The following is a 144,179-nucleotide window of genomic DNA, read 5'->3' as shown; positions in this document are numbered from 1 at the left end:
CATTTGCCAAACACAGTTGTCAGACTGACTACGGTAAAGGTAAGACACTAGCGCTTAACGTTCCCATTACTTATTTCACACGCCAAAAACGGTGATGCGGACTGTACTGACGTTCATATGAGTGTGGTATTATTGAAATACGCACATCACAGCTAAAAACATCTGCCTTATTCTCTCATGGAAGTTTGCCAATTTCAATCAGTTTGTTGGAGTTTTTGAAATGAATTTTGGAAATTTTCAGTGTTGTCAAGTTAGTTTTGTACAATAGTGCAGTTAGTTTTTAAAGGTATTAAAATTAGAGTTTCTAACTATAAATAGAATTTGACAAATGCTTTCGCAAAGGCTAGTCGAAGTATTACTCCCTCAATTACCCCTGTAGGAAATTAGTGATACAGTATTGCGATACAGATAAAATGAAATTAAAGTAATGCAATCTTTAAACAACGAAATGTCTATTGCTGACAATGTTTATTTGTCCGCAATGATGAATAGAAAACAACTGTTGTCTTTATAATAGATTTTATTGGTCCCCATGCTGCAATATAAATTAATACTCCTGAGCGTAATCTTTGAAGTCTAATAGTAGTTAAAAAATTATATCCTGTACTAACAGTAATATATAACGTTGTTATATTTATTAATAAATATATAATGGCAAGCTTTACGCAAATCACATCAGGCAAGTGACAAGGATGCGGACTTTATGGTATACATACTGAATACTGAACTGGGTTCTATGTGTAATGGACGAAATATAAACCTACTATATTTCACACCATTTACGTCACAGTGCAACTGAGGACAATAGGTACAAGACCTATTTACAGTGGATGAAATGCATTTCCATTTAGTACTAGAGTCATAACTTCTGATTCTGATTCTTTTTCCACTTTTCTTGCACAAATATATGAAATTCAATTAAGAAATTTTTACTACTGGTATAATTTAGTTTTTGAAACGACAAGATTTCAGATGAGTTAATTACACAATAATGTACAAATGTTTAGAGTGATCGTCTACATAAAGCAGTACCTAGCTACACTCTTTCATAGCATTCATAAGAACAGAGTCATGGTTTAAAATCTGTTATGGCAGCGCTCTACATTTAGAAAATTCTGCACGCTAAATCAGTCATTCTAAATAAACACATTTATATCAATTCCTGTAATTAACATACTGAAGTTTCGTATCGTTAACACACACGCACACGCACTCGTATAGTAATAATTTATAATACAATGTCTTTATAATAAATAAATTGCATCTAAATTTGTCAATGACAAAGCACTTCAACAAAATAGTGATTCGTGATTCTTTTAATATAACTAAGGAGAAAATATTTTTATTCAAAGCCGAGTATAACAACATGAAAATGTGCAACTGACTGGTATTGGGAAGTTCCAAAGTGTCCTTATCTCTAACATATACATCACATCTTCACTTAGGACCAAGTTAAATTGTCATCATAATAATAAATATCTTGGCATCTTGGTCGACAGTAGCACTGTTACGAGCTTGGCAGTTTGGCCTTCAAATTCATCCATTAATAATAATAGACCTTAATTATGGTGTAATTATTGAACATAATATAGGCCGGACTATAGTATCAAAACTGATCGAAGATTTCAAAGTTTTCACATGTGGGGCAAGTGATTGCAAGAGCAAAATGAAAAACCATGAAAAGCGGTGGGTAGGGTGAAACGAGGAACAGTAAACAGAACATTTGTTTGCTAATGTGTACATTGCTAGCACATTTCACATACGGTCTAACGGCTACTGGAATGTATTTCAATGTTTCACAACAACAGTAATTAACATATTCAACCGAGAGTAAAAGGGAAAACAAACCTGCATCAAATAATATTGTTACACTATAATACATATATTTACAAAAGCTTCAGTTTGATCACTGTTCTAATTCTTGTTATATGCACATTCAAACTGTATATAAAAGTGTCTGGAACCAATCTTACAAAACAAATGACATGTGACACAAGTTCACACGAAGCAGAAAGCAGTAACGCTGAAACTATATGTATATTAGCAGTTTTATACATAACCAACATTTGTAATTTAAGGGGAAGGTAGGCAAATATAAATAGTTACATGCAGAGGAACTGATCATTTTCACACACAATAAACAACAAATCTTAAGATTATCAGAGTCAATCTGGTACTACGGAGAAATTCTTATAACAGGCAATGCCATTAAAGGAACAAAATTAGATCACAATCTTATGTACAAATAGCATTTCTTGCATCATCGTATGCAGTACCGGTACTTCGTTTTGACTCTGGTATTCTAAGACAATGGTTCCCAACCTCGGAGTTTTTATTAATATAATATATGTTACCTCTGTTCATATTTTCTTTTAACAATAAGTGCAATGCTACTTGGCAAGAATTATTAATTTGAGTTTCTAAATTATGTTAGAAAATTATAATGTTTGATATACTTTTCTTTTCAAACCCGACACAAAGAAACTGGTCTTGCACCCAAAATCATATACTGCACAACCAATAACAAATCTTGTCTTCTTGTTTAATGATATCGTAGATATAACTTTTAGTCATTTGTTTCACAACTGGAAGATGTATTACATTGACTGATATATAACAATAATAATGAATATTTCAGTCCAGCGAAGAGTGGCCTCTAATGGAGTGTAGGAAAAGAAGAAGAAAATGCTCTTACTTGTACCAGTATATAAAATAAATAGCCTGCATAATAGTGGCATGTAATATGCACTTGTTTAGAATTTCTGCAGTTTATGCTCACAATATAGGTATATTTAAAGTCATTATTAATTACTCGTATATTGTTTACAAAAATTCTATTTCTACCAAGTTCAATCTAGTGTAATAATAATCTGTGGCGCTACAGCCTGTGAAGGGCCTAGACCGACCAGCCGGCTGCTGGCCTCACGCCCACATGTCGAAGCAGAGGTGGACGATCATCCAACCAGAATGGAGGTATCGTGTGGTTAGCACGATGATCCTCCCAGTCGTTATAGCTGGCATTCGCAACCGGATTTTGCTACCTATCGTAGCTCCCCAAGTGCATCACGATGCTGGGTGGGCACTGGTCCCATACACTGGCAGAAATTTCATGAGAAAATTTCTTCCCTCATGAGGACTCGAACCAGCTCACATTCCGTAATGCAAGTCCTAGGCAGGATGCCTTAGACCGCGACGCCACAGCGCAGGACTCATTCTGTGTACTCATGATAAAATTAGCTAAAATCTCATAGCATCAACTTCATGAATTGCAGAAAGAAAACTGTAAATACTATAAAATATTCCTCACTTTATGTTTCACGTTGAAAGACTTTTAAGGAAATTATATTCTAACAGTTTTCAAAACTACGGATTCTGTATGTAAAAATAATGCAAGAAGTAAAAAAATACCAGGACTTTACAGCACTGAAATCAATTGAAATTAGCAAGTCTTATGTTAGCCTTCATATTTCACCAATTAAATTTGTCCATTTTGTTAATAACATATCATACCACAGTAATATGTAACGTACAAAAAAAAAGTTAAAAATACTGTTCAGTTTTAATGATTTAGAGAGCCACCAATAAAAAAAGTTGATCCCTACCAATTGTGCTGCATACCACATAGAAAGATAAAATTTTCACAAAATTAACTCCATAAATTTAAGAACCATATATTAAAATAATAATAATAATAATAATAATAATAATAATAATAATAATAATAATAATAATAAAAATAAAAATTATAAGACACGCAGAGAACACTTTTTAAAGAAATCAGTCATAATACCTACACCAAAGAGACTCAATTAAATGACAATATAACACTGCAATTCAATGCACCACTTTTCATAACATAATATGTTTTCAATATTGTCACTGTCCATATCATATTTAGTTTCAAACTCAGTGGCTGGGAACCAGATTAACATAAAACAACTGACTTACCAACAGTCTTAATAGTCGGCATTCTAGGATTTCATTCAATGGGACACATACTACTAGGTTAGGTGAATTAATAACACTGTCTCACTAACATGTTTTGCGAGAAGGAAATGACTATCTTGTAACATTTATTTCACAGGTACATAAAAGCACTCATATCCCAACTTCAGTATAACTGTGAATTTCGGAAATGTAATTTAATATTAGGAATGGGAATTAGACAAAGGTGATAATTATATCATTTCTTCAAACAGTACTTCTTTCACATTCAACACATTCAAGTTGTGCGCTCATACTTTGTTGTGGTTTTGTGCTTTACAAATTATGTATTTAAGTTGTGAAGTACCTAATATGTAAGGTAGTAAGGGTGTAGAATAATTGCCTATACTGATCTTTAAGTGCCTCCCACCCCTCTAACCCCAGCCTGTAAGAAACGGTGTTCGAGAAGAAAAGACTAAGAAAGGACTGCAAAGACTGCATTCGAAATCACATCCTTGACATGTAATGTCACAAATAAATGATGAAATGTTTGCGAGTTTAATCTGATGTCAAACCACAAAATACTAATATAAATTCACAAAATTAAGCATTTTCTTAAAAAATTTGCAAATTAATTTAAAGATAATATGAATATAAAATTACAGAAATGACATATTTTAACACTTATAAAAAAAATTGTAAGCATCTTGCATATATTTTTGCAGGAGCACATGACTGAAGAGAAAGAGCTCTCTGTTACATTAATTCTAACTGGAATCTAATGATGATCATTATGAACTACAAGGAAGCAAATAAGGCAAATATAATTGTCTGAAAGCATTATTTGACTGAAGTGTTTATATATATATATACAGAAAAACAATAAAACTGTTATGCAGCTATAATATAGCTTTTACACTGAAATAAAAATGAAAAGTACAAAAGTAAAGCTCCAAAAAAAAAAAAAATTCCATTATTAATTCAGTGTATTCAAAATAAATGTAATTCTGGCTACTACAGGAAGTTCTACTATCGAGAAATCATAGCATTTAATAACTTCATTTAGGTGCACAATTAGCCGATGCCAGCTTTCCACGCTGGAACCCAGGTTCGAATTCTGGTGGGTCAATGTAAAATTTGTGGTGGACAAAGAAGATGTTAGGTAGTAGGTTTTCGTTGGGTACTCCTATTCCCATCCTGACATTCCATCATTTTTTAATCCATAGTTTTCTTGGAGAGTGGGAGAGAAAGTAATTTAAATAATTATATTTAAATTTTTTTTTTTTTTACTTGTTTTATTTAACGACACTAGCAACTGCCAAGGTTATATCAGTGTCACTGGTGTGCCGGAATTTTGTCCCACAGGAGTTCTTTTACATGCAAATAAATCTACTAACATGAGCCTGTCGCATTCAAGCACACTTAAATGCCATCGACCTGGGCCAGGATCAAACCTGCAACCTCAAGCACAGGTCAGCACTGTACCGACTGCGTCACCCAGGCTGACTGTAATTTAAATATAAATGTCAAGCTTTTGTTGATTTTAGAATTTTGTCCTAATATGTGTGAGACATAAAGAAATGTGAAAAATTCAATACACAACTTTCTTCAGATAACAAATAATTATAATTATTGACTACTTCAGATAATACAGTGAGCAGATATTAGATTTTTAACAAGAGAAACGTTAATAAAACCTATAAATTCCAATCGATTGTGCTATTATTTTTCAGAAAGTGTCAAATTCATGTGTCTACACAGTGTTCTATCAAAAGTTCAGGGTCCGATGAAGAGGAACAAAAATATTAACTCTTTCGAGGCTTTTTCCCCAACTGTAAGGTAAATGTCAGGTAATTCCTTGGTGAAACCTTGGACTCATCTCGCCAGATATCATCCAGATATCGCCAGTTATACCAACGCTAGTTTCGATCTCACTACCACGAAGTAAAGAACTGAAAAGGTAAGAAAGGGTTTTAAATAGTTTGCTCAGAAGCATAACAGAAAAAAATTCTGTAACGCCTTTAATTTTTTTTTTCCCCCTGAGAGAAACTGTAATTATTACAGGCAGATGTGTGAAGTGACGTTAAAATTAGCCATTATGACTTCATCAGACCATTTAGTTTACTTTATTTTTTAAACTAGGTTATTTAACGACACTCTATCAACTACTAAGTTATTGTGTCAATGAGATTGGTGATAATGACATGGTATTTGGCAAGATGAGGCCGAGGATTCGTCATAGATTACCTGATATTCACCTTACGATTGAGGAAAACCTCGGAAAAAACCCAATTAGATAATCAGTCCTAGTGGGAATCTAATCGACGCCCAAATACAACTCCAGTTTGGCAGGCTAGTACCTCAGACCATTTAGTTTAATTAAATCCTGATGAACATTATATGAGTTATAATTTTTGTAAGAATCATTTGGGTATGAAGGATACGAAGACGACATTTGCAAGTCAAGAATCAAGACACACACGCACGCACACACAAACACACGTGCAAGTGAGCATCTCACAGGAAGAAATTTCCTTTTTTTATTGTGGAACTGTTATAGAATTACAGTTGCAACACAAGCACTTTAAAGCTTTGTGTCCTAACAACGAAGTTAATTAGGGATAAGCTAATATCAGTTTAGGAATTGAAAGAAATGTCTATGTTCTTTTGTGCGAGATCGTGCGTATTTGCTTGGTTTCCGCACAAAACCAATCCGCGGAAAGTCTAAAATTCCACATTCAGTATTCCCAACCTAACACACCAACCCTCTTCTTACCGCTTAAGTGACATATTGATTGTACTGCTTTAGGCTTTTAACATATTATTTTTAGAGACGTTCAATATAGTAATAATTATAAATTGGAAACTTACCACTACAATTTCACCTAAATTGCACTGTTAATTATTGTTTTTAAATATTTGCAAAAATTAAGTAAACTCTACAACTCCACTAAAGTTACTGCATTCGTGATGCAAGTAACATTAAGGAAGCCGTGAAAAAATCAACAAGATTCCAGACTTATCATAGAATGGGGGAAAAAAAGACAGACGTATATCACGGCCTACTGGAGTATAGTAAACACAGAAAACATTTTAAAGCAACAATGTTGAAGATAGATATTTCATTGCAACTAATTAGAAATTCCTCTTTCAGGTATATAATAAACGAACTTCGCACAAAATAATGTACGATACACGAGCGGTATGTTTTCTTTCAATTCTCGGAAATTAAAAAAGCTCAACTATATTTCGCTTTTTCAAACTTTTCCTCGAACATGAAAACTTCAACATACCGCTCTTGTAACGCATATTACTATTTTCTAACACTACCAGGGGAAAAAAAAAAAAAACTGTGCTCTAGTTTGTGATTTTTCTCCTGAGTAAACAACAATAAGTATTTTTCTTACTATTGAATCAGGTGACATTCGTAGGAGGTTACAGTTATATGTAATAATGCATGTGGTGGCTTATACAGGTGAGTTTATATTAAGAAACGTTTTTATGTAATCAGATATCAGAAAACAAGGTTTTACAATTTAATATCTTGAAATATTTGCATCAATGTTAAAAAATAAATAGTAAAGACAATTGAGCTGGAATACAAATTCGAGATTTCGTAAGATTGCAATACCAAAAGTTATGAATTTAAAATGTTACAATGAAGTTGGGATTTGTATAAATTCTAAACTAATTTTGATGCCAAACGTGCAATGTTGTATAAATAGTGGAGTATGGCACCTCCCTCCCCATTAACCCACACCCTCTTAAGCATATGCAAAAGACCTTGCACATGCAGAAAAATTTCGCTCAAAATGGTACTTTACGATCATGAAATATGGTAAAAATTTATATTATTAACAAAGCTATAAACTTTTGATTTTGTTTGTAAACACAAGCTACTTTACATTATGTCACATACAAACTCTCCCTAAAAATATGGGTTACACGTTTATCTTGATGCAACAACAAAGCAATGTTGTTGCATATATAATTACATATCATATTTCAAGAATAATGAAAATTACGTTAAGTCTGACATGTTCAATTTTGAAATTCATTTACCCCATTACACTTTCCACACATTGTGAACGTTAACATATCCTTTAAAAAAAGAATGGCTCGTATTAGGAGGGTTGTACACCACAAAAAATCATTTTTTCATGCTACGCATTCATTACAATCTATAATTTTGGTCAGATAAAAAAGAAAACAATGTGTGAGACAGTCCAAAAGTCCCCAGCCTGGACAACCAAATTTACATATATCATTTTCCCAGTATGTTACGTTGTTGAGTTACGTTGTTGAACTTCCTCGAAACAAAATTGTATGGGATACAGAGCAATCTGAACATTAAAAGGTTCATTCAGCTTCCTTGTTAACATCAATATTAGTGAATCGAAATAATCTAGTCTTAATTAAAAGATAGCAAAGAAAGAGAGAACAAACGATAACAATGCAGTTATTCGATGTACTTAATGGCTTTTAAGGAACCCGGAGGTTCATTGCCACTCTCACATAAGCCTGCAATCAGTCCCTATCCTGAGCAAGATTAATCCACCTCCAAATCAATTTTCATATATCTCTCATCTACATCTCAGCCTCCCAAAGGTCTTTTTCCCCTCCGGCCTCCCAATTAACACTCTATATGCATTTCTGGATTCACTCATACATGCTACATGCCCTGCTCATCTAAAAATCTGGATTTAATGTTCCTAATTATGCCAGGTGAAGAATACAATGTGTGCAGTTCTGCATTGTGTAACTTTCTCCATTCTCCTCTAACTTCATCCCACTTAGTCTCAAATATTTTCCTAAGCACCTTATTCTCAAACACCCTTAACCTCTGTTCCTCTCGCAAAGTGAGAGTCCAAGTTTCACAAGCATACAGAACAACTGTAATATAACTGTTTTATAAATTCTAACTTTCAACTTTTTTGAGAGCAAACTGGATGACAAAAGCTTCTCAACTGAATAATAACACGCATTTCCCATATTTATTCTGTGTTTAATTTCCTTCTGAGTGTCGCTTACATTTGTTACTGTTGCTCCAAGATATTTGAATTTTTCCACCTCTTCAAAGAATAAATTACCAATTTTTATATTTCCATTTCGTACTATGTTCTGGTCGCGAGACATAATCATACACTTTGTTTTTTTCGAGGATTATTTCCAAACCTATCTCCTTACTTGCTTCAAGTAAAATTTCCTTGCTTTCCCTAATAATTTGTGGATTTTCTCCAAATATATTTATGTCATCCTCATAAACAAGCAGCTGAAGTAACCTGTTCAATTCCAAACTCTCTCTGTTTTCTTGCAATTTCCTAATGGCATATTCTAGAACGAAGTTAAAAAGTAAAGATGATAGTGCATCTCCTTGCTTTAGCCCGCTTTATTCGATGTATAGAAATAAATTAAATTTTCCTCTCAAAAATGTCACCATCTAAAAGAATTCTCAAGAAAGGACATTCATAAGGAAAAACTACGACCATTAAACTTCATAACAAAAATCTAAATTGAATCGATTTAAATACCAGCATCGTCATTTTATACGAAATTATAAAGCTGAAAATAATGACAGAATCACATAATAAAATATCATCCTCACCACTCACAATGAGTTCTTTTCTTAACAAAACGCAGAAATTATATATGATAACTGTATCCCAATAAGTCTGACAAATAGTGTCAACCAAATGTACAATAAAAATTCATCATTCAAGATAGCAGTTTATTTGAACAATCTCTAAGCATATCTCATGTCATATAAAGATGACTTAAACCTGGAGAGACTGCAGCATATATACAACATTTCTTAGTGCATACACATGCCACAAACTGAGTTAGAAATTTCGAATCTATGAAAATATTAAATTTATTAAAGATTAAAGAATCAATTCAGAAAGCGAATGTCTGCATGAAAATGATTATGAAAAAACTTTCAATATTTCCTAATTTGTCCATCTGGGCACTTCAGGATTACACTAAAAAAACTTTTAAACATAAATGTAATTATTCTTTTTTGCCATTTCTCGTGAATTTGAGCCATTTACTTTAGCCAGATGTTGCTATTTTAAATGCAATTTTAAACATAATGCTACTAAAACAGAAGTACAAGATCAATATTATTCTATTTTTAAAACATTTAAACTGTTTGCTTTATTTAATATAAATATTTTTAATCGTATTTCACCTTGATTATTTCAATATGCAAACAGAAAGTGCAGTGTTTTAAAATGCCTCCTTAGTTCACAGATGTGTACAGACAAATATTTTAAAATGAATGATGTAAAGATGTAATGTAATCAAACGTTTAACTTAAAAAAATTTTTAAGCATGTATAACACACTTACTCAGTTAACTGTCAAACAAAAAGATCCTAAGATCTTTTACCCGTAGTAATGATACAGAATACAAATTTTAGTACTGAATGCTGTTGCTACTGCACATGTTTACTTCTAGCCCATCCATAATGCCAGCTGGTTACAGGCTGAGTATTACATTACATGGAGTACCTTGAGTATTGTCAGCAGTATTAAGCGTATGTATTGGGTGCACTGTTAGCAATAGCTCCGGTAAATCTCTTTCAGCTCGTTAGATGTAAACATGTCTATTCAACTCAATAATGATGGACTCAATGCTCGTGAGTCTCTTTCATATTACAATTTATATGTTGTGTATATTACTTTATTACCTACTGGTCATTAACTTACATTTTTTATATTCGTATAGCAAATAAAGAGACTAAGACGTTATTTAACATTTCTATATATAAAAGATGTCTACTATATAATATTAAAAAAATACAACATTCATATTCAAAATGACTAACATACTTGGCAATAATTAAGTGGCTTACAACAAGTAGAAAGAAATATATTAAGACCATTCCAGACTTTACAATATTATTTAGAATAACTGGATCACTTTCTGAAAAGGTAAAATAGTCACAGACTCTAAATTTTACAGCAAATATGAAAAATAACCTTCTTTTTTTTTTTTTTAGGAAAGAACTGCAAAATGAACTTCACATATGCATATATGTGATAAAAAATATACATAATCCAACAGCTCTTTTCGAAATATTTTTCGTATCTTCTACAAAACCTAGATTTTATGACTAATGTTCCTTAAGAAAAAAGTGATTCAAATATAGTGTACCTATTACAGATAACTGTAGACAAAACCCAAAAACTGTTTTCTTTTTCATACACTAATGTCCATGAAACATAGCATGTTAACAAATGCATCGTGATTTTTAATTATAAAGAAAACAGCACATGTTAATTAGGGATGGGTTGAAAATATAATTCTCAATTAATTTCTGTTCAAAAGCTAATATTAAATAAGACTGTTCTAAACACAATTATAACAAGAGTCTACCTACGCCATTCATTTTATTTAGCTGGAATAAAAATTTCTCGGTCAATTGAAATTTAAGTATGACATTTATATTGATACACACAATTTTTCAGTATACTTTATGCTATCTCAATGTGCATGGCGATGAACAGCACTGGAAGGGAAGAGAAGGTAACTGCTAAATTTGTACATATTCCCTTGTAAACCAAGAGTAAACCATGAGAAATGGCTCAGTAGTAAACACCAAGACTCGCAATCGAGAGGTCTTGGGTTTATATCCTGGGGTCGGCTAATCTGATCATGGTTTCCAGTAGTTTCCTCGATCTAGTTATTTAAAAAAGCAAATGCCGGATTGCTTCCCACTTCTACTACCAAGTTACAGATACTGTTTCGCAAGAGATGAATCAATAGTTCTGTACAATTGTCATGTCTGCGAACTATTCAGATATGGTTATTAGATGACAATACAGGGTGGAAGTGAAATAATCCTGCAGATTGAAAGGGACGATACGATACACTTAAATGAATAGAAAACCTATATCATGTTTTGTGATTAAATGCACGGTTAATAAGAAAATTTAGTTGGAAGTTCCAGCAATCTGGCAACATTGCTGTTAACACACTGCCCTGCTCTTTCTCCTCGTAATACAGATGTAAAAGGTCAACGAACTCAGGTCTGTCTTCCTAGGTGAACTACTTCCCACCTCCCTCTCTGACTATAACATTGTAATCTCTTCTCATCATGCAGTCGCTTGAAATTAATGGTTTTTAAATTCAATTTACACGAAAATCTAACACGCTATTAAAATATGCCAGAAGAATAAAAGATTTCGGAATATGTATGATAAGAACTTTCTTGTGTTAAATTTTAACGTACCTTGTTAACATGTTTCGACCTATTTTGGGTCATCTTCAGAATTGGTCGTTGTTGGTCTTGGCGCCTCTTGTTTCCTGTGAGGGTGCGTTCGTAGTGTACAGTCAAAGAGTACGAACGCACCCTCACAGCAAACAAAAGGCGCCAAGACCAACAACGACCAATTCTGAAGATGACCCAAAATAGGTCGAAACATGTTAACAAGGTACGTTAAAATTTAACACAAGAAAGTTCTTATCATAGATATTCCGAAGTGATACAGTGTTAAAAGTTGTGTAATCAAGATGTATAATAAATGATTCTTTATTATATTTTCTATCGACATGGACAAAAATCACGATCCTACTCGTAATAGTTACCGAATAGGAGGGTGTTATACATCTGGGAAAAATATTTTTTTTTCTGAGAAAACTATGAACTTTCCAACAATATGCCATATTTTTTTGTTACATACAACATGAGCTATTCATTCTGAAAATCTGTAATTATAAACTTCCACCCTGTATATGAAAAGGAGTATAAGCTGTAAAGCCGAGTACATGCTGATAGATCACATGTCGGAAGTACACATATGTGTGAACTGGCTAGTAGGTGGCAATAAAATGAAAACCAAATATACCGTTCCCAAAAGACAGTCGCGATATGATCTTGCAGTTAAAGCATCTATAAATAAATCTCTCCCTTCCTAAAAAAATTGGGTAAACTGAACCAATTCGTAACTGCAAGATTTTTGTACACAATTTTCCAATAATGTTAAAATTAGAAAGATCAATTAGTGAAAAGATACTAAAATTATTAATTGGGAAATAGGAAGTCGTTTGAAAAAAAATAAAATGCAGCTTTATTCAAGGAACGACATTCACATACTTTTCCTGAGGAGAGGAGGGGAAACAATTTCAGTCGAGACAGTCGATCTTGGAAACTTGAGTTCTTGATCTATTGTTTACAGAACCAGTAATGACTCCAAGACTGATAAGCTCCACGTAGCAAAAGCATAATTGTCACAAGCAGACACGTGCAAATTTTTAAGGTGGTCAGTTCATAAATCAAGTCGAAAGTGTTCAAAGTTTAGTACATTACTTTTAGCACCTGTTACTTCATTTAAAATGTTAGCAAGTGTAAATTTAATTTGGCACACTTCAACAGAGAGTAGTTGAAACTTTAAAATGTTTTACAATACGCAAAAATTGATTGAAATAATAAATACACTACCAACAGTCTTCTGAAATCTAAAATTTCCATCTGATTTACAGCATTCGAGATACATTTTAAAGTCATATGAAATTAAAATAAGAATGCGATTTCCGCACGTGATAATGCTTGAAACATGACTTCTGATCTCCACCAAACTTGTGTCTAATAATGCTGTTACAGCTCTGGAAATGGTGAAACATTTCGTAACACACCATGATGTAATTGAACAAATTATGGAACAATTATTTCAATTCGAGGACATTCTTTATTCCTTAGGAGCAAGCATTCCAAAATAACGAACTTTTTTTTTTCTGTAAAATAATCACATGCTATTAAATGAAGATATCACTGAAAGAGCAAGGTAGATCAAGTTGTAAAATTTTCTGGATTGGAGTTTGAATTATATCAGCCAGATTTGGCTCTACACAGCTAAGATTTTCTACAAATAATCTTACATTTTTCAAGAATATGTGTTATAAATTTTAGTACAATATTATAAACTCAAAGATGACTTAACTGTGAAGTTAAAATTTATCTTGTGAATATATTACTAAACTGATTTAACATATTCTCCTTATATAGTTTTCAAATACTATTTCAGATGTTAGTAAATGTCATTTCAATTATATGTTTTTCTCACAATTTTTTTTCTTCAAACCCCCATAAAAACATATACCAGTAAATGAAGTTTTACTGTATTTCTTTCTAAATTAATCTGAAGTTGTTCTATATTTAAAATATCTTTAATTTTTTAATTCCGGTCAATGTTACTTATGTCCCGCCCACTATAGAGACATAGGCCAATTTTACACAATTTGACAGGTTAGGTTTGGTTAGTTTAGGTTTTTGTTACAGCCTACCTTGCATATACGATTATAGCGCAACATTGGCAGTGATAAAAGTGAAATGTTCGTTCAGTGGGCGTTGGATACTCTACATTCACCCTAATTCCTGTCCATTTTGATCTTCCCTAAAATTCCACGCAAAAATTTCATTTCTGCAGATTGAATTCTATTAATTTTCTTTTGTTTATATGTCCAAGTTTCAGATATAAGTATATTTAATGTAAAATATAATACAGTCTTAAAATGAATTATCATTTACGTATTAGAATAAAATTATTCTATAGAATTAACAGTCAGTTATTCTTGGTTAAGAAGAAAATTAATGTTCAGCTTTGAAATTCTCGGAATAAACCAGAAAACACTGATGTGAGCTATGCAGAAATGTTAATATGAGCAAAAAAGCTGCATTTTATAAGATTTTATTGTTTTACTTGCAATTCTTTCAACTAAAAAAATTACTCTGCTTTAGTTTATCAGCTGACAGAGATATGATCCAATATTTATGTATAATTCCAGAATCTTTCTTTAGAATCAAAGTAAAATACATATCAGTCTGCATATAATACTTTGTTAATAAAACAAACAAGTCACACCCCACCTCTAGCGAGTTACTAACCATGAGGTATTGCACGAAATGAAAATGAAGTTATTTTCATAATCAAAAGACATAAACTTCAATATATGGGTCATGTTATGCATAACAGCATAACAGCTGCAATTAATTCTATAAGGCAAGATTCTGGGCAAATGCAGCATTGGTAGATGCACCACATTATGTGTAATTTACGTGAATGATTTGGCAAGTCATCAGGCCTTACTTAAAATATTATTACAGCCAACAAAATCACCAACAACTGGAAAGAGATAGCATTATAAGAAAGAGAATATTTAATTAGCAAAGATATCATTAATATTTTATGAAAACTACTACATAAACTTTGTTTTTTTTTTTTTTTAGTGTATATGAAAATAAGGCGTAAGAATTATCTTAATGACAACTAATCAACCAAGTTTAAGAAAGCTATAAATATTCATTTTCTTTTAATTTAATTAAAATTGTGTAGAACAGAAATACCATTTTAAATATTTTTGTGGAACGAATAAAAATATGAACATCACAGTTTCTTTAAAATTAAGGTATTTTTACTAGTGCCAAAAATATTCAGTGCACTGAAGGTCAATTTTATCTTACACGTCATACACTCCATAACATGTTTCCTTTCTTTCGAACAGAATACTGAGACACAGAATTTGCTTTAATAAAAAGGAGAAACTAAGTATTGTTTAGGTCTGTAATTCCATTTCTGTCACTCCATCCCTAATAACAATTAAACTGATATAAACTAAATATTTATATAAATATACATATAAAGAAATCCATTTTTGTTTGCACACTGTCCCAGTCTAAAACGACATTCATCATGTGTCAAAAGAAAACACAATATACCGTATACACGCAAATATTCCATGGCCCAGTTTATTCAACCTTTGTTAAATTGCACCTAACATAGCGTTAATTAACTGTAAGTTAAAAGTATCAATTGCTGTTAAAAATATTGTGTTTCTTCAACTTTACATTTCACATTTTGACATTCTGTTTGTTAACTCTCTGTTAGGACCTGAGATTCTAGAGTTTAACCATAACCTATAACCAAGTATAGACTCACTTCTACTCTGACAATTGCGATTCTCGTTTGTTTCCGTTGTTCGATTCAGAGAGGACAGAAGTCTTTCTATTCTCTCAGGTTTGATTTCTGCTTCTTTCCTCGTCTGTATCACAATAGCGTGGAGCGGTGTATTGGTATTGCTGTTATGAAATGGAAAACACTGGAACAAAAACAAATCGTAGGACTAATTTCTATTCGTTCGAAAGAAACCTTCTGCTGGAAATTATTTCGCAATATAAACCAATTAATGAGAATAAACAAACAAACGGATCTAAGTTGAAAGCGAAAAGTGAGGATTGGCAGAAAATAGCCTATACCTTTGTATGAACATCTGGTCTGTCAAATCACAGAAATCAACCTCTCTGTTTATGTATTCATGGATGAAAATGATCCAGATATATAAGTTCAGCATCTAACGCACCAGCTATATTGGATACTTCTATGCTAACAGAGAGTTAAACGATTTAACTGCATGAAATTAGGCAGTTAAATTAACATAGGTTTTAACAGCCTGTTAGTACTAACAGTAGTTGAAGAAATGCTTCAGCTGTTAAGTTTACAGTTAAAATGGAATAACACACTGTTATAATTTAACAAAGGTTGAAGAAACTGGGCCCATGTATATTTTTTTGCGGAATTTAGTAAAGGAAAACTGGGGTGAGTGCATTATTTGAAATAAGGTTGGTACCACTTCGCCTGGAACACTTTTTAAATTTTCTCTCCTAAAATTTAAGTCCACGGATTATTCAATAACATGGAGTATTCGAGTATATACGGTATTAAGATATGAGAAGAAGAGTTGGTTACTGTAGCTGTAAATGAATGAAATTGATTGGCAAGGTTAATGTGAAGTGGAACTTCAAAGAACATAAAAAACTGTATATTAGGAAACATACTAAAAAATAAAAACAGAACCGTACAACTTAAAACTGCCTGCAGTGTACAAAGTTTTACGGCATTGAGCAATGAAATGTTTTTGTACTGACAGTTAAGTTTGCAAAACCTAGAGCATCATTTCGAACATAATTTTAACACTTCCTCTAAAAGATGTTGCACATTTTATCACTACTCACACTTTTTGCAATTCACGTCAAGGAACAAAGCTTGCACTAACACATATAATTATAATGAAGTAGATCACTTTTTAAGAACTAACCTGACTGCAACATAATACCTTAAGTCACACAGTAGAACAGCTGGTATGTAACAGAACAAAATTTTTATCCGATACATAATTTAAATCTGATTTGTTGTGCAATTCTGCCTAATATTGTAATTTTCATTGTAGCCTACTTTTTTAAGAAATAGATACATTACACGTGTCAGCAGGGAACAGCTGCTATAACCATATGCAAACAATGTGAATAATTATTAATGGTGTTGTTTTCCCCTCACTCAGTTTCCCATTTGTTGGTGACTTTTAATATTTAAATACAGGTACTAAAATCCAATTGTAATAAAATCTATAATTAACCCTTCCCATATCATGTACAACACATCTCGCACTTAGAAATTATCCCACATCTACAATACGTTCTGCAATAATATTTGCTTAAAATATTGCATGCCATATATGATAAATACCATTCTGTTAATTCATATAAATTTTGAATACAAAACAATAATCAATAATAAATACATTTCTTCTCCATTAAACGTCTATTATATTGATTTTCAATGACAAAAAATAAAAATACTTTATACATACAAAAAACAATACTTACAAGGGAACTGTCAATAAGTTCCTGTCGAAACCTCTCCTCAAATTGTGTACACAGATATCCACAGCAAACAGATAAATAAAAAATTGCTGCCTATACTGACTGCAAGGGTGTGAAAACTTACTTGGAATGATGCATTAAGAAAGAATAGCAAATGCCTGGGGAGAGAAGTTGAACTACTATCCTTTGTGAATGCCTATGCTGTCATGTGGCATGTGAAATAATCTTGCGCACTCAAAATATTTTGCCAGCTGAGTGAGCATTATTTACTCATGGCCAGGGGCTACTCAATTTTTTGATAATATTTTACTGAAGCTTTAATCTTACATTCTTACAGTTAGAATAGACAGCAAATTTTTAAATAATTGATTAAATGGCGATCTTACTCGTGTTAATTATGTAAGCATGTTCGGCTTACATCTGTTTCGGTGCTATTCGACACCATCCTCAGAGCCTACTACATCTCGGCGCTATCTCAACTTCGCTGCTTGTTGTGTGGGTGCGTTCGTGTGATGAAGAGTTGTGTCAAATAGTGTGTGTGTTCTGAATTTGATCTGTGTGTTGAGAATTTGATTGGGGTGTGTTTTAGTGTATCTGTATATTTCATATTGTTCTAGTGTGTTGAGTTTTTGGTTTTTGGGTTGTATGTGTAGGATTTCCATGTCTGTATTTATGTTACTGTATGTGTGGTTAGCATTAGTTATGTGTTCGCCATATGTAGATGTATTATGTCCTGTGTCAAAAACTCAACACACTAGAACAATATGAAATATACAGACACACTAAAACACACCCCAATCAAATTCTCAACACACAGATCAATTTCAGAACACACACACTATTTGACACAACTCTTCATCACACGAACGCACCCACACAACAGGCAGCGGAGTTGAGATTACGCCGAAATCTAGTAGGCTCTGAGGATGGTGTCGAATAGCACTGAAACAGCTGTAAGCCGCACATGCTTACATAATTAACACAAGTAAGATCGCCATTTAATCAATTATTTATATTCAAGTATTAAAAGTAGTGTACGAAAGATTCAACATGGAGCAAATTTTTTGTATTTGTTTATTTGCTCTGGTTATCTACCAATGTGCACAATTTGAGGCCAGATTTCGATACGAGCTCATTAATAGCTCCCTCGCTAGAAAATTTTAAGAGAAGAGATTATAGAACACCACCAGGACTAGCTAATTCTGCACCTCGTGTTACAGTAATCAGATTGCACCTGTTACACAAAATTATACATTTATACAATTCATATACAGCAAATATACTAAATAACCAAGTCCAAACTGTACTGTTAAATTAAATTAATCGTTAAAAAATTTTGTGCCATCTCAGTGTCTACCCTTGTACCAGCTGTTTAAAGATCCATCCTTATTTTTTCTACACAAATTACAAAAATCGAAAGAAAATTTGGTATAGATGTGTGCTATTGTATGGGTGGGAGGTAAAATTGATAAACCTACCAAAATATAAATAAGTCACAAATACATGAAGAATATTTACATGACAAAGAACTAGTGGTGGGCACTTCTGTATGGTAATATTTTTAATTGGATATTATTTTGTGCTGCAAGATATATCTTCTAGTATCAATCTGAAAGCAACAAAACTGAGTGAACCAACAACTAACATTAGTGTGACAAATATATGAAAGAGGTCAATACGAAAAATGTATTTTTTTTAACTTAAAATTAATTTCAAATGAAAACGGACAAAATGGGATTTTAGTAAAATTGACAGGGACAGTTGGAACAACTACATGAGTCAATATATGCTCACCATAAAAATTACAGATACTTCATCACGTGAATCATTTTGGGGTATCAACTGCAAATTAAAGTCATTCCAGTACTGCCACAGTGGCTCAATGCCAGTGCATTGGGCTTATTAGTCAGAGTTCAAATCCTGGTTGACCCACTCTGATTTTATAACTTGTGTTGGGCAAGCCCATAGTCTAGGCAACACAGGAGTTTTCTCTGAGTACTCTGGTTCCACTGTGATATCCCAACAATTCTCCATTATCACCCATTCAATGTGGATCCACAGCCTCTGGTGCACTCTGGATAGTCTCTGACGAACTAAGTGGCCTACACTTCTCAGCACTAGCAACATCTATGATCCATGCTCAGGACTAGAAAAGTATAATGGCACCAAGTTAAGCTAAGGGTCTTGTCATTAGACTCCCCCTCCCCTCCCAAAAAAAGAAAGTAAAATCTATAAGCAAACAGTCATTGTGTAAGCTAAAAATCACTTTTTTGGGTGTCAGGCATGATAAAATATGTATTTCCACCAATATATCCATTTTCTTTTGTAATAATACCCATATATTCCTCCCCACTTCTAGTATATACTGTGAAAGTATCCAATACATCAGGGTCCTTCCATACAAAACTTTAAGAATATGCCAACGATGTCACGAATTTTTTTGGGCTTTTAATATAACAATGTTATTATGAAAATAAATTAAAGTGCCAACTATGACCGCCATATCATTAATATTTTAGTCATACAGATGACTGAAAAATGGGTGGCAGTTACATGTTATCCATCATTTAAAATATTCTAGACACCCTATATGAAGTGTCATCGAAACTAAAGACGCCAATGTAAGCCTGAATAACCATATTTTAATACCTTAAAGACTAATCCGAATAATATTAAGGCATGCTCATAAAAACACCTCATTGAAAAAAAGAAATAGTTTTATATTCGAATGCAACAAATTAAATTCATGTGAATTTCATTTGTATTGAAGAAAATCTTATTCCTAATCCATCTCCCAAGTTTTATGACTTTATCTAAAAACACCTGTGAATAATTAAATTAATAAAATTATTAATTTTTGTTCCGACGGTTGAAAATCGCTTGCTGTATGTGGCGGACGTTTTCGAGACTTCATAACGATGGGTAATCTCAAAGTCCGTCTCCCTGACCTTGATCGCGGAACATTCTGTACGATGGGAGAGCCTACCTGCTGAGCTCCTGTGTTCCAGTGAGTTATTTTTTATTAAAAACTGACATGATATTTAAGTCAGCATTCTGAAATTTTCACAGTGGAATCAATATACCCTAAAGAATTAAACACATGTTTTTTCGTCTGTAAAAATGAATTGCATTTTGTGTTCTATATTTTTTTAAATTATTTTACGATGGGTAACTATTTAAAAAATGATATATTTTTTTCATGTTACGGGCATTTATAAACAATGCTCTCCTTTTTCGAATTGCGTTGAAATCACTTCTCCATCTTCCTTTACATAGTAAGAAAACTTCAATAAACGAAACAGTGTTCTTTGTTAAAGCAATATTTTAAATTTTGATTTCTGCCAAAGTATGAAAGATATAAATATAGTATCACTTGAAATTCATATTTAGAACATACAAAATGACCTACTACAATATTTTTAACTTTTGAGACATCATGGTTCAAAAACATAGTTTTTTTGCATGGAATGACCCATCAGAATTTACATTGTGTTGGAATTGTCCATATCAAAGGACAAATGCAATTTAAAATCAACATTAATGCTTAATTAATTTTAAATCATACACTTGAATGTGATTATCTTCAGTAAGTTTGGACGGTAAATAAAGAAAGTGGTTATTTTTCAAGCAATTCAATGGATTAGTATACTACTGTACGAAATTTTTATGCAATAGCTCAACACAAAAAGAAATATGGAAGTGATCATTGCATAAGGTTTTCTTTTTTAAAAACCAAAGAAAAACAGTAATTTTGTAGAGAAGAGCACAAAATTTGGAAATGTGCTGCTTGCTACCAGTCCATAAAAGATCACTCTTTTGGTTGCTTGCAGTTTTAATACCAAAGAAAAGCAAAATAAGTCAAATTCAACACTATTTTGGATTTGCATTACCAACATTATTAAAAATGTGTCATTACGTAATTCTCATATTACACACACATAAATATTTGTACCGGAATAGTTTCATAGTACCCATTATTTAATATGCCAAATGGTGCCCACCAGTAGCATTATGAGAACCATGAAAGAATAACAATGTTATTCATTACTATCTGCCAAACTGTATATCTGACATCGCCCAGATTTGTAATCTATTATTCAATGTCAGAAGGCCACATTTAGACACAACAACCAACTCAGCTAAGGTCTCAGTAATGTTATGCTGCTAGTGATTCCTAATACATTGACATTTGATTGTTAAAGACTATTAACAATGTATCACAGTTTCATAAAACTTTATGCGAAAATTATTTTGATTTGGCACACGAATATGGTCATGCTAAGTTTAAAGTATTCCAATAGAATATGAGAAGAAATATTAATTCCCATTTTCTTATTGATTTATTTTTAGCGATACCTGAGTCAAAATTTACTGTAAATATTATCAGAATTCCCTCTATCCTCCCCAAAAACTTTATCTCACAACGTACTCTTGGTTTAGTCTGTACCTCAAGCATGGAGATATAGTCAAATTATTATTCTTGAAAAGTCTATAGCTACAAAAATGACTAAAACTTTTAGTTGAACTATTTTTGCATTTGAACAAATATTCAACAAATTAATATTTGACTACAGAGAACTTTCTCGTTTTCTCAGAAACCACTGAAGTTTTCATATTTAAAAAAGAAACGTGTCACACAAATTGTAAAATGGAGGGATGCCAAGCAAATTATTGTCAATATAAAGCACCTTTGAAAACAGAGAACAAAGGCAACCAAGAAAGAATGGCAACTCTTGTACCACTTCTATTAATTTTATTATGTAATTTGTCATATTCCTTTAAGCCCTAAAACGTTTCTGAGAAAGTTGCTCATTTGAGATGTAGTTTAGTGCACAGTAACCATTACTTTCAGCAACAAGCAAACAAAATTGTGGTCACATTATCATAATTTCTTATGTGAGTTATTTGACGACACTTTATCAACTGCTCTGGTTATCTAGTGTCTGAGTGAAATGAAGATGATAATACTAGCAAGATGAGTTCAGGGTCGATCGCCAAAAGTAACCCAGCATTTGGGTTGAGGAAAAACCCCGGAAATAACCTCAACCAGGTAACTTGTTCCAACCAGGATTTGAACCCGAGCCCAGTAGTTTCACAGTCAGATGTGCTAACCATTACTCCACTGCAGTGGACTCATAATTTCTTTCATAGTAAAAATCAGAAAGAAAATCACTGAAGGAGATTTCAATGAATTGCTATTTTGTGCTATAGCCAAGTCCTTCAAGTAAAATATTATTATCCACGTAAAAATTCTAATACATTGTGCGCATTTTTTAAGGATGATTTCAAAGTACTCCATACGCAAAAAAAAAAAAAAAAAAAAAAAAATCAATGTTTGTCGAAAAAGGTTGCATACAGTTAGTATAAAAATCTTTCGGCTTTACAAATGCTAAGGCAGGTATTTTCGTCAAGATATGGAAATAATAGCTTTAATAAGAGCACAATGTCATAAGCATATTTTAAAATGAAATTATATCCCTTCACATGCACAATGGTGTTAAGCTTGTTAGGGTAACATAAAGAAACAGACATTGCAACATAAATGCTTAATTTCAGTTTGCACAGTGTATTCAATTTATAAAGATTATAAAAAACAAGACTAAAAGATTTAAGAAACTGACGTAATAAATGTATAATAATTTTATACAAATTAAGTTGTATTACTTCAAAAATAAGTATGAAACAGTATTATTAAAAATATAAGCTTCAAATTGCAATATGTAAGCAGCACTGTTAGCCAAACGGATAGTACTTCAGCTTTCCATGCTGGTAACCCAAGTTCGAATTCCGGTAGGTTCAAGGGTAATTTGTGGTGGACTAAGATGGTGCTTGGTGGAAGATTTTCGTAGGATATTTACATTTCCCTTACTGGCATTCCATAATGCACCGTTAATCATCATCATGCAGTACTATGTACTTCACCTCCCATGGTGCACTGACGACAATGCCTACAATGGCAAAAAAAGAACTACAGCTTTGGCATGGTGCTCGTAGATAGGGAATGACGTAAAGTCAAGTACTTGCCATTGAATAAAAATATTGCAATACATTTTCAAATAGTTTCCTTTTTGAATTGAGAAGAAAACTTTAATTTTCTTTATTTACCTGTATATGTATGAACCATTATGATCAGCCATGGCATAATAAGATGGACAGAAATTTTATGTAGATGAAAAGCATCTTCAGGACAACAAACAAAGTGGAATGTTACGTTTTGTGACGCAAATACAGTAGATTACATTTTTTATTACAACTCAACATTATCAGTTAATGAACTACATATCACAGCATAATTCAATAGTAAAAGCATTTCAGCAAAGTTAGCTAATTTTGTATTTTACTTTCTTGGATTTAGTCTCGAACTGTTTAGTTAGAGCAGAATGTGTATGAACAGTATGTAAATTTTAAAAGTAATTATCTCGATGACAAACACGTCTGAATTTTCCTGGACATTATATACAGTATTTCCAGCTATTTTTATATAATTTCTTAATCAAATGCACAACTGTTCTTTTCTAGAAGCAGCACACTGTTCAAGTCATAAAAGTGAAATAAAACGTGTGCTTCAAGCAAACATAATGAAGAAATTTCCCTGAATTTGTATTTAATAGTAAATAATAATTATATTTCCAAATTAAACACGTGTGCAAAACATATTCGATAAATATTTCTATTGTATAAGATAAATTATTTTCTCTTTACATGAAAGTATAAAAGTAACATAACTGTACTGTCGCAATTACAAGACAAAAATCTTGTGCAGTGTTCTCTCTATACTACAAATCATACAACAAATACAATTTAAGATATTTCATGGAATGAAATTTACACAGATTAATCCCAGCAAGTTAGTGTAATATGTAGCTAATCGGTGATGCATGCAATGGAGGGGGAAAGGAACTGGTCATCCTACCTCATTATCTCCTAGCCTAGTTGCCTCATAAGTGGTGCTTTGTTGGTATCACTTGTGAGGTTCAGACTCGGTGACAGTTGACTAAATCACAACAATCCAACAAGAAGTACTTCGACTTTTGTCGTCATATATACAGAAAAAAAGACAGGTTTTCCTACAATTTCATTATTTCAGGAATCACTTGAGCAAAGTCACAGAGACACTTGGCTGAATTGGTAGTGTTCTGACCACATCGGCAAACTCAGCCCATAAAATTCTGGCAATATTGCATTTGCTACAATGTCATGAACTCTTCTTACAACTATTTTGGCACATCTATAAGTCTGGTTTCATTCTGAAATATCTATACATTTGTAGGCTCAATGCAGATAGGAAATGTATGCTAAATGTTCTTAGCACCCAACTATTGTCCTATCATAATTATGCTCTTTCTAATTGACTTCATACAACTTAAATGCATATCGAAATTTTGGCTCTTACCTTTTTTTTTTTTTTTTGTTAATGTTTACAGCAACCTAGTCAGTTCATTTTTTATTTAATTAAACAAACAGGACAATTCACGAAGTTCACACCAGTATGTAGGCACTTCCACAATCATTTTAAGTAATGAAGTTCATCTGAACATGAGTCCAATTTTCCAAATATATTTCCGATCTTCGAAAATACATTTACATGTACAAGGTTCATAATGGGTTTTTTCAGAAAGTCAGTTCCGATTATAAGTTATATGCAAAATATTACTGAATAGTGGCTTTGATTTTCATGTTATCCTCTGAGATTACTGGGAAGCCATGCTGCGTGGAGTATTGGCAGTTGAAATGGATGTGAATTTGTGAAGTTGATCCAACAGGGAAGTGCTTGTAGTTATTCGATTTCTGTAGACTAAAGGTCAAACAGTGGCACAAATTCACACACAACTGCTGGAGATTCACAACTCAGATGTTACAGATGTTTGTGGCATGTCAAAATGGTGTTCCTTATTTGGTACAGGACAAACCACTATCAAACAGTGCACCCAGTGGCAGGCAGGTTGTAAACAACCACAACAGATATTCATGACATCTCCCAATACCACAAGACTGCTTGTTGGTGAGTGCCACAAAAACATTGGTGCAACAATATGAGCAGAACATTTCTTCAGCACTCTCTGCTAAAGCCCATCTTTTTTAGGCCTCCAAAGAAAATGGAGGGAAAAGATCTTGACTGCAAAGAAATGAACTGAAAACATCTGTGCATACATGGTCATGGTAAGATGGGACAAATAACTCAACAGAAAAGGAAACTACACAGAAAAATGTAGTTTGCAACATAATCAGTTTAAATCATAAAATTTAATTGTTGACTTAATAACAATAACTGGAATTTATTTTCTAAACATTCCATGTAATTCGTCTGAATTTACACAGTTTTATCAAATACAATTGATTTATTTTTGGCGTGAAAAACCTATTTTCGACCTACAAGAGAAACAGATTGTAAAGTTTTGACATGAAAAGTTTACTCTGTCATCACTCATGGTACCATGGAAACAGAAGTGTAAGATGAACTTCATTCCTCATGGTTTACCACGGTTTATCTCACTCCATTCTCTTAATAATGTGTCCCGAGATTTTCTACAAGGTCCTCGCCCCCACATGGTATCTATTAGATTATATTCATTTCAATGGAATGCTGAAAAACAAAGTGAGACAAGTGGACAATAGGCTTGGAGCTCACACAGATTCTCCCTCACAGCCCAAAATTCCCTTGCAAGAACATGTGATTGGGTACCTTTTAATTATTTCTTCTCTCAATCCCCTTCTTTCATTGTGTCATTGAGTTACTCCACAAAATCCGTCTCACTCCATTATCTAATTTATTATTGGATAGGGTATACTCATCCTGTCTGTAGTTGTATTTATTTCATCCTTAAATCCATCCTTGCCTAATCTAACATTTACATATAAAGAATAAAAATACTTCGTGCAAACCAAGGGACTTAAAAAAAAATTCCATCAGTTTTTTCTTTCTTTTTTTTTTTTTGTAGACATTTCCACTCTCCAGCAGTTGTCTCTAATGCTTTTTTCTCTTAGTAGAGGGAAGCACACTCAGCCAATTGCGATACTCTTCAGACATGGCCAGCCTTTAGCAGAAAGTGAGAAGATGACACAAAATAATTTTTTGTACACGTCCTTATATGTCTGAAAACAATCCAGAAGCACGATTTATTCACATATTGCTATGTTTATGGAAGCAAAGAGTGAACATTTTTAAAGACTCATAAAAATGTTTAGCATAAAAAGAATGAACTCTACCAGATAGAAAAATATAATTCACAAGGGAATTATTATTGATTTATGTTCTGTGACATAAAACTACAAAAATTCTCTCTTTTCTGATCAAACTACGGACAAATGTTTTGTAACTAAATAATCTTCATTTTGAGTACATATTCGTAATTTAATGAAGTAGTATTTTTGCATATATTTCTTACGTATTTTGCATATTTTATTTCACAGTTAATGTAATTATTACTAATATATTTAGCATAGAAATAGTAATTATACCGAAGTTATTTGGAACCTGAGCCATGTTCAAAAACCATTACTCAAAATAAATGCAAGAAAAAGTTCCATTAAGTGCATATATACAGCTTCGTGAATCACCATACATATTGGCTTTCGCGAGGTGTTCTAACAGTTCACCTTTCAGCACCTGCATTTGCTTGTCTTGGTATATGCTGGCTGGTTACTGACTGGGCAATGAATCATAGCTACCTTCTCAATTTAGCTACTCTTTCACAACTTGGCTACTTCAGACCATAAACAAAATCTGGCTAAAAGGTACACATGGCTGGCTATGAATCTTGCAGCCACTTAGAACCTAATTTCAAAACACCACGAACTTTATCTCTAATTATGTCAAATTGCAGCTCATTTACACCCATATTATCAGTCAAATCTTGACTAACCTGACAACAATAATTTTAAACTGGTAGAAACACATCACTTTAGGATGCAACTTTGTGCTACATTATTAATACATTTAGACAACTTAAACCTGCCATTATATGAATAAGCATTTTTAAGTTGCCTTCCGCTAGGATACACAAACGCTGAAAGTAGGAATTTCCACATTAGATGTTGTAGATCCCTTATCCTCTCCAGATGTGCTCATGTTAGGCTTTCCTGTGCTTGACGGCAATGTCTTGGATGCACTATTAGGACTCACTGTTTCAGAGTCTGTTGTTAATTCTTCATTACGGTTTCTCACTGAAGATCCATGCTGAACTTTACTATCGTCAGACTGGTGAAAGTCAACTTCTGTACATGTAACAACTTTAGATGGCATTTCCTTACTGGCAGATGACACTTTCCCAACTGCAGCATGAGACTCTGATTTATCTGCACGAATATCGGCATCCTTACTGCTTGTAGAAGACTCTATTTCAGCATAACTGTTAGTCTTATGTTCAGCAAGAGAAGACTTGAGATCCACATCAGTACAGGTGGTTACTGGCATAACATTGTTTGGCGAAGCACTAGGGGCAAGACGTGTTACTGTGTCTATTTTACCAGTATTGGCACTTGTAGCCTTGTTCATATTAACTGAAACAGGAATACTACAGCCTGTATTATCTGTGTGACAGGTGACAGTTTCACAAATTATGTCTGACTGCTCATTCGCGTTCTTGGTTGGTGATTCTATGGTGCTTTTACACTGATCCCTCCCACTGCAGTCAGACAAAGTCGTCCTCTTTTTATCCCCATGAGGTGTACCTGCAGAAGATTCCATCTTACCCGTGGCAGGGCCTGAATGCTCAGCCCCACTGCCAGATAGGAGCTCCTGACTGCTGCCACTGCTCACGGTGTTTGCTGGCTGTCACCACGTCTGCGCCTCCTCACGATACGTCGAACCTTGCTGCAAGTACTGCTCAGAAATTGGGACTGGACGCATGCGTGCACTCTGTTTCTTCTAGCCAAAACAACACAAAATTACAATTTACCCTTTTGTTTTAATCATGCTTGCTGTGTCTGTATCTATATGTGCATGAAATGTAACAATGTGTTTGTATGTGTCTACACAGAGTGAACTATAAGTAATGTCATTAATTTCAGGGGGTTATTCTTTTATATATTTCAAACAAAGAAGTTTAATACAATTTTGCTCATTCTTGCTTCCTTTTCAAGATAAAAATTGTTTTACATCAAATATTTCATAGCATGTTTTGGGAAAGCCATTAATTTAATTCGCAATATGCTCAGTCAATTTAAGAGTTTATAATAATAAAGCATTGAAATATTTTTAGTTTTGTTCTTTAAATGTGCAGAAATTTCATTAGAACAAATTTAACTTTTCGTTCTGCAAAGGAATTTTGAAATGTCACATTTCTTCCAATGAAATTTCTGTACATTTAAAGAATAAAATTAAAATTGTTTCAATCATTTATTATCATAATACACTGCTCTCTTAAATTGACTATGCATATTGAGAATTATAGTCGCGACGCTGTTATTCTCGGCGTGATTCCTTCTCTTTGCTTACATCTTAAGGTATGGTCAAACATCGCTACTTTTGCTGCGCAACTTTTGTACTGCAGCTGCAAAAGTTGCGTGTCGTGTTCACACGTAAGCCAAAAGTAGCGAGCTGCACGCTACTTTTCGTGTTGCGCAACCCGAGTGCTGCAAAAGTTGCAACTGGAGGTTGCGAGTCTGTTTACACACAAGGCGCTACTTTTGCAGCCGCAGTCATGCTGCAGGTTTCCATCTCCATGTTGACTTCTCAATATACATTTTGTGGTTATGTTCGCATTATTAATAAACTCATGCAAAAGCTTATTTATCTATTATTTGCTTTTCTGTCCTAACTAATATTCACAAATTGGCATTATTTTTACTATAATGCTTTTAAAAACGCCTATATACTTAAATGATTACCAACAGCATATTCACGTAATCAATGTTAGCAACCCTCCTGTTTGAAACTATGCTACAGAAAATTGAAAAAGTGAATTATATCGTCAGCAAATATGTACAGACTGTGTTGTGCATTTAATAACTGTTACAAATAATTTATTTTCATCACATCTAACATTAAAATACATCCAAACAATAAAAGTATCATTGGCACATTTGGGTGGCAACACTGGTCACAACCGCAGCAAAAGTTTCAACAAAACCGATATAAAAAATGCTGCGGCTGCAACCCTGAGAACCCTGTTCACACGTCGCTACTTTTAAGCTGCGCGCAGCATGGAAAAGTAGCGAGCAGCAAGTTCGGCAGCCGCTATTTTTCGGGTTGCACCGTTGTTCACATGTCGCAGTACGAGAGTTGCGCTGTTTTTTGTACTGCAGCACTGCAAAAGTAGCGACATGTGACCGTACCTTTAGGAAGTGAAGGCTCTATAAAGTTTAGGTAGGTAGTATCGTTCGCCAGCTACCATATGAGGAATCTATTTGCCACACCGTTAAACATTATCATGTCGTAGCTCCTATGATAATAAATCAAACACACTGTAATTCAGCAAATAATTGAGCGGCAAATAACGTCTTCGTGTGCTTTCTGCAAACGCCAACAAAAGAGCCAAAATGGCGGGCGATTATATTAAGTATTTATCGAGCCTTAAGAAATGAATAACGTCTTCATCAGCGAATCACAAGACGCACACATTTAAATGTAGCCGACCTGCAATGCAATTGGCTGCCAGAAATTAGAGCGACGGGACTATAAATCAATGGCTTTCCCAAAACACACTATGAAATGTTTAATGTAAAATAATTTTTATCTCGAAAAGATAGCGAAACGAGCAAAATTGTGTTAAAATTTTTTGTTTGAAATATCTAAAAGAATACCCCCCAAATTTAATGGCGTTACTTATGGTTCACCCTGTATAACTCTCTCTCTCTCTGTATGTTACGTAATTTATTAATGTAATGTTATTTATGTAAGCATTCACGTACAGTAACCTAATTTGTATAATTATACAGACTTTGTGGTATCACATAAAAAACTGTTACATTTTACTCGTATGTAAAGTAATAGTTTAAAGTTATTTTTAGTTGGTTATTTAATGATACTGAATCAACTACTGGGTTATTTAGCTTTTTAACCTTTAACTTTCAAACCTTTGCGTTATAGATATTTGATGTTCACTATGTTCATGCACATTAAAAATGAGGTTAACATATTGGATAATGTAAGAATGTATCTGATGATGTCGCAGATGCGATGAAAATGTTAATACAAACAGCAAAATATTAACATAAAGGAACCATTTCTTAAGTATTGTATGACAAGTCATTGAGTGAAAATAATAAAACCATTTAATTGAATTCACTACAACTTATCTGAAAAATCCTCAAAATGAATTGTAAAAATAAAAGCTACGGATTTTCTTAAAATTAATAATTTGAAGAAAAATATTAATAGACACACACTGACTCTGTTATTATTTTATTTACTATGAATCATATGACTTTTAGATCAACATCTCTACTTAAGAAAAATAAAACTTTTAATGCAAATACCTTTCTCCTGAATGGAAAGCATCCTTTCTTCTCCGGCTCTGGGATGGCATCAATGATTAAGTCTATTGTTGGTGTATTATTAGGTCCAAATACATTGAGTTCTTTAAAACACTCTGTCTCAATCATCTGCGAAGTATGAAAATGTCAGAATATCAATAACAGGCCGACAAGGTAAAGTTCCGCCTCTATTAAATAAAATGCAATAAGTAATATACTTCGTAACTTTCATTTCCATGCTTCCTGCTAATTCAGCTACACTGTCCTTTTCACAAGATGTAATTTATTACCTACATTCATAATATACTATTTTGTTAATTTAGATTTTTTATATCAATTTGTATGATAATTCTGTATCATCACAGCTTCTCATTTTGATACCAAATATTGTTAATACAGAGAATTAAATCTTACAAACAGATATTTCTTAAAAATAGGCAATTAAATTAAGACATTTAGCGAGTGTTGAAAATTTACAAATAAAAGAGAAATATTACACAACACAATTACAACAAGCACATTACAAACATGTTTTATCAGAGTACCCAATTGTACATTTAAAATCTAATTTCGTTCAATTTACATCTAACATATAGTTCTGAATTCTAAATTTGTATAAGTTAGTCAGATAAGATCAATACATACATTACTAGAGAAATCATTTTCGTCCTGATTTACGAATGTTTTCAGATCCTGCACTTCTAATTTTTTTTAGAGATAAATGAACCAAATATATATACGTTTTAGATATACAGTAGAACTTGGTTATAGCGACCTCGTTTTGTGCGACACCTTGCCTATAACGTCAAATATTCTATGGTCCCAACTAATTCCCCATAAGACATATGCTTTCCTACCTTGCTTAATACGACAAACGCATATGTGTCTACTTCGCATATAACGTCATTTTCAACCTCGGTTTGGAATAAGATTTTCTAACAACCAAAGTATTTTAAGAAATATTTTGTTGAAATCTGACCCTGACAAATTCTTTACAGTCTCCTTCTGTCATAGACCTCTGGAATGCAGGCGGATTACCCACCCCATCATAACCTGCCCGAATTCATGCGGTATTAAATCAGTTTCGACAGGAAGTTTTCACTAAGTGCACGCATTTTAATGCAGTGTGGCCACTAAAAGAAGTGAGTGACGCTTTAGAAGTCATTAGAATTATGAACATGTTCTATGAATCTAGGGAAGGGAGCAGTGAAATTGCAACTGAAATTATGAACATAGAACGTAATTTAGCCCTAGAAAGTGTGTATTGGGCAAGTAGAAGACAACAGAGTAAAATGACTGATTACTTCACTTCTGAGTAAAGTAGTTTGGTGAGTACTGAACAAACTGTTTTAATACAGACTACTGTATTTATAATTGTAGGCCTACGTGTATTTTATTATGTTCATTGTAGGCTTAAAAGTCAATACATAAATCTAAAAGAAGTCTAATCAAGTTTGTTATTTTTCATTTTCCACCTCACTAGATTGATAATGTGAATCTCGGTTACTACGACACTCGTTTATAACAACATAATGTTTAAGGTCCCTTGGATGTCGTTATAACCAAGTTCTACTGTATGTTATACCATTAAAACCCGAAATCCAACAAAACCAGTTTCAACTAGAAAAAATTAGTTTTAAAAATGTAGATAGACAGAAAGCGAGTTTTTGTAAGATCTAGAATCAATGACAGGTTAGGTTTGGTTTGTTTAGGTTTTTAGTTTGTTTAGGCTTTTTAACCTAAACAAACCAAACATAACCTGATTCTAGATCTTACAAAAACTCGCTTTCTATCTATCTACATTTGTTTAAACTAGTGTTTATTAGTTGAAACTGGTTTTGACGGATTTTGGGTTTTAACGGTAACATATACATCTCTACTATAAAATAAAGTTACAGATATCACTACTAATTAATTGTAATCTAATTAGAATTAGATATATTTATATTATATATACAAATCTAATACCTATACATAATTTTGACATTTCAACAGTCACAGCAACAAATTTTTTTACAAATTATCATGAGCCTGACAGATTTTAAGATACTGCTCCGTGAAGGTAATACGTACAGGCATGACTCCTAATGGCATTGCTAAATGAAACAAGAGTCTCAAGGGAAAATGAGGACACGAGAATAAAAGTCAATGTCTAGGACACTTTTATTTACAATAGATGTGAAGTGATCAAGGTAAAGCTACAATTCGTCAATTTCCACAATGACGGCAGAGAGTAAATGTCAGTCTCAGAGACTACTTTCAAAGATGTCAATGTAACATATGAACAATTAACATTTTTCAGTACTAAAGAAAATGTAACAATAATTCCAATTTAAGCGTTATTTGCCTTTCTCCTATATGTATCTATACTTCTTCAAACTATCTGACAGCATCAACAGAAATGGCATTTTTGTCCTTCACATACATATTTAAAGTTTCTAACCAAAAGTAAAAATAGGATTGCCATGATTTTCTAAATAAGTCTCTACTACATTATCAAGAGTGCAAGAGGTCAAATGACTTTATTGTCAAAGGCCTGGCATTAGAAAATAACAACATTATCAAAAACGTTTTTCCTCTGACTGGAAACCGTCAGCAAATCAGGCTTATGTAATACTCATTTCTATTTAACACTAGTACTTAAGTATTCACCATGTTTAGTTCCAGAGATAATTTTAATGCTTTCTACGTTATCTCTGATTAAGGGATATATATAATTCCAAATGATATGGTAATCTAGAGTCATGTATGTTAGTGAACTAATCAAAAGTGTAGAAGAAACATAACATGAGATTAAAAACATGCATGCATATGCGAATAAAATTACACATACATACACACAAACAAGACAACATAATTTTATAAATCTTACATTTGGGAAAGAGCTCATACTCATTTATTGAGAGTATCACAAGTTAATAGTGTGCTACAAACAGGAACACTTACAAGAGGGAAAATGGACAATAAATGGTAATAATGTTTTCTCGTATAATATTTTTAATGATCTCAGAACGTTCTACATTATAAATCACCTCCCTCCTTGATTCTAATTTAAGTGATATTAAACTTGTTTATAACTGAGTAATATGATCTAAGTATGTAAAAGTGAAGAATGTGAACTGAGAAGATAATCACCTCCATCCCCCATCAGATGCGAATAAAATATGAAACTTAAGGCTCATATTTCAGTTACATTCAAGTCAGAATTAATAAACTGTAAATTGTGGCTTCAATTCCAATTCCAAAATGCTGACAAAAATTTTAAATAACCAGCTGATTGGCTGTGTCTCACAAATTAATACATATTAATAATTTCCTGAAGCAATGACTTGAGAGAGAACTTGAGAAAGTCATTTCACTCACAAGCTACCCTTATATTCGAATTTTATTTCACATAATGCTTCCAAACGGAGTCACTATCCATTATCCATCACAAATTCCACTTGGACTTGCCAGGATTTGAACTCAGATTTCTGGTGTGCAAAGTCTATGTTCTGACTCTTGGGCTAATAGCACACAAACGACTGGATAAACAGACAAATCGGTGTTGTGTTCAGTGAGGAGTGATAGAAACGAGAGACAATTAAGTGGGAGCAAATAAAAATAATGTGCAAATTATTTTAAGATTTAGTCATAATTTTTCATTCAGCATGTAAACACTCCCTCAAAACAATGAATGTAAAGTATGTGGTGACAATTAAAAAAAAAAAAAAAAGAATAAATGTATGTACTAATTTCGACAAAAAATACTTTGAAGTCCAATATTTTTTAATATTTGTTTATTTCAGATAAGGTTTCATAATACATTCCTAAATTTCAAATATTTATTCTTTGTAAGACTGTTTACTTAGTAAGGAACTGTATGATGTTCAATACAGGTATATAAAAATAGCTGCTTTTTTTTCCCCACTTCCATTCTTACAGCTCTCATATTTAAAGAAGAAAGACACTGTCTTCTTTTTACCCCATTTTAAGTGCAAAAAGAGACAAAGAAATTTAATTTTTATGGAGATACATTCGTAATGCAGCAAATTACTCAAAAATTACATCCAGCTTCAAGTTTATCATCATTTACCATACTTCAAATATTCTCTCACTATTCCAAATGCCAGTAATGAAGTTAATACATTTCTATTTAAATATATTTTTAATTCTCCTAATTATAAGTATAAACACGTAAATGCATCAAAATATCTAAATAATTTTTCTTCAGCATCACGATATTTTTTTCTATGTTTCATAAAAAGCAAAGTAAACAAAATTTTTTTTTCAGATTATTTTTACAAAACAAAATATTTTAAATACTGAAATATTGTTCTACACTATCTACCCTACTTGCTTTTCTTAGATAAAAACAATATTTAATTTCATGTCTTGAACATCTTAATTCTACATACATCTATATGGCAAATACACTTTTTGAAAAAGCTGGCCAACATATCACCTTGCCCATTGTGCAACTCAAACCAAGAAATGGATTCGGAACACCTCAAAATCTGTGCTTCATTGGCTGGTCATAATAATATCTTTGAAAAATATTGGAGTGCAAGAGGTCAAATGACTTTATTGCCAAACGCCTGGCATAAGAAAACAATAACATATCATCTCCTTAATCATCACTTTATTATGGTCTTCATCAAGTATTAGACCTCAGCTGTCTGTTACAGTCTCTCGCAATCTCTTGAACATAACTTAATCCAAATAACATATCAAAAAACAAAAACAAAAAAGCCGTTCACACAAATAATTATTTCTGCTCCACATCAATGAATAGACAAAAAAACTGTGGTGAAATAAATATCTGTACCTCCTGTTGCCAAGGAATGGACACGGAGCCAGTGTTAAACTTGCTATAGAAGGTATCATCAGTGGCGTCCAAGTTCACACCCTTCACAGTAGAGAACTGCTCTATGTCCAGCACATCTTTTGCATACACAGCGTGTGGCTGTATAAACACACAAGCAAGGAAGGACCTTTCCCATTAGCATATCACACAATCCAGGAAAGAAAGAGATATATTTCAGTACACTAACGGATAATATTAGTCATTGCAAAATAGCAGTTAGTACAACACAGTACACCTTCCAACTGTCTCTTTACTTGATAGGGGTGGGAAGAGGAAGATTTGAAAATGCAGGGCTTGGGACTTCTGTTTCCACACATGCATAGCATGTAAATGTTCAGCTATAAAGAAATAATTAGTTATATGGACGTAGTTAATACTAATATTCTATTTCAATCCAAAATGCACATACCAAATCATGAAGAGTGTGCTATGTAAATTATATAATCAATACAGTACCTAATGAAACCGTTATTTTATTAGTTGGTCATTTAACGATGAACTGTCAACAGGTAAATTACTGTGATCCATTTTTATGAGTGCAAGAATAAAGTGTATATCTGCACATGAAAAAAATTCCATAGGTGAAAGATCAAAGGCTTCTTGGAGGCCAGAGAAGAGAAAAGGTATGATTGCATTTGTACAAGATTCGATTGAAACATTAAATAAAAATAAGTTTAAGATCACTCCCAGAGAAGTCGAATTTGAGTCTCATGTGTTAAATGGAACTGATAATTAGGAGGCGGATTTTTATGAAAAAAAAAGTTAATAATGACACTGAGTATATCACATCATTAGTTGGGTCTAATGTTCACCAGACATTAACAAAATACCCAATGACAATGAGGATTATGCCTGAGATAGAGAAAATGTTTGCTGATCTTGGATTATACTGCGTTGCAATACTAACTTTTAGGTCATCAAAATCTGCCCTCTGTTGATGATAAAAAAACTACTTACAAACATTTAATTTTTACAGATAAAGCTACTTCCTATATAAAATGTTGAATTAATTATCATTATTACAATTGCAGAATATGGAGTTCAAAGCAGGGAAAAAAATTCATAAGTACATGCATTGTCCAAATTTCATGAGAGAATCCCTGCAAAGAGAGTATAATCCTTGTGGGGTAAGAGGAGAGGGTAATCCATTTTGAATCTTGCATACACTACTTTTAACACTTGAATATAATTGATTAACTAGTGGACTTACTAGTGTTAATTATGTAAGATTTGTCCGGCTTAGTGTGTCGAGAAATGGATTCGGAACACCTCAAAATCTGTGCTTCATTGGCTGGTCATGATAATATCTTTGAAAAATATTGGAGTGCAAGAGGTCAAATGACTTTACTGTCAAACGCCTGGCATTACAAAACAACAACAACAACATATTTCGTATTGTTCTAGTACGTTGAGTTTTTGGTTCTTGGGTTGTATGTGTAGGATTTCCATGTCCGTATTTATGTTATTGTACGTATTGTTAGCATTGGTTATGTGATCGGCGTATGTAGATGTATTGTGTCCTCTGGTTATTGCTTTAATGTGTTCTTTGTAGCGTGTTTGGAATGATCTGCCTGTCTGTCCTATGTAGAACTTATCACAACTATTACATGTGAGTTTGTATACACCTGTGTGGTCGTATTTATTTGTTTGTGTTTTTTGTGTGTTGAGATGTCTTTGTAGTGTGTTTTCTGTTCTATATGTTATGTTGTATTTATTTATTTGTTTGTGTTTTTTGTGTGTTGAGATGTCTTTGTAGTGTGTTTTCTGTTCTATATGTTATGTTGTATTTCTGCTTCTTCATTCAGAAAGCAGAAATACAACATGGACATGGAAATCCTACACATACAACCCAAGAACCAAAACTCAACACACTAGAACAATACGAAATATACAAACACACTAAAACACAACCCGATCAAATTCTCAACACACAGATCAATTTCAGTACACACACACTATTTGACTCCACTCTTCAACATCCTTCAACAATCAAACACACACACATAACAGGCAGAGAAGTTCGAGATGATGCCGTGATCTAGTAGGCTCTGAGGATGGTGCGTGAAGCACTGAAACAGCTGTAAGCCGGACAAATCTTACATAATTAACACTAGTAAGTCCACTAGTTAATCAATTAATTAGGAGAGGGTAAACTAGTAACTTAGTGTCTTTGAACGAGCAGGTTGATGGGGGTGGTGTCATTGGCTGGCTGGTACAAACAAGGCTCAGTCATTGGCCGGCCGGTTCCGTGTTGGGAGTTGGTTATAAGAACTGGAGGAAAAACTCGCATTTCTTGCTCCTATCTTCAACTGAAGTGTGAACAGTAACTCTAAAAGTAAGCAGTTGGTATATATTTCACAATTGTTTGAAGGGCTGTTTTTCAGTCAGTAAATATGCAGATCTGTCTATAACAAGAAACTTTGCAGTATTGGAGAGATGCATCAATAGCTAGTAACTCTGTGTCAAAGCTTGAAACGTAAGAGCACAGGATGAAGTACTTTTTGTGCGTTCCTGTCCATTTTCCCGATTCTGCATTCCCGAATATCCAGTTTTCCTGAAAGCTTGTTTCTCGAATCTTTGTTCTCGAATGCAAGCTTCCAAAGCCACATACTCGAATTTCATTTCGTATTCACTTTCTCGAATATGTCTAAAAATTCCCAAAAAAGGCAATGACATTCATTAACAATGGAATTTTTCTAAATTCAGCATGACTGATAGATCTATTATTATTATTATTATTATTATTATTATTATTATTATTATTATTATTATTATTATTATTCTAACACGCTGTATTAACATCTTAGGTTATTTTAGCGTTTGAATGAGATGAAAGTGATAATGCTGGTGAAATGAGTTCGGGGTCCAGCACTGATAGTTACCCAGCATTTGCTCATATTGGGTTGAAGGAAAACCCTGGAAAAAAACCTCAACCAGGTAACTTTCCCCAACTGGGATTTATATGAATATAATGATGATGCCACTAAATGAACAATTCAGTCTACAGTTCACAATTCCATTTTACAAACGAAATTTTATGTGCATACCTACGATCTCTTTTGGGATTCTATATATATATATATATATATATATATATATATATATATTTTATCCAATGCCACCAGGTTGTCTTTTCGACATTTCTGGTCTCCTCTCCTGGCTGTGGCTTAATTGTAACCCACTTCTGAGGTTGGAGCGCCTGGAAGGCGGAGTTATATTACCCCGATGATGTGATAGGATGATTACGATAATGTGGTGCCAGGAGAGGTCTTAAATCTAAACTTAACCTAAATTCCAGACCATGGACGAACACAGGAATAATCCACTTTAAGGAAAAATTCCTGTGTTCTAAGCGGGAATCGAACCCGGGACCTCATGAACTATAGCCAGAAGCTCTGACCACTAGACCATGAGCTGGTCTTATTTTAAATGTTAAAGCTAGCTTCTTGCGAGCCTTGCAACTAGGGTAGTTTAGTTAGAAAAAGATGGAAAATCTGCGGGGTGGATTACACAGAAGAAACCAGTCTGCTTGGAAGCTGGTGTGTGTAGGCTTCTTGTTTACTGCTGCATCACAAATCATCCTGAGCTGCCGCATCACAATATTTAACGCGTAAATATAAATTCTATTAAAATTAATAAATCATTTTCTCCATAAACTGCAGGTTTATTATGAAATTATTATTAATTGGGGAAGCTAAGCTTTGTAGCTTACATTGACGCTACGCCACTGATGTTTACATAGTACTTCAACAAAATTACTTATTCTCATTTCAATTCCAGATTCTTTCCTTTCATTAATTTATCTATTTTTGTTACATGAATAGGAGTAAGACATCACATTCTCCATTTCCTGCCACCATGTGTTTACACTCATAGCATAGTGAGATTAAAAAAAAGGTCTGAGATAATATTTAAAAACACAGCTGAAAAATCTGAAATCTTTTTCATAGAAGGTCTATGTAACAGAAACATCACAGCCAATATATAATTTTAGTGTCACTACATGTGATGTCTATTTAGTTATATTTCACAAACGCACACTTTTTCAGAAACTTTTCATTTCAAACAAAGCTCACAAATCAAAAAGCATATTAAAAGAAATAAATAACACACGTCCTTTCAGCCACCTTCTGTTTCAATGAAGGCTCATAGAGTAATAAGAAAACCAACACCAAACTTAACGAAAAAGTGCAAGGGGTATGGGACAGATGTATGCAGCCTCTTTGTTCAAAATCCTACCTCTAGCTGCCATGTATGGGACACAGCTCCAGTAGCAAATTGTTCATACAGCTTGAAATCCCAAGGATCCAATATTATTTCCGATACTAGAGAGAACAGCTCTATGGCATACACAGGTTTTGCATATACAGCATGATGCTAAAAGAAGCAAATAAGGGGAAAAAGAACTCCAATTTTTAAGATATGTAGAAATTATTTCAAAACAAAATAACAGCTTCCAATGTCTTCTTTAGATTATAGGTTGATAATAGAAAATTGCATGCAATGGTGGTGTCAGCATTTTTAATTTAAAGGAAGGCAGCGCATTTTGATGGGCAGAATTGAATCAAGGTGAGGCACTTAGTGGCACTGTGATAGTTACCACAGAAGTGAGGGAGGGGAAACACGAGGAGAGAGAGAGGTGAATTACAAGTACTGCTAACTTTCCGATATTTCTCAATTTAATAATGTTATATGTAACTTTTTACACTTTCTTGTATTCTAATATTAGTCTTTATTGTACAGAGGGCATCTCTTCAAACACATGTGAAAGAAAACAATATATTACTGTTTTCATGAAAATGAATCATTACTTTTGGGACACCCGGTAGTGCCAATACATATACAGAGTGAACTGTAAGTAATGTAATTAATTTCAGGGGGGGGGGGGTTATTCTTTGAGATATTTCAAACAAAAAAAGTTTAATATAATTTTGCTCGTTTTTGCTTCCTTTACGAGATAAAAATTGTTTTACATTAAACATTTCGTAGTGTGTTTTGGGAAAGGCATTGATTTAATTCCCAATATGCTAAGTCAATTTAAGAGAGCAGTGTATTATGATAATAAATGATTGATATAATTTTACTTTTGTCCTTTAAATGCGCAGAAATTTGATCTGAACAAATGTAACTTTTCATTCTGAAAAGGAATCTGTGGCATCCCGTCTCTTTTGGAACCACCAGGTATTAGTCGCGCAGATGGTAAACGACCTTAATTCCATGGTCTAGAGGAAAATCTTTAATTTGGGACTCCACTTGCGTTGACACTCTAGCTCCATCTCACTTGCCGAATACCTCCAGACGCGCAGCATCTGCTGCTGAATTAGCCGTGAAGAAGAAAGTCAATAAATATGCTCATCTTTTAGACAATCATATCTTTGTCCCATTTGCTGTGGAGACCTTCGGTCCTTGGAGTCATGACGCTAAAGTTTTGATATCTCAAATCGGCCAAATTTTGATCTCCATTACTGGTGATCGCCGTTGCACTACTTATTTGCATCAACGCTTAAGCATTTCTATTCAACGCGGAAATGCAATGAGCGTTTTGGGTACTCTTCCAGAGTCCAGCCCTTTGGACGAACTTTTTCTCCTGTAAAATTTTTTATCTCTACGTAAATGTTTATATTTAGTGTTTATATATGTGTAATTGTAACGGTGAAAATATTGTTAATCCAATAATTTTTTATTTATTTATTTATTTTTTTTTCATAAGTGTATATTACTTTTGGGAGTGTTTTTGTAAGTAATTTTATGAGGTTGTTATTGATATGCTGATAAATCATTCTAAATGAAAAATATATATATATATATATATATATATATATATATATACATATATAAGAGGAATAGGTTATAGAAAATAAAATAATATAGGAACTAAAATGAAAATTACAGCTACAATGAAATTATATAAAGGAATTTTAAAATGTTACTATTTTCATCACATGATGGCGAATTTCACCAAATTATATACAATGCCTACTGCATAGAGTATAATGCCAATGTGCACATGCTACAGTTTCAGCAATAAAAGAAAGAAGGGACTGGGAATAAGTTGAGTTGCGAAGGGTGCTTGATTGACAGCAGAGAGCAAGTGTGTGACTGCGTATATGTGTGAGAGAGAGAGCGAGAGAGAGAGAGAGAGAGAGAGAGAGAAAGAATGGGAGCATATGTTGAAGTCATTGGAAAAATGAGAATGAAGAAAAATAAATATGTGCGAGAATGTGTGTGTGTGTGGAGGGGAAGAGAGAGGGAGAGAGAGAGAGAGAGAGAGAGAGAGAGAGAGAGAGAGAGAGAGAGAGAGCAGACGACAGAGAGGTGTCACTATGAAACAATAACGAAAATGGATTGGTGATCTTTTTCCTGCAGTAGCTGAACAAATTAGAACAACTGATGGTGTGAAATAGTTGCAGTACTGGATGCCACTATGGCAAAATTTCATATGAAGTCCAGGAAAATCTATTTAGAGTAGAAGCAGTAATACAGAACAATTTACAGCGCATAATGTTCTAAAGATGGAAAACCACAAACTAGACTTTACAGTCTGGAAATCAGTGGACTATTACACTTTGTATGTAAAGACATGCGCAGCCCACTAGATTCAAGCAAACAGATTTCATTTTTTGGTATACAAAGAACCAAATGTAATACATACCAGACACAGTTTCATAATAGTTATGCTAAACATAGATTCATGCAACTCTATGCTTTTGAGAATATTGTGAACACATCATAAAAATTGACATTACATAAACTCTTTATTTGATTTTCATATAGTGAAAACTCATCCGCTAGATATTTTTGAATCTTAGTTAACACGTTTGAAATGTTCTCCTTCCTCCTGAAATACCTTGAATTAAAAAAGATTAAAAGCTTGGTGGCTGTGAGAAAAATATGAAAAAGTTACAAGTAAATTATATCACACTGCACAAAACAGTTAAACAATCATTCCGTTTCAATTGACAGATAAAGAAATAAGTGTATGAACATGAAAAATCAGCAAAAGACTGCCAGATGAATAATACAGAAACTGCTCTTAACTCGTACTGAATAGTTATGAACTTCAAGCATCAAGATGACATACGTGCATGGTGCCTAATACTCACATCAGGAATAAAGGGAGGATCCCACATTCCAGCTTCCAATCTTTTCCAATTGAGGCACTTGAAGAACTCATGATGCTTTACTTCACGTGCCCCCATTCGACCACAACGACAGCCAAGTCTTTGTTTCGGGGATTTTTTTAGGAGCTGTGAAATTGGAACAAGCAGTATCAGTTATCGTTAGTTAGGCATACAAGTACTATCAATCAAATAGTGTAAATTCTTACAGTCAATTACTTAACAATATTACATGCCTTGAGCCTTTATGTTATTACATGAAGTAGTATTTACAAATTATGACAAACGTTTTCACCAATAAATTTGGCATCTTCAGGTCACATTAAAAACATATTAACATAAAATGAACACTTAAGATATTCCAGTTAAACACAATCGTTAAAAATTAAAAACAAGTACAATAGGCAGTCTGAGCAATATGCCATTAAAATACGTGCAGCAGGATGATGTTACCAAGATATCATGGAATATGCTGATAACACTGTATTAAAATAGAAGTGTACATAACGAAGAAAGAAAGCATGACAATCTTCAAGTTTATGCAGGTGCAGTTCCCAAAATGATGAAAATATGCTACAGTATATAGGACGATCGTGTTGCTGTTTATGGATATATGGAGTTAAAGCCAAGAAGGTTGAGGAGAAGTTGACTTGAGTTCATTGATGCAGCAACACGACTGAACTTTACAGTGGAATGTAGCAGATGAAGAAAACTGTGTACCAGGCAAACAAGAAGGTTGAGGAGAAGTTGACTTGAGTCCATTGATGCAGCAACACGACTGAACTTTACAGTTGAATGTAGCAGATGAAGAAAACTGTGTACCAGACAAACAAGAAGGTTGAGGAGAAGTTGACTTGAGTCCATTGATGCAGCAACACGACTGAACTTTACAGTGGAATGTAGCAGATGAAGAAAACTGTGTACCAGGCAAACAAGAAGGTTGAGGAGAAGTTGACTTGAGTCCACTGATGCAGCAACACAACTGAACTTTACAGTTGAATGTAGCAGATGAAGAAAACTGTGTACCAGGCAAACAAGAAGGTTGAGGAGAAGTTGACTCGAGTCAATTGATGCAGCAACACGACTGAACTTTACAGTGGAATGTAGCAGATGAAGAAAACTGTGTACCAGGCAAACAAGAAGGTTGAGGAGAAGTTGACTTGAGTCCATTGATGCAGCAACACGATTGAACTTTACAGTAGAATGTAGCAGATGAAGAAAACTGTGTACCAGGCAAACAAGAAGGTTGAGGAGAAGTTGACTTGAGTCCATTGATGCAGCAACACGACTGAACTTTACAGTGGAATGTAGCAGATGAAGAAAACTGTGTACCAGGCAAACAAGAAGGTTGAGGAGAAGTTGACTTGAGTCCATTGATGCAGCAACACGACTGAACTTTACAGTGGAATGTAGCAGATGAAGAAAACTGTGTACCAGGCAAACAAGAAGGTTGAGAAGTTGACTTGAGTCCATTGATGCAGCAACATGACTGAACTTTACAGTGGAATGTAGCAGATGAAGAAAACTGTGTACCAGGCAAACAAGAAGGTTGAGGAGAAGTTGACTTGAGTCCATTGATGCAGCAACACGACTGAACTTTACAGTGGAATGTAGCAGATGAAGAAAACTGAGTACCAGGCAAACAAGAAGGTTGAGGAGAAGTTGACTTGAGTCCATTGATGCAGCAACACGACTGAACTTTACAGTGGAATGTAGCAGATGAAGAAAACTGTGTACCAGGCAAACAAGAAGGTTGAGGAGAAGTTGACTTGAGTCCATTGATGCAGCAACACGACTGAACTTTACAGTTGAATGTAGCAGATGAAGAAAACTGTGTACCAGGCAAACAAGAAGGTTGAGGAGAAGTTGACTCGAGTCCATTGATGCAGCAACACGACTGAACTTTACAGTGGAATGTAGCAGATGAAGAAAACTGTGTACCAGGCAAACAAGAAGGTTGAGGAGAAGTTGACTTGAGTCCATTGATGCAGCAACACGACTGAACTTTACAGTGGAATGTAGCAGATGAAGAAAACTGTGTACCAGGCAAACAAGAAGGTTGAGGAGAAGTTGACTTGAGTCCATTGATGCAGCAACACGACTGAACTTTACAGTGGAATGTAGCAGATGAAGAAAACTGTGTACCAGGCAAACAAGAAGGTTGAGGAGAAGTTGACTTGAGTCCATTGATGCAGCAACATGACTGAACTTTACAGTGGAATGTAGCAGATGAAGAAAACTGTGTACCAGGCAAACAAGAAGGTTGAGGAGAAGTTGACTTGAGTCCACTGATGCAGCAACACGACTGAACTTTACAGTGGAATGTAGCAGATGAAGAAAACTGAGTACCAGGCAAACAAGAAGGTTGAGGAGAAGTTGACTTGAGTCCATTGATGCAGCAACACGACTGAACTTTACAGTGGAATGTAGCAGATGAAGAAAACTGTGTACCAGGCAAACAAGAAGGTTGAGGAGAAGTTGACTTGAGTCCATTGATGCAGCAACACGACTGAACTTTACAGTGGAATGTAGCAGATGAAGAAAACTGTGTACCAGGCAAACAAGAAGGTTGAGGAGAAGTTGACTTGAGTTCATTGATGCAGCAACACGACTGAACTTTACAGTGGAATGTAGCAGATGAAGAAAACTGTGTATCAGGCAAACAAGAAGGTTGAGGAGAAGTTGACTTGAGTTCATTGATGCAGCAACACGACTGAACTTTACAGTGGAATGTAGCAGATGAAGAAAACTGTGTATCAGGCAAACAAGAAGGTTGAGGAGAAGTTGACTTGAGTTCATTGATACAGCAACACGACTGAACTTTACAGTGGAATGTAGCAGATGAAGAAAACTGTATACCAGGCAAACAAGAAGGTTGAGGAGAAGTTGACTTGAGTCCATTGATGCAGCAACACAACTGAACTTTACAGTGGAATGTAGCAGATGAAGAAAACTGTGTACCACGCAAACAAGAAGGTTGAGGAGAAGTTGACTTGAGTCCATTGATGCAGCAACACGACTTAACTTTACACTGGAATGTAGCAGATGAAGAAACTGTGTACCAGGCAAACAAGAAGGTTGAGGAGAAGTTGACTTGAGTCCATTGATGCAGCAACACGACATTTTGGGAACTGCACCTGCATAAACTTGAAGATTGTCATGCTTTCTTTCTTCGTTATGTACACTTCTATGTTAATACAGTTTTATCAGCATATTCCACGATCTCTTGGTAACATTCATTCATTCATTCATTTATTTTATTCCATAGATCTTACATGAGCAATGAAGCTTTAAGATGTGGAACATGTCAACATTTTACAATATTACAATTACAATTTTTACAAATTTTTATAGTTTTACAATTTAGTAATTTTCTACAATTTTTACAATGTTGTACAATTTTTTTACATTTTGGCGAGATGTAGTGAGATGAGATGAGGTCCGAGGATTCGCCAAAATATTACCCGGCATTTGCCTTTTCGGTGGGGGAAACCTCGGAAAAACCCAACCAGGTAATCAAATCAAAGGGGGTAATCATCCTGCTACACGTATTTTAATGGCATATTGCTCAGACTGCCTATTGTACTTGTTTTTAATTTTTAACGATTGTGTTTAACTGGAATGTCTTAAGTGTTCCTTTTATGTTAATATGTTTTTAATGTGACCTGAAGATGCCAAATTTATTGGTGAAAACGTTTGTCATAATTTGTAAATACTACTTCATGTAATAACATAAAGGTTCAATGCATGTAATATTGTTAAGTAATTGACTGTAAGAATTTACACTATTTGATTGATACCATACTTATCAGACCCAACATGCCTTTAAAATACAAGTACTATGATTCAAATAACTAAAATAATTTAATTTTAAATTTAAATATGTAAGCTAAAAAAGACTCCAAAATTAAACAAAAAACAATTGCATTCCCTTATGAATGAATAAAACGAATAATAAAGAAGAAAATCAATGAAAATTATCATAAGTTGATGAATGAACTGAACTGCTCAGGCACCCAAATTGCAAAATACTCACCATCAGCACGTCTGTTCTAGAGTATCAAGTTTCTTGATTTATGCCTGGATGTGTAGTAATTTCATGTCAGTGTCTATGTTGCTGTAGCTATGATTGGAGTTAGTATGTGTTCCATGTAGGTTGAATTATTGTGTCGAAACTAGTCAGCCAGGTAAATTACCATAATAATCTGTGGATAAGCTTCGGGGCTTCTACCGCGTTGTCTTGGTGTTGGTGGCTGATGTTTCGACAGCTGTGTTGTCGTCATCTTCAGAGCATACTCCCCTTCATACAGACCTCAACCGGATTGGACAATGAAGGACCAATCAGATGCCAGAAGGAGAACCTACGACCTATCACCGGAAGTACTCCTACCATCGAGACTACTATATATATATATACGAGCTCACAGACTATTTCCTTATTCAACTGCTCTGAAGAAGACCACAACACAGCGGTCGAAACGTCAGCCACCAACAAAAAGACAACGTGGTAGAAGCCCCGAAGCTTATCCACAGACTATGTACACCAGCTGCGGAAGCCTACGTTAACACTTAAATTACCATAATGTTCACACAGTAAAGCAGTTATTACTTGTTCAGTGAGGTATTATTTTATACAATTACTTGTTCAGTGAGGTATTATTTTATACAATTTATTTCTTATTTCACTTATTCTTTATCACATTTTTCGTACACAATAGATATTTTTCATTGTTCTATATACACTTTTAATACTAATATAATCACTGATTAACTTTACAACTTCTTTACTGTGTTAACTTTTTAGGAAATTATCTGGGCAGTGAATAGAAATTTATTTTGTTAAACTGATATTGATTCAATAAGCTTTCTTACATAAATCACAATATAATTTGTAGGTACCAAAAATTGTTTTACCCAATATATCATACGTAACATTTACTACCACATGTGCATCTCCTTGCTTTCAAAATAGACATCCTCTAAAGATAATTCAAAGAAACTATTAAGCATATATTTTTTATATTAAGATATTCTCAACATGAAATAAAAGAAAAATGCAGCATAAATCTTACCTGTTGACACAAAGACTTGGCTTCTTCATTGAACTTATGAGAATATTTTTCTTGGTCGTCTTTCACACGACGATCAACTTCTTCTCGTTTTACCTAAAAAAAAAAAAAAAAAAAGGACAGGAAAAAATTAAGAATGACTCTAACATTAATGTTGAATGAGTTTATATATTGTACAGATTTTTCTCAACTTAATAACTCAGAATTTAAATAAAACTGTACATCATGTTTTTTTTTTTAATTGACTAGGATGCCGATTTTTTAAATCCAAGATTTGGATGGCTATCAATATGATGATACTACCTTAGTAAAATATATTATATCTTTGGTGATAAGAGCCATGATCCTTAATAATATCTAATAAATAAAAAAAATAGAGCTGCAACTTTTTTTCTAAGCTCTGGCTGGACATGGAGATGTAAGGTAAACCTCACACTCCCATCTCATTCGTCTTAAATTCAAGACTGATTGGTACCGAACTTCTTTCTTTGATAAGAAGTTTGATTGATCCCAAGAATCCTTCTGGAAGTGAAAAACCTATTGTCCTTGCTGGGGATTGATTCCACGACCATCAAGTTCCCCTAGCCGTAATTCATCTGAGCTAATCCTTACGGTATTACATAAAATTATGTAAAACACAATGTAACTAGAACCTATTTAAAAATATTCGAACAAATAAAAGAAAATTATGAATTATTTCCTTCCCTACAGTTGTCTCATTCATCTATTAATTATTATCAAAACATCCATAAACTTTATAACCAGAGAATGAATAAATACAAGAGAAGTGTTACATATAAGATGGCACATAAACCAAAGGAACCTTTTGTACACACTTCTTTTTTAACTTTATATTTCCAGCTCAACCGGTACCGCTATTGTAAACACCAGAACTTCCCTTATAAAGAACAATTTCCTTTTGTAATTTAATGATGCTGTAGCAACTACTAGTGTCAATGGAATTGGTGATGGGAAGATGGTATTTGGCGATATGCGGCCGAGAATTCGTCATGTGATTACCTGACATTCGCCTTACAGTAGGAGAAAACCTCAGAAAACCCCAACAATCAGCCCAAAGGGGTATTGAACCCACGCCTGAGCCCAACTCTGGATCAGCAGGCAAATGCTCCTACCACTTGAGCTATGATGGTGGCCAGACTGAATAGGTGACATATGCAGTCTCCTTGCAATGTTTCCTGAACAATGGATAATTATTATCCTAGTAGATTTTCTGGTCTGCCTTCTGTTCTGATGGATCAAGAATTCTGTGTTTAGATGGAAACTAATAATTTTGGGAGGCAATGTAGAAGAAAGCATGGCATGCATTTACAAAGATACTACAGGGTTATTATAAAGTAACTAACATATTGGTAGTAGAAATTAATATAATTTCTAAACAAACTGAGCAATCAAGATGAACTAAGCAGCTATGGACTGGATTTAATTATTCTATACTAAAACAAATTAAGAGTTTTTTCAAAAAAGAACCATAGTCCAAACAATGCAAATTTGAGATATTAAGCATGTGGTGAGCATATTGTAGCAGCCATCTACTGAATCAGTTGTTAGTGGGGGGGGGGGGGGGGGGGGAACACCATAGTCCTATGCTATGTCCAAACCTCCAAAAAGGTGTTCTCATAAACTGCAAATTATGTATGAAGTGAAGGAAATTGATTATGAAAAGAGATACAACTTTCCAGTAAATGTATTAGCTCAGATGGAAACTGAACCAGAATGGTTATCTCGAATACTGTGGACATAAGTGGCCCACTTTATTCACAATAAGAGAGTCCACTGCAAGAATGATGGATGTCATTTGGAATACATTTTGCAGGAGAAGCAATTGAAAGTTTGAAATACTTAGCGCTCAAAGCTTAACTGTGATTTTCCGATCATTACTGGACAATGACTATCAGTGTTAATGCCAAATAACTCTCTATGTAAATTCTATATGTCTTAAGCTATGCATTGACAGTCATGGTTCATTTTCGACAAGAAAAGTGACATCCATCATTCTTGCAGTGGACTCTTGAATTGTAAATATGAACACAATCCACGTGTACAAACTAAATTCCGTTAGCACCCTTCATTGCTGCTTAGTTCATGTTGATTGCTCAATTTTTTGACAATTATATTAATTTAAAATATGTTAGTTAATTTATAATAACCATATATATTCATAAAAAAATTAAAGTAACATAAAATTCTTAATTCCAAAATCAATCACAAAAAGTGAAGCTATAAAAACTTGGAAGCGTGTGAATATAACACATTCGATATCAAATTCATCATACATCAAAGCATAACTTTTTTTTAAATTCACACATCAGTCAAAAAGACTACATACATACATACATACATACATACATACATACATACATACATACATACATACATACGTACGTACATTTAAAGAGATCAGATGTTATATTTAATCAATTACTGCACTTTTAAATTAAATATGCTTACCTTCTCTTTCCGTGCACGAAAAGGCGCCTGTCCTTCTATCATTTCATATATCAAACAACCGAAGCTGAACCAATCAGGACTAAATGTATATTTCTCATTGTCTATTACTTCTGGAGCTGTAAAATAAAATATACACCTCTGCAGGTTAATTTCTTCATTTCATTCTCTGACAAAATCAAACAATCATGAATTACAACACCTGTCTTTGTACAAGCAACTGAATTTGTATGGACAAGTGAGAAGAATGCAAGAGGAAAGATTAACCAGAAAGGAGATGGAATGGAGCACACCTGGTAAAAAAAAAATAAAGGTAGTCCTCGAAACTCATGGATGCAAGAAATCAGAACAGGAATGAGAGAAAGACTGGAAGATTGGACTGAATGGATAGGGAAAAGTACAGAAGAAAGAAAAAACCTGGATAAAGAAGGCCATGTTCTCTATACAATAAAAAAAGTCGAAAACAATGAGCTCACTTACCCATGTATCCCACAGTTCCCACTCTTCCTCGAACCATTTCACCCTCAGGTATTTCCACAGCCAAACCTAAATCTGAGATACGAACATGGCCATGATCATCCAAAAGTATGTTTTCAGGTTTGCAGTCACGGTATACAATGCCTTGAACATGAAGATGTTCCAGTCCACAAAGAACCTGAAAAAAAAAAAAGAATTAATATTATCCAAATGTAATTTTAGATTACTACTCAGTGAACACAGATACCTGATACATAAGCATTGTGTAATAGTCATATGCATCAAGATTATTGCACTTTCAACAGAGAAGCAACCTGCAGTTCTTTATTAAGAAATTATGCTTATTTAACAGCCCTTTTAAACAAAAGATGCTGGTCTGAGTTGTAGATAGTTGTAAAGGTAACAAAACAAGAACAGGGTAAAGCAAAATAACCCCTATTCTTTCTGTCCATCACAATCTTACAGTATATAAAGGAGATGAACCTCTTTCTCTTGAGGTGAAGTTGTAAATCTATGATGCTCTTCAGTAACTAATAAGCACTTTTTTTTTACTAATGACCAGTTTCTTTGAAATGATAGTCGAGCAAACAATCAGCAGATTATAATCAATTTCAATACCAGATATAATTTTACAAACTGTATAAAACTTGCTTATTTTTACAAACGTTATTCAAGTAGCAAAGCAGAATCCTTTAATAATAGATCTCGAGATTTTAGAAAAGAAAAAAATAATTCTCATATTAATGTCTTTCTGCACAAGTATTTTGAGATTGTAAAGCCTTTTTTTTTTTTTTTTTTGCAAGAACTCCAAGCATTAATTACAGACCGATAAGGATAAAATTTAAAAGTGAAATGAAGTCGTCGATTTTAAGCACTATAAAACGATATAAAGCAGTGGATAATTCGGAAAATAAAAATAGGATAATGAACTGTCATGGTGTAAAAATTTGACCAAAGCACAGCAAAAAATAAAAAAGCAGGTATTAGTTGGTATGTAAATAAAACAAAATAATACACTGCTACTAATGACCCTTTAATCAATATGACTTCAATTCCATTAACTCAGACCATCTCCAAAATACATACACATTACAACTTCAAATTAAATGTCGTAACAAATCATCAATTTAATTTTTCAACTTTTATTATTAATTAATTTGAAAATTTGTGTACAGTCCCACAATATTTTAAAATCTCGCATCTTTAAATAATTTCTATTTTCTTACCGTAAAGTGAGGTGACTTTGAACAGTAATTTAGCGCCTTTCTAAATTAATTGCTGTACCCAATTGCGAAAAAACTGTTTAAATTGTCAATAAATTAGTTCAGTTTCTTCGCAATTGGGTACAGCATTTAATTTAGAAAGGCGCTAAATTACTGTTCAAAGTCACCTCGGAGTTCAAAGTCACCCCACTTTACGGTATCTTAATTTTAAAAACATCTTTAGATCTCCATTGCAACAAGTACTACATTCACTCGTAACAAAGAAATGATGAGAGATAATGAACATTTTTACCTCCTGTTGTTATTTGTACAAGCATTAATTTTCTACACAAATATTCACACTCTACCACCAATGGGGAAGTGAATTCCATAGTAGTGAGGTCTACTATATTTTACAAGTTTTTCTGTAATTACTCCTGAACTGTGATGTGAAGCATATACGTACTTACATAAAATGACAAATATATAATGGCAATTAAATTCAAGATTTGTACCTGAAATTATGTTATTACTCCTAAAATAAAGGTCTGCACAGGCCGGGTTGAACCAGACCTGAACCCGACCCAAAACCCGAGATTAGTTTATAATTATCAACCCGAGTCAAACCCCAAACCCGAAAACTAGGAGATAAAACAGAGGCCAGAGGTCACAAGGGTCAGGAACAGTTGCGAGAGAGATTACTCCAGTAGAAGCATGAGAAATAGTAATCTCCCAGTCTTCCAGGTAAAACAAATAAACAATGCTTTGTGTCTAAGACAGAGTAGAAATGAGACAAATGCTGTTATGAAATACGAAGTGGAACTAAACAGTAAGTTATGATACCACAGGCTTGACCTGAACCTGTGCAGACCTCTATCATAACATTTCATATTCATAAAATATATTAAATACATTACACCTTATTTTAACTAAAACTGACGTAATTATGCAGTAGAATAATATGTTGTGTCAATTAAACTAGACTATACCTACCAGTTTATTTAATAGCTGAAAAGTGTACATAACTCTGTCCTCCTACAGTCCAAAAGTGCTTTTGTAATAAAGAGGATGGATTCATGGACATGGAACAGAAAGAAAGGACCAAAAGTAAGGAGAGATGACGACAAAGCACTCCTAATTCCAGAAGTAAATAATTAAAATTAAATGTCTAAAGAAACTGTTGCTGTATTTGTATATACAAAGTAAAAAAAAAAAATGCTTACTGATTGTATCACATAATATATGGAACATGATATGATCTCATTACAAATTATGACAATTTCTTCTCTTCAAGCAGTTGGACATTAGTCACTAGTCACTGACTCAATAATTGCAAATAATTACTTGCCAATATCGAATAAAACTCCACACAAAAAATTATGAGTTATTGAACACAGTTAAACATTTTTCAGAACATGGTAAATTTCCCTGAAAATTTAAGAAAATATATAATTGTTTTCGTTCTTCAGCAATTATTTATTGTATTTCATATAAGACAGTTGGTTACTCTATAGATTAGACCATTAGGCCAGTTTCATCTGTCGATTATTGACTGAACATGATTCAAGTAATAGGCTACATGTGAATACCATGTAAGGAAATTTGTTAACTATTGTAAATATTATATAGCAAACAGATCAAAAATCTATTTACTTATTTATTTATTTACTTATGTATGTATGTATTTTTTATTTAATTCTGTATTTATTTATTTATTCTGGTTTAGTTAAGACCATCAGGCCTTCTCTTCCACACCGCCAGAAATACAACTACAATAATAAAATAAAAAATTAAACTGTAAACAAAGTAAAACCACACGAAAATATATACAGACTACAGTCACACAAACTTTAAATGAATGCTTAGGTATCATAATTACATCCTAGTGATTGTCGAGTTATTGCAGTTTAATTCTGCAATATTTCTTATAATCATGCTGAATTTTTTTTTTTTTTTTACTTTAGAACTAATGGCTTGTTGCCAAACGTCTAGGGCAGTGACCATTGGCACTCGCTCAAATAGGTAACAGGTAAGCAGTGCCCCATCGTACAGCAGGAAGAGGGAGAGAGCATACCCACTAGCAGCCACAGATGCACCATAATGCAGTCTCTGATCTGTGGGTAAGAGACACTGCTCTGAGGGTGCACTGTGCTGATGACCGCTAGTCTAGGCATTTGGACAATAACATTTTTTATTACTTTTCATTCAGTAAGAAAAGAATCTTTTATATGAAGGAATTCTACCAAAAAGATCAATGGCTTTATTATCTCAACTGATGGAAGCAATACGTGGATATTGCCTGCCTAAAAATCCATCACTCTCACATGGGCTTGGAACAGTGATAATTGTGTCCAAAGGTAAGCACGATTAACTCCAGACAACAGAGAACAATATTTTAGAACTGTATGATTATGCATTCTATTAAGATCAAACTCAATACATAGTCACATGAAACCTGCCTCAAGATTTGTATTAGCTACAACAATGATTAACACAAATTCAGCACTAAGTGTTTATTTCAGTATAAATGTATACAGAATTAGAACATACAATTTTCAATATGGCTTAAAGTTTGCCATAATAAAGTTTTCAGTTACAAAATGAGAGCACACTAGTTACTATGTATGTATGGATTGATTGTAATAGCTGAAAAGCAATAAAAGTAGCAAGTTCACTGTCTTATCATATTTAAACTTGCAGTAGCTACATGCTTTTAGCTGTATTCAATCGCTGTGAAGACATCCAGTTTTATCCACACAAGACAATGATGCACAAAAAAAATGTTAGTACCAGTACATTACAGATCAGTGACGGGCTTCTTGTACATAGAACAAATGTCCACAACATTCTGCAACACTTTCAGATATGTGTTATTAACTTGGTGACTCACCTCAGCAGCATAGAAGCGTGATCGGTGAATATCAAAGCCAGGTTCCCCACCCATGTTGTAAATGTGAAACTTCAGATCACCACCATTCATGATAGTTAACACAAGACACAATGCATCTTTAGTTTCATATGCATATGCCAAGCTCACCTGTTGTATCACAAACAAACAAACAAACAAACAAACAATTAGAATTACAATTCATTAGTCTTAAAAATATCCATAATACTAGAGCTTTTTATATGAAAAGTTCGTGAATTCACTCCATTTTTTTAAAATAATACAAATAAATGTCATATTATTTATCAATGAAGCAATCAGAATTAAAATCCAAAATCATATGTCTTGTTACTGTTGTCTAATGCTTAGTCATAATCAGTGAAGTAATGAACATCTTGCTCTCCAGCATTTTTCTATTATGGATCCAGCAAGTAAGGCAATATAAGTTTGAAAATGGTCTTCACTCATTTCTTCTTCTTGACCACATAAAGAGCAATTTGGGTTATTGTAAATTCCTATAAGTGCATTGCTATACAGTTGTGTTCTGTGGTAAGTTTGAATTTTGGTACTGCAGTATTGGGAGGTGCTTGAGGGATGGTTTTTGGTTTATTAACCCATTAATGGTCGTTTGTTTTAAAAAATTGTAATAAACATAATATTAGGTTGACACTATTTTTTGTGACGAAAGCTCTTCTAGACATATGTTACAGTCATCTCAGACACAATCATTCATTTCAAAATCAATTGTCGTGGAGTGCAGACGCGAAATTCTTTAGTGATTTTGAGTGTGTCCACGTACAATTACATGAAACTAAAATGTAATTACTGTTGTTAAATCTCACTTCATTATTTCAAATCTCACTAAAATACATTTCAGAATGTTTACTTTGTATTTTAAAGCTAGTTTATGACAATGGTTTTATTGTGGGTATATCCTACAGTGTTGTGAAATCATGTAACAACTTTAGTTCCCAGTGAGCACTACAGTATGCAAAAGTGTGCACATTTCGTTGCATATGCCTGATGATAATTTATTCATTGTGAATCAGATTTTAGACGTCGTTGAAGAGCACAGTGCACATAAAACAGTTATTAGAATCATTATGTCTGTAGGATTCATTTCTCCTAAAAATAACTAGATGCTGCCACAGATGAAGATTTCGACTTTTCTCGACAGTGAAGTCGAAGAATATCTTCCTTGAAGAACACTGAGAGCAAAGACCATTAATGAATATGAGGAATCAGAAAAGAATAAGTGTTCACACATCGAACAAAATTCGGAAATTGTGGAATCAACACCTTCTGCAGGAAAAATCTGAATTTTTTTTAAGTTGGTATCAACTACGAGGTTATTTAGTGTCGATGAGATTGGTGATAGCGAGATGAGGCTGAGAATTCGCCATAGATTACCTGGCATTCACCTTACGGTTGGGGAAAACCTCAGAAAAAACCCAACCAGATAATCAGCCCAAGCAGGAATCAAACTCGCACCCGAGCGCAACTTCAGACCGGCAGGCAAGCGCCTTAACCGACTTAGCAACGTCGGTGGCTAAAATCTGATTATAATGTGAAGATTTTATCAGAGGCAAGACAGAGACGGAGATATGAAGATACATGACATTCTATTCGTCTCAATAATAATAGAAAAATAAATTATGATTAATTTTACAAACTCAGAGCCTTTTTTGATTATATAAATTATTTCTTCAAATGCCTCCTGGAGATGCATTATCCACTGATGAGTCCACTGTTACATAATAAGGAAAACACCATGCAAAATGATTTTAATACAGTTAATTGGGTTTCAAAATATCCGTAATACTAAGGTTGTTTGTAAAGTTCGTTAATTCAATTTATTCTTCAGAATCTGATAGTTTTGCAGAACGACATTTTTCGAAGTGTAGACCATGAAAAGTGATACACTTCTTACAATGCTATGTCCTCTGAAACGCATGTTGTACACAATTTGTCAGCTTATTATAATAAGGTTCTATCTCCATTTCTTAAATAAATTCAGTTATGATTTAGCATGAAAGCAGACCACTAAATGCTTCATATTTCACCACAAAACTCGTAGGTTTTAGTGCCATCTGTTGAATCTGAGTGACAATGTATAGTTCCATCTCCAGTGCACCTATGTTTTAAGTATTTGAAGATTCTATTTCCAATGCCAATAGATACGATCAGCACACAGCTTTGAAAAAACAAACGAAGAAGAAAGAGATGTGAACCTAGAAACCCTATGATCTATTGCAGTAGAGTGTTTTGATTTAGAAAATGTATTTGCTTTGCCCAAACCAGTTATATCAAATATTATTTCTTTTACAAGAGAAAATTTAATTCACATAATTTAATAGCTCATTGCTCTGTCAGTAATACAGCACATAATGTAGGCTGGCATGAAACAATGCCAAGTTGAGGAGGTAATCAATTTGCTAGTGCCTTACGTAAAATTTTGACTGAGATTGTTATTTATCACAAACATTTTAAGAAACTAATACTACGGTCTGATGTGTGTGTTCCACAGAACCGAAACTCTACCATGACATCAGCTTCAAAAAGTTTTTACATGATTGTTATGCAGGTCACTTTACTGAATTTTTACCGAAGGCCTGGACATCTGATGAATGAGAAGTTTCTGAACGAAATCGAAAAACAAATGAATATAGCACTAACACTGTAACTACATATGAGGAGCATCGTTTCAAAACGTATTAAGTCCCCCAGTGGACGAAATTAAATTTGTTTCTTTCTATTTATTTATCTTTCATGCTGTGAAGTCTGATGGTTCCAAGTCATCATATTTGTAAACTGTGAAACTAGTACTTAAAAATGATTTTGTGTAGTGTTTTGAGAACTTCTCCAATTTACGAGTAATCCAGTTTTTCGTCGTTCGTGTAAAAGAATTGTTGTTGTTTTCTAATGCCAGGCATTTGACAATAAAGTAATTTGACCTCTTGCACTCCAATATTTTTCAAAGATATTATCATGACCAGCCACTGAAGCACAGATTCTGAGATGTTCCGAATCCATTTCTTGGTTTGAGTTGCACAATGGACAGTTAGGGGACTGATATATTCCAATTCTATGCAGGTGTTTGGCCAAACAATCATGGCCTGTTGCCAATCTAAATGCAGCTACAGACGATTTTCGTGGTAAATCGGGAATTAACTGTGGATTTTGATGCAGAGAGTTCCATTTTTTCCCTTGGGATTGTATTATTAAATTTTGTTTGTTGAAGTCTAAGTATGTAGATTTAATAAATCTTTTCACAGAGTAATACGTAGATTTAGTAACAGGTCTGTAAGTAGCAGTGCTGTCCTCTTTGCTAAAGCATCCGCATTCTCGTTTCCCAGGATTCCACAATGGGATGGTATCCATTGGAATACAATTCTTTTATTGAGTGATATTAATTGAGAGAGCATTTTAGTTATTTCTGCTGTTTGAGATGAAGGTGTGTGTTTAGAGACTATTGATAGAATAGCTGCTTTGGAGTCTGACAATATAACTGCATTCCTAAATTTATTGATATGGCATAGAAGATTCCTGAGATTTTCCCTTATTGCAATGATTTCACCATCAAAACTTGTTGTTCCATATCCAAGAGATCTATAAAGTGAGAAGAGACAGCATGTAACACCTGCACCGGCATTACGTGCTGTCTCTTCTCACTTTAAGAATTGTAAGTTGTACATAATACGTTTTGAAACGATGCTCCTCATATTATACTACAATTTATCAACAGTTCTTAACATACAAACAGAGTCCCAATTTCAGTAGTAATTCCAGTGGAATTAAAAGAAAGAAAAAATAAAAATATGGTACTTACCACAAATCTAGAATTGATTTTTTGAAGTATTTGTTTTTCAATGAGTACCATTGCCTCGCCTTTTCTTTTCTTAATACGTTTTTTCTCCAATTTCTTGCATGCATACATTTTTCCTGTAGCACGAACTTGGCATGCGCACACTTCACCAAATCCTCCCTTACCGAGTACACGATACATTCTAAAGGTCTTGTATGTAATAGGTTGGCTGAAAAGAAGTAAAAAAAATCATATGTATTAATTATTATCACACATTCTATGTGAACTCCCAAGGCCATCTTAATACCCAACAACTGGGCATGAAAGTACTACAAATTTTGCATGTTTTGTTGCAAAGTTTAGTACTTCAATTATAATTGTAAGTTGCTTATTTTCGCATTTACTCCTTTAATAAAATCATTTATCAATAATCCTTCTACAATTCTATAAATTCATTCCGAAAATGCAATACTTTTAGCATAATTACATACAAGTCCAGAGTGTCGTTAAACAATACATGTATGCTTGTATTACTATTTTCAACAAAATATTTTTCAGTTTTGACAATCAGTTTACATTATTATTATGCTTACTTTGCATGAGCTAACTCCCAAAATAAATTATATTCTTGTATTATACCTTTCCAGCCATTTCCATTGCAAATAACGATGGAAATACATAGAGTTTTCAAACTGGTGAAATGGTTCTCCAGCTAAAAAACTTTTAACTGCTGTTATACATTCCACAAACAGTTCCTTGTTACCAGTTGCTAGTTTTTCCTTACAGTGATCAACAATTTCAGCATTTAATACGTCAACTGCTTCATTTGCCTGTAAACATATGAAATATATTATATATATATGTAACTATTCATACAACATTTACAAGTATTTAAAAGTAACACAGTGTAGGATATAAATAAATCTTATAAGTGGTGGTGGTGGTGGTAATGTGATGGTGGTAATAGTAGTGGTAATGATGGTGGTGGCAATAGTAGTGGTATTAGCAGCAGCAACAGTTGGCTGATAAATTTTACCTGTAGCTTCTATAAAGAACAAAGTTCTTTCATTTCCTGTAAATCTACAGCATGGGACACACAAGTACAATCAGGATTCTTTTACATGCCATAAATCTATAACACATACACAAAGCTTCACTTCACTTCAGGAGGAAGCCATGCTAAGGGTTTTATAGCCCTTTAAAATCAGTCACCCTTAACTGGGTATGAACTCGCATACCTCAGATGATCCAATGCCCAGCATGGTAATACTTGACTACCGATGATGAAACTTTCAAAGCTGAAAGAGACATAACTTAAAGAAGGGCTGAGAGAACCAGAGAATTTTACATTGTGGCAATCTTATGGTATAACTATTACACACATAATAAAATTCAGTTACATTAAAGAACGAATATTTACTGTCAAATATTATTACCGTCTCTCTAATGACTTCAAAACTTAAGTATTCCACTTTTTTTTACTTGCTTATGGCTTTTAAGGAACTCGGAGGTTAATTGCCACTCTCACATAAGCCCTCCATCGCTCCCTATCCTGAGCAAGATTAATCCAGTCTCTACCATCATATCCCACCTCCCTCAAATCCATTTTAATAATATCCTCCCATCTATATCTCGATCTCTCCAAAGGTCTTTTTTCCTCCAGCCTCCCAACTAACACTCTATATGCATTTCTGGATTCGCCCATACGTGCTACATATCCTCCCCGTCTCACAAGTCTGGATTTAGTCTTCCTAATTATGTTAAGTGAAGAATACAATGCGTGCAGTTCTGCGTTGTGTAACTTTCTCCACTCTCCTATAACTTCATCCCTCTTAGCCCCAAACATTTTTCTAAGCACCTTATTCTCAAACACCCTTAACCTTTGTTCCTCTCTCAAAGTTAGAGTCCAAGTTTCACAATCATAAAGAACAACCGGTAATATAACTGTTTTATAAATTCTAACTTTCAGCTTTTTTGAGAGCAGACAGGATGATGAAAATTCTCAACCGAATAATAACAGGCATTTCCCATATATTTCTTTTACAGACTTACATAAAGATCCCTATCAACTGAGAGATAACTGAAGATAATACACGAACAAAGGAGTTACACAGTAATGAATAACAAAAGCAGATTTCGAACAATGCAATCCAATGCTTTCAAGGAAATTTCTATCATAATGATCATCTGCATCACATACAATAATATTTAAAATCCATAGAAGCATTTTTTCATCCAATACCAGCAATTTGCTGGAGAATTATATTTGAATACACTGCTACATTTGCAAACAACACAAAATTCTTAACACAGAATGATGGAATTTTTACTACGTCTCTGTGTTCTTTATAAATAATGTTTGAACACAATAATAGCTATTATACAAAAAAACTGACTGAAAATTATTACTGTAAGGATCTCATATTTAGTCGTCATAACCATTTTCTTCCAAAGATACAAAATCGTCATTATTATCGTACTGTTCTTCAATGACATACACACCTCTCTGTCTAAATACTTCTGGTAAATGGTTTGAGCTACCTCCATACGATTCTCGTCAGATTCAACTTCGTACCTCTCCTGTGAAAGAGATAAAAGATGGAAGCACATTAAAAATTAACTTGGATTAACATATCTTATTGCCTGAAGTTCACATTTTCTCAATCTGTTTGAAAATTAGGCTACAATATTTTTATTGCCTTGAACTTCGTCTTCTTATTAAAGTGTTCAATTTGAAATCTCCATGTAAGTAAAACGTGAAATCAATATTTGCGTTCAGAAATGAGCATAATACAATAATTTAAAAACTGTCTGATGTCACTCCACAGTCGGGGTGATTTTGGACACTAAAATTTATAAATAAATGTTCTTGCCTCCATGGAGTATTTCAGACACATTTTTATGTTTAAAAAAAATACAGAAATTATTGCTGCTTTATTTTGAACTTTCATAACAAATAGTCTTAATTACATAACATACAATGATATTAAATATTACAAAATAAATTAAATAACCAACCTGACAAAAGTATTTACATGTCTATTACAAACTCTCTGAAGCCTTTCAATAAGACAATTTGCCTGTTTTTACAGTGACAATAGCCTTCTTCTTATTTCCAGGATCATAATTTTTTTGCATCCACGCTTCACATCTAGCTTAGTTTTGTACCTACGTGACATTAAGCACTTCAACCGATAACACCCCTCAGTATGCTGGTTTTTATTTTTTTAAATAACTGACTCCATATACAATAAAATTACCTCATTTCACATAAGTAAGAATGGTGATGTTTTGCAAAGAAATAGCAGAAACTGATGTTAAATTAATTGAATCTTAATCAACAATGGTTGCGAGTGCGCATTTTGAAAGTATTATTAGAATAAAAATAATTGGTTTTCGTGATTTTGTTTTGCCGCTCAACAATGGATATTCTGTGGCACGAAAGAATGAAATAAATGTTCTCACATCAAAGATAATTAATTCAACAATCAGAATCAACACTTGTACATTCTATAACCTCACTCCTTACCAGAGTGACGAACAATAGGATTCTTCAATATATTCAGCCAGCAGAACAAAAACAGTGGTCTACCTTCCAAAGCTTTATTGGGACTCAAGATAACAAGGATTATATCTAAAATTAACACCTATATGCGTAATAAATGAACATAAATTTTAATAAAGAAATTCTCTGTGTTGTATTAATTAAATTATCTAGGTATTACGATTCACGTTTCTGAGGGAACTCAATATAAATTTAATTCTCGGACACCTTTTAGTTCAATCAACACTGGCTAAAAAATAAATACTGGTTAAACCTTACATTTTGGTATTACTATTGAGTACGAAGTTCTGGTATTGGCCTAATCCTAATAAACAGTTACAATGACTTTTATAAAAGTAACACCTATAGCATGATACTCAAAGGAAAAATGTTTTATTTAATGACGAAATTGCTTTGTGTTCTTACATAAAAATATAGTAATTGAATTGGCATTGTAGTCTTCCCACATCATGGAAATTCCTCCTTGGGTATATCTAGTGTATGTGAAGGAAAAAAAATTCCCAAAATATACAATATATTGACAAGGAAAGAATTTTTTAATACTAATGGTGGGTACGTGACTGTTTGTCATTTACAACTGGGAACGAAAATATTCCATAATCAATGTTTAGGCCTATTACATATTTTTCATGCAGTTTTCAGAACCCTAGTATATGAGAAAGTACATATTACTGTTTCTTTAAACATTTTTTCCTCCACTCCCTCTTGTTAGAATCTTATCATTTGATATTACATTATCAGTGAATTTTATAGACCACTAATACATATGTTAATAAACAATCTTATCAGATATATGAAGATGTTCTTGTACTGACACCTGCTACCGTATTTCTTCTTATCACTTATCTTTTAATGCAACTTCCCCATTTACAAAAAATAAAATTATGCATATACTCACACCGATTGAATACAATAAGAAAACAGAACTAGGCAAATAATACTGATTTCAGTGACTTAATCAGTAAATCTAAAGTAATTTTTTTTCTATATCTTAAGATAACATTTATTTAGCATAATAACTATTTACCGATAATATAGTACCGAAAAACATCAAATGAAACTGCACATTACCGTTAATAAATTTTACATGATCTAATATATATGTCTATTTTTTATTCATTTTATTGGGTTATTTTACGACGCTGTATCAACATCTAGGTTATTTAGCGTCTGAATGAAATGAAGGTGATAATGCCGGTGAAATGAGTCCGGGGTCCAGCACCGAAAGTTACCCAGCATTTGCTCGTATTGGGTTGAGGGAAAACCCCGGAAAAAACCTCAACCAGGTAACTTGCCCCGACCGGGATTCGAACCCGGGCCACCTGGTTTCGCGGCCAGACACGCTGACCGTTACTCCACAGGTGTGGACTATATATATGTCTATATACTCTCCGAAATACAATCTAACACTAAAACATCAAATATTACGTGATATGGTTTCTCTCTGAAAATGTTGAAGGTTCGATTCCAGACTGTATCATGAATGAATTTGTGGAGGACAAAGTGGATGCAAGGGATTTTTCTCTTCACCATTATCATTGTTTCAATATTCCACAATCACCCTCACTCTGCAAAATCCCGAGCCAAACCTCCGTATCAAATAAAAAATGGCTCAAATTTGTACACATTATCGTTTAATAAAGACTTATTATTTTAACATCCTGACGGTTATTCATAACGTAAATCAAACAGGATGCAAATTTATAAGTAAAATATGTATGTGCATATCCAACATTATATCTTTGACGACGACTTATAATATTCCATGTGATTTCAGAATATTCAGACATGCAGGTATTTATCCACAACAAAAACATACTACATACGCAGTTCAATCACTGCCAATATAACTTCTTCTACTGTTCAAGTATGCGTCCCTGGGATCTCAACACGAATGAATGACTTTATTAATTAATCAAATGCTCAGAACATTGGATTTTTTCCACTTGTTTTCTAATATACCAATATCAATATTTCAGTAAACGTCTGTTGTATTATTAACACTTTTATCTGGAACGTTGATAGCTTTGCAGTTTAGTATGTGCTACAAGTTTAGGCCTATTGTTGAACCTTCTTCTTAGCAGGGAACACATTTTGGTGATGTATAAATTCCAATTAAATACGAATTAAATTATTAATAATTAATTAAATACTGTAATTTCAATAATCAGAAAATAAAGTAATAAAATGGTCCCCACCTTTACAACATCTCATAAAGAATCCTAATTTAATACAAGGAGAACAAGGGGAATATTAATATTTTTATATAAGAAGAACAAGGGGCATACAAAGAGAATAGGGGGAAATACAAGAAAAATAAGAGGGAAGATACTGAGATTAAGAGAAATAAAAAACCAGAGGAATATAAGGAGAAGCGAATAAATACATGGACAACCAGAGGATAGGAGAACAAGGGGAATACGAAGAGAACAAGGGGAATACAAGGAGAACTTAGAGAACAAGGAGAGAGTTGTATTTTTGTGATGACTCCCAAATTACTCCCCCCACCACCATAGATGAGAAGAAAGACGTAGTTCTATATAAAAATTCAGAAATACAATTCACATTGGGAGAAAACAACATAGCAGAGGAATTCAACAATTCCAGTTAGAACATAGACTTGACTTACATTAATTTTAATGAGAAACAAACACGCAATGTAACAGTACATTTGAAATTTCATCCATAGGAAAGTAATATTTTAAGGAAAATAAACTCCAATGATTTGGCAATTTTTGTATTTTTTTGTGTTAATTTTGCAGAATAATTTGCATAGATATCTGTACGCCCTATATTTATTGACCGAAGTTTTCAATTGGACGCATAATTATATAAACAATAATTCATTTCTCCAGCAAAATATTTCTGAAAACATACAATCTGAGACAATGCTGAGTCAAATGCCATTTTGCGTAATTTTTATAAATGGTAACCATTAATTATTTTAATAAAATTGGTTATATTTCATCTCGAAATCAATCATTTTGCAGCGAGGAAGTAAAAAAATTAATTAGTCCTAATGAAGGAAATTGTTAAAATTGTTGAGAATAAGCATTCTAAATTTGTATTCCTTAAAAAAAACACATAACCAGATTGTTCCAGCCAGAGCATGTCACCAAAAAGCAAAAATAGCAGTTCAAATGTAACTTACGAATATTCGAGGTTAGAAGCCGAGCATAAATCATTCTTCATGTGACATCTGTTCAGAGATTTTAATATGTTTGCTTTTTTAACCTAAATTATTCTGTTGTATTGTTATAATGCCACTTCCCAGCAAGATTTCATACATGTTATATTTAATTTATCAATCCAAATGGGTTAAAGGATGCCAAAGGAAGGCCATTTGAAGAAGATATTTAATTTATCATTAATAATGATTATATCATTAGTCATATTCCAATCATATAATTCTATATATTTTTACAGCAAGAAAACAGGTACCGAACACCTCGAAGAAAAGACTGGTGTCTTAGAGGTACTAGTTTGTTAAATATGCAATACCTCTACTTGAAACGAGCGCAAAAATAAAATATAAAACAGGGCAAAGATAACATTCCACAACATTAGTTGCTGCTGTAAATATGATAAGATCACATACACACACGCACATGCATGCACAAAATCAAACATGTCTAATTGTTATGTATCATTCATTCATTATTTAGATATTATACAATGCCTATAAAAGATACTTGTTGTAAAATGCTTTAACAAACTCACAATGGAATCGAGGAAAATGTTGTAGCGATGATATTCTGGTTCCGCATTCTCACAGAACTGTCGGAACAGCAACCGGCCGATTGGCTGCTGATCCACCACATATGAATATTTTACATCTGTAAATATGAACAATTTTAAGTAGGTAAATATGCAAAATGTATGATTACAGTATTTCTTTGTAATCACAGCGTTCATATTGTATAACATAGGTGAACAACCACAAAAAACAAATTACACAAGTGGGTAAAAGCAAATGCCAACCTGGGAGAATGAAGTGGAAATTTCAAACTGTAAAATCTGATTATTAGGATTGTCATTTCAGTAGTGTGTAAAAGTTGTAATATCTGCTTGCATATTGTAAGTATCATGGAACCTAAGTTGTAAGTACAGTGAAACTTGTGTAATTCGAATCTGAAGGGCATAAGAAAAAATTCGAATTATGGAAAAATTCGAATTAAAAAAATGGTACTGCAGAAGGCAAACTACAGGTGTACTGTATGTACTATGTAGTACTATAACATTTCAAGACAACAGGGTATTATAATACAAGAAAATATAGTGCTGTATAATGATAGGCCTATTACATAAATGCAGTACGGTACAGTAATTAGTAAACATTTATGCACAACACATACAGTAGTTAAAAAAACATACCTTACTAGGCCTTTGTTAAGTAGGATGTGATTTTAGTCTGCTTCTTTTTATTGATTTGCTGGGTTACTGTAAAGTCCTCCAGTTTATTTAATGCATCAAACAGAGAACCATGCACATTTTGGTGTCCCTCAATGAATCTTCTTAGCTCTCGGAAGTGAAAGATCTGGGTTTCGGGGTTTGTGAAAAGCAATGCACAGTGACCATTTTAACTGAGTACGGTAACTGTACTTTCGAGGTAAATGACACTCCAAGGGTTGTCAACCCGCACTGGAACCACTTTCTCCGAAAAGGAGATACAATGAATTCCCGGTTCCAGCCTCCAACCCCTATGGTCAGGTCAATTTGTTACAGTACTGGCTCGTTCCGCCTTTGCCACATTTCACTGTAAAACTCATGTCCATTCTGGATTTTTTTTCTTCGAATTAAACAAAATTATGTTCGAATAAAAGACGATATTTATGCACTGTTTCCATAGGAAATACAAGGGGACAAAGGAAAACTTCGAAATAAAGAATAATTCGAATTAAAAACGTTCGAATTACACAAGTTTCACTGTACTATTCTGAAAGCTAGGTCAACAGTTGTCTTGCTGAGTCATGAACTGCAATTATTTACGAAAGTAATAAATTCAAACATTAACAGAAAACCATGATTAGGTACTATTCTGTATCTACAATAATTATCCAGTGAAGGCAAATACAGTCTTCTTTACAACGAAATAATAGTTCACAATACTCTGACAGAAAACATTTCACATTTACTTTCTGAATTTGAAGACGTAGGTCTACTTTTATGTGAGAATTCGCCACAGATTATCTGACATTCACTTACGGTTGGAGGAAACCTCGGAAAAAACCCAAAAGTATATCCTAAGAAAGCTAAACACATTAACTCCACAACATATTGTAATGATTTTGCTATGCAAAAGTCTTTGAAGCAATTGTACAGTGCCCAGAATCTAAAATTCTGTTCAGTGACTCTCCTCTGTCATGATTAGGTAATTCAGAAATTATGAATGTAAGTATATCAAATGTAGAAAATTTCTACAAAATTAAATCTTTTGCTTGAAGTATAAATCCTGGTGCAATACTCAATGAAAGTTTTTATATACTTAAGGCAATCAAATGTCGATATTCAGGACATGTGGGAAGCCAGTACAATGTGACTCTTAATCATTTTCACATTTTCTGGATTATGTTTAGTTGGAGGACATTCACGAGGTTTTTCTTCATGGCAGATGCAGTTCTAATGTCAAAAGGATGTCTAAATACACGTTGTGTTTCGATAGTTAAATCACTATTTTTTAAAAATGCTTCTATCGTCAACTTATCCATAACAAGAACCTTGATGCTAATTATTAAGGCAAGGAGTTTCTTTTTATCCTATCACATTATGATACACTGCTGAAGAAATATAGGAGTAGGCTAAACGTAATTTCTGAAAGAAAACAGCATGTTATTGCTCTGTTCTGACTTAATGAAAATCCACAATTCAACAGGATGGCAATACAAGAAATCACACAAAGACTAAAAGCACATCTACTGAATATGTATGACAGTTTACCTAAAGGTAAAACGTAAAATCTAATTTTATTATTGTACAGGTTCATAATGCATTAGCAGCATCTTCCTGTACCCAAAATCTCCACTCTAATCTTCTTTCTCCAGCTTTCTCTATAATCACAACCTTGTTCTTGTAACTACTTTTCACGGTAAAATCTACCCTTAGAAACTGCTTCCGCTTATTGAAATATACATGTGAACTAGCTATAGCATTCACTGTACCCAAAAAATGTAAAGCATGCTATTAATTTTATACAAATCTAGACATTGAGTTGTAATACCTGTTGTATTCTATTATAACTATACTTTTTATGCTAACAATGTAACAATTCAACAATAAATAATTCACAAGTTAAGTTTTCTTTTTCCACAATTGAAGCCTTGCCCCGAATAGAGATGTAAGTGCCACAATCGTCGAAAACGAATTATTAGTGGAAAAGGAATCTATGATAGTTTCTCTATGGCAACTAAATCAGGTTGAAATTCCAAAGCCAAAGAAGTTCGTTCATTGTGGAAGTAAATTTCTCAAAAGAATAGAATTGGAGCTTAGATCCCTATTCGGGGCAAGGCTTCAATTATAATGATCCCAAGTTAAGAAAGAAAGCATTATTTCCTGGGCCTTGTCTAGTACGTTGTAGGAGCTATGTGGTAGGTTGACGTTTTTACCATGGCAAATGGTCATTTGATAGAATAGTCCCATATGCTCAATGTTTTTTTCTTAATGTGAAGTTCTCTATAGAAAGAAATAGCTTTCAGACAGTGTTCTTAGATGTTTAGAAGTTAAAGATATAATGTAGGCCTATATCATGAACCTTTCAGATAGGGAAAGAAATCTTCCATGCAAATAATGAAAGATTTGATTAACTTCTTCACATTTAGATGAATACTATTATGGAAGTATCAGAGAGAGTTTAGACTGAAACAGACTTTGGTAAACAATGTTGTAAATAAAATTTTTAAAAATGATTTAGCTTACCTATTTTGTTTTTTAAGTCTATACACTGTGATATGTGAGGGAACTGTAAAATTTTCCTCCATTTTTTACTTTTTCCTTTGTTACTATCTGCACCACCTAAAATAAGAAAGAAATTTAACATATTTAGAACAAATAATTTGCATAATTCTGTGGCTCCAAGGCAAAATGTGACATATCATTTTTTGTATTTTTTCAGGAGTGAGCATTTAAAGTGTGAACAATTGTATAAAGTCAGAGTATAACAAAGGGTTAAAGAGAAAAATAAGAGAGATATGTCATCAGGATGCACAACATATAGCAAAATTTCATTTTCGACAAAAATTGACAAATCACCTTGGAACCACAGAATCCACTTCAGGATGCAATAATGAGTAAAATAAATAATTATGTTAGAGCTAATGTCATTGTGCGTTTTATTGTCAAAATAAATAGCCTATACACTTTTCAAATACATAGAAGTAATAATGCCAAGATATATATTTGTTGTAAATAACAGAGATATGCACACATGAAGTTACAGGAGAATGGAGAAAGTTACACAACACAGAACTTCACGCATTGTATTCTTCACCTAACATAATTAGGAACTTAAAATCCAGACGTTTGAGATGGGCAGGGCATGTACCACGTATGGGCGAATCCAGAAATGCATATAGAGTGTTAGTTGGGAGACCGGAGGGGAAAAGACCTTTAGGGAGGCCGAGACGTAGATGGGAGGATAATATTGAAATGGATTTGAGGGAGGTGGGGTGTGATGATAGAGACTGGATTAATCTTGCACAGGATAGGGACCGATGGCGGGCTTATGTGAGGGCGGCAATGAACCTTCGGGTTCCTTAAACGCCATTTGTAAGTAAGTAAGTAATGCACACATGACAGAATGTCCAAAAGAAATATATGATCTAGTCAACAGAATGAAGGAAGCACATTACTTTGATCCTCATTTCAATCTCACTTCATATTTTAAACATTTACTCACCATTTCACTATTCTGGTAATGAAGGTTACAAATGGGAAACATAATATTTCAATGTTCTATAGACTATGAGAATAAATAAATAAATAAATAAATAAATTGGTATCATCATCAGAGTTCTTGACTATGCATAATTTCTTACTACTTGCATTCCACCTTAACTTCTACATGGCCAACATTACATACTAATATGAACGAAATATGAGATTCACTCCCTCTACTACCACTTACATATATATATATATATATATATATTGAAGGAGGGAATATAACAAATTAAAATAAAGATGAAGATCACTTATGTCCTAGCCACTATAGGAACTTGATAATATACTTTGAAAATGCCTTGGATTTATAGTATTGATTAGTAGAAACTGATTGTGATCAATGGGAGAGCTGTAAGTCCACTGAACCAGCCCGAAATACATACCTTACTTATATACGAAAATCATCGTGCATGAATGAAAAATATGGCCATATTTCGTTAATGTAACAGTGGGTTTCAGTGTCGCCAACATAGTAATAATACTATACACCTAATCAAACCTAACCTCTCTCATAACATACACCTAATCAAACCTAAACTAACCTGTCACATAATACTACACACCTGTAGTAACATTCCTCACGTTTAGTATCATTTCGTTTGCATGTATGGCCGATCCTGCTTCTTGTGCCATCTAGTGGATCGTAATTCCAGGAAGAAAATATGACGACTTTCATAATAATTACATTTAGTTCGTTGAGTGTATGTTTTCTGATATATTAAATGTGTTAATGTAGTAATAATTCCATATATATAATACAGTAAGAATTTAAATGTGTTGTAACTGTGATAAAAGTATTGAAAATTGGTTTATAGCGCCACACTGGCAGTGATAAAAGTGTGCAATATTAGTTCAGTGACCGGTAGATACTCTACCTTGACCAAAATAAATAAAAAAAACCAATTATGCATTTTATAATTAAGTGGATGGTTAATTAGAAAATTTGGCTAAAAGTCTGCGTAGTTTGACAAAAGCATGTTGTCAGCTCACGTAAAAAACACACATGCACCTGATCTGAATCTAATGGCAGGAAATAACATTATGTGTTAAACTTATTATTTAATTTGCAAGAAAACTGTTCATTTCATTGAAAAGAAAACTGTTCATTTCATTGAAAAACTGCAGAGGGATAAATAATTCCTTATCAGTTTCTATAATGATAAGAGTAAAACTCGCAATCGTACAGATAGTATTTATCGAGTAAAATACTGTTAACATTTAGGAGAAAATTATTTTTTTCTGAGAAAAGTATTCATTTGGGACTAATAAGGTATTAGAATTTTTGGTTGTACTCTGTCCAAGGAATAAGCTGTTAAAATCTGCACAGTTATATAAAACTTCCAGCATGCACGCACACAGGATGATTAAAAAATTAAAAATTACACTAACAACTTTCTGTACGCCATACAGGATAGCAAAATGATCATTTTCCAAGAGCGAACTATGACCGGAAATGCGTGGTTTAGCTGCAATGGTGCGTCAAAGTTTGTCCCATTGTTTTTGGCATCCTTGTAGTTATGCAACCCATTAGCTATCAGCGCAAGGTGGATGAACTAACTGAGCCTATATTTTTAATAGCTTGAGCATGTGCAAGAGCTACATTACTCCATAGTCCATGCTATACATCCTAATTGGGTCGTTTGCGGTGTTTTCCAGTAACGTTGCTTACAGCAGTAAGACATGTATCAGTACACAACTACAGAAATGACCAATATGTTGCTTGCATACGACAGAATGGATGGCAACTGCAGAAGGGGACTTATTCCATGGCCACCACGGTCACCAGATCTTACACCCTTCGACTATTTTATTTGGGGACCATGAAGACTATGGTATATGGGACTCTTGTAACATCAGAGGAGAACTTATCGCACGAATCCACGCAGCGACTGGAATACTTAGTACAAACCACACATCTCTGATGATGTGCGCCAATTTATGCACCGCCAATGTACTTTGATGACCCACAAGACCCATACTATGTATTTCCGGACATGATTTCTCACTTGAAAAATGGTCAATTTGCTGTTATGTACAACATCCAATCACAGTCACAGTTTGGTATAGGTCATATGCGAAAAAGAATAAGTCTAAATATGTGTGATCAATCTATACTAATAATAAATCTGTAGCCGAAATTTTTCTGGTAATTTTCGATTTTCCAAAAATAATTGGTCCTAACATATATAATTAACCACCCTGAAACCGAAAATCGCTTTTTTGAAATTTTTGTTTGTATGTCTGTCTGTCTGTATGTTTGTTACCTTTTCACGCAATAATGGCTGAACGGATTTCGATGAAAATTGGAATATAAATTAAGTTCGTTGTAACTTAGATTTTAGGCTATATGGCATTCAAAATATGTTATTAAAAAGGGGGTTATAAAGGGGCCTGAATTAAATAAATCGAAATATCTCGTTTATTATTGATTTTTGTGAAAAATGTTACATAACAAAACTTTATTTAAAAATAATTTGCGATAAGTTTTATTCCTTGAAAAATTTTGATAGGACTGATATTTAATGAGATAAATGAGTTTTAAAATTAAAGTAACTGCCATCTAAGGCCGTGTAATGAATTAAAAAACAAATGACTTCGTCTATAAGGGGCCTTGCACAGCAACAATCGAAAGCTATGAAAGATAGCCTACAGAGAATGTTTCTGTGTTTGTATGAAGTAATATCGGAAGCTAAATTAACCGATTTGTATAATTAATTATTATTTCACCATTGGAAAGTGTAGTTTCTCTAGATGGATATAATGCTATAATGTTATTACAGTAACTTCTGATATAATATAATATAATATAATATAATATAATATAATATAATATAATATAATATAATATAATATAATATAATATAATATAATATAATATAATATAATATAATATAATATAACATAATATAATATAATTTAAGTTATTTGAAGGGTTCACAACCATAGTGGGCCAAGCGCCATTTACTGAATACGTAGAAAACAAGGGTTAAAATTAAGTTATTACCATAATTCAATGGAAACCTATAACAAGTAAAATAAAATATACACATTAAATCTAAATGATGTCAATCTTCATTAAACTATGGTTGCATGTAATAAAAATTAAGAAACAGGTTAAAGGAATTGTCATTGCACCAAATGAGTGTCTCTGGACCAAAATGATCGCATTTTAATTATTTGGATGCAATTTAAATTAAGTAACATATTAAACGATTTATTCTTCTATCAAACACGAATGTTCCCTGGATCAAACGTCCTATTTTAATTATGTAATTACTTTATATTTATTTCTAACGGGTGCAGCAGAGCGCACGGGTACAGCTAGTAAAAGAATATAAATATATTGGCAATACAAACTTATTAAATAATTAAACTAAAAAAACATTATGAAAAAATGAAAGTAGATGAGACTCAAACCTAGGACCTCATGCCTGTCTATAATGAATGCCATTCAGCCAACTGAGAAGATTGCACACTGTACCGTAACTGATGTGTAATCAAGAAATCTAGTAATGACACCATATTAAAAAGTTATTTAGAAAACGTTAACATAGGCCTGTTGAAATTTACTCTCCAGACTCTACAATTTGGTATGGGTTTCACTAAGATAACGTGTTTCCTGTCTGTGACCTCCCATTGTGAGATATAAACTGATGAAGTTATATTTAGTAAATGTTTTATTATGCTGCAGTACAATGAGTAAAATGAAAAAACTACAGCAACGTTGGCGAATTATAACTAGATCCATCTCGAATCCAAGAGATGTCTATCTGTTCACAAGTGTAGACGCATATAAACAAAAAAAAACGAGATTTCAATTAAGGATGGCTGGATCCATATTACTGAATCATAAAAGAAATGAAGCTACACTGAATAAACTCAGAAGTTCAGAACTAATTCTGTTGTAGGTAAACTGTCAAAACACAGGAAGATTTGGTAAAAGCACGTGGCTAGAAAGAACAACAAATATTTCCGCACAAAGTGCTAAATTATTAACCATAAGGGAGAAGACGATCAGGAAGAAGTCTCGAGAGATTTTTGAATAGATACTTAAAAACAGTCTAGATTCGTAAAATGACGATGATGATGATACGATGTGAAGAATGTGTATAATATTCTTTAAATGAAGATTCAAACACGTTAATCATTAACAAGTACGCTTAATGGATGGCTCTAATATAGACAATATTTATTTATAACAAAATATCTGAAGTAGAGTTGCCACCTTTAAAGGAATATTGAACTGGACAATCCCTCATCCATAAGGACCGAGAGACAAACCAATTTTCCTTAATTAAGTCTACTAAATATCATATCACAAGTGAAAAAAGTCAACATAAAATTCAATATTTCCCATCTAAACATGAAAGTAATTTAAAAATAAGTTAGTATTAATAAACATAAAAATAATTTTAAAATAGTATCAATATCAATCATTTAAGCCTAAATAATATCTTTCATCTACCCTGTTGAACATTCACTTGGAGAATTTTGTGAAAAACTGTTTTCGAAACATGAGAGGAGTGATAGTAAGACGAAGAAGAATAAAGTGTATAAAATTTGCTGATGATGTAGCGTTGTTAGCAGAAGAGGAGATGATACTACGGGAAGGGAGGTTACAGGGTTTGAACGCCCTCTTGAACTTTTTTTAAAAATTACATATTTAGATTTCAATATTTTTTATCCATAATCGTTTTCCCTTCTCTAATTTTTCACTATCAGAGTAACAAATTCTATGTCGACATAAGGCATAGTCCTTCTACCTCTCCTTCAATACAATTCCTGTGCTTGGTGCTGTGCCATGTTCAAATTATAACAATGTTATTTTTATCATAGCGAGACCTACCGCCTAGTATCGAACTTGTAATAAAATGAAGGAGACACTATATAAAATTTAACTGGTTATGAAACATATTGAAAGGGCTGTTTGGGCAGTTCTGAATTACGAGTATGTTGTAGTATGGTCTTTCGCTCAACAGATGTCTGTACTTTCATCATGACAGTGAGAAAACACAATGGCTGGAGCACGCTTGATGTTCGAGCAGCGAAAATGCATTCTGAAGTGGTTTATGAAGTTTGATATTGCCGTTGAAGTGCAGCGTCAGTGGAAGCGGGAGTATGAAACAGAACCCCCAACCCACCTAACAATTAAACGCATTATTGACAAGTTTGACTGGCATGGAACAATTTGTGATATTCACAAAGGAAGATCGGGAAGACCGCATACAGCTACAAGTTCTGCTTCGTCAGCTCTCATGTTGGAAAATTTTGTTACTTCTCCACAGAAGTCTGCTACGCAATGTGCACGTGAAGTGGGAATCAGCAGTACAAGTGTAGGACGAATTCTGAAAGCTGCTAAGTGGAAAGTTTACATCCCACAATTACTGCACGTAATTAATGATGACGATCCTGATCGTCGAATGCAATTTTGCGAATGGTAACTGAAGACAAACAATTTGTGATGAAGGTAGTGTGGTCTGATGAGACTCAGTTTAAACTTAATGGAACAGTGAATCAGCATAACTGCATCTACTGGGAACCAGAAAATCCGCATGTTCATGTGGAAAAGGCAGTCAATCTACCAGGAGTTCATGTGTGGTATGGACTATCACCTAGGGGCTTAGTAGGACTCTTTTCCTTTGATGGTACTGTCACTGGAGAAGTATACCTCGAAATGTTAGGCACATCAATTTTACCAGGTGTATGTGGCACTTTATGGAGCTGATGATGAGGTCTTCTACCAACAGAACAGGGTGCCACCACACTACCACCTAGCCATACGAGCTTTCCTGAATGACAATCTGCAGGGATATTGGATTGGACGAAGAGGGCCCATTGAGTTCCCCCCATAGTCGCTAGATCTAACCGATATGGATTTTTACTTGTGGGGAACTGTGAAATATCAAATCTATCGATGTAAGCCAGGCATGCTGGAGGACCTTCGCCAGGAGATTACAGCAGCATGTGCAGCGATCTCCATTGAAACACTGACCGATGTAGCTGTGGCAACTGCTTGTCATTGCATTATGTGTCTGGCCGCCAACAGCGAACATTTTGAACATCTGAAGTAACCATGTGCTTAACTGAAGATAGTACTAGCACATGTGTGATCAGTATTTAAGTGTAAAACACGTAATAAATAGTTTTCGTTCCTTAAAGAGTGTATACATTTTTTGGCAGACTCTGTATATCAATATTCCTAACAAAAATCACTATATACAAATGGGGAGACAGACAACTGAACAGACAATGTCACAACTTTTGTGGTATCAATGATGCTGAAAATTTACATTCCATGAAAATATTACAGTAGAATTTTGCAGAATCACATTACATCCTCATTATATTCCGTATTATTAGAAAGTATTAATGTGGAAGGTTAAATATGAAGTAAAATTGGATGGCCAAGTTTAACTCAAAACTTGTGAGAATTAACAGATTCATGTAAAATACATTAATAATGTTAATTTAATTAATCTTTTCCCCATTACTTTTATTAGTATTTTTCGTACCAATTGTGATTTTATCTTTGTACTTGCTTTTTTTTTCTTCCCTTATTTGCATTTTTTAAATTGTACTTTTATTTCTTCATGTTATTTACTTCTCTCTGAATTTTTTTTTTTTTTTTTTTTTTGTATTTGATGGCTTTAACTCAACCAGAATAAATAAATAAATAAATAAATAAACAAATATAAAATAATAAAATAATAAAAATAGATTACTGAAAATAAGCAAACTGCAACATATATAAATTATGTTTAAGTAGAATTTACAGAACTACATTTTACATAAAGATGGAAATTTTGTATTAACTTATCCGTAAATTCTCTTTTTTTGCATCTCCAAAGAAAAATATAATATTAATGTTATTTTAAAATTAAGCATAAAGCATTAAGCAAATTTTAAAAAGAAGAATTATAATTTCTTATATTAATTTATTTTAGGTTTTTTACGCAAACTGGATAAGGTATTCTCAAGGGTGGAGTTGTCATGGGATTAATATTTTTACAATTTCTTGCAATAAAATATTTATATGAAGTATATTACCCATGTGATAACCACAGGAAGTTCTGATAAGATCGGTACAGTATTATTACATAATCACCTGCGTGCATGTGACTCATTTAACACTCTAAAGAGCAGACACGCATGCACTCTGATTGCGCACTAGAACAGCATTTTAGTGAAGTAACTGTATACAGTGACGGACAGAAATGTTGAGCGGCTCGAGTATTTTCTAAGTCAAAGAATGCCACACTGTGCATGCTTCGGGCCAAAAGCCTGGTTCATACCATGAAGAGATATTCGTTTCTCTTTTCTGTTTAAATATTGCATATCTATGCTGAGGAGACATTAAAGTATGGAGGGTGGGGAGTACTATATTTAATTAATGTTTGGTTGTAATCTATCCAAGGAATATGCTGTTAAACAGCCTACCCTGTTCAACATCTACTTGGAGGATTTAGTCAAGAACTGTTTTCAGAACATGGCAGGAGTGTCAGTAGGGGGAAGAAGAATAAAGTGTATACGATTTGCTGATGATATGGCTTTGTTAGCAGAAAAGGAGATGATACTAAAGGATATGGAACAGGAGCTAAACAACAGCTGTGAACAGTATGGGATGAAAATAAATGTAAATAAGAGAAGACTATGGTTGTCGGAAAAAAAAAGAAGGTAAACTTGTGAATTATAAATGCGGCAGTAGAGCAAGTGGACAGCTTCAAATACTTGGGGTGTACTACCCATATATAAGCAGTAACATGAGCTGCTGCCAGGAAGTCAAAAGAAGGATAGCAATGGTCAAGGAAGCTTTTAATAGAAAAGGGGCATCTTCTGCGGATCTCTGGAAAATGAACTACGGAGGACTGGTGAAGTGCTTTGTGTGGAGTGTGGCATTGTATGGGGCAGAAACGTGATCATTACGACGAAGTGAAGAGAAGCGAATAGAAGCATTTGAAATATGGATTTGGAGAAGAATGGAATGTGTGAAGTGGACAGACAGAATAAGAAATGAAGCTGTGCTGGAAAGAGTGGGTGAAGAAAGAATGATGCTGAAACTTATTAGAAAGAGGGAAAGGAATTGGTTGGGTCACAGACTGAGAAGAAACTGCCTACTGAAGGATGCACTGGAAGGAATGGTGAATGGCAAAAGAGTTCAGGGCAGAAGATAACAGATGATATACGACATAAAGATATATGGCTCATATGAGGAGACAAAGAGGAAGGCAGGAAATAGGAAAGATTGGAGAAAGCTGAGTTTGCAGTGAAAGACCTGCACTTGGGCAGAACACTAAATGAATGAATGAATGATAGAGAAGATATTTAAATATCCTGAGTGCCATATGTTAATGTCTCCATTCAGCCGTGAAATAACTTTTTTAACTGTTGATCATATATTGACATCCGGCCAGAAAGAGTTAACAACAAATAAGACTAACAAGTTAACATAGTATAACCTACGGTGATAATCTATTACTCAAGAGAGCATAATTTTCTATAGATGAAATCAACAATCCTTTTCAATAAGGTAATAAATGCTATGTCAGTTACTACAAAATAACATGATAATAAGGTGTGATTTGTTAAATAAACGACCAAGTTTTGTAACCTTCATCAGAAAAAAACAGTTCATTATTTGACCAATGAGCTCAACCTGTTTCTGCTTTCATACTATGTCATAGATGAATGAAGCTGGTGATATTCAGGGATGTTGTGGCACGAATTTACTGGAATCTGCCTTACAGTTGAGGGAAAATCCTGAAAAATCTCAACTAGGAAATTCAACCAACTAGAAATTGAACTCAAGCCCTCTGCGTAAGAGACCAGTATGCTGACCCCTACACCACAGAGGTGATCGTTATAAAGTTAATCAGTAATTTGATTACTGATTATGTAAGTGTTAAAAGTGTATATCCAACAATGAACATACATATACTTAGCTACGCATTTCTTCTGTATCTCACATGCTTTCACCTCTGGTTAGAGAGCAATCATTTCCTAGCATTTCTTACAGATTACACTCCTGGTGACAGAACTCTTCTTACAGCTAGTAAAGAGAAATAAATTGGCATTTTCATTTCTAACGGGAATTCGGATGGTTTCTAACTTCGCAAAGAATTTTAAACTACTACATTCATATGTTTAAAATGATTGGATGTTCTACCAAACAGTGTTTTTTTATTATTGAAACACCTGTGCTCTTATTGTCCAGAAAGTAACGAAAAAATGATTCAGTGTTAAATAGAATAAATCTTGTACTAAGAGAATCTGACCCCAAAATGAGATTAGAATAAAATTATGTTAAGTCCTGAAAAGTCAAGCAGTTATCTACCTCAAGAAACCAGAATTTTACAGTCATTTTTAAGGTGGACTTCAAAGTTTAAAGTTCCACACATCTATGAGTCGTTCACAGCTTTTAATCTGATTTTAATGTAAGAGTTTAATTGTACCTAGGTGCTGCTTCATTCTGTCCCTGAGGAAACTATCAATTCAGTACTCATTTTCACTCCTGGTACTCATAAGTTTCAATTACCCTGAGTGAAGTGTGCCATCAATATTATGTTAGGTATAAGAATGTTCACAAAGTGGCGTGAAACTTCTTGCCAGTGTTAGAAATATTGTGCTGAGAGAGCAGTGACTCAAAAACTTTTGCAGATATGCAGGTGACATTAAAACTAAACCAAAAAAAAAAAAAAAAAATTGTTATCCAGCTTTGAAATCGGAATTTCAGGAAGACCAATTTTAAGGAGACCTTGAAGTTTGAAGTTTTACCCACATAAAGCTTCTGTTATTCAAAGCTGCTAACCTCTTGATAATCTATTAAATAATTTGCAGAAAAGTGTGTGTGTGTGTGGGCGCGCGCGTGCGTACGTGCGTGTGTGTGTCAGTAGAGCAAGTGGACAACTTGAAATACTCGAAGTGTACTTACTATAAGCAGTAACATGAGCTGCTGCCAAGAAGTCGAAAGGAGAATAGCAATGGCAAAAGAAAGTTTAATAGAAAAAGGAGTATCTTCTGTGGATCTCTGGAGAAAGAACTAAGGAAGAGACTAGTAAAGTGCTTTGTGTGAAGTGTAGCATTGTATGGGGCAGAAACATGGACATTACGACGAAGTGAAGAGAAGCGAATAGAAGCATTTGAAATGTGGATATGGAGAAGAATGGAGCATATGACGTGGACAGATGGAATAGGAAACGAAGCTGTGTTGGAAAGAGTGGATGAAGAAAGAATGATGCTGAAACTGATCAGAAAGAGGAAAAGGAATTAGCTGGGTTGCTGGTTGAGAAGAAACTGCCTTCTGAAGGATGCACTGGAAGGAATGGTGAATGGGAGAAGAGTTCGGGGAAGAAGATATCAGATTATAGACGGCATTAAGATATATGGATCATATGAGGAAACAAAGAGGAAGGCAGAAAATAGGAAAAACTGGAGAATGCTGGGTTTGCAATGAAAGACCTGCCCTTGGGCAGAACACTATGAATGAATAAATGAAATAATAATAATAATAATAATAATAATAATAATAATAATAATAATAATAATAATAATAATGATGATGATGATGATGTAGGTAATTCGCAATGTATGCAATGGAGGGGAAAGGAACTAGCCACTATCCCATTATCTCCTGGCTTAATTGCCTAATAAGTGTTGCCATGTTGCTATCACTTGTGAGGTTCAGACTTGTCTTCGGACAGTTGACTAAACAATAATAATAATAATAATAATAATAATAATAATAATAATAATAATAATAATAATAATAATGTAATAATATTATTTTTAAGTAATCCATGATGTGACAGCCCATGAAGGGAAAGGCCGACTGCTGATCTCACGTCCACATGCCTCAGTGGATATGAACGACCACCCAACCTGCATGGAGGTATAGTATGGTCAGCACAGTGACCCCCCCCCCCTCCTCCACCTATTATAGTCTTTTTCGAAACTGAATTTCGCTACCTTGTAGAGCTCCCTAAATTCATCATATGCTTAGTGACCAGTCCCATACACTGGCCAAAATTTTATGAGAAAATTTCTTCCCCATCAGGAATTGAACCAGCAAGTGCAAGTCCAGACCTGATGCCTTAGATGACGACACTACAGTGTATGATAATAATAATAATAATAATAATAATAATAATAATAATAATAATAATAATAATAATAATAATAATAATAATAATAATAATAATAATAAATAACAGAGTACGAAGAAATTAGAAATTGTAAGAAAGGCACTTAATACAGATCACTTTAGTAGTATGTACTTTAACACAACACCGTTGGGGTATTTCTCAATACGCTGTAAACATTTCGTTCTTCTTCATAATTGAATTGGCATGCTTACGAAGGATGTATGTGGCTGAATCCAAAATTCCCATTCTGAGTAAAGTATTGTCATGTCTGACTATTGCTACTGATTCTTTTCCTAGTTTATAATTATATTCGTATATACCAGTGTGTACTTTTTCCACTACAAAATTTGTATATATCTTAGTTTTTAAATTATGTTTCTAATGTCGTTTTGCATAATTAGGAACATTAAATCCAGACGTTTGAGATGGGCAGAGCATGTAGCATGTATGGGCGAATTCAGAAATGCATCTAGAGTGTTAGTTGGGAGACTGGAGGGAAAAAGACCTTTGGGGAGGCCGAGACGTAGATGGGAGGATAATATTAAAATGGATTTGGAGGTGGGATAGATGATAGAGACTGGATTAATCTTGCACAGGATAGGGATCAATGGCAAGCTTATGTGAGGGCGACAATGAACTGCGAGTTCCTTAAAAGCCATTTGTAAGTAAGTAAGTAGGCCTATACAACACTTGTGAATTTTTGTTCTCTTTTCTTATTCTGGTTCTTATTTTTTATTATTTCTCGCCTTTTTAAGCCATAATGAAATAATTCTTTACAAGACTCATTCAATGTAAATTTTTGCTAATCAGATGCTCTTAGTCTTACACTTTACCTGAAATATTTCCGAATCACGAAAAATTTAGAAAGAAATTGTACTCCACGCACAGAATCAGGGGCGGCTTTTGGGGTAGTGCCAGTGTGCCATGGCACCACTAATGAAAGAAACAAAAAATAATATCCTAAAAAGCAGTTGTAATAGTTTATTTCTACACATTTTATTCGTATGTCATCTGAACGAGCGGGCGCAGAGATCGGGACGCACTCTTGCAGCGTTTTTCCGAACGTTGGAGCCACTTCTGTGTGGCACTGCCTACGTCCATATAGCACTGTACAAAAGGCTACTGATTCTAGTTTATATACGTTTCTTATGGCAGACTTTGAGCCGAATTCAATTTGACTCAGTAGTTAATATTCTGCCCGCTAGAGCACAGTAATGCAGAAATTTCGCTAGATGGCAGGGTTGTTGGAGACGTTAGGAAGGGAACCATCAACCGCAGACTTGCACGAAAACACAAGTTAAAGTTCCGCGCCAAATGTTAATGTAATGTTGCCAATTCAAAACTAATGCACATAACTTGGATTTGAATGTGTAAATTATTATCCATTTAACTATATTGAATGCAGAGATAGTTACGGTTCTTTTTAGAAAGATACATATTTTTTCATATTATGTAAAACTGTTTGTTAATGTTGTGTAATATTTGTTTTATTTTGTGGCAACTAAATATCGCTACACTGTTGCTATAGTATTAATGCTTCTGTTAACAATACATGAGATCTGTGCAGGACATGAACATGTGTTATTCAGGCCGCTGCCTTGGATTCATCGTCCTGTTAAATAAAGTGCAAACGTGTTCGTTTATTATCTATATCACTGTTTATCTCGTGTGTTTTTGCCAGTAATTTTACTAGTTATAAAAGTTATTTGTATTTGACTAACAATACTGTGGAAGTTTTGCATTATCTGTATCTGTAAATTTCGTTATTAGTTTCGGAAATGTTATTGTAACTGTTACTAGATGCATTATTAACTGTACACCTGATAAAATAGCTGGTTTAATTAATGTGTTTTATTTAACATAATGTAAACGTGAGCTGCGATTATCAATTTCACTAGGGTAATTTGCGTAAAACCTTTTTTCATTTTTGGCACCACTAGAATGCCTCACCGGCCGCCACTGCACAGAATTATCTGTATGTCCCCCACTATCCCAATAAAATTTACCTACAATTGTTAATTTATATTTCTAATGTTGTTTTGCATACTATAATACATGTAAATTTTTTTCTTTTCTTATTCTGGTTCTTCTTTTTTCATTGTTCCTTGCCTCTTTAAGCAATACTGAAATAATTATTCACAACCTTATTCAGTGTCAAGTTTTGCTAATCACATGCATATGGTCTTACAATCTACCTGTAATATTTCCGTATCAAGAAAATTTAGAATGAAATTACATTCGAAACACAGATTATCATTTATCTTTGTAATGTAGGTGTATGTTATTTTTTAAAACCAAGTTTGTCTAAAAACATATAGGCTAGCTACACACCAAAACCTCTCTCAAAATCGAATTTTTCCACACTTATTTTAACGTGATTACAGTTTACATTTCACTCTGTCCATTCTCGCAAAATTGAAAGTATCTCTGGCTGAAAAATTGTTGGCCTGACATGGTCATCATTAGCAAAACTTCGATTTCTAGCATCAAGTTCGTCCAGCATCTTGGCTTGCTCGAGTGACGTACTGTGCGTGTCACTAACCAGCTGCACAATGGACCTATGTGAGTGAGTTAAATGAGCGTGGGTTTGCCTCATCCTTTTCCCTTTGCAATTCAATCCAATCCAACCTACGTTTCACAATACAAGTCCCATGAAGTTGATCTCTTGCACATATTACTGTGGGAATTTCTGCCTCTTCCTGCACTAGAAACAGGGATGATAGTGAAATGTGAAAAATAACGACTTCAATGGAAATGCAAGGCTAACTTCAGAAAAACTTTTCAACAACTATGTTCGTCCCAGAATTCCACCTGAACGCATTGGAATCAGACAAATTCGTCAGTCCTTCAGCTAAAGGCACATTTTTTATAATGAGGGGGTACTAATGCTTAATCTAATTTCTAAAAACATACGTCAATGCAGTGTTCAGATGAACAATTTTAACTACAATTCTGAAAAGTTTATATATAAATCTTTTTGGTATCTGTAAAATTTATAAATAATATATATAATTATTTTATATATCAATACATTCAATGTTCAGGTGGAAACTGGCATTCATAATTTATAATAATTTATACATACAAGTCTTTGTATCTACAAAATGTTTAAAAATGGATATTTCACACGAAATAGCATTGTTCTGGTGAAGACATTCATAATTTATCGTAGTTTCGTTGTCGGTACACCTATTTCACTTAATATTGAGGTGAAAATGGACATTCAGAATTTCTAATAGTATCTCTCTTTGGTATCTGCAAAATTTGTAAATATAGAATAATTAGCTACGTATTCAGGAGCAACATACTGCTTAAATTTCCAAAGACCAAAATATATACCCTAAAAGTTTATATAGCAGTAACTATATATTATATATAGGTCTACACATACAGGGTGAACAGTAAGTAATGCCATTAATTTCAAGAGGTTATTTCAAACAAAAAAGTTTAATACAATTTTGCTCGTTTTTGCTGCTTTTTCGAGAAAAAAAAATTGTTTTATATGAAACATTACATAGCGTATTTTGGGAAAGCCACTGCCATTGATTGAATTCCTAATATACTCGGTCAATTTTAAAAAAGCAGTGTATTATGATAAAAAATGATTGAAAGAATTTTAGTTTTGTCCTTTAAATGTGCAGAAATTTGATTTGAATGAATGTAACGTTTTAAAATTTCTTTGCAGAATGAAAAGATACATTTGTTCAGATCAAATTTCTGCATATTCAAAGGACAAAACTAAAATTCTTTCAACCATTTATTATCACACTGCTCTCTTAAATTGAAACACGCTATGAAATGTTTCATATAAAACAATTTTTTTTCTCGAAAAGGAAGCAACAATGAGCAAAATTGTATTAATTTTTTTTTAAATATCTCAAAGAATAACCCATTGAAATTGATGGCATTACATAAGGTTCACCATGTAGGCCTATGTATGTATGTATGTATGAAAAATAATACTCGAACATACTGCAAATAATCGTCATTCACAATCAAAGATAGGAAATCTGGTATTATTTTACTTATTTGTGCAGAAATTTGATCCGAACAAATGTAAGATTTTAAAATTTCTTTGCAGAACGAAAAGGTACATTTTGTTAGGATTAAATTTCTGCACATTTAAAGGACAAAATTCTTTCAATCATTTATTATCATAATATACTACTTTTTTAAACTGACTGAGCATATTGGGAATTAAATCAGTGGCTTTCCCAAAACACACTATAAGAAGGAAGCAACAACGAGCAAAACTGTATTAAAGTACTTTTTTGTTTTAACTATCTCAAAGAATAACCTACTGAAATTAATGACTTAATGTTCGCTATGTGTCTGTGTGTGTATGTGTGTGTTTTTTGCAAATATTGTTAATACTATGAGTAGATTTACAAGTTTAAAAATAGACATAGGCTATGAGCGGGAAACAATTAATGCAAAATACAATGCACTTTCTTTCTACTTTACTACGTATTATTTATTTTTAAAAATTTACTTTACATTAACTGAACGATTATAGCATGACAACAATGTATTTGAAATAAATGTAACTTCCTGCCCATATTTTTTATGCCTTAAAAACTTGCTACATGAATAATTACGGACCTTCATATTTCATAATAGGAGAATCACACTTTAAAGTTGTGAGAAAGACAACCTACACTTTTCATTAGAGTTGCCAGGTTTTCGGAATGTAAATAAGGAACAGTTGCAACATTTAACTCAAGGGAAATACTCCTATGTTAAATGTTGCAACAGAGAAAAATCTGTATGCGCTATTTCAGATATAGCATAGGACCTATTACTAGAAGCACAGTATAAGGAAAAAATACCTTAGATTTACACCATTGCAGCTGTTATGTTATTAATCATTAGTTTATTTGTATTAATAAAATTTAGAAGAGACATTAATGATAAAGATTGAGAAGAGGAATAACTGCAAAGGTTGTGTTTATGCAAACTAGTAAGTAATGTCCTATTTTTCTAAATGCAACTCGCCCTTTATGTTTCATGCTGAGGAGAAACACTCATTTTAGTTTGAAATATTTTTCGCGTCTTCACACGTACTACACAAAATTCAACAACAATATTACTGTACAAATAATCACGCACAGGCACAGCTATTGCTTGGGAATAAAATTACTTTTAACCGAAACAGAAATGGTTGGGGGGGGGGGGGGGGGAAGTTGGCCGTCTATGACACAATGTTTGTAAATATGGGATTTTTATGTCCCATATAGATTTTATATGGGACAAGTTTTTCAGGCCTCAAATACGAGACACCTGGCAATCCTACTTTTCATCCAGGTCTCGTCATACAACAGAAAAATTTTTACTATACATTATTAAGTTACTGTACTATTACTATTCTTGTTTTCCAGATAAATACCTACTATCTGCATTATTTTTCTATTTCATTACACAATAAGAAATTTCATGCAGACGAGATAGTGCAAAATATGATTAGAGCCAATACAATTTTCACTTCTCGGTAAGTTAAAATTTATCTGGTTATTATTAACATGAAATAGGCAGCACTGGGATTATTTTTCACATTTATTTACAAATGTTATTAATACGTTTCGAAAAGGCCAAAAGGACGACCCAAATCCAGATGGGAAGATAAGGTGATTAAGGATACTACAAAACTCCTAGGCGGTATAGGCCTAAATTTACATTAACACAGAATACAGAAGCCTGGCAGGAACTTCAAAGGATGGACATGACCCAAAGAGGGCTGTTGTGTCACTGATGCTGATTATGAATAAATTTAGCTTACTTGGCTTACTACAAACCTAGAAATATTTCGACCGTATCATGGAGTATGTAAAGTTTAAATTTATATTTAAAAAAATATTCTAGGCCTACATGGAAATAAATTTTCTGCGTGACATCACAGTATCTTATGTTTCATATAACAAATGATGTAATTATGTATAGCCTAATTTTGCAAGTTTATAAGAATCAAAATGTTGCAGTGAAAGTCTAATCGCAATTGGTCAGTCTGTGACCTATTATTATTATTATTATTATTATTATTATTATTATTATTATTATTAAACACAGCAATTCCGTTTGATGAAGATTACCTTATTCTGAATGATGCAGGAAATCAAAATAGGTACTTACATTCTCTGTACAATTTGTACAATTATATTAGGTGCACTTAGGATAGACTTTGTGCCAATTCTTAACAAATATGCTAATTATTTTAAAATAGGTACCGGTACGCCTATATTAGTTTCGAAGTCTCAGTCAAGGTAAAAATTTAAAAATATAACCAAAACTTACTCAACCTTTCTAGCTCATGTTTTACAATAAAAAGTTCAATAGACCTATTGCTGTCTTTTCTTCATTTTCCTGCATATAAAAGGTAACAGTATTATAAAAGCATAAAATTATTTACAGTATCGATACGGTACTGACAGAATAAATGTGGAAAATCTTGATTCAAATGCAGTTATCTTCTCGAAGAATATGCATTTTTAACGAACTAAGTCAAGTAAGTTTATCGTAAATGTATATAACAGAAAGATCACAATCGGCTTATACTGATAGATTGAATAGGCACAACTTGTGGTCGTCACAACACATTAAATATTAGCTTGCAAAACAAAACATAAGCCAAGACCCACAATAATAATCACAAACCGATAATAAATTACAGAAGAACATGAATTATAAGTCTACCTAATAGAACTTTTCGTATATAGCTTATTCTTCATAGATTTTCACACACTTTGAGTTATCAAATCTCAAAATTTCATCACACTGTTATTTTTAAAACTGCTGCATAAACTTGGTCACTGAAACCAACTTGTCTGTATATTCATAGCGAATTTAATGTGCCAGCTTTTACTACTGATTCCATGCAACAAACAGATACATTAATGTATTAAATTTATTAACAATATACAAAATAAAATATTTTTTTATTAGTGTCAACGTGCAATAAGTCAATTATGATAGAACATGATGTAGGTGCAATGTCCTATCGGAAAATCTACACTGTAAACAGCTGCTAACATTGACATAGTAAACGGAGATTTCAAAACGAAAAGTTTCATACAACAGAACTCAAGCATTACTATTTACGTACATAAAATCAATAACATAGTGAAGTAAATGAGAGCATGCATTTTGAGCAACTAACCTATGAAACGTTTTATAAAATGTCACATCTCTTGACAGATATAAATTATATCTAAGATAGCAATGACTATGAATATTAATGTGGTTACAGTATGAAACTACAGTACCAATAAATACTACTCATTCATTAACAAAACTAATCAAGCTCAGACCTAGTCAATTGGGCCTGCAAAATATTTGGCACAAAATTATACAGCAAAACACAGACTACACACTCCATGACCTAAAAAACTCGCCAATAAAATAATATCATGCCTACCTTCTCTCGCTTTTAGATATACAGTATTTGCAACAATATTCTCTAATTCCATGAGTTCCAGTTTGCCTGATTTCCCGATCCCCGGGCCGATATCGACCCTGTCCCATCAAAATGTTTACTTCAGTCGGGGTGTGGTGGAGCGGGGAAGATGGCGACCGAGACCTTCACCTGAAACGTCAATTTTTATTGCATGTATTTTGATAATATATCACCAATTCTATGTATTGAAGTCACAATATTATACATCAATACAACAAGTACCTTAATGAAAATCACAATGCGATTATATATGAGTAAACGAAATTTCCAACCGCGGACTTAAAGAAGGGGAAAGCAATACTGAACACATGTAGGCCTAGCACTGCCGGCTAGATCGTTTGGCTTGCATGTTTATACTCACAACTCTGTCTCGATATAAAGACCCGCCAAGGCCTCCTGCGTTTGCAATAGCTCATAGCACCTTTTCAATAATGGAAGCATTTTTATATGAATACAGTACCTTGCGCATAACTAATTAATACTACAGAACTATAATAAATAGTGACAGACAATAATCTGTGAAAACTTAAAGCACATATTGCTTCCATAATGTCTGCAAAATTTGCAATACGAACAATTTCACGAATGTAGCAAAATCGTTTTAAATAACTACCTCATTTTACGAGCCCAGAAAATCGTCGTGCCGTGTTATTCATTAAACATCAGTAACAATGTAATAAAATGTGCATGAAATCAATTTTAACTTTAGGCATGGAAAATATAGCGTAAGGCATTTTTATTGTAATACGAAATTCATATTAAAGCTTCATTTCATTATAGTGTTCAAATATTCTTAATTTTTTTCCAACAATATTGCACTCCGCTGTTTGTCAGCTGTAGCGTTTCTAATTATATACAAATCAGTTCTTAAAATCTCAGGGAATTGGATATTAATCTCTCAAAAGGGCTGAATTATACGTGTTTATTTATTATTTAGATCTTACATTAACATTGAAGCTTAAAAATGTGGAACAAATCAAGAGTTACCGTATACAATTTCTTGGCGAGATAAGATGAAGCCAAGGATACGCCATGGATAACCTGACATTTATCTTACGGTTGGGGAAACCTCGGTAAAAACCCAACCAGGTAATCAATCCAAGCGGGGATCAAACTTAAGCCAGAGCGCAGCTCCGAATCAACAGGCAACTGAGTCTGCCGGCTGAGCTACCGGTACCTTGACAGCTCTAAAATAATAAAAGAATATACAATACTTAGCAAGTAGTTGAACTATAATTATATAAGAATGTATAATACATAGCAAGCAGTTGAAATATAAATTGTATAAATTTTATCTTTCCATGGTCGTATATATGCAGCGTGGAAGGATAAAATGTACGGAATACATAGGAAGCAGATTAATTCAATTTATAAGTCTAAACAACAAAGTTCATCAGTTGAACTATACAAAATTAAGCAATAAATAGCAAGCAGATTAATCAAATTTACAAGCATAGCTCGCTGGGTCCACACCTGTGGAGTAACTGTCAGCGCGTCTGCCCACGAAACCAGGTGGCCCGGGTTCGAATCCCGGTCGGGGCAAGTTACCTGGTTGAGGTTTTTTCCGGGGTTTTCCCTCAACCCAATACGAGCAAATGCTGGGTAACTTTCGGTGCTGGACCCCGGACTCATTTCACCGGCATTATCACCTTCATTTCATTCAGACGCTAAATAACCTAGATGTTGATACAGCGTCGTAAAATAACCCAATAAAATAAAAAAATAGATCGCTGGACTTAAAAATCCTGTGGCCCGCTTCGATTTCAGGTTTATAACTTGTGTTTGGCAAGCCCGTGGTCCAGGTAACACAGGGTTTTTTTTTCCGAGAGCTCTAGGTCCCCTTTGGCATCCCAACAAATAACCGTCATCATCTCATCTCATCGCGGGTGTAGCGTAGACCAGCCTCTTATGGCGCACCCTGGGCATCGATTCTGTTGGAAAATTGGTCTACAGGAGTAGCTTCATATTGGTGAATGGCGAACAGTCAAGTACCCGCAAAAAGTCCTTTATCTTCATCTTATTAGTAATACAGTAAATAAGAGTATGTAAATGTCGGTATAACATACTTGTTTCTTCCATACGGTAGATGCAGAATCTGTCCATTAATACAAAAAATGGCGACTGGCTAGCTTTTCGAGGTTCGGTCCCGGGGCGGATTCCGATACGTGGATTGGATGACATTCGTGAATCCGATGCTGACAGGCGGGTCAACTTATCTCAGCCCTGGCCGAGCCAGGTCCGACACCAGACAAGTACCTGATAAACTCCAGGGCCCGAGGAAGCCTTTAATACCTATGTCAGTATCGGAAACCCGTACTACTCCAAGACTATTTTTACTGTTGCAGATGATAGATGAAATGAGAGAAAGGTGGTGTAGTGTTTTGATGATAAAATTGAAACGGGAAACGGGAGTACCCTCCACAACGTCAACTATGCCCACCACAAATTCCGTCACGTTAAGGTCGGAGAATGAACTCGGACTGTCTGGATGGAAGACCAGTTCGCTAACGCCGAGCCACAAACGTCGCCAAAATCGAATGTTAAATTCAATTCAATAAGCACTGATAAAGCTCAGTAACTCCTATGTTGTCGCGTCTGTGGCTCAAATTGCACGGGATCTTGGACTTGGACGCAATCTATGATCGCATATGAGAGTACCTTTTCGATTGAAGAGCACTTATGGTCCGTCCCAGGAATCTATAGAGTGACTTGGCGCATATGGGGGCGGAGTCTATCTATGCCGGAGTGTATTGCGGGCAGCATCAGCTCGAGCACGCTAAGGAGTAAGATGCTCGTGGTAGAGAGTTCAGATAGAAATGATCCCCTCCCTGCAAGCGATTGGTAGCTTCGTTCAACCAATGCCTCCCCCAGAGCTGTCATTGGTCCCAGCCCTCCCACATACCACTTGCGCAGAGATCCTATTTCGTCTTTCTACTCAGATACCTGGGACGGACCATAGTTGCGAGTATTTGGATCCATAGACGCCAACTGCTTTGAATTATTGAAGGGGAAAAACTGTGCATAATAATCCGAGAACATTTTAATTGCTGTTTCTCAAAAAAATTTCATACACAATTAGAGAAAAAAATATCGTCTGATTTTTCATATAACTAGTAGGCTACCCATGGGATTTGATTAATCCAATATGGTTGAAAGCTACGACCCTTATGAACTATACTTTCCTCTTTCACTGCTTTATTCATCGCTTCACTAATTCTTGCAATGAAGATGAACATGACCGAGCTATTAATTTCACTTCTACAATTACAGCAACTCAATTTATCATTCTGCTCCCCTTTATTGCTGTTTTATTTTGAATGGTTTTCTTTATTGAGAATTTATCCATTATCAACAATTTATCCTGTCTGTATTTTATCGTTGATAGAACTGATATTTAACCCTTGCGATAAATTTCGGTGAAGTCCGGAGTGCCTAATTAGTCTCCTCACCTCCACGCTGGGGCCCCCTGGGATCTTTTAAGATGTGAAAGAGAGAGTGGTGTGCGGAAAGCAACGGGAAGCTACCGCACGTACCTTTCCCAAGAAAAACTGCAAACATGGCATGATGAGTCATTCCACGGTAAAATATTCCGGACGTAAACTATCCCCCCATTCGGATGCCTGGGAGGGGGATGCTGGGGAAGGACACATTATGAAGCAATCCAACAGAGAGAAGAAAAGAAGATGGAGGATTGGAACGTGGAATGTAAGGACTCTTCTGCAAGCAGGTAAGTTGGAAAACTTGAAGCAAGAAATGAGAAGAAACAGAATGGATGTGATGGGAATATCAGAAATCAGGTGGGAAAATAGTGGTGAGTTGATGAGTGATGAATTTAGGTTGCTTCATTATACGCGTACATTATTCCAACAACACAAACGAAGAAGATACACATGAACATGCCCAAGGGACGAAAGCAGATACCAAATAGATTGCTTAAAAAATACGAAGCAGATATTAACTCAGATCATGTCCTAATACGCGAAGTAGATATTCGTCTGAAGAAGATAAGAGGAAGACAAGTGATGAACAAATTCAACATGGAAAACTGAAGAATGAAGAAGAAAGATGAAAATTTGAAGCATATTTTCAAGAGAAAGTCGCTACATTAGAATCCACACCTGAGAATAGTAATGAGTACTGGACTCATCTAAAAAGCTGTATATAGACAAGCAGAAGAAACAATAGGCTACACAGAAGGTGGGAGAATTAAGAAACCTTAGGTCACAGAGAAAATGTTGGAGAAGATGAAGGAAAGAAGAAAATGAAAAAACATCAACACAGAAGAAGGTAGAAAGAACTACAGGAAACTTAACAAGGAACTAAGAAGAGAAACTTATAAGACGAAGGAAGACTGGATGAAAGAGAAATGTAAAGACATAGAGTATTTAGAGAGAAAAGAAAGATATGGTTTAATGTACTGTGAAGTGAAATGTTTGAACTTCACAAATAAGAAAAGCAAATCCATGTGGTTGATAAAAGACGATATCGGAAATGAAATAACAGACGGACGAAATACGTAGAAGAGTTATATTAGACAGGGAATCGTCCAGATGACTTGGCTGTAGAAGACGAAGCAGCAGTATCAGAAGACGAAAAGAAGGCAAGAAGTTGAACTAGCGCTTAAGGAAATGAAGAATGGGAAAGCAACAGGAGTTGATGGAATCCCCATTAAATTAGTGAAATGCTTGAATGAAGACAAGAAGGAAATTCTATCATTATGCAACGAAATATATGAGCAAAGCGACTGGCCTGAAGATTTCACGGATACAGTGTTGCTTCCAATACCGAAGAAAAATAATGCAAAGAAATGTAACGAGTTCAGGACTATCAGTCTGATATCGCACTCGGCGAAGATTCTTCTGCGAATACTGAATCGTTGTTTATATTCTAAGATGGAAGAACAGTTAGAAGAAAAGCAGTTTGGCTACAGGAAGGGAAAAGGTACGAGAGATGCAATTGGACTGCTAAGAACAATCGGCGAAAGCTACCTAGAAAAGAATAAAGAAATGTGTGTAGTATTTGTGGATATAGAAAAGGCGTTTGACAGAGTGTATTGGAATAAACTGATAGGGATTCTAAAGAAAATTGGCGTGGATTGGAAAGAGAGGAGGCTATTCAGTAACCTTTATATGAAACAACGAGTCAAAGTTAGGATAGGAGAAGAAATGTCAGAAGGAAGTGAAATAGGGAGAGGAGTACGACAAGGATACCCATTATCACCTATCCTGCTCAGCATCTACTTGGAGGATTTAGTGTAGAGCTGTTTTCAGAATATGGGAGGAGTGATAGTAGGAGCAAGAAGAGTAAGTTGTATACGATTTGCTGATGATATGACATTGTTAGCAGAAGAGGAAATGATACTGGAGCTAAATGACAGCTGTGAGCAGTACGGAATGAAGATAAATGCCAACAAGACGAAGAGCATGGTCATAGGATGAAAAGTAAAGAAGGTAAATTTGCGAATTCTAAATGAAGTAGTACAGCAAGTGGACAGCTTCAAATACTTGGAGTGTACTACAAGCAGTAACATGAGCTGCCGCCAAGAAATCAAAAGGAGAATAGCAATGGCAAAGGAAGCTTTTAATGCAAAAAGGAGCATCTTCTGCGGACCACTGGAGAAAGGACTAAGGAAGATACAAGTGAAGTGCTTTGTGTGGAGTGTAGCATTGTATGGGGGCACAGATATGGACATTACGACGAAGTGAACAGAAGCGAATAGAAGCATTTGAAATGTGGATATGGAGAAGAATGGGAGTGTGTGAAATGGACAGACAGAGTAAGAAACGAAGCTGTGTTGGAAAGAGTGGATGAAGGAAGAATGATGCTGAAATTGATTAGAAAGAGAAAAAGGAATTGGCTGGATCTCTGGTTGAGAAGAAACTGTGTACTGAAGGATGCACTGGAAGGAATGGTGAACGGGAGAAGAGTTCGTGGCAGAAGAAGATATTAGATGATAAACGACATAAAGATATGTGGATCATATGCGGAGACAAAGAAGAAGGCAGAAAATAGGAAATACTGGAGAATACTGGGTTTGCACTGAGCAGAACACTATGGATGGATGAATGAATGAATGAATGAATGAATGAATGAATGAATGAATGAATGAATGAATGAATGTGTAATTACATAAAATCTGGCTCTAAGAATCACCTTGGAATTTTGTAGATGTTCTAGTAAATTTATGCGATTACGTATATTGCACTTTTTATTTGCATATCTTCCCAGTAGAACCTCTATTATCCGTAGTAATGAAAGGGGTGAACTGAACGGTTAACCGAAAAAGTGTATAATCCGTACCATAAAAGATTTTTGTGAATTAAATGAAATAATACACTTTCGTAATTTTCTCCGTGGCGCGGTCTTGTATTTAACACGGTAGGTAGTGGATCAGTTCATTAATGCAAATCTGATTGTTAACGACAGCTTTTCAAGGGATCAACAGACTTCTTGTAATGGCTGTCTGTGAAAAGATACGAATAGTGAACGTCTCATGTTGTAGGGCTAGACCAGTAGTGTCAGAGTTGTAAGCTCCGAAACCGGTTGTGGTGCTAGAGACGTCCAGTCGGAGCGTGAACTTGCTTATGTATGTGGAAGCACCGGAGCACGCAACGAGTTACAGTGGAGCGCTCCGCTCCGTTTAGTCTGTGTCTGACAACGCTGGCCTAGACGTATATACTTTAAACACTTTATTCTTGATTTATATTAGCCTAAATGAGCCCAGTTTAACTCCAATCTCGTATTGCGATGCGACATGAGCCACAGTTCCTCTTCCCCAAACCGCTCAATGATTTGCACTTTTTTTTTCGATACTTAGCACAACAAGTTTTCTTTTAACAACTGTGGAAGACATTTTATATAGAAGTTGTATAGTAGACCATACAGTACTGTGTAAGGGTAAAGGTTTGTAATGACTAGCCTAATACTGTAAGTTAATAACACTCTCTAGAAAGAAAAATACGTACCGGTATACTAATATAATGTGTCATAGTGCTTCATGTACTGTATTTCTGTAGCAAAAGAAAAAAAGCGAGAGAAAGACAGTCGAATAATTCGCCAATCGGTTAATAGGGCGAAGGATAATCGGGGTTCCACTGTAATTCTGACCATTGCTGTCGTCATCATTATCATCCTTGTCGTCACTAATGTGCGATATAGAAGGATAGTAAATTTTTTTTTTAGATTTAGATCATTTCCTGATGCCTTTTTTCGCTGATCACCACCACCATCATCACAGCTATCACTATCATCACCATCACCAACACCAGCGTCACCTAAATCACTAACACCACCATAACCACCATCATCATCACGACCACCATTATCACCATCACCAACACCATCATCACAACTATCACCGCCATCATCACAAGCATACCACCATCATAATCACCACCACCATCAGTACCAGTACCAACACCACCACCACTATCACCATCAGTACCATTACCACAATCATCATCACCATCATTCACCAACATCAATACCATCACCATCACCACCATCATCACCTCTACCACTATCATTACCATTCAGCAACATCTACAACACCATCAGTACCACTACCTTCAACACCATCACCACTATCATCATCACTACCATCATCAGTACCTCTACCACCATCACCATCACCACCAACACCACCACCACTATCATCATAACCATCATTCACGAACATTAACACCATCACCGCCACTACCATGTCATCACCATCATCGGCAAGTCTATCGTGCTATCAAAAAGGAGTGCGCTATATGGCAGAAAAAAATTTTAATAGCCTCCCTATCGATATAAAAAATGAAACTCAAAACATAAAATTATTTAGGGCCAAATTAAAGAAGTACCTAATTTCTCACGCCTTCTATTCTGTAGGTGAATTCATGACATTCAATAACACTTCCTGAAATTTATACTAAAACTTTGTGTTGTACTAGTAGACTATATTGTAAATCTCGTCTGTATATATTTCATCTAGACTGTGACTATAAATTAAGACTTTATAATAGTATTACGTTTTTTGACTTGTTCCATATTCTAGCTGTAAAGCTATATATGAATACCATGGAATGTTAATAAATATAATACAATACAATACAATCACTTATACCATCATATACACTACCAACACCACCACCACTATCACCATCACCACCACCACTATCACCATCACCACCACCATCACTACCACTATTACCATCACCACCAACACCACCACCAGTATCACCATCACCATCATTCACCAACATCAACACCATCATCACCATCATCGCCACTACCACCATCACCACCACTCACAATCATCTTATACATCACCATCACCACCCAACATCATCAACGCCATCATCACCATCATCATCATCATCATCATCATCATATCTGTTTAAAGAAATTACTCATTTGGTCCATTTCATCAGTGTGGGGATTTCATACCAAAACACATTAATTTTACCTTTCAAATTTCATAGCTGAAAGGTGAGAGATCTCGTTAAAAACAACACAAGAAAACTGAAATTACAGACAGGAAATCCACAATCGGTTTCGGGAGAGGAAGTTATAGTTTTTCAATTTATGAAAATACTTCAGAAGTCCTGTAAAATGTGACACTTATTTTTTATTGCACATACATACCGTGGCAGTGTTCCACACAATATCTCTGTACGTAGCAACCAAGTCTGCGCTGTTCTGCACGCACCATGTAATTAAATTACATTTCAACAGGTTTTACTCCTACCTACGAGACGAGGACCAACACGTTTAGCATAAAGAGCAACTACCCTTGTGTAACCTTCAGTTCAACCCTTTCTTGCCCACTAGTGAACAGTACCGTTACCTTTTACCGTTGATGGACTCTAAGGGGTATCCAAATATTGCATCTTAAAATGTGTTAAGTTAATAACTATTTCATTGCTTTTTTGCACCGATTGCTGCTGTAGGCCTAGATGTTATGCACACTCGTCCTCAGCGATCTAGTGATAAATATTTTCCTTGGCCAGGACTCAAGTATCGCAGGTTCAAACACGCTCGAAGGAGATTGAATTTTTTAGATACAAATATTCTAAGTGTGACTTTCATGTAAGATATAAACATAATGTTATGAGGATGGAATTTCTTAATAGTTATTTATGCAACAAGTGGATAATCTTTATGATTATGGCATGAGTGAATGTTTTTCACGAGTGCCATAATAAGATTATCCACGAGTTGGTTACACTTCATGGCATCTTAGCATTATAAATTTTATGAAATAAATTATAAATCATCCACAGCTGACAAAGTCTTCATACCTGGCATTGGCATTGAATAAAGAGAAATGGATGACCTTGCAGGTATTAAAAACTCTAGTTATACCTTAGGTATCAAATTTTATGTTAGAAATGTTAATTTATTTTGTTAATATAGTTTGTCTGAATCACAGAACTGTTTTATGTGATATTACAAAAATGATACAAAACTGTTAAAGATTGGAAATGAATTATACGTTACTTTGTGTCCTGCATTTCATTTCTTGTTACACTGCACGCAGAAGCGGTAAGCAAGATAGACGAGTTGCATGATCCCGACCAAAGCGTTCCGGTATTACGTCATAGCGAATACGCCATTGCTATTATTGGCACGCGTGCCATAATAAGCCGATTACAAACGATATTGGTTGTAGTAACAACCTGTTTACAACACTAGGATGGCATAAATATATAAGTTATTAGTGTGACTTTTCTTTAAAATATAACATAGTATTATGGAGATGGGATTTTTAGATACAAAAATTCTAATTGTAACTTTCATAAGTGTGACTTTAGATACAAAAATTCTAATTGTAACTTTCATAAAATACGAACACTGATGTGTCATTTAGGAGTGCCTTGTAAGCTATCATTACGCTAATTCAGGAAGCAATTATAATTTCATAAACATCAGCTGCCTCTATTTTCATTTCCAATCATAAACATGTCTCTAGAAAGTGCTTGTTGTTTCGCAATGGCCGCGGCGCTCTTTATCCTAGTACAAGGCAGTGTTTCACGATAATCGTCAGTCATTTGTGATGGACAACTTGAGGATGAATCTCATTGTGTACTGTAATTCATCAGCAGTTGGCGAGACACCATAATTTATACTGGCGAGTACTGCATATTGTTCATATTCACGTGAAATAATTAATTTTTTTTCCTTTTTTGTCACATATTTTCCCGATTTTTAGCACATAAAAATAAATATTTCCCCAAAATCCGAGCCCTAGACATGACTTATGTCCCAGCCCTCTATATGAGTGAAACAGTGAACTCATAAAATACAGTTGAATGCTTAAACATACAATAAAATTGTGTTCTTCACACTTCTCCCACTATTGCAAGAGTGTTATTTCTATTGATGTTGTCAAGTACTTGACTAATCTGCAGTCATGTTGCTGTTAATAGCGTGATACGTTATCTCGAACGAGAGGTCAGTTCCTGTTATAAATAGTAGCTCATAAGCTGTACGTACTTGTTATAGAGATAATATTACGTGGTCTCAACATAATGCAGGTTCACAAATTAAATAAAGCGTGAATATATCATCACGTTAGACATCACAGAAGGTCTGTATATTAAGCCATGTTGATGATGTTGCAACATCCTTAACTCTCTCTCAAACGGTATCTTTTCCAGCTGTAAATCCATTAGATCCCATCTCATGATTACAATTCAGGTGAAACATTGCTTGACGTATTGACTTGCAGAATTAAGATACAACATATTATAGATTAAATCCGTTCAATAAATTGGTAGAAGTCTCTACGCCTATACATAAAATTATTGCCTGCGGAAAACTACTTTTTTCGCTATTTCCGTGAAAATCTCGAAACCGAATTTTTGAATAAACAAATTAAATTGTTTGGAAATTTGTCGGTAAAATCAAAACCTCACTGGTCTTCATATCATCGTTCTCAGCAACCTAAACAATGGCAGTGAATTAAAAGTTTTTTTTTTTTGCACTGTCATGTTTTTTTGCTGTATTTACAGCTATTGCCTTGAAAGTTAGAATTCCCACACAGAAACTTGTTGCTAGGGAAACTATTTTTCATAATACAGTATAGTATATATAGTATATTATATATAGTACAGTATAGTATAGTTTTAACTATACTGAAATAGATCCATTACAGTGCACTTATTGTTACTTAGTTACCATTACAGTGCAGTTTTGCGAAAGCTTTGGAATAATATTGCTCTAAATTTTCAATGCAAAATATATTGTATTTGCAGTTTTAAAAATATAATCGTGCAAAAAATGTTGTACAGTACACGTTTGTAAAGTTCATTACAAAATCTCGGAAATGAAAAACTCGCTCCGCTCATTTTTCAAACTCTTCCTCAATTTTGTAAAAAGCACTTCCCAACCTTGTATCGTAATATACTATTACAGCAGTGGATTATTATTTTTAATTCACTCTATCCATGACATCCTACACATTAGCAACAATAAAATCCACACATTCCTTCATAACTTCTTCCGTTGGCGCCAACTTATATGGACTCGTGAGGCTCGAGCCCACCCAATAATTCGTCGTGTTATTGGTATTATCATTACTATCTACGAGATTGGTTTAGTTTAAGTTATAATTAAAGTGTTTGAGTCCACTCAATGTTTTCCAATAGCTGGCGCCACTGACTTCTTCACGAACAAAACATTCCAATGAAAAACACCTACAATTTAAAATTAAATTTAGATACCAGTAATGGATAAAATATTGTATAGCACACTCTCTTATACTATACATTACTATTTTACTACTATATTACTATTTTTTTCGCATAAGTTATAATTTCTTTAAAAGAATCGTTTTATGTGTAAAATTAATTACAAAATGTTTTCCTTATAGCTAAAGTAGTTAGATGTTTCTAATATGTGATGATAATTCGCAATGTTTTATATAATTATAATACATAGGTTGTACGTGAACTATTTTTCCAAATTTGGGGATTATAACAAATGTAATGTAAGAAAGAATAAGGCTCTTCTTGTCTACATAATATTTTACGGATAACAAACTAGTACAATTAATTACAATTTAATTATTTATTTACTTATTAACTTGTTTGTTTATTTACTTATTCACTTGTTAACCTATTTATTTATTTATTTATTCATTCACTTATGAACTTCTTTATTTAGGTATTTACTTATTTACTTATTTATTTATTCACTTACCTACTTATTTATTTAGGTATTTACTTATTTGCGTATTTATTTACTTATTAACTCATTTACTTATTTATTCACTTATCAACTTCTTTATTTAGGTATTTACTTATTTATGTATTTATTTACTTATTTATGTATTTATTTACTTATTAACTTATTTATTTATTTATCAACTTATTTATTTAGGTATTTACTTACTTACGTATTTATTTAGTCTACTTATTAACTGATTTACTTATTTATTCACTTATCAACTGATTTATTTAGGTATTTACTTATTTTTTGTGTTTATGTACTTACTAATGTATTTATTTACTTATTTATTTATTTATTTATTTACTTATCAACTTATTTATTTACTTAGTTATGTATTTATTTACTTATTAACTTATTTATTTATCAACTTATTTATTTATGTATTTACTTAGTTACGTATTTATTTACTTATTAACTGGTTTACTTATTTATTCACTTATCAACTATTTATTTAGCTATTTACTTATTTATGTATTTATCGACTTATTAACTTATTTATTTATTTACTTATTCACTTAATAACTTATAAATTATATAGGTCTATATTGACACAGTAAATGTTCAAAATTACGACCACAAGCAATGAAGTAAGCATACCTGTACGATGACCTCCTAAGTCGCTGGATTTCACGCCGGTAAAACACTAGCTGAGATTGAAAGATTTGTCACCAACAGAATTACTGTGGTAGGTATAGATGTTAGGCGCAATGATGACATCTTCGAGAATACGTCAGTGTCTTTTGCCTCGACGTTGGTGGTCGTAATTTTGAACATTTACTGCAACTGTGTGAAAAAAGCAATAAATAAAAATAAGTAATAAATAATAATAAATTACTATTAGTAGGGGAGACTGTTGTACCTTGAATCACTGTTCACATTTCTTTATTTCGGGAAACGAAATTTTTAAAATGAAATAATGTTTGCAATAATTTCATGAAGACTTCTTTGCAACTTCCTACAGGTATTTTCCTGTTTTACAAATCTATTAAGGATTTAAAAAATAGAATGAAGGGATATGTAAAGTATTCTATGGTAGAACAGGTTCGTGTACCTTGGATCATAACCTCTTGTACTTTGGGACATTGGAACATAGGGAATGTAGTTGGAAATATAGCTGTAAAAACTCACAATAATTAAAAAAAAAATGCATTTGACATCATTTGCAGGCTTCTCTGATTGAGATTTTTAATTCCTGGAGGAGCCATAACTGCTTCAATAGCTTTTTTCAAGGCATCCGGATGAATCGGTGCTCTCTTAACTCCAAATTTAATTCGTGATATGATTTTAAAATAAAGGAAAAACAAAAAAACGATAGTATCATGTATCTTGGAACATGTTTGTTGGTACAAGATGTTTTGTGATCCAAAAGTACAAGAAAGTGCACGTTTAAATAAATATGCTGCCTGAACTAGAGTGAGAATAAATCATGGAAATTAACATATATATTTACTCACCAGATGATAGGGAACACACCGTACTTGATTGATAGTTACAAATACAATTTGGTTTCGTGTTAGAAAACATATAACAATGAACGAAATATTTACTTTTTGGTACCTACCAAAAAATTGTTTCGTCCATAGAACTCACACTTTGTAATAAATCAAACCGGAACTATGATCAGAGCTACCTAGAAACTTTCTCTACAATCTACCTCAGTTTGAGTCGGCTAGGTAGCGGCAAAAATTAGAAACAAAAAAATTATCCAAGGTACAACAGTCTTCCCTAACTACTTCTAGTAGTTCGTCATCCGTAAAATTGTACGTAAGGACCATATTCTTTCTGACACATGCTTAATTTAGGCATATAGGAAACATCTCCTATTACAAACCAAATTCGGAAAGACAGTTTATATGCACCCTGTGTACTTTAAAAAGAATTTATGGGGTATAAAAGACATCAAGTTTTACAAAATTTACCCAAATCAATATTTCATTTCTGTCTATGATGAACTCTAATTGTTAGTCAGTTTTAGCTTTCAGCAACCCGCATGGGACTATTTTGCTACATCCAAAATTGAATTTTGACTTGGACGATAAATGGCTGGTTAATTTTGTCTTGAGATCTGTCACTGAAAAACAGGGTTCTTTTATGTGCAACAAAACTGACACAAGCCTTCAAGCTCTATTTTCCCCGTTGCTGCCCTTTAGTAAGCCATGGTTGTTACTTAGGCCTTTCTTGTGCACATATCGATTGTCTGTCGATTGGGGTTCATCAACATAACTATAAACATCTGAAAACACACACCAAAAAATACTGCGAAGAAAAGACAAGTATTTTCCCTGGAACAAAAATTACAATCCATTTGGAATAAATTTATATTTTACTGTGGACACAAAAATCTGAGTGCGGTTGTGCTGGGGATACGGCCATGGGTTTTACGTGAATACGACTGCCTTAAACCGATAGATCTAAACGAGATCTTTCGTTTGGCACCAAACCCAACGCGCTAGCACATGTGAGTCGCGAGATATAATACCTACTGTCCGGAAATGTTCGTCCACGCCCTAAATGGCCGCCAGTTGCCGCGGGCCCCCAACCGCGACTCGCGCATGAAACTCAAGGTTATGCTCGCATCGTAGTCGTATACCCGATCGAACGAGACCACATTTATTTCAATCGTGTTATTTGTCACGAAGTTATAGTATCGGAATGAATCACTCTGCAAACGTTATATCGCCGTTTTCGCCCTGGTACCCCATGATCCGAATATAAAGATGTACTGTATTCACGTTTTCGTATGTGTGCTATGTTTAAGTAGACATTACCATGGTTATTTGAAGCTGTTACATTTTACCTTCTGAAAATAGCCTTCCAACTGGTTTTTATCGTCTTGACCGGCTCTCAACACGCGAATCTAGTATAAGTATATAGCCACGTCGTTATTTCTGGCGTGGCTCCTCCTCTTTATTTACGTCGTAGTGTTGCACATTCTACATCTGCTTGCCGCCGAACAGGAAAAGATATTAATTAACAGCTGTTTACTAAATATGGCAACATTGGAAGTATATAAAGTCATCAACAGCCAGTGACAAGACGCGCACGTTTAAATGTAGTCGACCCGCAACATGATTGGCTGCTGGAAATAAGAGCGATGCTGAAATAGAAAGGGCTTTGGGCTCAGAGCCCCTGGGGATTATAAGGCTACTAGTCCGCGAAGCGGGACCTGGCTTATCAGGGGCTGAGGCAGGATGGTCCACTTGTCAGCGTCGGATTCACGAATGCCACCCAGGCCACCTGTCGGACTTAATAATCATCGAATATAAGGGCGCACAAAGGGCCAAGCCGTGCCTAAGTGTACGGACCCGTAAATCCTAGCCAAGCCAAGCCAACGCCGCGATGAAAATGACCGGAAAAACCAAAGAATTGGAAGAAAAAATTAACTTGCCCAATGTAATGGAACCTGTTGATCTCTGCACTCTCTGGTTAGGAATAAGCATTTTGAAGAGAAGTAGGCTTTGATTGTTACAAAGCTTGTTTGCTTATGCGTGCTGTTTAAAGACACATGGTAGTTTGCTTCCAGCAGCGTGTTATTATGCGGTGAGAGAATACGTAAACAAACACTGAAACACCGTGCTGCCTGGTAACTACAACCAAGCTTGTATTGCACACAAGTCAGTAACCTTACACCATCTGTTCTTGGGGTATCTCTACACTTTAACAGTCAAGTTGAACAATAAATTATAAAGTGTGAAAGTCCTCTGAATGAAGAAACAGTTACGAAAATATTCTGAATGCAAATATTGCATAGCAAAAGAGGAAAAGAAATACTAAGGAAAGAGAAACTAAATAGAAAAAGAAAGAAAATAAATATGAGTATAAAGATAGGACGAATGAAAGAAAAGAACAAGAAAGAAATGGAAATCTGGCTTTCAGGTATAGCTAATGTAAAGCTGGCTTGAATAATTTAAATGGAGAAATTGTTTCGGGGCCAGATATCGAATCCGGGACCTTTAGCTGAGCGCGCTAGCGCTCTACCGACTGAGCTACCCAGGAACTGTATCCATCACTGGAACAATTTTTTCCTTTATATCCTCAAACGTCAAGTGGGCTGACAAGACGTCAAAGCCCAACATTGAGTGCACACAAACTCTGTGTGACTTGAATTATGATTTTCTGTTAACGAACAGTGACGTATATTATGTAAATCTGGCTTTCAGGTATAACTCCCTGTGAAGCTGACTTGAATAATTTCAAGAGAAAAATTATTCAGGGGCCGAGTATCGAACCTGGGAAATTTGATTGAACTGCATTCAATATAGAGTATAAAAACTTATCTGAATGGAGAAATTAATTGGGAAAACAGTTACAAAAATATTATGACTGCAAATGTTGCATAGCAAAATAGGAAAAGAAATACGAAGGAAAGAGGAATCCAGAGATTAAGGGTTCGATACCCGACCCCGAAACATTTTTTCCCTTGAAATTATTCGAGAAAGAAACGAACTGTAAACGAAGAAGAAACAAAATGAAATGAAGTGCGCGAAGAAAGAAGTTAAAACGGAATGAAGACAACAAAAAAGGAAAACAAAGAAAGGAAGAAAGGTTAAAAAAATTAACCAGGGAACCTCTGTTCACAAGTTACCGCTGAATAACGTTATGTAATGTATTTGTATGTGTATGTATTGGATGTTATTAAATATTACAGTATACTGATGCATGTACTCGGCACGCTTGGCTCGCACAGACATGATACTCGTATCTGTAGATGACGCCACTGCGGACTACGTAACAGGCCTCTTGAACATAACAAAACGTTATTAATAAATTGTACTAAAACGTTTAGACCACAAATGCTAGCTGAAATCTGAATCAGATTTGAAAAGCTTGTGTTTACTTACGTTATTGTATGGTTACGTTATTGTATGTCAAATGTCTTTACATTAACATAATAATAATAATAATAATAATAATAATAATAATAATAATAATAATAATAATAATAATAATAATAATATATTAAATACCGTAATAATAATAATAATAATAATAATAATAATAATAATAATAATAATAATAATCTAAATATTCTAATATTATAAATAATAAAAATAACATATTATCATCATCATCATCATCATCCTCATCATCATCATCATCATCATCATAATCATTGTAGAGGAGTTGAATGTGCTTAAAAATACATACGGCATTACACTTATTTGTTACATACAACATAAACTAGTCGCTCTAAAAATCTGCAGAATTATTTCACTTCCACCCTATAGGCCTATATATTCTTAATTTAAAGAAAGAATACTTAACAGCGATTATCTCGAAGTGTCATTTAGTCTAGTGCGTTCGTATAACTTACTGTCGCAATTTAATATGTATTAGCAGCATTATTTGTATATATATATATATCACTAACGGCGGATACTTGACTGTTCGTCATTCACAGGACCGTGTATTTGCGGAGATCACGAAAATCACGACATAATAGATATACAATAGATTTTTTGCTAATCTTTACGAATTAAGTGATTCTGATTAATAATATGCGGATAAAACAATCGCGACAAATCGCGAAATGGAGTTATAATAGCGAAATATTAAAACATTCGGGAATTATTACTATTGCGTCGTTTTATTGCGAATTTCATATTCTGAGTTGTTTTCGGATTTTTTTTTTCACTTCAATTTGTTATATATCCAAGTAGGCTACAATACATAGTATTCCAGGTGTTCTGATTACATTAGTGAACTCAAAAGACGGAGAATCCAACAATTCACTAATAATTTGAAAGTGTTAATTTGAGGGCTGCAAGTTTTTTTCGTTTTTAATGAATGTGTGTTAAATACAGTCTCAATCCAACACATATTGTCTACTGGCCATATCGCAGCTTCACCAGAATCCAACGAACTTTTAATGTTAATTATTTGGAAAGTAATATTCATACTGAGTTAATACTCCAATTCCAAAATAACTGTATTTTTCAAAATTTCCATTAATCTCCGCCAAGAATACAAATTAATCTCCAACAATCTCCGCCGACAACAATATTAAAAAAAAACACAAATTATAAAATTAATCTCCATAAATGCCTGCCCCTGGTCATTCACTCATAAAGCCAGTTGTGTAGACCAATATACTGACAGAGTCGTTGCCCATGGTGCGTCAGGGGTTTGCGCTAGTACACCCTCGATGAGATGAGATTATGATGGAGTTTTGTTGGGATGCCACAGGAGAATTGGAGCTCCCGGAGAAAAACCCTTGTGTTATCTGGACCACGGGCTTGTCCAACATAAGTTACGAATAAATTGGGGGTACCCCGGGAATCGAATCCAGATTCACAGAAATATAAAAGTTAAATATATTTCGTTATAAAAATACTTTAATACAGAGATTCAAGTTAAAGTAGGCCTACCCCAATAAACAGATATATGCTTCTTCATTGAGATAATTAATACTCCCAATGATGTGATGAATTTGAGTTCGATTCCTGCCTGGAAGTCAAATGATTTTTTTCTGGATTCTACAAAGATTAGTTTTAACATTGACTTCTTGTACATTTTCTCAGTTGAGTGGAACTGCGTCGTGTTGACCACATAACTAAACGAGTATGCTGACGTGAATGTCTAGCACAGATTTCAATCCCCCAGAAGCGACTTAGCGCGTAATGTAATCCTTGAAATAGGACAACGACGAGTCGGGCGATGACGGTCTGTTTGTAATCCCACTATAATCTGGACGTCAGCTCGCAGCATGTTGTTCGTCAGATGCTCCTCTGTGGACCGACTGACCTTCATAAAACTCACATGCATAGGCTGCTAAAGTCATTAGGTCAGAGGCTTGTGTTCATCGATATGGAATGCTTCATTTCTGCTCAACTCTATCTTCATTTTCGTTATTAAATCATAGCCACTTCGGAAGCAAACAAGACGAGATTTCTTCATAACATAAAATTGTACCAAGCACGGTGGTGTCTCGGTTAGCATGATTGCCTTGCATTCGGGAGTCCAGTATTTCGATCCCAAGAACCGGCTATTCTGACTTGAGTTTTTCGTGCTTTCCCATGTCTCTCCAAACAAACGCCGGGATAGTACCAAATAGAAAGGACCATGGCTCACTACTTATCCACTCCCATAATCGATAATTTGGCTTTGGGTCGAGCCCAGGACATATTCATGCACCAAGAGGCCCTTATGGACGAAGACTGAAGTTACGGTCAGTGTTGCCAACAGTTGTTCGTATAATCCCGCTAGATGGATTTCGAAAACCCGCAATTTTTTAACAAATATCTCTAGATTTTAATGTATACTTATTATTCAATAATAATAATAATAATAATAATAATAATAATAATAATAATAATAATAATAATAATAATAATAATAATAATAACGGTCAAGATAGAGCATCCACCCGCCAATTTAATGAATATTGCACACATTTATCATTGCCAATGTGGCGCTATAAAGCAATTTTGAACACTTTTATCACAGACATAACATATTTAAATTCTTATTGCACGGTATATGTTACCGTTAAAACCCAAAATTCGACAAAACCAGTTTCAACTAGTAAAAACTAGTTTTAAAATATAGATAGAAAGCAAATTTTCGTAAAATCTAGAATCAATGACAGGTCAGGTTTGGTTTGTTTAGGTTTTTTTTTTTTTTTAGGCTTTTACCAAACAAAAACCTAAACAAACCAAATCTAACCTGATACCGATTCTAGATCATACAAAAACTCACTTTCTATCTATCTTTATTTGCTTAAATTAGTTTTTACTAGTTGAAACTGGTTTTGACGGATTTCGGGTTTTAACAGTAACATATATATGGAATTATCACTATATTAACACATCCATTATTTCACAAAACACACAATGAACGAATTAAATATAATTAAGGAAGCCGTTAATAATGCTAATATGAATTTCATTTCAGAAACTTTAAAGATTAAAAACCGCTAGTTTTCCCGCTAAGCGGGATAATACAATTTTACCCGCGATACGGTTATCCAAAAAAGCTAGATTTAGCGGGAAAACCGCTGAACTGGCAACACTGGAAGTTACGGTATCCTAGATTTTATTGAGATAGATCTAACGCCTCGTGCTTTATTCAGGACGGGTTGATGAGATTTATCTATACTAATAATAAATCTGTAGCCGAAATTTTTCTGGTAATTTTCGATTTTCCAAAAATAATTGGTCCTAACATATATAATTAACCACCCTGAAACCGAAAATCGCTTTTTTGAAATTTTTGTTTGTATGTCTGTCTGTCTGTATGTTTGTTACCTTTTCACGCGATAATGGCTGAACGGATTTCGATGAAAATTGGAATATAAATTAAGTTCGTTGTAACTTAGATTTTAGGCTATATGGCATTCAAAATACGTTATTTAAAAGGGGGATTATAAAGGGGCATGAATTAAATAAATCGAAATATCTCGTTTATTATTGATTTTTGTGAAAAATGTTACATAACAAAACTTTATTTAAAAATAATTTGCGATAAGTTTTATTCCTTGAAAAATTTTGATAGGACTGATATTTAATGAGATAAATGAGTTTTAAAATTAAAGTAACTGCCATCTAAGGCCGTGTAATGAATTAAAAAACAAATGACTTCGTCTATAAGGGGCCTTGGACAGCAACAATCGAAAGCTATGAAAGATAGCCTACAGGGAATTTTTCTGTGTTTGTATGAAAATTAACCGGAAGCTAAATTAACCGATTTGTATAATTAATTATTATTTCACCATTGGAAAGTGTAGTTTCTCTAGATGGACATAATGCTATAATGTTATTACAGTAACTTCTGATATAATATAATATAATATAATATAATATAATATAATATAATATAATATAATATAATATAATATAATATAATATAATATAATATAATATAATATAATATAATATAATATAATATAATATAATATAATATAATATAATATAATATAATATAATATAATATACCGGTAATTTAAGATATTTGAAGGGTTCACAACCATAGTGGGCCAAGCGCCATTTACTGAATACGTAGAAAACAAGGGTTAAAATTTATTACCATAATTCAATGGAACCATATAGCAAGTAAAATAAAATATACACATTACATCTAAATGATGTCAATCTTCATTAAACTATGGTTGCATGTAATAAAAATTAAGAAACAGGTTAAAGGAATTGTCATTGCACCAAATGAGTGTCTCTGGACCAAAATGATCGCATTTTAATTATTTGGATGCAATTTAAATTAAGTAACATATTAAACGTTTTATCCTTCTATCAAACACGAATGTTCCCTGGATCAAACGTCCTATTTTAATTATGTAATTACTTTATATTTATTTCTAACGGGTGCAGCGGAGCGCACGGGTACGGCTAGTAGATAAATAAATAGCTCGAAAGGAAGAAGAATAAGTTTTCAGCTGCAAGTGAGGCGCATCCACGTCAGTAGCATTTTTAAGTTCCTGCCCTGTTCGTACAAAGTTGTTTTTTTTTTGTAAAGAATTTCAGACGTGTGGTCCTAATGGCCTATTGTGCGTCCTATATATATATATATATATATATATATATATATATATATATATGTAATATTTATTTGTCAGCCAACTTTACAATTCTTAGTTGTGGTTGACCTTTACATTTCTGCTTTTCGATCCACCATCCCTTTAATATACACCACCCTTTTATGTTAATATACATGGTGAGTCAGGAGGAAAGGTACATGGTGTAAGGGATGATAATATTGATGATTCTGAACAAAAAAGTTTATAGAATAATAGATGGATTTATTGAGCAATATTATACATACAGATGTACTATATTATCAGAATTTTCTCTTAAATCAAATGCACGGATCTTCTGACCGTACATGCTGTGTAAAAATAAGTCCTACTTTTTAGGTTTCAGCCCCTCACCTATGATTAGAGCCAACCACTCTCCAAAAGAACACAGATTAAAATGAAAATGGCACAAACAAAACACGTTATATAAAAAGTTTATATAAACATATTCCCTGTTCTTAACAGTATCTGACATACAGCTGTTTGAAAATCACGGGCGTCAGTCTCATGTCCTTAATTAACATTCACATGCGGACGCAACCAAAACGACATTAGGTTGTAGTATTGCCTTTATTGGCCATTTCAATGCGCAATGGGCGTTGGATCGGTCGAGGTGGAGTCGTTTCTTGGCCATCGAGGTCACCTGACCTTACTCTATTGGATTACTGTGTGTGTGGGGGGGGGGGAGTTGGTTTAAGAGCGAAGTCTACAAGCGCAAAGTGGAAACAAGGGAGGAACTTCTCGCTCGCACTTTACATGCTCGTGCTCAAGTAAAGGAATGCCCGAATCAGCTCAGATCAGCAACACAGCAACTGTCTACAAGAGCTGCAAAGTGCATTGAAGTTGACGGTGGACTCTTTGAACATGTTGTGTGAAGAAAAATACACAATTAAACAGAACATAAGGTAACCATCTTTTAATTTACTATCATATGCACTTTTCCCTTCCTCATTGTTTCGATTAGTTTTCTTCGAAACCGTTAAGGTCAGGGATGTTCATATAAAGTTTTTTGTTCAAAATCATCAATATTATCATCCCTCAAACCATGTACCTTTCCTCTTGACTCACCCTGCATTCATTTGCCAAGTATTTCCTGATTACTTTATATTTTTCTGCTTTAATTGAATAGCCATCTATTCTTCTCTATCTATCTTCTTCTATTTTCTCTGTTACTTAGACTGTCTCCCTTCCATTTCTCGCTTTCCTATTAAATATTACATACTTCTTTCCTTAATTATTTATATTATCTATTTATTTTTATTCTCTATTCTCAAATCTACCTGCTCGTAATCATTTTTTCCAGCTATTTTCTCCAAATTATTTGTCTACATTTACATTTTCTCTATTTTACAACACTTATATCACTTATTATTTTCCTACTATTCTATCCTCTATTTACTTAGGTACTTAACTCTTCACTTCGCTTCACTCCTAAATTCCTTCTTTTATTGCCTCTTTCCGTAAATTTATATCTATACTACTTCTACAGTTATAGTAGGCCTACCCCTGATGCTGCTCTCAGCCCACAACATTGAAACACATGAAATATCTAAGGGTGCTATTCATAGACATTTCGCAGCACGCGCTACGAGCGTACTAAGCTAGCCTCGGCTATCCACTGGTTACTTGTACAGAATTCAAATCATATCCTATCGCTAACACTGGTTTATGAATACGAAAAACGCTGATCATCCACCGAAAGCCCGCGCTAAAAATGTCTATGAATACGGCCCTAATTCACTTAATTACGCTTCCAATTTCTCTCTCTTTCACTTCTCATTTCTTCAAATGTTTCTTCACTTTAAGTCTCTTTTAATCATTGTTTGTATGTCTATCTTATTACTAACACTTGCCGCGAAACCAGGTGACCCGGGTTCGACTCCCGGTTGGGGAAACTTATCTGGTTGAGGTTTTTTTCGGGGTTTTCCCTCAACCCAATATGAGCAAATGCTGGGTAAATATCGGTGCTGGACTCCGAACTCATTTCATCGGCATTATGACTTTCATCTCATTCAGACGCTAAATAACCTAAGATGTTGATAAAGCGTCGTAAAATAACCTACTAAAAAAACTAATACTTAGGAAAACCACGGAAAAACCACAGGCAGGATGAGACTTACTCGAAGCAAAACGATCGCACCCGATGATCCCTAAAGCGAAGAGCCCGCTTGTTACGAAAAGACGGTATTGTGTACATCTTTCCGATTTTCTTTGAGCTTCTGAATATTGGTTACTTCTATTTAAAATGAATATAAAGTACTTACAGATATCTAAGACTTCACAGACTAACTCCCAGGCGACAGAAAAACTCCCTATTCTTGGTTCGTAGTGATTCGTTTGAGAGTATAAGAAATGTCTTTCTCTTAACTAACTCTCGAAAGCGATTCACAGGGACCACCTGCCAAACACGTCAATATTTTACAGTTGTCATAATAATAGGTTGTTCCTTATTTGGAATATTTAACAGATCCGCTGTCACTTTGCTTTCAATGGGCTAAGTTGCTTAGTCAAACGTCGTAAACAGCAGTCAGAATACAAGTATTGAATTAGGGGTGAAGAAGAAACGTGATAGTTTTCTTAACTAGACTTGGATGTAAATGCTTTACTGTTTCAATTGCCAGAATATTATTTTCGAGTTTCGCTTCATTAACATCGTTCAGTAGAACTTTTCAATTTACATTTTACGCATTTAGTATCAATTCACTTATTATCGAGATACTGTGCGTTACGAATTGTATTTGATTACTGTAATCACGAACTGTAATAAAAACAATTAAAATACATCTTTAACATCAAATTACATCTTCGTCGCTTTTGCAGTTGAGACCTTTGGTCCGCGGTGTAGAGACGCTAAAGATCTACTCACCCAAATTGGTACACGCCTACTGTCCCGTACCGGCGATCCTAGATGTATCAATTTCCTTCGTCAAAGCATTGGAATAGCGGTTCAGCGAGGGAATGCTGCCTCCATCCTGGGATCATTTCCTAACTCTATTTCGTTGGAAGAGATCTTTCTCATTTAATGTGTAGCCTACCATTAAAATACATTTACCGTACTGTCTCTTTTTACACCTCACTCTAATACCATGTTTAGGCTATTGTGTAAAGCAATGGTGGACATTCCTGCGGCATTGCCGCAGTGATGTCAGACCTCAGCGAAGCATCAAACTTACCCCTACCTTCCCCTTTCCCCACTCCATGAAAATACTGCGCGTGTACGTGGCGGATTATACTGGACTGCTGTACTTCGGAGCTTCATTAGTGATAAAATGTCTTTCGCAGAATCATATGAATCGAGAGGATATCACACTTAGGCGGTTCTTTCATTTCTCATGTTTAGGATTAGTTACAAATATTCAGGACGCGAACTTAACTATGTACATTCTTAAAATAGATCACCTGTTATACGAGTTCAAAGAACACAGATTCAGTGATTTTCAAAGAATGAAGAAAGATTTCAAAATTTTTGCCACTCCTTTTCATGTTTAAATTGAAAATGTTATCTCAGAATTGCAGTTAGAGGTACTGGATTTGCACAATGATGGCTTCTTGAAAGCAGAATGCGAAGGTCTACTGGGGGCTAAAATTTTTTAAAAGATGTCCAGTACTACATATCCACTGCTTAGACAGTTTGCTTAAAAAGTAATGAGTATCGTCATTTCCCATAAATATGGTCTTGGAACATAACTATTGTCCACGATACAACTATTCAAATTTTGTACTCCATAACGTAGTACCTCGTTTATCTATATTCTTGCTGTACCTTAGTTTGAATTCAAGTCATTGCAGCTATCTACGAACGGTCTATGTTACTTCTACAATGATCTTTGAATGGTTGTATCGTGGACCATAGTTGTATTCCAGGACCATAGTTATGGGAAATGACGGTATGTATTCATCAACCTACCAGTGCGAACGGCTGTTTTATAAAATGAAATTTATTAAGTCCAGCCACAGATCCCGCTGAAGCGATGCTCATCTCCTTGCGCAACTGAAAATAGCATGCGCAGATATAAATCCCAATTTCGAAGAAATTGCTTTGAAAATGATTAATTAAATATCACCTGAATGGACTATTCTAATTACATATGGTAGGTAGGAGTGTAGTGGCGCAACTGTATGTAAATCCGTCACTGCACTGTAGAGTGCAACCCCTCCCACAGTATGTAGTTGCCATTTAAATCCTGTCTTGTGGGTTGCGTTCATTTTGCCCACCACTAGTGTAAAGTTACAGAAGTAGACCAGATTCAAGCAGCGTCGTGATTAAATTTGTGATGGACAAAGCAGACTTGCGGAGGGTTTTTCTTGGGGGTACTTCCATTTCCTTCTAACATTCACCAACAGTTTCCAAATTCCTCTTATTTCATTTATCATCTGCAATATTATAAACAGGCTGGGTGAAGTTTTTGAAGTAGTACGGGTTTCGGTGATGATTAGAGACAGTCAAAATTCTTGAATAAAAGGGGCTAACATTCTTGGTTAAAAAAGGATAGAAATTCTTGAGTGCAAACGAAAATTTCTTGAGTAAACCTAAAATTTTCACCTTGTTTTATTAAATTAATATGTTGCTTAAGATAATTGACAATTATAATTATATAATCAAAGTTTTACGTTGACAACAATTCTAAGATACTTAACATTATTTAACATTCAAATTTGTACGCAGACAACAGTTCTAAGTTTCTCATTGTAAGGTTTCTTCTTCTATTTGTTAGCACACACGAGAACTGTGAGAAAAAAGTTCACAGTCAACATTAGAAACTGGAACCCATATAGCTTGGAGTGCTCCGTCCACAAAATCACTGTGGTCTTCACATAACGATAGCAAACCTTCTCGCACTGAAAGTCCAGGACTATTTTAACTATGTGCATTTTTCAAACAGAACTTCTAAAATTTCCAAATTTAGATAACGTATTTATTAAATGCTGAAAAATTGCTTCTTTTCGCGAATAACGACAGAAAATATGCTAAATTCGCGATTCATAGGATTTTTACGATTTTTCGCGAGTGTTTCGCGAGTTGAAACATGTAATTATGTGATATTTTTTGTGTGAACCATGTTTTAAACTATGTTTATTTGGTTTTTAGGTTTTTCGCGATTTCGCGAGTCACGAATTTTGACTCTCTAATGATGATAAAGGAAGGACTTAGGGATCCGGGCCTTGAGGCTTACCACAGGCTATTCATTTGAGCATGGAACCTGGGCTCTGTCAGGGCTGTCAGGATGACCTACCTGTCGGCGTCGGATTCACGAATGTCGCCCGGGTCACGTGCTGTCTTGGACAATGATCGCACATAGTAGGACGTACAATGTTCTAAAGTAACCGTAAATGTAAATGTAAAAACTCTTTTCGTGTTCAGTCCTCGAAGACTCAAACCAGACCTAAAATACGGTATTTGCGTGAAAGACTTCTACCAATTGAGGTACTGAAATCAAAAACGGGATTAGTCACGCAGAGGTCATTTTTAGAAAAACACAAAAACCTTCACAGACTGCATTTCCTTTGCTTTAACCCCTTGTTTTTGGTATTGTTACTTTGCATTTGGTCAAATCTACTTGTCCCACAAGGAGTTATTATTATTTTTTTTTAACATTTAGGAAATAGATTTGAAAACTGCTGAAATGTCCCTTTTGATCTAAAGGAAGACATTTTCATTATATATATATATATATATATATATATATATATATATATTTTGGTATTATTTTACTACTGTTATATGAAGGGTTCAGAGCCATAGTGGGCCAAGCGCCATTTATTAAAAACGGAGAAAACAAGGATTAAAGTTAAGTGAATGCCATAGTTTAATGAAGATTAATATATCATTTAGTTTTAATGTGTATACTTTATATTACTTGCCATATGTTTCCATTGAATTATGGTAATAACTTCATTTCAACCCTTGTTTTCTACGGTTTTAGTAAATGGCGCTTGGCCCACTATGGTTCTAAACCCTTCATATAAACATTAAAGAACAAAATTATATTTATAAACTAGTTGACACCTCAGCAAAACACTATCCAATTCGGTCACCTTCATTGTCTCACAACTCACTCCCAGAATCTTGGCATGCTGGGTCATTTTGTTTAACACTGTATCTCGAAGTGCATGAAACATTTTGTTAGAAGAGGACTAACCATTTGACAAGCCCCGTTTTTCAACTTAACGTTAGAATTCTACAATGTTACACGCAAGTGACAACTTCCATTTCTACATTAAACGATGAAGGGTAGCTTATATAATATGAAAGCACCCTTAACTCGAATACGATACCCCAAAATTGATGAAAAGTCCCATTTTTTATCTCAGCTGCTCAATTATCTGAGGCTATAGTCAAGTATTATGTCTGGTAATATTAGAACCATAAAGCATGCGAAAATGAATGTCAGTATACTGAACAGGACGAAGATAATGCTGTAGCCATTAACTGCAGTTTAAGCATTGACAAGGATACTACGGAATAATAATAATAATACATAGGTTGGATAAAAAGTAATGGCAACACTGCTGTCACGTGACGATGGTGCGTTCGAGAGTTGCCAGCTGTGCGGACATGAACAAGGACTGTTAGATGAGTTAGTGCAGCCAGCTGCGACAGTACTCTGTCAATCTACTGCAATGTGTAGAACGTTGACTTTCATAGGGATAGTGCGAGCGCCCTAAGACCACGTTTACAAAACTAGAGCAAGTTCCTGGATCAAAATTGAAGTGACACGAGGTCGTAGTGCACAAGAATGTTTTCAGGGACTGCATGAAGCATATGCCGATGCAGCGTTGCCATATCGCACAGTGGCACGATGGGTTAAAGCGTTCCGGGAAGACAAGAATGTGAAAGTGATGTTCATTGTGGCATATGACATTGATGGGGTAATACTGCACCACGCTGTACCTCCAAGGCAGACGGAAAACGCGGACTACTGGAACATCCACCGTACTCACCCGATATGATCCATGCGATTACGATCTTTTCGCCAAAGTGAAAGGACCACTGCGAGGGACCCGGTACAATACCAGAGATGAACTTATCCGTGCTATAGGGCGGTCAATATGGAACATCAACAAAGATGGACGCGCTGATGAGGTACGACGCCTTCCAAACATTTGGCAAAAGGTAATAAATAAGGGGGGCGACTATATAAAAGATACGTAAATGTTGTATCCCGGTGAATAAAGCCATGTCAGAAATATCGAACTGTTGCCATTACTTTTTATCCAACCTTAGTAATAAAATAATAATAATAATAATAATAATAATAATAATAACAACAACAAATCTCGGTCCTGAAGAATAGCTTTTTGGTAATGGGTCCAACACGTGGATTTCCTTCATCTTTCTTTTCCTGAGAAAGGAACCGATACACAGGTTAGAAACTTTAGAAATTTCTTCATCTGTAACAAAGTGAAAACCCTAAAACTTTGCACTGAATTAGATTCTCTTTTTTATCTGGAATCGAATACGTTTCTGCTTAATTTATTTTAATATAGGTGTAGCAAATTCAGAAACAACTCAAAAAACGAAAAAATTAGATATTGTATTTCATTACAGGTATGGTGTACGTGTGGGCTTACAGTTACGTTAAACTCAAGATTGTGGGTTTGAATCACGCCCATGTTATGAATTTTTCCTCATTGTCTACGTCATATCTTGTGTTGTTAGGTGGAAGGGAATGCCAACGCTTGTAAAGAGAAGAGGTTAAACACTGACAATGCCTGGCAGCAATTCATGTTCAGCGGGCCCTTTCTCCAATTAAGATTCGTGACAGGTGGGACGTTATTTATTGAACCACCCTTCTCAATTACAGAGTCTGACACAGACGATGGTGTAGGGATAATGAATCAATGATCCAGTAACAATAGCGAAGTCAATCGAAGAACTAGATAAAGAAATCCGTGTCACGAAGATGACACACTTTTAATTTTACGTATCAGCCCTACGCGTTTCGCAGCAATTTATTCTTTACCATGTTACCAGTAATGCTTTTATTTGTAGCTTTTTTCTTGAACTGTCTACAAGACATAAAGGAATTAAATTTTTTGATTATGTATTCAAATAAGAAGAGAACACATTAATCTCAGCGCACGAAGTAGAGCTGTTACAATCACAAAAATTAAGACCTTCAATTTTAGATAAGTTATTGTAGGTTCAGTAAGGTAGGCGCATACAAATATAGCAAAGCTGCGTTTGTCAAAAGTGCTTTTGCTTCAAGCAAAATCAAGTTAAACTAAAGAATGGATATGGAGCCATTGAACCGTGTCGTTACGATGACAACCAAATACACAATGACGCCAACATGACGGAACATTATACGTGTCCCTTATAGGATAATATTTCTGATTTCGGAATTGGCAAACTTCGCCAAAGCCGTAAATAATTATGGCCACTGCGAATATTTTCGGAAAATACGAGTTAGTCTATTTTTCCTAGACCAACATACAATTCCAAAGCGGCCATAATTATTTACCTCTTTGGCAAAGATTTTCTCAAAATTTGTCTTCGTCAATTTCAGCAATATTCCCTGGCCCACATCATAGTTTTCTTTATGCTTGACCATGCCGAAATGTAGTATACACCTGGAAGCAGTCCTTTAATGCATGTCATTAAAGTACACCTACTCATTAAAGTACAGGTGTTCAGCCAATCACAACTCAGCTTACAGGTGTTCAGCCAATGGCAAGTCAGCTTTGTACCGTTATAAAACCGCAAGTATCGATTATTATCGGATATGCAATCGAAAGAGAATTAGCGAAAAGTCATGGAGGCTGGAAATCCAATACTGTCGCAGAAGGTTATGTTCTGTTACTATAATAATTAGCGTTAATTGTAAATAATATTCAAATAAATTCAATTTGTCATCTCGTTTTTCAATGTCGATTTCAATAATCAAGGTTATATCAAGTTTAACGGGATTACATCAAGGTCAATGACATTATTGTTCCTCGGAAAAAATCAATACTTTCGCGTCTGCGCACATCTCACAATTCACGACCTAGAACAAGGTCACTTCCGATCTTGTCAGATACAAATAAAATGTATACATCTGAATAGTTTCAAGTTAGAAATATGGTCGAGAATAAAAAGTCGTATGAAACTTGCGTATAAGGTAATTAAGATGCTCGTATGAAATTATGAAACTCGCTTGCGCTCGTTTCATAAACATCCATACTTGCGTCTTAATTACTATCATTATAGGCTCGTTGCATAATGTACTATTATTTCACTCTGATATGTGATAACATAGTCTATTACAACATCTTTCAGAATCTGTATTTTATTTTAATGTGTTCAAGCAACTGTCACTATACTTGATAAATCTTGCACTTGACTTACTGCAGTTTATAATTCTTAAAGAATACAGTAATAAGAAACTTAACTAGCAACATTTCGCTTTTCTTTAATTTCACATGGTTCGGCACGGCCCGGTTACTAGTAGGCAACATAGTCGGTGCTGCTGTACCACATGTATTCTTCAGTTGTTTTCAAAATAATTCTTGCAATATCGTGCTTTTTTTAATCACAAAGAAATCATACAAGGATGCAGAAAACAAGCGTCTTAGGGTGCATCCAATTAATGGGAAAAGGAAAATACATTGCACAATTAGGAATTGCGATTGGATGAAAGAAATACGGAAATTTCACAAGATAATTTCTGGACAATTTTGATTTTATTGTAAATATGGTCAGTGACAAAATAAAAATACGCCAACTACAGAAAAGCATCATACCAGCACATTGAATAAACAAGTAATAAAATACAAAGCCGGTTTCTGTTATTAACAGGATAAAATTAGATTTGTTGTATCTATAAGTATTTCTAAATTGGTTCAAACCACCAAATAATCATAAGCACAATAATGTGTTAATGTGTGTGTGTGGACAGGAACTGACACATTAAAAACCATGCGTATAACAAAATGCTTTAGTATAGAATAATGGTGTGGCTATAATTTGATGAGGAAAATTCGTTTTGCTTAATCATTGTCATCATCTTCTATCTTCACCATGCAATTTGTAGCTAAGCAGAGGGAACAAGAATTTCCGGTAACAACGAGATAATACATGTTGAACAGCAGCGCCGACTATATTCGCCACTAGTGACTGAGTCGTACCAAGCCATGTTTTTTTTTTTTTTTTTTGGTAGTTTATTTTACGGCGCTTTATGAACAGCTTAGTTTATTTAGCGTCTGAATGAGATTAAGGTGATAATGCCGGAGAAATGAGTCCGGGGTCCAGCACCGATAGTTTGGGTTGAGAGAAAACCCTGGAAAAAATCTCAACCAGGTAACTTACCCCGATCGGGAATCAAACCCGGGTCACCTGGTTTCGCGGCCAGATGCGCTAACCGTTACTCCACAGGTGTGCACCCAAGCTATGTCAAATAAAAGAGAAGCGACAGGTCACTAGTAAAATTCATGACTGTATTATTAAATTTAAGAATTGACTATTGTAGTCAAGTGCAAGGGTTAACGAATATAGTGACAGTTTTGGAATGCACTAAAAGAAAATTCATGTTCTCAAAGATATTATAACAAGTTATAAATTAGTTGACATCTATGAAGAAAAACTTGGAAACAAAAATATTATGACATTTACTTGTGTCACTTTTGCTTGAAGCACTTGCCACTAATCTATCTCCTTATGAAATCCTATCTCACATAATCAATGACAGTAGGACTATTATTCACTAATCTATTCCCTCATAAAACCCTTCCTAACACTGCCACTTACAATGAGGTTACTTCTTCCTAATCTACCGTTATTTCCTCATTAAATTCTACCTAATCTCATCAATGACAGTGCGTCTAATCGACACTAATTTATCTCATTAAATCCTATATAATCTTAATACTGGCAGTGGGACTACTTGTCACTAATCTATCTCCTCATCAAACACTAACTTAACTTTGTTGCTCACAATGATGCTAGTTCTCTATAAGTTTGAGAATGAGGGAGGAAGAGAGAAAGAAACAAATTTCTCCTGATAAGGAAAGTACAGGTAAACGTCATGTTCATATGTTGGCGATGTTGTGCACTTGGTAATCATCGTAACCTCTCAACTGAAAGTTTCCACATCTATTCTGCAGTTTAGCGGAATTTCCTTCACTGCAAAAAAATTTCTCTTTTCCTCAAACATTGATTATCTCAGTCAAGGCTGTTAACTCTTCTCCCACTGCATCGTTTTATGAAAATTAAGAATATTCATAGCTACTTTCACACATTATTACTACTGTACATCTTATTGAATAGGTAGGTTATTTCTATTAGACTATCATGTATCAGTCTTTTGCTTCCATACAGTAAGAAAGGAGACAGTATTACTTATGGTGGCAGAAAATTTGTTTTTTGAGTAGAATTTGTGCTTGAAAGTAACATATTTCTATGATGAGCATTGAAATAGAAAGAGAATTTCCTAGTCTAGGAATATAACAAATTGCACACTGATTGGGCCAATTTGTCCTAATGTTCTGAGGTTTATAAACCGAGAAGTGACTCCCTAACCTTCAAGTAAGCAGGGTACAAAGTCTACGTAGATACAACGCACAACAAAAGGAGACAATGAATTCACCCACCCATACAGAAGATAAATAATTTTCTACCCCTCTTCTGAGGCTCGAACCCTGATTCCATTAGGTTTGCAACCAGAAAATAAATTGCTTGAATCATAAGGATGACTGATTATGGTTTCTATACTAGAGAAGTAAACTAGGACGATCTAGTTTGACATGTAAGAGACGTGAATGACATCTCGGAAACAATTTTATTCCAAACAGATTTTCCAGACAAGCAACTACTCAGTGGCATAGACTTCACATGTCCTCAGTCTTTTCAGACGACTGAAAGGATTTCGATTAATGGTCTGTGACAGCTGAATGCTGGTACAAGATCTCCGTCGCCATGGAGTAGTTTGTTGCAGTCGCAGTGTCGAAACAAGAAATGTAATACAGCATTTGACGCAACAACAAACACGATTGTAATCCAGGCTTTTTTCTGGCCATTTCTTTTGAGACCGATGAATTATAATTAAGGGAGATAAAAATGTAAATGCATATACTCCATACTATTATCAATAGGAGCAGTGACAAGTAATAGAGATTGTAAGAAATGTCATAAAAACGTTGATCAGTCTGCATACTGCGACATGCTTACGCTTCAAATGAGCTAATAAAGTCTTCGCTTTCTCTAATTAGTTTGAGGTTTAACCTAGTATTCATTAGTCCACTTTCATCCTATTTTCGAAAAAATGTTTCTATCAAATTAATAACAAGGTAATTAGGCCTATTTATAACCAATCTATCAACATAACTTTCAGCCTAAATCTATACTAATAATAAATCTGTAGCCGAAATTTTTCTGGTAATTTTCGATTTTCCAAAAATAATTGGTCCTAACATATATAATTAACCACCCTGAAACCGAAAATCGCTTTTTTGAAATTTTTGTTTGTATGTCTGTCTGTCTGTATGTTTGTTACCTTTTCACGCGATAATGGCTGAACCTATTTCGATGAAAATTGGAGTATAAATTAAGTTCGTTGTAACTTAGATTTTAGGCTATATGGCATTCAAAATACATTATTTAAAAGGGGGGATTATAAGGGGGTCTGAATTAAATAAATCGCAATATCTCGCTTATTATTGATTTTTATGAAAAATGTTACATAACAAAAATGTCTTTAAAAATCATTTCCGATAAGTTTTATTCTTTGAAAAATTTTGATAGGACTGATATTTAATGAGATAAATGAGTTTCAAAATTAAAATAACTGCCATCTAAGGTGGTGTAATGAAATAAACAAATGAATTCGTCTATAAGGGGCCTTGGACAACAACAATCGAAAGCTATGAATCATAGCCTACAGAGAATGTTTCTGTGTTTAATATCGGAAGCTAAATTAACCGATTTGTGTAATTAATTATTATTTCACCATTGGAAAGTGTAGTTTCTCTAGATGGACGTAATGCTATAATGTTATTACAGTAACTTCGGAGTGAATTGAGGACAGGTAAGATTAAAATAGCTTCTTATGCACAAACAACTTGATAGGCTATTCTGTGCATTCGTTTCCTGTATTTCTTAAAATAATGTTATCTCAGAGAATTAACGAACCACATGAGTGTATTGATTTAGTATGCAGTAATAATATGTTAGCTTAGCATTCCATTATTTTATAATCCAAATTTTAACTATGCTCAATTGAATCGTGTTAAAATACATAAAATACATATGCATTAAATGCAATGCAAAAAAATTGAGTAATGAGCCAAGCAGATTATGTTGCGCTGTTGTAAAATAAAATTTGTTCCTCCTGAGATTCAAGAGCCCCCATAACAAATTAAAAACTTACTTATCGGTGTACATCCGTTATCAACACATTTTTATAGAATATAATATAATATAATATAATATAATATAATATAATATAATATAATATAATATAATATAATATAATATAATATAATATAATATAATATAATATAATATAATATAATATAATATAATATAATATAATATAATATAATATAAGTTATTTAAGTTATTGAAGGGTTCAGAACCATAGTGGCCCAAGCGCCATTTCCTGAATACGTAGAAAACAAGGGTTAAAATTAAGTTATTATCATAATTCAATGGAAACATATAGCAGGTAAAATAAAGTATACACATTAAAACTAAATGACATATCAGTCTTCATTAAAGTATGGATGCAAAATGATCGCATTTTAATTATTTAAATACAATTTAAATTAAGTAACATATTAAACGATTTATCCTTCTATCAAACACGAATCTTCCCTGGATCAAATGTCCTATTTTAATTATGTAATTACTTTATATTTATTTCTAACGGGTACGGCTAGTTATCCAATAAATAAGGACAACAGACTCAACTACACAAAATTTATAGGACTTTTTATAGACTCCAGTTTAACATAGGATAAGCACATCGAATACATATGCACAAAGCTATCAAGAGTTTTATATTTGTTAAAGAAATTAACGACTTGCGTTTCCCAAAATTATTTAAACTGTACCTACTTTTCTTTTTTTCAGTCGATAATCCGATATACCCTAATTTTCTGGGGAAATGGAACCAAAATTGGAAGCGTCTTGATTTTACAAAAGAAAGCCATTAGAATTTTATGTAAATCAAACTATCTGGAACATTGTCGGCCACTTTTCAGACAATCACGGATTTTAACAATCATAAATTTGCATATATATATATATATATATATATATATATATATATATATATATATATATATATATATGATCTAGTACTTTACACTCGACAAAATATCGACAATTACTCATTAGTGGCCAATATACATGATCATGAAATTAGAAATAGTGAACAAATTAATATTCCATATTGTAGATTACACAATAGCAACACAAACTTTTTAATTATGGAGATGAAATTATATAATAAGCTCCCAAGTGAATATTATAAATTACCAATCAATAGCTGCAAAACTAGATTCTACAATTGGTTAGTAAATAATCCTTTTATTCTGTTGCTGAGTTTTTCAACACAAATCTGTATGAAATTGTATTTTAATAAACAAGTTTAATTGGAATTTAGTTAGTATTCTTTAATTTAAAAGTTTCAAATTGTTTCATGTTTTCATTGTATTATTTAAATTTTACTGTTTTTATTAGTGTTTTTTAAATGTATTTCTATGTTTTTCAATGCATTCTGACGAAGCCTAAAACTGTATGTCTAATGGTCAAATAAATTGAATTGAATTGAATTGAATCGAGTGAGACTCATTAGTGAAACACATCTGTTAGAAACACAAAATGAACTTTGCACAGATTGTATTTTCTCTTTACAACAGCTAATAAAAGAGGAAAGAATTTAATCTCCCAACATATATTTGCTTCATTGATTATATTAAAGCATTCGACATGGTTAGAGACCACTATTATGGAAAATCTTACATTCTAAAGATTTACCGGAACAATAATTAATAAGAGTCATTCAGAGTCTGTACAACGAAACTAATTTAATTGTATCAACTGGAAAAGAAAGGAGTAGAAACAAAATTACAGTGGATCAAGAAGTTGGCAAGGTTGCCCCATTTCTCCAATCTTATTTAACTTATATTTAGACCATGGCATCAGAGAATGACAAGATAATCTACCCTTTGACGAGGAGACTCACTTCACTCTTCGCGGTTGATGAAGCCATATTATCCTTTAACGAAGATAATCTTCAGACGGTTGTATATACCTTGTCGAAAATAATGAAGAAATATAACCTCCAAATCTCAAAAGAAAAAAAAAAAAAAAAAACAAAAATTATGGCGTTTTTCGGAAAGAATCAAATAAGAACGAAAATTGTGTTGGATAATTCTATTTTAGAACAAGCATTTTAAAATACCTAGGTTTTAATTTAACAATAAATAAACAAGAAGTTGTTGGTATAAAACTATCATTATTCCAAAGACTATGCGGCACAATAAAACGAATCCTCCTGAACAGCGCAAGTAAGGAAAAATTGATGAAATTCTACAACGTAATGGCGGTCCCTATGCTATTCTATGACTCTGAATGTTGGGGCTTGACAAAACAACAACAACAACAACAACAACAAAGAATTCAAACAACCGAGATGAAATTTTTGCGTCCAGTAGCAGACAGAAGACTCATAGACAAAATTTCATATGTAGTAATTAGATCAGAGTTCAGTAACATTTAATTTAAATGAAAAGATCCAAAATAATCAAGAAGAATATTTAAATCTCTTTTTAAGAATGGATAAAAATAGACTCCCATATATTGTTCTTCACTACAACCCAAGAGGTTGACGCCGAAGTAAAGGACGCCTGGAGAAACGATGAGGGAGCAACATAGATTTTAGTTTGAACTGGAATGGGCCGTATGTCCTAGAACTTAACATTCCCAACGTTTCTGAACTACATACAGTACATGTTTCACTATCAGGGCAAACAGGTATGACCAGAAAGATCGCAAAGTATGTTTGTTATATCTGGCAGAATTACCACCAATATAAATCGCATATACCTCGCAATCTTTTCCATTTCTGAAGCTTCCAATAATATTCTGTGTTGTTTTAATGTCGTATGGGCGAATCCAGAAATGCATATAGAGTATTAGTTGGGAGGCCGGAGGGCAAAAGACCTTTGGGGAGGCCGAGACGTAGATGGGAAGATAATATTAAAATGGATTTGAGGGAGGTAGGATATGATGGTAGAGACTGGATTAATCTTGCTCAGGATAGGGACCAATGGCGGGCTTATGTGAGGGCGGCAATGAATCTCCGGGTTCCTTAAAAGTAAGTAAGTAAGTTGTTTTAATGTCTATTGTTTTCATCATTGAGGTTGTTAGTATAGGGCCTATACTATAGGCCATTCGTTATCTCGTGAAATCAAATGGTTGCGTGCGCCGTAGCATATAGTAAGAACCTTATGGTGGGGGTAAGCGAGCTCGCTTTCTACGAGTGAGCGTAGAGAGGGAGAGAAGCTTCTCAGTTCACATTTTTTTCCCTTGACGCGCAGGTAAATTTCACGAGATACCGAATGGCCTGTACAGAAAATTCATCCTAAACAGATTGCGTTTGTTCAGGAAATGTTGTATCGGATAGATGATAATGAATTACTCAGTCAGTTTCCCTTTGTAATAAGCCATGTTTCGTATTCCTGAAACTGTGAAATGACATACAATTTGAGGAAATTAAAACTCACTCTTAGTTATTCAGTATGAGTAGAAATTTCGAAACTAAACGTTTTGTGTGCCCTGACTTTAGAATCCTTCACCAAGCCACTTTTTTAATTAGGACGGCACAATAACAGGAATTATTTAATTGAAGATGCTGAGAAATTATGCATTTCCTTAAATACCTCAGAGATATCATTTCCAGCAAGATGGATGACCGCCCTACTACGCCAGAGGTGTTAATGCCAAAGTTTAGGTAGTTGAGTTGGAAGATCAGGTCACATTCCGTGGCGTCCTTAGTCACCAGATAACTTCTTTGATGCTGATCTTCGGCAAAGATTTCAAGCCGCTGTCATTGGAACTGCTGCAAAACACCTGCAAGAAATCAAAATATCGAGTAGGTTTTTTAGGACTTAACATTATAAAATAAATATGCTAAGTGCCAAAAACAACTTTTGATATGTTGATGAAAAACACACTCCGAAATGCATGTTGAGATACCTACAACATCTCTTTTAACGCATGAATGAATCGCTTATAGTTGAGCTACGACAAAAACAGTTTAGTATGATATTCTCATATGGATGTTCCTCCCTTAGATTGAATAAAATGAAATTTGAAAAATTGGCACTTAGCACATTTAGAATGTTAGGTCTTCATTTGTCGAGCTTATGCGGACATTTACTGAAATCTGGAATATCTGTGTATTTAGGAGCAAACAAATCTTTATTCTATCATAAATCGTTTACACTATAGAATATGATGTTTATTCGTAGTAATTCTGTAGGACAACCATGAGTAGATGATAGTAGAAAACAAATTCATCCTACAAATTAGTAGGCTATTGGCAAAAACAACTATATAAAAAATAGATTTTAGTACTTCTGGATTCCTTTCCTCCCTGGTTACGAACTGAACATTTTAAACATATGAAACACCTGTTATAGACCACATAAAAGTCCACACCTGTGGAGTAACGGTCAGAGCGTCTGGCCAGGAAACCAGGTGGCCCGGGTTCGAATCCCGGTCAGGGCAAGTTATCAGGTTGAGGTTTTTTCCGGGGTTTTCCCTCAACCCAATACGAGCAAATGCTGGGTAACTTTCGGTGCTGGACCCCGGACTCATTTCACCGGCATTGTCATCTTCATTTCATTCAGACGCTAAATAACCTAGATGTTGATACAGCGTCGTAAAATAACCCAAGAAAATAAAATAAAAACCACATAAAATCGAGGAAGAAAAGTGAGTCCAGTTGCAAGAGAAGTTAAATCCCTACTGTTGTCAATTGCAATTGAAATTATATCCATCAGTCAGATTTACAATTGCAAAAACAGCTAAATCATTATGATGAAATGGCAACCTCAAACTTGAAGTTGCAAAAGTAGCTACATCCTTTTTGTATAACCATCAGGCAAATTTATTTTCATTGACTATTACACTTTTACTAAGTCATACTACTTCTGACCAATAAAACGGTACAAAAGAACGTCTTTCAACCAATCATGGCTGCTTATCACACAATTTTATCGCTTCCTTAGCATTTGTTTAATTTTATCGCTTCCTTAGCATTTGTTTGTTTTTATCACTACCCTAGCATTTGTTTCTTTGTTTGCCAACATTTCAAACTGCAAATTCTTTACGGTACTATAAAACATGCTTTGCGATCGTAAGCTTTGCACGTCGGCCATATTGAGGCCTATTGTGCACCCCGAATTGTATGGGATGAATGAGGTTTACCAGTCCACCGGCCGCATGTGACCCCTCACCCGCTCATCCAATGGGGGCCTCCGCTCTAAGTTCATACCGCCAAAGTGACCAAGCAGCACAGGATCCATTCTAACGGCCCTTTCAAGGTGTCGAAGTGCCCTTGGAAGTGCTCTTCAGGAATGAACCCTGGCAGAGATATTGCGGAAGACTCGGAACCCAGGAACGGTTGCGGAGAGAACGCCCCCTCCCGTAAGCGGATGAAGACATGCGTCTTGACCTGAATATATCTATGGAATGATATGAGAAAGATGAAGATATGATATTAAATCTAAATTCTTTTTCTACACGGGAAGGGAAGGGAAAACGGACCGAGGCAATGAAAATTCCAACTCGGCATTTGCCTAAGTAACTGTGGAAAACAACGGAAAAACCACAGTTAGGTTGGTCGGTCCGGGAATCGAACCATGGAACTCCCGAGTGCGAATCCCATGCGATACGCATGACCCAACTCGGTCGGTTAGCAGTTATTTTGTAGAGGAGATAAAAAGATTAAAATATAGTTGTAAGCATGAAAATTTAAATACTTAGGTATGAAAGATAGATTTCAATTTTTAAAATTACCCGTTTTTGTTTATTTTATCAGAAAGCCAATATATTGACAGAAATATAATTATCTCCTTTGTGTTCAGCTATCGCAATTTCATTTCTTGTTATCGGTAATTAGTTTTTAATTATTTTAGACACAATTTTGTGAAAACATATGCTTGAAATTCTTAAATAATTGACTCATAATAATCATGTTCAGATGCTCTAAAATTCCTTTCACATGATCAAATTACTCTACTTTTCTTTTCCGGAGAGGCTTACGCCACTCCGGTAACAGGGCCTATGTGAGGGAGCAATGAACCTCCGGGTTCACTGAAAGCCATTTGTAAGTAAATATGACAGCAAGAAGGCTTTGTTTTCCATTAATTTTATTAATGCATAATAATTTAATTTAAAATGACTGGCTAAGGGAATTTAATCTTAATAATACTCAAATTTCATGCATATTAAAGAAACTTAACCTCACCTATATACTGACTACCTCATACAGTATATTGCAGACTACAGTTATAGCTATATTTTAAGAATATTAAACTTATTTCAAAGTTTTCCGTGTATAAAATCTCAAGCGAACAGGAAGTACTAGAAGAACTGGTAAACCTCGCTATCTCGGTTTTGCTAGAGTTCTTTACACTTTCGGAAGTATTGATTCCAAAACCGTCCTTTTGCGAAAACGAAACCTCGTTTTGAATTCAGGATCATTATAAAACTCAAAGCGACCCATGATGTTTCGCAAATAACACTTTTGGGCGCAAATTCCCTGCATTTCAATAACTTCCTTGGCCAGTTCTTCATAAACGTTATTAATTTTTAGGTTAAAACTGACATAAGTCAGGGGTTTCCTTGACTTGATAAAGTTTAACTTATTTCTTAACATAAGTCGCACTTGAGTCACTATGAATTGCAATAAATTCACCTTCATGAAGTCAGACTTTGTAAAGTAAAGCTCATAATATAATCATGACTTATAATCAGTACGACTTATTTGGACCGAAATCTGCAATTGAGACGAGTTCGACTTATATATAAGTATGATTTATCTCGGCTATGAATACCGGCCTAAGACCTTCATCAGCCTCCCCCTCCCTTTGAAAAATACAAGTGGGCGCCCTTGCCTAAAGCCTCGTTCACACTTTTCAAGTAACTTGAATTCAAGTCACTTGAAAGACGAACTTAAAATGTGCGAACTATGTTTCAAGTTGACTTGAAATCAATTAACGGCTTGAATTCAAATTTCATGTGAAGTTGGATCCCTTTCTACTTTTTACTTGACTTGAAAAGTGTGAACGTCACTTGATAACTTGAATTTAAGGAGAAAAGAGCGGAAATTTAAATTAACAGCTATTTTAAGAGCGTTAAAGTAACAGCTGATTGTTTTTCAGTTCTACTAGGAACGTAAAAATAATAGCAAATAGCAGTAAGTGAAATAATGACCAAATATTTGAGTTTCTGAAGTTGTATAAAATTCACGAAGGCCTGCGGATTATAGAAACTGCAAAGTTTCGTAATAGAAATGCAAAGGAAGCTGCAAAGAAAGGAAGAGTTCATTGAAGAACTGAACAGCAGAGATTTTAACGTGGACACAGATGAGATAGCCTATGAAAAATAATACAAAACTATTAAAGTGTAGATAGAAAAGAAGTGAGGAAGATAGGAGGGATTAAGAAGAGAAGAGCGTTGCTTGAAGGGATGATATTTATCGCCGAAACTGGCATGGTTCAATGTGGTTGATAGATTTTTGTGGGGGAACTGTAACAGCTTCAAGATAATCATTTTCAATTATGGTAAATCAGACTCGCTTATGTTTTTATTACATTTGCGATAAGAATTATTAAATCTGCTTGAAGATTTCACTTATTCTATTTGTAATAGTCAATGGCCGTGTATTTCTCTTATTAATCTAATTCCTAACCCATACTGAACAACGCGTTTTCCAATTCTTCAACATATTTATCATTTCCCTGGCACGGAGACTTGCTACTGCAGAAATTCCTAATTGCACAACATCCATGGACGCCATTTTATCCTACTTGAAAACAAAATAACTTGAATATGTCTGAACGGCGACTTGAATTTAGGTACTTGAAATCACGTGACTTGAATTCAAGTTACTTGAAAAATGTGAACGAGGCTTAAGACCCATTCCGGGTGCAGGCAGTCCAGACCGCGAAAAGCCAAATCAAAGCAAAATTTACCTAAATCAGCGAAAGACATATCGTAATAAATTATGACCTGTTAACTGTACCTAATCTTAGTCCCCACGCTGTTAAATCTCTCTCCTCAACAAAAAATACTAGTCTGAAGCTTGTATTCTTCAAGTACACTTTTACTTACAAGCACGAAATTTCTCGGCCTTCAAGTCCGTATCAGCCACAACATCCTTGGCAGCACGTTTATACACAACTAATGTTTTTGCACTACACACGACTGATTCTTGGAACTGTCGGTGAGAACAGAAAGAAGAGAAGCAGCACGTGAATTGGATGCTCGCAGCTACAAGTCAACGGCCAGGTGCATTTGCGAGGTCCGCTCTGTCGTCATACCTCTCGCATTGCTAATTCAAATAACTGCTCATTACACTTATTCGCATGTTCAGTTTCAATATTTACGATTTCTTCCACAGACAGTAACGTTGTTACTGACCATCTCGAGACAGAGAAAGCGAGACTACACTAAGTTTTCATGATCCCCATTTCACACAAGAGGTGTGATCAACTGTCAGCATATAAATTTGCCCCTCCCAGCTCCCCTCTATTCAGTTTCTCACTGCCTCTTCCCCACTCTACTCTTAAATGTACCCCCAGTTTATGTAGACAAAATATTTTTACAGCAATAACAACGGATAACATTTCTCAAAAGCTGTATTGTTGTCTGCTTGGCAGGCATTTTTGAGGGCAGGAACCAATACGGATTCTTGAACTTAGGTCTACATTAGCCCATTGTGCGCCCTAAATATGTGGTTACTGTCCAAGTCAGATAGACGGCCCGGTGGCGTTCGTGAATCCGACGCCGACAGGTTAGCTATCCTGCCTCAAACCTGATAGAGCCAGGTCTCATCCAAGACAAGTATCTTCTGTGAAGACTTGATTTGGGAATTTTGGATCCCCAAAATGATTATGTGACCAGTTTTTTTAATTTGTTTTATTATAATTAAATTCAGGTCTGAAGGGGTTAAAGTATAGAAACCGAGTAAAATAGTCGTTTATATTATATACACAACTTATACACACACACACACACACACATATATATATAGTTATATACTATAGGGGAACAGGAGATCTCGGAGAAAACCCCTGTGTTACGGGCTTGCTCAACACAAGTTATAAATCGTGAGTACGCCGGGGATCGAACCCGGGCCCACAGGGTTATAAGTTCAGCGCTCTAGCCACTAATTTATATAATATTGTTTATTACAAGAAAAATACAATACGAAGAAATTGTAAATGAACAAGATTCTAGTACTCCCCTGAAAAGTAGACAGAGTCTTAACTGAAGCACAAAGCTACTATTGTTCGGGATGATTTAGGGTACATGCAAATAAGTAAAATCAAGAGATTTGTTAATTTGAGGTTAATGTCTTCAAGTTAAACTTGTCATGAACAGCTTTAAATTAAAAAGTAGTCTAGATGGAGCTAAACTTCCCGAGGAGAGGAAATTTCTCCTTCGGAGAACACGTTGAATTCGTCATTGCTTAGAGAAGATGAAGAAAATCTGAGAAGAATAAAAGTTTTTCATATTTTTGCTTTAAAGACTGAATATTATTTTAATTATTGAAAGAATTTGATTAAGATTATTTGTTTTCCTGTTGGAAGTGAGAGAGACAATGTTTTTAATTTAGAGGAGACATTCGGGAAGAGTATAACTTAATTAAGGTGGGTAACCCTGAAGAGGAACGCATTAATCCCACTCCTTGATTTTACGATGACATGCTAATTAAATACAATTTTTCCAGTTTTAGTGAATATACTTTCTTGTTTTCGTCATGTGATCTGCTGCTTAGTTACGTTACTTTGTTGTTTTTCGTATTCCACAACTTTTAATTCCAACGCCACACTGTACGAAATTGTTTTCTGTACATGTTACACTGTTTGTAGATTTAATTATCATACTTTACCACTGCATGACACTAGTTACAGCAAACAAACAACGAATGAACAACAAAACAAGTACAAGAAGGGATGAAAGAAGCGCACTATTTTTTTCTCCTATTCACTGTACGAGTATCTAACTGGCTTCCTTGGTATACTGAATCTTGGTAGGTAGTCTATGTACAATGGACTTTCCGACCATAACAAGTAGACCTGCTTGAAATTTAAATATTTGTTCCTTCCTTTTATGATCTGAAAAGTATTGTCTGGTTTTTAATATCTGATAAATAGTAGTGCTGGCGGTAGGAGCTTTTGCATGCTAATTCGCGCGTGGGCTCGATTCCCGCTTGGGATGATTACTCGGTTGAATTTTTCCCGAGCTTCTGCCAACCATAAGGGGAAAGTCAGATAATGTAATGTCGAATCCTCGGCCTTATGTTGCCAAATATCATTTCGCTATCACAAATTCCATCGGCGCTTGAATAACCTAATAAAATATGTGCAACAATTCTAAGGGCCGATTGTATAAACCATTTAATCTTAGATCAGAGGTTAAATTGATCCTCATTCTAGCTGAACTTGGAATTTTGTGTTGTATAAAGTCTAATCTGAGATTAATTTGTCTTAAACTAAAGTCAACTTTGACTGAAGAAATTTCTCCGATTAAGTTAGATGATCTAAGTTCAGTTATTTCTTTTCTGTGTGAAATATACGAGTGACAGATTGTGCAAATAAAATATCCATTATTATTATTATTATTATTATTATTATTATTATTATTATTATTATTATTATTATTATTATTAATAGATATGGTAGATGCATTTAAATACACAAACAATCTTATATTTTATAAGGCTCTATCGTGTTCAGCAGTATCAAATAACATAACCTATAATTATATTATGTTTATAACAACTATTAATTATTAATGGATATGATAGGTACATTCATAAATTTTCAATTAATTTTATTACTAAACGAAAATTGTCGTTTTATAAAGCTTTATTATGTTTAGCAGTATCAAACACCATAAGATAACAATTTGGAGAACGGTCAACCTTCTTCTTATTGTCCGCCATTATTTACAATGCACAAAACAAACCAGTGTCTCCAACAGAGTGTACGGAAAGTCGTCAAAAAGTAGTTGTAAAGTCGCTAGATTTCTCATTATCAACAAAGAAAGATTAAATTTTGTCACTATGGGGTGTTAAAAAGGGCGCTAAATCCTTATTTAAGCAACATAAAAGTTAAAAAAAAAATTGTTGTTGAAAAAGAGTTAAAGTCGCTAGATTGGCAACACTGAACAAACTTGTACAACATGGTCCGTGCATCATATATTTCACTTATTTATGCGATGTTCCCAAATCCTTTTCACGTGAACTTAGATTGCATTTGAACCAAGGTAATTTGATCGCAGAAAAGTTTTATACAATAGAAGAAGTGTCTGAACTCGGTTCATGTTTTGATCTTCGATCAAAGTTGATCTTTAGTCAGGACGTTTTATACAATTGGGCCTAAGAGTATTGAAACGCAAAGCTTTGAAAATCACGCCAATAAAATTTAAAAGAAAATAGCGGTACCTATGCTGGCTTAAAATAAGGCCCGGATTTTATGTGGTTCGTTATTGTAAAATATCTTATCATCGGTTTCTTGGTAAAAGTGACCAAGTTCAAAATGCAAAATTGTTGGGAAAAATCATTTAAAGGTTTAATGATCCATCCAAAAATCACTGTACTTATTTAGATGTTGGTAATTAGTTATTTTGAAGGAAAATGTGCTATGTTATTAATGTTTAATATAACATCATGTCTTAAATTGTCATAGCTAATGCTTGGAAGCCTTCAATGCGACTTGGTCACTTTTATCAAGAAACCGACGATATACAGAATAAATACTTCGAAGCGGTAAGAAAATGAAAGTCAACTCAGACTTTTGCTTTTATGTTTAATTTTAAACACAAAGTAAACTGTAATGAACTTTCAAATGTGATTGTTAGAAATTTTCAAATTGAATAGGTTTTTTTTAAACCCCGTAAGTTACTCATTTTGTCATTTTCATTTTATGTGAAATAATGAAAGTCGCAAACTAGACCCATCATTTTATGTTGAAACACCGCAAGTCTGGCGTACAGAATGCTTGTGAGGACAAAGCATTTAGTTGCTTTGATTCTGAAACTCCTTAAGCACGGACTTAAGTGGTTTCTCGACGTAACCATGTTTCACCGCTATAGAATGTGTTCCCTGTAGGCAGCTGTTGATAACATGCAAGTCACTCATACAGTAAAGCAAGTTGTATTTAATTTGTTGTAGTATTTTTTCTGATTGTTTATACTATAGAAACAAGTTTTCAGCGGGCGACATTGAGAAAAATAAATTCGTTAAAAAGAAAAGGAGAGACTAAAAATAATCATTTGTATAAGTGTGAAAAGATTAAGACAGTCATTGTGATGCCAGAAAAAATAGCATACTTGCAAGTATCCCACCAAATGTAAAGAAAATAGAGGATTTTAGAAAATGTCAGGGATATTTACCTAACAAGAGGAAATTCAAAGTTTCCCGAAGAGTGTGTATGATTGAGACATAACTGAAGAAAGAAGAATTGAGAATCTTCATTCCTTAAACATTTTCTGTCCAGTTTCATGAATTATTTTATTCTCATGTGCCTCAGCACAATTTATTAATAATTTAAATATTTATAACATTTTGTGTACTTGAACAATGCAAGTAAACAATGCAACGCATATGTTAGTTTATAAACGAAGTCTGAATTTATTGATTTTCTTAATATAATAACAAAATATTGTGCATTACTTTTTGAAATTCCTTAAATAATGAACATTTTAACTTATCTAGTAGCAAATTTAATATTATATAGACGTTAATGGCTTGCTTCCGTGACTTATTTACTCAGGGTGCTATTCATAGACATTTCGCTAGCCCGCGCTACGAGCGTGCTAAACTAGCCCCGGCTATCGACTGATTACTTGTACAGGATTCATATCATATCATATCGCTAACACTGGTTTATGAATACGAAAAACGTTAGTTCGCTGATCATCCACTGGAAGCCCGCGCTAAGAATGTCCATGAATATGGCCCTTAATATTTAACTTTCAGAAGCATAAATGTTTACAAATACATCCTAGTTTATAAATTATTCTGTCCCCTCTGCTGTACAATTCTTGACTTACCGGGTTTCGAAAATAACCGATTCAATTATTTTACAATTATAATTATGAAGGCAAGACCCTCGCCAATATTTAAAAAAAATTCCGGTTCTTTACGCACTTCGTTATCTTTTTGTCACGTAGATATAAATATAATTCCACATAATTGTTAGCCTACTGCTTAATTTACTAGAATTTCAATCCTTGTAACTTCACTGTCGTTTAATATTGCACACCATAGTGAAATTGTCATTAAAGAATAGTAGGCCTATATATAAGTTATAGTTACTGGAACAATCTTGAAAAGAAGGAAGAAATCTCAACGCTACATTTTCGTTGTTTGCAATAATTACTGGTCATGTTCAGCTGGAATATCTCTTACTGAAGTATGTTCTTTCCCACACAAACCAGGGCTACTTACATCTTTAAATATTAGTGACATACCTAAAACAAAACAAAATGTGTAGTTTTTGTTTCCGTTCAATCTGAAGTTCGCGGGTTCAAAACCAGTTCAAACCGACGGATTCGAAAGAGCGATAAAATTAGTAGCATGGCCCCCTCCGGGAGGAAAGTAGAGATGTGTTTCGTGTCGTGTGTGGTACATGAAAAGAGCCCTGTTCTTGACAGAAAGCTCCAGGCAAAATTTGTCGGCCATTTCTGGCTCACTTCAATTTCGACAGTGAATAACCTCTGCAGCTAAACGTCCATAAATAATAAAAGCCTACTATTACTAATATTACTGTAGTCTTCTTTTGAGAAGATTAACTCCATATGTAGATGAAATTATTGGGGATCATCAGTATGGTTTTAGGCGTAATAGATCAACTATTGACCAGATATTTTGTATTCGACAGATAATGGAGAAAAAATGGGAGTATAAGGGTACAGTGCATCAGTTATTCATAGATTTCAAAAAGGCATATGACTCGGTTAAGAGAGAAGTTTTATATGAAATTCTTATTGAATTTGGTATTCCCAAGAAACTAGTTCGATTAATTAAAATGTGTCTCAGTGAAATGTATAGCAGAGTTCGTATAGGTCAGTTTCTGTCAGATGCGTTTCCAATTCACTGTGGGCTAAAGCAAGGAGATGCACTATCACCTCTCCTTTTTAACTTTGCTCTAGACCTAGAGTATGCCATTAAGAAAGTCCAGGATAACAGAGAGGGTTTGGAATTGAACGGGTTACATCAGCTGCTTGTCTATGCGGATGACGTGAATATGTTAGGAGAAAATCCACAAACGATTAGGGAAAACACGGGAATTTTACTGGAAGCAAGTAAAGAGATAGGTTTGGAAGTAAATCCCGAAAAGACGAAGTATATGATTATGTCTCGTGACGATAATATTGTACGAAATGGAAATATAAAAATTGGAAATTTATCTTTTGAAGAGGTGGAGAAGTTCATATATCTTGGAGCAACAGTAACAAATATAAATGATACTCGGGAGGAAATTAAACACAGAATAAATATGGGAAATGCCTGTTATTATTCGGTTGAGAAGCTGTTATCATCCAGTCTGCTGTCAAAAAATCTGGAAGTTAGAATTTATAAAACAGTTATAGGCCTATTACCGGTTGTTCTTTATGGTTGTGAAACTTGGACTCTCACTTTGAGAGAGTAACATAGGTTAAGGGTGTTTGAGAAGAAGATGTTTAGGAAAATATTTGGGGCTAAAAGGGATGAAGTTACAGGAGAATGGAGAATATTACACAACACAGAACTGCACGTATTGTATTCTTCACCTGATATAATTAGGAACATTAAATCCAGACGTTTGAGATGGGCAGGGCATGTAGCACGTATGGGCGAATCCAAAAATGCATATAGAGTGTTAGTTGGGAGGCCGGAGGGAAAAAGACCTTTAGGGAGGCCGAGACGTAGATGGGAAGATAAAATTAAAATGGATTTGAGGGAGGTGGGATATGATGGTAGAGAATGGATTAATCTTGTTCGGGATAGGGACCAATGGCGGGCTTAAATGAGGGCAGGTTCCTTAAAAGCCAGTAAGTAAGTAAGTAAGTAAGTAAGTAACTGTAGTCTATTTGGAACACGCTGAGAGTAAGCATCAACAACACTCACCCGAACCTCAGACCGCCATTCGACTCTGCCAGGTTGATGCAAATGGAAGCATGTAAGCCACATGTATCAGAGTCGAACAACAAGCTGAAGGCCCATTGGGTGCGAGTCGAATGGTGAGCTGAGGGTCGGGTGAGTGTTGTTGATGCTTGGTCTCAGTGTGTTCCAAACTGACCTTTTTAAATACTACTGTAGATGTATTATACGGGACTCACCTCACCGGCCCTGTGAAGAATGCAAAAGGAATGCATCAAATGTTACTCATTCCAAAGTTACTTGAGACGACGACCCTATTCGCCAGCTTCCGAATTGTACAGTACAAGCTTCATAAAAAAACATTAAGGAATCACTATACCTACATGTATTAACCCCTGAGGTAGCTGAATGGTCAGACCTGTCAACACCTCTTATCAATTCCCTACATCCCCACTCCCAGCTTCTCCTGTAATGTTCTCCTCCGGCTAGGGCCGGTGAGGTGAGTCCAACACTGTAGATGTAACACGTACATAGTAATACGCCACTGCACAACACTTCTGGCGCATATGCCATTTCTATGATGTCATAGTATCTATGATTTGTTGACGTAGTAAGTGGGGAGGTCATACCTGTGTGGGTGTGTATCAGAGACGGATTGTGTAATTCTTTGCTGGAAATAATGTTTAGTAGTTCGTTCACTTATATTTTATATGGAAATACACACCGTGTAAACTAATCATTCATGTAGGGGTTTATTCACGTTAGCTACATTATAAATTTATTTACATGCCAATTCCTCGTTAGTAATGAATACAATGGACCTATGTTGTCTTGTTCATTAATTCGGTCCTGTGAGTGTGACATAACACATGATTTTAGTTTATAAATCCCCCGTTGTTCCTTAATCCTATCTTAGGCATCGCCTGTTATGACATAGCTGTTATCCTGTTCCTTTATCAGTTATAGATCAGAGGAACTGTCTTCTTAACAGTGCAAAATTAATTAATTAAAAGTCTTATTTGACATTCTATAAAATCATCAACCTCTATTATTTTCTTTCTTTCACGAGATTTATCTTCAGGTCTACAAAAATTCAAGCATCCCTTATCTTGCACAGCAGTCATGTCTTCTTTTATTATTTTTGTAACGAAACTCTTTGACACGCCAGCAGGTCAGTCTTCACCCAGAAAAAAAGAAGAAATACGCGTCCTTAGATAACAGAATTGCAAGAATTGTCGATAGGTATGATGTCTATAGAACAGAAGATAACATCCTTGGTTACCTACGTGCCATAGGTCATAAATTCGGAGAAATTTTTGTTGGAACTCCATAAAAACAGGATTAAAGTATGCAACTTCAAAATCCATGTTAATACAGAGCATTAAAATAATTATACAATGATGGTTTTGGACTCATAATAAAAACAGCCTAAATGTAATTTTCTGCATTATTTTGGTGACGAAATCTCCTCAGTATAAAAAATATGATAACAAAATATATATGATGACGAAATATCTTCGGTGAAAAAATCTCCTCAGTGACAAAAAACATGATGACAAAATGTATTTGATGACCAAAAAACTAATGACGAAAAGTAAGTGACAAACCATAACGGTGACGAAATTTCCTGTTACGAAATGCCCTAGATTCTAGAGGTCCTGGGTCCTGGGCACATATTTTCCTGTTAGAGTGTAAAGGGACTAACAAATGCTAGTCATTAGAAAATTTTCAAAATTCAATTAAAATATAGGGTATATATATATATATATATATATATATATATATATATATATATATATATATATATATTGATAATGTAAGTCTAAATGCTCTGGATCCCTATTGTTGGAAGACTGCCTGGCCGATGCTTACTACATAATTACCATATAATGTTATATTCGTTACTCCATGATACAGTTAGTGTGACGTGTATGTTTTACTGTTATAAATGTCAAATAACTTTTTTCGAACAAAAGTGAACATTTCCCTCACATTTCCAAACACAACTGGACATTTCCAAAATATTTTTGTCTATAAAATGTACAGAAAATAACTAAAATCGTGATTACTGGCACCATTATAACATGCACGACAGATCAAAATTACGTTCACTTTGGACTACAGTGAAGTCTCCATACACGTTTTTCTACTTCCTGAAAAAAAAAACACTATTTTGGAAATGATCGGTTTTGTTCGCAACCTCCACAACTATAATTATTACTACTGCTGCTAGTACTACTACTATTACTAATACTATTAATATCCGTATTAGCGAAGACTTATGTTTTTAAATTAGAAGATAAAAGAAAACTATAAAATGTTATACTCGTAACTTCATATAAACACCCAGACTATAAGTTACTTAAAGAAGTGAACATTTCACATTAAGTTGAAAAGAAAAAATCTCGTCAGAAGATTCGATGGCGGTACACACACTTCTGGTTCAGATATATACGAATAGAACTGGATATATCCAACTCAATAAAAATACAATATAAACAAAACAGAAATAAAGAACGCAACAGAGAAACTTCACAAAACAACACTAAATTACAAACCCAGAGGACATCGCAATGTCGGACGCCCTCTGGCGAGGTGGAAGAAAGAATTCTCTTGAAGTTGGGAACAGGCCAACAGACCTAACTCTTGACGTAGATGATGATGAATTATTGATGATACCGCCTTGCTTTAACTCTTGTATGAACACGCAACGTTCAGAGCACCAATATCGCCACTAAGATTCGAACTTATATAAAACTCAAATCCACGCCACGATTTACACACACTTCACAATCGCCTCTGGTTTATTTCTTGAGTACAAATGAACCCGCGATGAAGGATACCTAAACAAATGAAGCCGACTGCATCATGGCACCACTTAAACTCGCTGAAAACGTATGCTATTCGTTTTTATCGAGCGAATTAAGAAAGCAACTGAACTGAATTCGACGAGATACTTTCTAAGTAGTACAGGTCGAATAAATTGCTAATAACCTTGTTAGAAAATAGAAGTATGCTTAATTAATGCCGTGAAGACATAAATCATATTGCGTCGATCGCAACGCTCCACGCCGGCCTTCGAGGCGGTGGGCGGCGGCCAGGGAGGCGTTTCAGTCATTTGTTTGGTGTTGCTTTCAACAGCGGTGTAGTGGAGGTAATAGGGTGGTCGCGAGTCGACAGAGGAAGAGATCGTGAACATACTGTTATTTGATTGGAGAAATCTCCTGCCCAGAATTGAGTTTTTTTATTAATCGTTCTGACCTTTCTTTATTAATTTCATAAAATATTAATCAATATCTAATTTTAATTGTAGATGAAATTATCGGGGATCATCAGTGTGGTTTTAGGCGTAATAGATCAACTATTGACCAGATACTGTATTTTGTATTCGACAGATAATGGAGAAAAAATGGGAGTATAAGGGTACAGTACATCAGTTATTCATAGATTTCAAAAAGGCATATGACTCGGTTAAGAGAGAAGTTTTATATGATATTCTTATTGAATTTGGTATTCCCAAGAAACTAGTTCGATTAATTAAAATGTGTCTCAGTGAAACGTACAGCAGAGTCCGTATAGGTCAGTTTCTGTCAGATACGTTTCCAATTCACTGTGGGCTGAAGCAAGGAGATGCACTATCACCTTTACTTTTTAACTTTGCTCTAGAGTATGCCATTAGGAAAGTCCAAGATAACAGAGAGGGTTTGGAATTGAACGGGTTACATCAGCTGCTTGTCTATGCGGATGACGTGAATATGTTAGGAGAAAATCCACAAACGATTAGGGAAAACACGGAAAGTTTACTGGAAGCAAGTAAAGAGATAGGTTTGGAAGTAAATCCCGAAAATACAAAGTATATGATTATGCCTCGTGACGAGAATATTGTACGAAATGGAAATATAAAAATTGGAAATTTATCTTTTGAAGAGGTGGAGAAATTCAAATATCTGGGAGCAACAGTAACAAATATAAATGATACTCGGGAAGAAATTAAACACAGAATAAATATGGGAAATGTCTGTTATTATTCGGTTGAGAAACTTTTATCATCCAGTCTGCTGTCAAAAAATCTGAAAGTTAGAATTTATAAAACAGTTATATTACCGGTTGTTCTGTATGGTTGTGAAACTTGGACTCTCACTTTGAGAGAGGAACATAGGTTAAGGGTGTTTGAGAATAAGGTGCTTAGGAAAATATTTGGGGCTAAGAGGGATGAAGTTACAGGAGAATGGAGAAAGTTACACAACACAGAACTGCACGCATTGTATTCTTCACCTGGCATAATTAGGAACATTAAATCCAGACGTTTGAGATGGGCAGGGCATGTAGCACGTATGGGCGAATCCAGAAATGCATATAGAGTGTTAGTTGGGAGGCCGGAGGGAAAAAGACCTTTAGGGAGGCCGAGACGTCGATGGGAAGATAATATTAAAATGGATTTGAGGGAGGTGAGATATGATGATAGAGACTGGATTAATCTTGCTCAGGATAGGGACCAATGGCGGGCTTATGTGAGGGCGGCAATGAACCTTCGGGTTCCTTAAAAGCCAGTAAGTAAGTAAGTAAGTAAGTAAGTAAGTAAGTAAGTAAGTAAGTAAGTAAGTAAGTAAGTAAGTAAGTAAGTAAGTACGTAAGTATGTAAGTAAGAAAGAAAGTAAGTAAGTATGTAATTTTAATACATTGTGTTCGCAGAAGAATGGCGGCATTTCAAAACCGTGTATTTTCTGTATTTCGAAAATTATAGTAAATTTATGGCAAGTCTCTATCGGAAATGTTAATGTAGGCTCTCACTTACCGAAACGGATCTGTATGGGTGATTGGATTTTTATTTTTTGCATTATTTTAAATGGAGCATCGCCCACTTGGCCGTATTGCCTCTGTCCGCATGATCGGATTCCGTCCAGAATTCTGGCCGTAGAATTCCGTACGGTCCAAGACCGAAATAAAGAATGTCATGACCAGGCTTCGGCCTAGGGACACAGAGTAACCAGTATGAGGTTTAGAGTACACGGAGTATAAATGACGTCATGACCCGTGTGCAGTCACCCGACTGCAACAGCACAAGTGGTTCCGTAATGTGCATTACCGTTGAGTGTAGGCCTATTGCTGCTTGGCTGCGGTACATGTAACAGGCTTCGGCGTAGGGACACCTGATTGAAGGTTACAACTCAC

General features: G+C 34.3%; 1 protein-coding gene across 3 annotated transcripts; it reads right to left on the bottom strand.

Moving 5' to 3' along the window:
- Positions 1-26,526: 26,526 nt before the first annotated feature.
- Positions 26,527-127,745, bottom strand: Gprk2 (G protein-coupled receptor kinase 2). Of its 3 annotated transcripts, none has more exons than XM_069823237.1 (15): positions 127,564-127,745; positions 88,917-89,084; positions 69,348-69,443; positions 66,156-66,271; positions 61,373-61,450; positions 59,510-59,700; positions 58,895-59,099; positions 55,069-55,215; positions 50,980-51,154; positions 50,503-50,618; positions 48,037-48,129; positions 42,950-43,093; positions 35,808-35,945; positions 31,004-31,129; positions 26,527-28,451 (listed from the first exon to the last, which is right to left on the bottom strand). In XM_069823237.1, exons 2-15 carry the CDS (start codon positions 88,966-88,968, stop codon positions 28,359-28,361), a joined length of 1,770 nt encoding a protein of 589 aa, XP_069679338.1. In that variant the 5' UTR covers positions 88,969-89,084; positions 127,564-127,745; the 3' UTR covers positions 26,527-28,358. The 3 variants fall into 3 exon arrangements, with proteins under 3 accessions (XP_069679338.1, XP_069679339.1, XP_069679336.1); XM_069823238.1 differs by lacking the exon at positions 127,564-127,745 and adding an exon at positions 101,769-101,892; XM_069823235.1 differs by lacking the exon at positions 127,564-127,745 and adding an exon at positions 89,178-89,294.
- Between the last annotated feature and the right edge of the window lie 16,434 nt (positions 127,746-144,179).

Source organism: Periplaneta americana, chromosome 4, assembly GCF_040183065.1.
Source record: "Periplaneta americana isolate PAMFEO1 chromosome 4, P.americana_PAMFEO1_priV1, whole genome shotgun sequence".
Classification (NCBI taxonomy): Eukaryota; Metazoa; Arthropoda; class Insecta; order Blattodea; family Blattidae; genus Periplaneta; species Periplaneta americana.
The sequence above is the reverse complement of the archived record's forward strand: the minus strand, read 5'-3'. Positions and strand labels throughout refer to the sequence as shown.

What these genes read in the sequence shown, in the direction of transcription:
- Gprk2 (XM_069823237.1), bottom strand. Translation starts at nt 88,968, where the DNA reads ATGGAATTAGAGAATATTGTTGCAAATACTGTATATCTAAAAGCGAGA. An exon ending in CAATGGAAATGGCTGGAAAG is followed by an intron (nt 59,100 to 59,509) that starts GTATAATACAAG and finishes ACTTCTTTTCAG; the next exon opens with CCAACCTATTACATACAAGA. An exon ending in GGGAACTGTGGGATACATGG is followed by an intron (nt 50,619 to 50,979) that starts GTAAGTGAGCTC and finishes TTTATTTTACAG; the next exon opens with CTCCAGAAGTAATAGACAAT.